Source organism: Papio anubis, chromosome 6 (genome assembly GCF_008728515.1).
Source record: "Papio anubis isolate 15944 chromosome 6, Panubis1.0, whole genome shotgun sequence".
NCBI lineage: Eukaryota > Metazoa > Chordata > Mammalia > Primates > Cercopithecidae > Papio > Papio anubis.
In genome coordinates, this window is record NC_044981.1 from 53264204 (window position 1) to 53408382 (window position 144179).

The 144179-nt window shown below is 35.9% G+C and overlaps 1 protein-coding gene across 2 annotated transcripts; it reads left to right on the forward strand.

The window, feature by feature from the left end:
* The first annotated feature begins 11045 nt into the window (after positions 1-11045).
* On the forward strand, positions 11046-107422 carry LOC101014505 (protein FAM83B). 2 transcript variants are annotated; one of them, XM_003897758.5, is made up of 5 exons: positions 11046-11264; positions 35262-35765; positions 90876-91040; positions 92014-92138; positions 104158-107422. In XM_003897758.5, the coding sequence occupies exons 2-5, from the start codon at positions 35322-35324 to the stop codon at positions 106457-106459; spliced, it is 3036 nt and encodes a 1011-aa protein (XP_003897807.4). In that variant the 5' UTR covers positions 11046-11264; positions 35262-35321; the 3' UTR covers positions 106460-107422. The 2 variants fall into 2 exon arrangements, with proteins under 2 accessions (XP_003897807.4, XP_021793085.1); XM_021937393.2 differs by lacking the exon at positions 11046-11264 and having other exon boundaries at positions 29758-35765.
* The last annotated feature ends 36757 nt before the right edge of the window (positions 107423-144179 follow it).

A 144179-nucleotide genomic window follows, 5' to 3' on the forward strand; every position in this document is an offset into this window, starting at 1 on the left:
CCTGATACTAAAATAGATTATTAGCTAGAATTCTTTAGAACACAAGTAACAGACACCCATTTGTGTTTACAAATGTAGGAATGGAAAACGTGTTATGAGGATGTGTGCATATCTCATCTCCCAGGGCTAAGGATAGGATCACATCCAAGCCTCATGCAGAACCTGGACCTATGAAATGAAAAGCAGTTAGGACTCAGTTTCATTTTTTGTCTTTACTTTGCCCTGTGCCTTTATGTCCTTGTCCTCTTTCCAGATCAGTTTGCTTCCTTTTTCTATCTACATGACTATGTACAGTTACTGCACAGTTTGACTTTATAGATTCAGACACATGCTGAAGTTGTCTCCAAATTCCAAGGGAAAATCTGATTGGCTTAATTGAAGATAAATGCCTTCACCTTGTCCACAGGTTGTGCTAAGTGAAAACTTAATTTGGGGGGAGTTATTTTGAAATATCAGCTGGTCTCTTTAGAACATGGTCATTCAAGATAAACCATTATAATGGAATTTTTGCCAGCTAGAGATAAAAGACTATGTTTCTGTCTAACTCATCTTAGAGCTGGTCTTGGTTTTGATGTTTGAAATAGGTGTGGAATGTCTGCAGTAACGATAACCATAGTAATATTGGACTTTTGTATGATAATTGCAGGTTTTATAAGCTACCCAACATCTTTTTGAGGTTAGTCAGTATTATTATAATTATGCTAGATTTAGGGATATGGATATAGAGACATAGAAATTTAAGTTGCTATGCTAAGTGGTCATAACAAATCTCAAAAAAATCAGAATTTAAATTAAAATCAACTGGCTGTAAAACTTGGGCTCAAATTTAGTAATGGTATTGGAGTTCTAGTTCTATTCCATCTGGATTTTAATTTTCTTCTTACCATTTCTCATTCCAAATGCTCTAATGGCCCAGCCATTTCTCGTAATAGATTTTTTTTTTTTTTTCTTCCTTGAGAGGCAGTCTCACTCTGTCACCCAGGCTGGAGTGCAGTGACGAGATCTTGGCTCACTACAAGCTCCACCTCCCAGGTTCACGCCATTCTCCTGCCTCAGCCTCCTGAGTAGCTGGGACTACAGGCGCCCGCCACCACACCTGGCTAATTTTTTGTGTATTTTTAGTAGAGACGGGGTTTCACTGTGTTAGCCAGGCTGGTCTCGATCTCCTGACCTGGTGATCCGCCTGCCTTGGCCTCCCAAAGTGTTGGGATTGCAGGTGTGAGCCGCTGCTCCTGGCCTAGATTTTTAAACTGAAAATTATTTGTTCTTTATGCAATAACAAACACCAATGCAATCTGTCTACAGCAGTAGTATCTTATATGTTTTTGTAATTTTTTTTGGTTAAATACTCTTCCATAATTCTCTTTTTTTCAAATAACAATCATAGTGGCCATGAATTTTATTCTGCCTACATTTGTAGGTAGAACTGGGGTCCTGGCAAACATCTACTTAAATAAAGTTTAGTGTTTTAGTGGGGATTCCTTTCAATATCTACTAGAGAAATATATTTTTAGTTTGAATACAGGGAGTAGGAAAGATAGAAAAGAGCATTGTTCAAAAATGTATCTAGGCTGGGCATAGTGGCTCGCACCTGTAATCCCAGAACTTTGGGAGGCCTAGGCAGGTGGATCACCCGAGGTCAGGAGTTCGAGACTAGCCTGGCTAACATGGTAAAATCCCATCTCTACTAAAAATACAATAATTAGCTGGGTGTGGTGGTGGGAGCCTGTAATCCCAGCTACTCTGGAGGCTGAGGCAGGAGAATTGCTTGAACCCTGGAGGCAGAGGTTGCAGTGAGCTGAGATTGTGCCATTTAACTCCAGCCGGGGCAACAAGAGTGAAAACTCAGTCTCAAAAAAACAAAAAACAGAAAACAAAAATGTGTATCTATATTTGTGATTTAAATATGAATATTTTCACTATAAATTATGAATAATTTTATTCTAATAATTACAGCAGTGATTAGGAGATAATTTTTTGATATTGGAAGTTTGATGTTGAGTAATGTAGATGTTGAATCCTTTGAAGCTCAGTTTCCTCCAGAAACAGTTGCGTGTTCTCTAAGAACCAGAAGAGTTGATCTTTTGTATAAATAAACCTAACATTATAATTATGACAGCCTCATGGTTTGGTGCTGTCTTCATGATAGTGAGTTATCCTGACATCTCGTTTTTTAAAATATGCGTGACACCTCCTCCTCCTTTTTCTGTGGCTCTCACCATGTGAGGCACTGGCTTACTCCTTTGTCTTCTGCCTGATTGCAAGCTTCCTGGGGCCTCCCCAGAAGCCAAGGAGATGCCAGCACCACGCTTCTTGTACAACCTACAGAACCATAAGCAAATTAAACCTGTTTTCATTATAAATTACCCAACCTCAGTTTTTGTGTTTTGTTTTGTTTTGTTTGTTTTGTTTTGTTTTTGAGATGGAGTCTCCCTGTGGATATGCAGTGGCGTGATCTCGGCTCACTGCAAGCAAGCTCCGCCTGCCGGGTTCACGCCTTTCTCCAACCTCAGCCTCCCCGGTAGCTGGGACTACAGGCGCCCGCCACCAAGCCCGGCTAATTTTTTGTGTGTTTTTAGTAGAGACGGGGTTTCACCGTGTTAGCCAGTATGGTCTCGATCTCCTGACCTAGTGATCCGCCTGCCTTGGCCTCCCAAAGCACTGGGATTACAGGCGTGAGCCACCACGCCTAGCCCTCAGTTTTTTTTTTTTTTATAGCAACATAAAGAATGGCCTAACACATTAGGAAGAAAAAGTACATAGAAGCTTGTAAACCTAGAATTGAGAGTCTAAGAAACCAGGAGGCTTTCCTGTGAAAAAGAGAGTTAAGTTAAACTGTGAAGGAGGAGTTCATAGTAGTTTTTTTTTTTTCATTTTTAATATACAAGGGTGTTGATGGCAATATTGTGAATAGTAGAAAAAATAATCTGGATATAAAATTCTAATCAATTAGTGCTACATATATAATATATCCTCACCAAGGGGTATTATGCACCCATTCAAATAAACAATTAGAGCTCTGTCTTTTGACATGGAGGGATTTCCATGAAGTAGTGAGAAGTGAGAAAAGAAGCATGCATTTAAAAAAGCACAGGAATAGTTCCAGAGAGAGCATTCCTCAAGAAAAAGAGAGAGGAAGTGGTGTAAAGATGAGCTTCCTAGGCATAAGGAACAGCATGTGCAAATGCCCCAAGGAAGAAGACAGCCTGGTGAACTACAGTAACTGAAAGGAGAGTAAAGAGGCTGGAGCTCAGAAAATGAGGTCGGGGCTATAGGTTAAGGAGAGGTGGGAGGCATACCGGGTGAAATAGAGAAGTAGACAAGTCAGAGCGTATATTTGAGAAAGCCACATGTTTTATACCTTGAACTATTTCCTTTTTTAAAACTTAGTGATTGCATGTCATTTAACATGTAGTGATTGCTGGGGGAGCTATGCAGAGTATTCACTATAGTTTAGAATCAATGACACAAAGGAAATAAATTCTTTCCTGGCACAAAGGAAATCACCTTGTCCCCTTTCCAGTGGTTTTCTCCCATGAAGGCATACAATACGGTTCTGTAGTTCTCAACTCCCAGGCTCAATGCCCCTTCTTGGTTTTAAAGAAATATTTTGTAACATCGTCTTGTTACACTAAAACAATGAAATTTATTAATAATGTAATTTAGCCTACACATATAACTTTTAAAAATAATGTTATGTCCTGATTATAATGTAAATAAAAGGAATTTATAAAAAAAATGCTATTTGTCGTAGTATATAAACATTCATACACAAATATACCAGAAGACAGAAGAAGCTGTGAGAGGTGAGATGACTGACCTACAGATGCTAAGGAAGAATGATGAGTTTTATTATATCTCTGAAGCAGTTCTGTAGTGCCATGATCTAAAAAATGATGACTAATTCTTAGCAAATGTCTACGTTAAGCAAAATATATTGTAATTGGATTCCTGTAATTCAGTATACATTAAAACCGTGCCAAACATTTCTTGTATTTGTATGTAAAACGGAGAGAAGCTCTGAACTTAGGCAATTATAAATGAATTTTTCATCTTCATTTTGTCTGGCAGGGCTGCTATTATTTGCTCAAGACATCAGATAATTTTCCATTGTGATGGATATATCACAGGACATTGTCATTCCCAGGCCCACCATATAACCTCAATACACAGCCCTCAATCACTGTAACATTTTCCAAAAGTTCCTTATGAATTAGTCCACTGAGAAACACTGATCTGACTGGACGACAAGACACTGGAAATGTCACATTATACCAGAAGACTTCAATAACAGCCGGAAAAAATAAATAAATAAATAAACAAATAAATAAAAAGGATGTTATAAAATCACATATAGTTGGCAGAAAAAATAGTAAAGGGATTAAGTCTTAGGCATTTTAAGGGGCCTACACCAGTCAAAGCTGGAATAAAACAATGTAGAAATAGATTTTGAACAATGACTAACCTGAAGCGAGACAGAGGAACGAGGGAGGCATTGTAGGCTGGAGGTCCACTGAGCAGAGGTGGGCAAACGTGTGATGTAGAAATAAACATGATAATGTCTGGGACACAGTGATACAGAATTTCAGACATCCTCAAATTAGGCCTTCCAAAAAGGCAGTTGGAGTTGGCAGTTTACTGATGCTCCATTTTTGTTGTTGTTTTCTCTTTTTCTGTCTTAATTATAAAAAATACAAGTTATATCCCAGACCTCAGCTGAAGTTTGTGAAATCCAGTCCAGACTGTGACTCTAAGGACACCAAAAATGATCACTACTGATGTGATTTTTTATAATTCCTACAACATATAGTAACAATGAATGTCTATGATTATGCTAACAATGTTGATGATAATGACCTTTCTATATTGCTATGATAAAACACCTTAGAAGATGGCTATTCATATTCATCCATAACAATGAGTAACGAACGACTTCAGAAGTTAGATTTAGTATTTTCAAAGATGTTAAATATTGACAATTCTCATGTCCTAACAAATACTAATAACAAAAGATGAATGAATATTTTAAAAATTGAATAATTAAAATAATCAGTACTTTGTATGAAATAGATTCTATTAGCTCACTCTATGTTCTGTTTTTACACCTAATGGCATGATTATGCAATTTACCAGTAAATACCAGCATGGTTTTTAATGTTATTTACATGTATTATGAAAAATGTAAGCAACCTAATATTTTCACGTGTTTGATCTGCCCAAGAGAAAGAGAAGAGGAAATGCACTCATGAGAGAATAGGACCTAATGAGTTTAGCAATTTAAAAATTAAGGACCATGATTTTCTGCTATTTTAATTAAGTCATTTCATATCTCTTTACCTCATTCTCTAAAATAATTTGTTACAATTATCTAACCTTTTACAAATGTTTGCAAATTAAAAGAAATAATTACCCAGTACTACACCATAATTTTGAAGAATGGATGAAGCACACAGTATGATAATGTGTTTTTCATCCTTCTAAAGGAACTTCGTGATGACCAAAACAGGAAAAAAAAAAATTTTAATCTACGAATCTATTGAATTTTATTACATTTGTTTCCACACCTCTTTTCACAAATGTTTGCACCATCTTTTTGAACTTCAACTGGTCTTTAATTAGTTGTCTACACACCAATGAACACACAAACATCAGTCAAGGAATCAAATTAACACAAGATTCCTAGTTATATTATCTGCTATGCTTTATTAGTCTTTCTATCCTCTGCCCTAACCAGTGCTTGGCATAATGCCTTTTCTTTAGAAAGCTCTCAATAAACGTATTTATGGCACTTACATAATACTTTATGAACAATTTAAATGTGAGCGATATATAAAATGATTATGATGTTCATTTCAATAATTTTCACAGTAGTCTTACATGAAATGTCATAAGACAATTAAACTAATGTGATGATTCATCTGGCCACAGGTTTAGCCAACACTGACAGGAATTTTGCTTGGTAACTTCCCCAAAGTACTTGGGGAAAATATTTGTTGTTGTTGTTGTTGTTGTTTATTTTTTTGTGGTGACAAAGTCTCACTCTATTGCCTAGGCTCCCAGGCTGGAGTGCAATGGCGTGATCTCAGCTCACTGTAACCTTTGCTTCCCGGGTTCAAGCAATTCTCCTGCCTCAGTCTCCTCAGCAGCTAGGGTTACAGGCACGTTCTACCACTCCTGGCTAATTTTTAGTAGAGACGGGGTTTCACCATGTTGGTCAGGCTGGTTTGGAGCTCCTGACCTCTTGATCCACCTTGGCCTCCCAAAGTGTTGGGATTACAGGCATGAGCCACTGCGCTCAGCTGTGAAAATGTTTTCGAGAGACACATCCATTTTCTTCTCATTAGATATGACATTCTTTCTGTATTAAAGGCTTTATCTGCCTGAAAACCATTGTCTCGAACTGAACTAAAATACATACATCCTAAAGCTCTTCAAGGAACTAGAATCTTAGTGCTCTTTTTGTGTGCAAATAATGACTGAGACCTGGTAAATAATTGAAATAGCTTCTCATACTTCTCATACTTCTAAGGATTTTTAAGAAACATATTTGTTGAAAACAAATCAACAACTGAAAAAAAACATGTCATTCAGAGTATGATTTCCTTCTTTCCCAATAAAGTTAGTTGCTTTCTCTCTTCTATAATTCCTGTCTCTTTAATTGTTATCTATATTTATGTGTATATATATATTTTCTGGATTATTCTACTTTACATATATCTTATCAGTTAAATTATAAGTACTAGCCGGGCACGGTGGCTCATACCTGTAATCCCAGCACTTTGGGAGGCCGAGGCAGGTGGATCACGAGGTCAGGAGTTTGACACCACCCAGGCCAATATGGTGAAACCTCGTCTCTACTAAAAATACAAAAATGAGCCAGGTGTGGTGGTGCATGCCTGTAGTCCCAGCTACTCGGGAGGCTGAGGCAGAAGAATCGCTTGAACCCGGGAGACGGAGGTTGCAGTGAGCCAAGACCATGCCACTGCACTCCAGTCTGGGCAACAGAGTGAGACCCTGTCTCAAAAAAAAAAAAAAAAAAAAATTATAAGTACTTTCAAGACAGGAAAAAATACCTGATTGCTTTTCAACCCCCTTGCATACCTGTTAAGTATAACTTCATATTTCCACTGATTTGTTTGGACTTTAAATATTGTAGAATGGAAACATTTTTATAATTATTTAATAAATATTTAGATTAAATATTGTAGAAAGATGCAATGAAGATTGTAGTTTTTTGAACAGATATTGTTTTAAGAACCTTTTTTTTTTTGAGACGGAATCTCGCTCTGTCTCTAGACTGGAGTGCAGTGGCACAATCTGGGCTCACTGCAATCTCCGCCTCCCGGGTTCAAGCAATTCTCCTGCCTCAGCCTCCCAAGTAGCTGGGATTATAGGTGTGCACCACCATACTCAGCTAATTTTTGTATTTTTAGTAGAGACGGGGTTTCACATGTTGGCCAGGATGGTCTTGATCACCTTGACCTCGTGATCTGCCTGCCAAGGCCTCTCAAAGTGCTGGGATTACAGGTGTGAGCCACTGTTAGTGTAATCTTCCCATCCATCCTGTTAGCTACTTTTAAAGAATTAACTGTAAAAGTCTAATTTTAGTTTCTGTCTTAAATATAACCTATCCATTTACAAAATAATAGAGAATTTATTAGGCATACTTTTCATATGGAGTGACTGAGGTTTTGTATCTCCCTTCCCATATCATCTGGACCTTGTTCATTACTCATTATTTTCTATTCTCTGCTATGTCCTTTCCAACACAATTACCTGAGTACCTATAGCTACAGAAAGATTCCCAACAACCTGAAAATAACCTTTCATATGATTCTGCTCCTGCCTCTTCCTACTTTTCACATACGTGGCCATTTTCTTTCTTTCTTCCCCTCTATTGATGACTTTTGGCAGCTTGAAAACACAGTTATAACTTGGGCAACACGGTGAAACCCTGTCTCTACAAAAAAAATACAAAAATTAGCTGGGTTTGGTGGTGTGCACCTGTAATCCCAGCTACTAGGGAGGCTGAGGTGGGAGAGCTGCTTGAACTGAAAAGTTGGATGTTGCAGTGAGTTGAGACACTACACTCCAGCCTAGGGGGCAGATCAAGATCCTGTCTCAAAAAAAGAAAGAAAGGAAAGAAAACCTATTTATTTCTTTCACTTTAAATTCTACATCCAATCTATCTGACGCAAATCATATGATTTTCAATCTCATTGGCTGTCAAATTGGTTTCCTCCTTTTCATTTTCACTATTTCTCCCCTTGTCATACTATTCACACTACAGTTAGGCATAACTACTCTTCCTGACTCCCTAGAATTTATACCAAAGGCACCAACTGTTAGATTAGTCAACACATCACCAGCAAGAGACACAAGTCCATATTTTTCAAATTGCAATCAGAGTTCTTCCCAATCTGATTCCCAGTATAATTAATAGTAATGGCCACTTACGTGCTTACCGCAGATCAAGAGCTGGGATGTTTTTCACATACCATATCTAATTTATAATTCTCACAACAATCTTAGATTGTAAATAATTTTGACCTCATTCTGTGAGAAAATTACTCCAAACTTTATTTTTTTATTTTTTTGAGACCGAGTCTCGCTCTGTCGCCCAGGCTGGAGTGCAGTGGCACGATCTCAGCTCACTGCAAGCTCCGCCTCCTGGGTTTACGCCATTCTCCTGCCTCAGCCTCCCGAGTAGCTGAGACTAACAGGCGCCCACCACCTCGCCTGGCTAGTTTTTTTGTATTTTTTAGTAGAGACGGCGTTTCACCGTGTTAGCCAGGATGGTCTCGATCTTCTGACCTCGTGATCCGCCCGTCTCGGCCTCCCAAAGTGCTGGGATTACAGGCTTGAGCCACCGCGCCCGGCCTCCAAACTTTATTTCTAAACGTATCTTCCACCACAACCATGTGGTGCCCATGGCCAAATCAGGTAGTTGATTTGTGAGTTCTGGAACTTGCTTTAACTTTCATCCTCTAGCCTTTACTCTGCTCTTTCAGCATCTAATCACATGCCAATTTCATTCTCCTGAGAAGTTTGCTCATCAGTCAGGACCCAATTCAAATTCTAATAGTTCTATGAAATTCTGTCCACATTCCTCACCTACCTTCTAGGCTCCTATGTATCTTTCCATCCCATTAAGGATGGAAAGGTCTTACATAGCATAATACCTTTAATGGATTCTCTCTCTCCACTTCTATTTTCTGATCTTTTATTTGCTTTTAATAATGAACACTCTAGTAGATATCCTTCTTTCTTTGTGATTTCACTTGACTTAGCATGAAAGCATATCTTAATAAAATTAGACTTCCTGTGGGCCTCATTTTACTGTAAATATTCTTGATATTTTTAAAAATAGGATAAGTGTAGTCTCAAAATATTCGTAAGTATTGCACCTTTAAGAAACATCCAGAATTATTCTCAAAGGTTGTAGAAACATGCTAGTATATTAAGTACCACATACAGAATATTAATTTAGTCAATGGATTGCATGCCAAAAATGAGGAAGAGAACTGAAAAAAATACTAACAAGTGAGATGTGAAAATTAGGAACAGAAGGAAAAAAATAAATACATAAAACAAGACAATTCTCTACATGCTTTTGAAGAAAAGAAACTACAAATCAGACACCAAGATTTGGAAGATTAGCTTTGTACTATCCTGGAATTTGCTTTTACTTTCCTGACTTTGCCCTTTGCTCTGATGTTTCAGTATCCAGACTAATGCGAATTTCATTCTTCAGTTTAAATCAGCACATCAGTAATGATTTAGCATTTTCCTAAACTGTTTAATTACGGGCAAAATAGCCATGAAAGTCATTTTTAAGGGTCAATTCAATTTTATGATAATTTATATATTATGTCAGAAGCTTAAAATATGCCTATTATTACCCTAAATTCTATTCTTACAATACTAGGCTGCATTTTAAACATTTGCTGCAAATGACTATATCTTGAAGTCTACGTGATTACACAAGTTATTGTAAATACTCATGACAGATTTACTGAGGTGTAGGCAAGGAAATGAAAAAATAAATTTTATTATTTACTGTATTTCATGTTAAAACTAAATTATACTGTCTCTACTTCCGTAACATTGCTCCGCAGTATCCCACCTAGAGTGACCTGCTTTTGACGCACATCTCCCTATTTTAAACAATATCCTTTCATCCCAAATCTGTAACTAGGACAGTTGAGAGTCAGTACCAAAATCTTTGATGATATTTGAAATTGTGACGGGGCGCGGGGGCTCACGCCTGTAATCCCAGCACTTTGGGAGGCTGAGGGGGGTCGATCACGAGGTCAGTAGATCAAGACCATCCTGGCTAACATGGTGAAACCCCCGTCTCCACTAAAAAATACAAAAAAAAAATTAGCCGGGCGTGGTGGCGGGCACCTGTAGTCCCAGCTACTTCGGAGGCTGAGGCAGGAGAATGACGTGAACCCAGGAGGCGGAGCTTGCAGTGAGCCGAGATCGCGCCACTGCACTCTAGCCTGGGCGACAGAGCAAGACTCCGTCTCAAAAAAAAAAAAAAAAAAAAAAATTCTTTTACACACACAAAAAAGTACTTTTTCTTGTACTTTTCCACTCCTCACGTCGTCTCCAAGCCTAAAAACTCTTAGGCGTTGAGAAGGAGTCTGCACTGCGGGATGCCCAGTGGAATTACCTACTATGGATGAATCCGCCCCACACTCTCGAGGGTGCTACAACCCTTGCTCTCACCCCGCCGTCCCCAGGCCTGTCCTCCAGGCATTCATGAGCCCAGGGAGAAGCGAGGCCGGGACCACGGCCCCGCTCGGCCTAGATCCGCCTTCTTCTCAGGTGAGCGTCGCTGTCCTCCGGGATCGCTCCTTGCCCCAGCCCAGGAGCAGGGTGTCGGGACTTGTAATTGCTCCGGAGCCCCGAGGGCGGGCAGGAAAGAAAGGCTTTTTCATACTCCGCCGGGAGAGGGTTGGGTGGTTGAGTTCAGACAGGTTCCGAGCGCTTTCTGGCTGTTTGGGGTTTGGCGTGCCACGACTAGAGACTTGTTGTAACCCGTCTCCACTCCCGCCCCCTCTAGCGCTGCACCTCGGTCTCGGGGAGGCGCGGTTCGAGCCGGAATCAGCCTCCCTCCGCCGACTTGACGCTGGGCAGGTAACTCCCCTCCCCTCCCCGCCCTCGCCCGGGCGCTCGCTGCTTCCTGGGAGGCAAACCTTCGGCAGCGGGCGCGGTGTGGCGGGCGCGGTTGCGCGCGGCTTAGGGCGCTCCTGGCCGTAAGTGGGGCTCGGGCTCCCCTGCCCGGGACCACGGCGGGCGGGACCCCAGCGGGCGCAGGGTTGAGGTGCTTGGGGTGCTGGTGGGGGGGGGGGGGGTGCCCAGGGCTTCACCTGCCCTTGGCCGGCGCGGCTGACGGGAGGGATAAGGGCCTTCCTCTTGGGAGCGCGCGCGGGCTTGGAAGTTCCCCAGGGTGCAGAGCTCAGTTGCTTTAGTCTTTTCTACGTTTCTTTCATTGTCGTGTGGGTGCGAGTGAGTTGAGAACTTTGAAAAGTTGTCTCGGGCGGAGTCGGTTTGGGTCCCCAAAGGACGGGCGCCGCCGCTCGTGGACGCTGGATTTGTTTCCTCTTTCCCAGTGTAGGAGTGCGCCGAGGACCCCGGGAGAGGAAGCGGGAGGAGAGACCGCTGGGAAGAGTCTCGTGGGAGGAAATCCAGGGTGGAAGCGGAGGGCGTGGGGGTGGAGGGTTCCGGGAAAAGGTGGGAGACCTTAGGTCGCTGAGGGGCGTGGGTGTTCTTTAGATCCGTAGTAAGGAGCAGAACTTGAAAAGACAGTTTTTTTCACACAACCTCTTAATTGTACAGGATCCCGTTTCTGAGTGCAGACTGGTAGCGACCTGTGTTTTTCAAACTTGGGTCGGCCTGAGTCTAGGTCTGTGTGCCCTAGCAGCTCTCCAGGAGAAAGTCTGTACCTACCAAAGTTTGAGAACCACTGCTCTAAATCGTGGTGAGTGATCTAGAGGAGGAGAGTATGCCTAGAGCAGGTTGCTCCTGGAACGAGACTTGGAGACTTTTGGCCTATTCTGTGTGATATGTGGGGGGTCTTGCCTGTATAAGGTGAGTGAAGAGGCAGGGAATGTGCCTGTGTTCATTGCAGGGGTCATAGGTATGTCAAGAGACAACAGTGCTTTATAGGAGGAGGCTGGGAGGTTATGGGAACACAAGTTAGCACGTTGTCTATGCTTGGAGTGGTGAGGTTATAGGGTCTCTCTGACCTAGTCGTGGAAATGAGAGCTCAGGCGGCCAGAACACTTAAGAAGAAGGTGTGCGGGTGGCAAGCAGTTGAGGCGAGAATTTAATGCCCAACACCTTATGTCCAAATTCCCATTTACAAACATCTTGCCAGGTTACTGGCAGGCACCTCCCTTCTTTCCCTTTCTCATCCTAACAAGTGCAAGAGCCCGGAGGAAATCCATGACAGAGGCTGAATCATTGCTGACTAGCATCAGGAAAGGAGACAGTGATGAAAGGGACTTAGAAGAGAAAGCTGGGTTTTTTTTTTGGGGGGGGGGGGGTGGTGGCGGAGGGAGGCTTCAAAATGATTGACGAATGAGAATAATATGAAATAGAATGATGGAAGGTTGGGAGTGCCGGTCTTTGTTGCGTTTGTTTCTTTCTGTCTTCCTATAGTTCCCAGAAAAGTAGAACTCCCCACACCTTCCAATTGCAAATTCCACCCCCTTGCCTTTGGGGCTCAGGCACACGTGGGGGGGTATACACCTATTTAGGGTGCTGGCTACACCCTCTAGAGCCTGCCTAAGGGGCTGGGTGGATCCTGCCTTTAAAGCTGGCAGGCTCTAGACCGCAGATGCTGAGAATTTATTGTGGGAAGCATTACCAATTGAACAGTTGCTGAAAGAGATTGTGTAGATGCAGACAAACCACACCTCTGGCGCTGACTCAGTGATGTCTTTTACGTTTATGCCCTTGAGTTTATGACGCTAACTGGCTAAACTTTTTTGGGATGAATTAATTAATTTTATTAATCTTTCTATTTTATTCCCTCTAGCGTCCACCGTTCTTTATAGTTTAAGGTGGAGGTTCATTCACTGAGTATTTTCTTGACCATGACTCACCTTGCAGCAACTCACCTACTTGTTTCCCATTTAATTACATTATACAATACTGAGTTGCCAAAATGTAATGTTATTATACTTTTAAGTGTCCAGAATCTTGGGGTAAAAAACTGTGATCCCATCAAAGCAGGACTCTTCCAATACATAAATCTAGTTGGATGAGACCTTTTGAAAAGAGGCCACTTAGCTTAGTTTAATTAATTATTGGTAAAATTTCAAGTTATCCTTGTTTAGCTAGTTAGGTAAGTTGCACATCTGTCCCTTTATAAGTTGCAAAATGTGAATGTCCCATGGATGTTTCACAATTCAGCTTTTTAGACACAATGTTTTGTTCTTTTTGAAATGTGCTTTTGTTCCTTTAATTTCTGACCTGGAAATGGAATGTATTTTAGAATTTTGTTGTTGAATTTATCATTTGAACATCAGAATACCTCCACTCCCCTGTGGAAACAAGAGTTCTAAATGACGGTTATTCACAGCCCAGCTTTAAGGATGCTGCAGAAAAAAATTTGTACAAATAGCACTTAAACTCCATCAAGAATTAAAGCCAACAACATTTCTCTGAGAAAATGTGTTAGAGCCTTCAGTGGGAGCTTCTTTCCCACTGAGGTGTGCCAATGGGCATGGGCACTGTCTAGAATTATCCTGGCCCCTAAGGGTAGAGCAGGCTTCCCAAGGGGATTGGGAGGCGGAGTGCTGTGGGAAGACAAGAGCTGGGGGAATGGTAGGCTCCAGTGGAAAGGATATACGTGGAGGTGAGGTGGTGTGGGGGGCAAGTGGGCTGTATGCTGGGGAGGAGGGTGCACTAAGGAGGCAGGGGGCTAACATGTACAGAAGGTAGGGGTGGGGAATGGAGGGGCAAAGGATGTTTTCGGGGGCTGTGATGCTATAAGGAAGGTGAGCCTGGGTGGAGAGATGATCCAAATATGAGGGATATTCACTGGGCTTGCTGTCTGTGTTGGGAAGTCCTAGAATCACATGATCATGAATGGTAGGAAACTTTTCCTCTCGGGACATCTAATTACTACCCAGTTTGTCTTTTGTTTTATTTTTACATTGTCCTTAGGAGTGGGGTGAGATGTCCCCTAAGGGCACATGACATTTATCTTTTGAGCTGTGTCTTAAATAATTTGTAGATTACTGGTCCGTGGGGAACTTAAAGTAGTCATAGTCAGCCTCTCTTGCATACTGACATAGGGTCAGGTGTAATCTCCAGGTCACTGGCAGGGGCCTATGTTAAAGAGTTTATAGAGAAGTTATGCAGTGATGATAATTATCTAACGGCTCTAACTTTGTGCTCTTTTACACTATCTCTTTGATTAAACATATTTATTGACCATTATCTGCCAAGCAATATATTCCTCTCCAGGGATAGGAAAGTGAAAATATATTCCTGGATCTTAGGAATCTTGCAGTTTAGGGACCTAATGATGATTACAAGTATACAAATAAATAAATGGATCAAGTCCACTGATTTTTGTAGTTCCTTCCTATTCTCTGAACATCACAGCAGACGTTCGTGTTCATTAATTCATTTGTGAAATTGAACATTAGCAGCCCTGGGATTGTCATGTTTTTTGACAAAGTATTAACATTCTTTAGGCTTGCAGGTTTTTCACTGGTATTGTGAAAGTTTTAGACTATGTGGCCACTCCTGTGTCCCACCCACAGTGCTCTGAAATTCTCTGTGATCACTTCTTATTGAAAATATCATAAAATAATGTTAACTAAGGTTTCTTCACAATATCACTGTGAAGCTTATTATTTCCACTACGTTGGCCAAATTTTCATTTCAAAGGGTTTTCGTTCTTTATTTAACATCAGGTTCCTTCTTTGATTACATAAACATTACTACTTGGGAAATAAAAGGCAGTTTTCAAAGTACTAAAGAGTGACATCTTCCATCTCAATGGTGGTAATAGAATCAATCGACATGAGATGTTTGGGCTGTCATTTATATATACATACTAGCAATTATGGCTTTAATTCTTAACAGCATGTTCCTCCAAATAACCTAGTCTCATAAGACTCATTCAGCAGATTTTTTTTTTTTTTTTATTATTCCTGAGACAGTGTCTCGCTCTGTCACCCAGGTTGGGGTGCAGTGGCGCGATCTCCACTCACTGCAAGCTCCGCCTCCCAGGTTCATGCCATTCTCCTGCCTCAGCCACCCAAGTAGCTGGGACTACAAGGGGCTGCCACCACACCTGGCTAATTTTTTTTTTTTTATTTTTAGTAGAGACGAGGTTTCACTGTGTTAGCCAGGATGGTCTCGATCTCCTGACCTCGTGATCTCTCTGCCTTGGCCTCCCAAAGTGCTGGGATAACAGGCGTGAACCACCACGCCTGGTCTCAACAGATGTTTTAAAAGTACTATATTTTAACGGCCAGATGTGGTGGCTCACACCTGTAATCTGAGCACTTTGGGAGGCCGAGGCAGGTGGATCACAAGGTCGGGAGTTCAAGACCAGCCTGGCCAAGATGGTGAAACCGCGTCTCTACTAAAAATACAAAAATTAGCCAGGTGTGGTGGCGGGCGCCTGCAGTCCCAGCTACTTGGGAGGCTGAGGCAGAGTATTGCTTGAACCTGGGAGGCAGAGCTTGCAGTGAGCCGAGGTCATACCACTGCACTTCAGCCTGACTGACAGAGTGAGACTCCGTCTCAAAAAAAAATAAAAAAAAAAGTGCTGTATTTTTTCAAATATAACTTCTGAGTTATTTGTTAAAGATAAGTGCAATATAGCTAAGATGTTTTTAGAGTAAGTAACTGTTTACAGTGTTCTCCCATAATTCTTTTTTTAGTTTCAACTCTTCCTTTCCATTTTCAACTTTATTGGTCTTTTCATCTTTTTTGTCACATCTCATCCTTTCTACCCTCCTTTTGTCCCTTCTCTTCCTTCTTTTTTCTTTTATGCTTCGCTTCTCTTCCTTCCCGTTATGTTTTTCTCTTCACCTGCCTTCTCTTTTTATCTATCCCTTCTCATTCCTTCTGATTTACTTTTTTACCTGTTCATCTTTCTTCTTTCTTATCTCCCATTTCATACTTCTGTTTATTTGTCCATTTCGCCATCTGTTGAACTACCGATTTATTTACATTTTGTTTTGTTTTTTTGAGATGGAGTCTCGCTCTGTTGCCCAGGCTGGAGTGCAGTGGTGCAATCTTGGCCCACCACAACCTCCGCCTCCCGGGTTCAAGCGATTCTCCTGCCTCAACCTCCCAAGTAGCTGGGACTACAGTCATGTGCTACCATGCTTAGCTAATTTTTGTGTTTTTAGTAGAGATGGGGTTTCACTATGTTGGCCTGGCTGGTCTCAAACTCCTGACCTTGTAATCCACCTGCCTCAGCCTCCCAAAGTGCTGGGATTACAGGCGTGAACCACCGTGCCTGGCCTATTTACAGTTCTTTATTTCTGTCAGTCATCTTTATCAGCACAGTTCTCTACTTTGGTATTCTAAAAATCTGTACAATTAAAATTAGAAGCATATCTCGTTTTATTGCGCTTTGCTTTATTGGACTTTGCAGCAGTTGTGTTTTTACTAATTGATGGTTTCTGGCAACACTGCCTCAAGCAAGTCTGTCAGTACCATTTTTCCAATAGCACATGCTCACTTTGTGTCTCTGTGTCACATTTTGGTAATTCTCACAGTATTTCAAACTTCTTCATTTTTATAATATCATTTTGGTGATCATTGATCTCTGATGCTACTCTTGTAATTTTCTGGGGGTGCTGCAAATCATGTGCACATATGACAGTGAACTTAGTCTATAAACGTTGTGTGTGTTCTGACTGCTCCACCGACCAGCCGTTCCCCTATGTCTTTCCCTCTGCTTGGGCACAATATTGAAATTAGGCCACTTAATAACTCTACCAGGGCCTTTAAATGTTCAAGAGAATGGAAGAGTTGCATGCCCTCTTTTTAAATCAAAAGCTAGAAATGATTAAGCCCAGTGAGGAAGTCATGTTGAAAGCTGAGATAGGCTAAAAGCTAGACCTCTTGTACTAGACAATTATCCAAATTGTGAAAGCAAAGGAAAAGTTGTTGAAGGAAATTAAAAGTGCTACTGCAGTAAACACACACATGAGGAGTGAGTAAAATAGCATTATTGCTGATAGGGAGAAAGTCATATTGGTCTAGAGTTCAAGGCTGTTCAATCTGTGGCCTGCAGGCCGTAGGCAGTCTAGGACGGTTTTGAATGTAAACTTTCTTAAAAGATTATGCGATTTGTATTGCAATTTTTTGTTTTGTTTTCTTTTTAGCTTGTTGGCTATTGTTGTTAGTGTATTTTATGGGTAGCCCAAGACAATGCATCTTTCAGTATGGCCCAGGGAAGCCAAAAGATTAGACACCCCTGGATAGATCAATCCAGCCACAACATTCTCGGTCGAAGTCTAATCCAGAGCAAGACCTTAACTGTCTTCAATTCTGTGAAGGCTGAGAGAGATGAGGAAGCTGCAGGAGAAAGGTATGAAACTAGCAGAGGTTGGTTCCTGAGGTTTAAGGAAAGAAGCTGTCTCCAAAATGTAAATGTGCAAAGTGAAGCAGCAAGTGATGATGGAGAAGCTGAAGCAAGTTATCCAGAAAATCTAGCTAAGATAATTGATGAACAAAGTGACACTAAACAACACATTTTTAATGTAGGCGAAACAGCCTTCTAGTGGAAGAAGATGTCATCTGGTTTTTCAGAGCTAGAGAATGCCTGATTTCAAAGGATAGACTGACTGTCTTTTTTGTGGTTAATGCAGCTGGTGACTTTTAAGTTGAAGCCAGTGCTCATTTACCATCCCAGAATGCCTAAGGTCTTTAAAAATTATTCTAAATCTAGTCTGCCTGTGTTCTATAAATGGAACAACAAAACTCAGATGAGAGCATATCTGTTTACAGCAAGGTCTACTGACTTTTTAAGCCTACTGTTGAGACCTACTCAGAAAAAAAAGATTCCTTTCAAAATATTACTGCTTATAGACAGTGCACCTGGTCACCTAAGAGATCTGATGGAGATTAATGTTGTTTTCATGCCTTCTAACACAACATTTGTTCTGTAGCACATGGATCAAGAAGTGACTTTGACTTTTAAGTTTTATTATTTAAAAAGACATTTCATAAGGCTGTAGCTGCCACAGATAAGTGATTCCTCTAATGAATCTGAGCAAAATAAATAGAAAATCTGGAAAGAATTCCCCATTCTACATGCCGTTAAGAACATTTATGATCCATGGGAGGAGGTCAAAATATGAACATTAACAGCAGCTTGAAAGAAGTTGCTTCTGACTCTTGTAGATGTCTTGGAAAGGTTCAAGACTTGTGGAGGACGTAATTGCAGATATGATGGAAATAGCAAGGGAACTATTAATAGAATTAGAAGAGGAGGCTGATGGTGTGGCTTAGTTTCTTCAGTGTCATGATAGCACTTTAATGGATGTGGCATTGTTTCTCATAGATGAACAAAGAAAGTGGATTCTTGAGATGGAATCTGCTCTCTTGGTGAAGGTGCTGTGAACATTGTTAAAATGACAACAAAGGATTTAGAATATTATAAAAACTTAGTTGGTAAAGCAGCGGCAGGGCTTGCGAAGATTGACTCTAGTTTTGAAAGAAGTTTTACCGTATGTAAAATGCTGTTAAACAACATTGCATGCTACAGAGAAATCGTTTGTGCAAGGAAGAGTCAATCTTTCTGACAAACTTCGTTATTGTCTTATTTTAAGAAATTGCTATAACCACCCTACCCTTCAGCAACCACCACCCTGATCATTCAGCAGCCATCAACATCAAGACAAGCCCCTCCACTGGCAAAAAGATTACAACTTGCTGAAGGCTCAGGTGATAGCATTTTTTTGGCGATAGGTATCTTTTGACTAAGGTTGTTCATTGGTGTTTTAGACATAATGCTATTGCACACTTAATAGGCCACAGTATAATGTAAAGATAACTTATATATGCACTGGGAAACCAAAAAAAATTTGTGTAACTCGTTTTATTGCAATACTCACTTTATTGTGGTGTCTGGAACCCAACCTGTATTATCTTCAACGTATGCCTAGGTATGAAAGTCAAATTGTATTTTCTAATGCAAGGCAAATTTTATTTTCTAGTAGCTAAAATATAAATAAAATTGACAATTACTCTTTAAACATTGTAAGCACAACATTCAACAATATGTTTCTAATATTTTATACTTTTAAAATGTTGTTCCTTTTCTTCACATTGGAACATATGTGCAATGGTCATCTGATCAGGACCAAAGAGTCACTTCTTTTGGCATGTACAGTGAAGTTCATCTTTGCTTTAATTCAAATTATAAACATCCTGCCACTAACTTCAGAATTTTCATTTTTCCAGTTTTCAAAATGTATTATAAGTTCAAATTGCAATAAAATATTCAAATAAGTGTGCAAATACACGGTAAAAAGAAATACAATGATATTATTAAAACTGCATATTGACATGCTGGCAGCCCCATGTACAGTAAAATGAAATACTTAGTAATGATAGATTAAACACTGGAATTATTAAAGTTGTTTTGAGTGTCAATCTCTCATGCAGAAAAGTTCAGGATTTTCAAATGTCGAAAGAACTAACTAGGAGATCACTTATACGTATAATTGAAAATTACAGCATATGGCTACAATTTCTATGTCTGTTAATGTCAGACAAAAACATCAGTCCATATACATTGAAAGAAATATAGAAAGTGCTTTATTGCAGAAGCACTTATTTGTATGATACTAGGCCAATTCATGTCCACTGATATCTCAATATATTATCTGAGAAATCTGTCACTTTTGGTTCATACTCAAAGCCATACTCATAGCTCTGTTATTAACATAAGGTCTTCAAACTTTCTGAAATTCTATATTTTGTTTACGGAGTGACTTCACTCCCATTTAGCATGTTAAATCTTGTATGTGGAAGAATTGGAATAAGTCATTTAGAGGAAAAGAAGAGTGTTAAATCTCTCCAAGGTCACTAGATCCAAAATATGATTCCACAGAAATTTGAAGTGGATCCAAAATACGATTCACCAAAAAGTGGGGCAGGAGCTTGAAATCCTAAGTGTGTGTGTGGATGTATCACACACAGAGAAAATGATTTGATAAAATCATTAATTACTTGAGTTAAAGAAACGAATCATCTTTGATTTTAATGTAACAATGCAGAAATTCCATTGTCTCCCAAATAATTCAGTTTATTTTGTATACATATGAGAAATATTTTTGATTTGTATAGAGGATGGATAAAACTGAAACAAAGAGAAGAAAGGAGAAGAAAGGTTTAGATAACATAATCAATGATGATTCCATGGAAAGGGTGCCAAGGTCTTTTCACTTAAGATATATAGTGTTGTAGCAATTTCTAAATAATGGCCAGAGCTCTTTGGGGAAAGCTTAATTGAGAGACTAAGCGAGGAACCCTGTCTTTGAAATCAATTAGAACTTTGAGCTGCAAAGGAGTGGAAAAAGCAAGATTTACTCATGGACTCATATCCACACCCACAGGTAGACTGTGCAAAGCGATAAGTAAACCAGTGATAGCTGCAATACTATGCGGCCAAGTCGTCTCCTTCTCCCTCACTGTTATGCTGACATAGGCCTTAAGGACAGACGAAAGTGAAATAAATAACTGCCAGGTGCATTTTCTGGTTCAGGTGTGGTTTAAGCAACTGTGACTAGCAGAGTTCTATAAACATCAGCTTTGTCTCAGAACTGCAGTCTTCCAAGTTAGCGCTGCTGTCAGAAGAATTGAGCACAATTGTAGAGAGAGAGAGCTGAGAAACCAGGTTACTATTTGTAGGTAAGCCACAAGTCCTAGAAATCTGTCTGTATAAATCCAGCAGCATTTTACACATTTAAAAGCTATATTTATTTCTTATTTATTAACTTCCGTCTGTGCAAAGTCTCTATAAACAAGTAAGAAGCCAACGAAAAAGGTTATTTCAAAAAGAATAAAAAGTTGAACTAGAGTGGGCTGGTTTTCTAATCAGGTTTGTTGGCAGTTTCTGGGGTAACATAAAGAGAAAAGCACTTTTTTCAGTTGTGATACAGCTGTCTAGCCAGGCTTCATTAAAAGTGAATCCTAAGGGAAATGACTAATAAAGAATTGGTAGGCATTGGGATTATTTTAGATATTCTGATTATTTATATGGCTCTTTAACCACGTGAAAACTAAAATCTTTCCAGGCTAGATATATTATTAATATTTAATATTATTTGGCATTCAAACTAAATAAATTTGTGTCCACTTACACAATTGGCACAAAATTATTTCTGTTTTAAAGCCTCTACTTTATAACAGTCTGAGACTGCTTCCCTGCTACTAAATGTATGTAACAATTTTACTTTTTATGAAAAGCTGTTCCTAACATAACTAAGCAAAATATATTTTCTTAAGACATTTTATTTATAGACTTCCTCACTATTTTCTAGTTGAGGCACACTACCCTTGTTAAATGTATTTGGGAAGCCATTTTAAGAGTTCATATTGGAACATACATTTATGAGTTTTCCTACAGCATTTACTCTGCAAATGTCAGCATGCACCAAGAGTGACTTTATTGCCTTTTAGACTTAGAGGTGGAACAGGAGGGTACATGACACATTCAGCATTTCACTCCATGGGGCTCTTGTTGCCTGTGGTGTTTTTGTCTCAATATGTCTTTGTTATAAATTATACTACATTTCTGAAACTGAGGTTGAAAGAGACTGAACCCTACTTCCTGTGGTGTTCAGGGGATTGTGTATGAGAGTTGTGAAGTGAGGAGGAGGAGGAAGAGGAGGAACATCAAGGTGAATAAGTAAGGGGTAGGTCAATAGATCTCTAGTTATTTCTCCTTTATAATTATACCGTGAGGGCAGAACTGAATTTACTTGTAATGTAAGAGAATAGGTCTTATCCAAGACAGTGATGATACCCAAAATATGAAATAACTAACATGATGGGGCCACTGGTAAATTAGAATATACCGACTCAGTGGCCTTTAAGCAGCCTTTATTTTACTGAAGGGGGTACAGGAAATAGCACATAAATAAATAAATATTTTATTTCACATAATAAGTGTTATAAGTTAAAGCAGGGTAAAACGATTAAGTATGGCAGAGAGGGTGGGTTCTTTCTACAATGGGTAGTCTGGAAGACCTCTCAGAGAAGGTGGCATATGGGTAAGATAGAAATGAAAAAAAAAGGAGCATTCCAGGCAGATGGAACAGCTGGTGCAAAGATCCTAAATTGGAAATTAACTCAGGATGTTAGGTGTAAAGAAAGAAAACCTGTTGCGTATCCGGGGAAGATGTCCACAAACCAACTGGATATGTGAGTCTAGAGGAGAAGGGAGCAGTGAAGTCTGGAGGTTTGCAAGTCATTCATGGATATAAGGCTGGACGGGATTATTCTGGGAGAGTAATGAGAGAAGAGCTAAGAGAGATGGCAACTCCCAAGTCGAAACCCTGATAACAGGAAATCAATAGCTTTGATGACACTTGAGGAAAATTCTTAGTCTTCTGCATATCTCAGCAATGATTTTCAGATACCATTGGCACTAACAGTAGTCACTATTGAAAAGTCATTTCCGGCCGGGCGCAGTGGTTCACGCCTGTAATACCAGCACTTTGGGAGGCCGAAGCGGGCGGATCACGAGGTCAGGAGATCGAGACCATCCTGGCTAACATGGTGAAACCCCGTCTCTACTAAAAATACAAAAAAACTTAGCTGGGCGTGGTGGCGGGCGCCTGTATTCCCAGCTGCTTGGGAGGCAGAGGCAGGAGAATGGCGTGAACCCGGGAGGCGGAGCTTGCAGTGAGCCGAGATCGCGCCACTGCACTCCAGCCTGGGCGGCAGAGCGAGACTCCATCTCAAAAAAAAAAAAAAAGAAGAAAAGAAAAGTCATTTCCCCCACCTATCCGACATTTTCAAGAAAAGGAGGTCCTCATCCTGTTGTAAGTTTTGCCTACCTTTACAGTAGAGTGAGGGATGCATTCTTTTTGGAAAAAGAATCTAGATTCATATTTGGATGACTTATTGGATGAACTTAAGCCTTACACTATTGTGTTATATCAAGTTGTAAAATATAGACTTCAGCTTCCCAGGGACTGCTCTGAAATATATAGTTACTTCAATTTCACCTTATTGATATACGAAACATACATAACCATAATTTATTTAAACACCCAATTCATCTTTCCTTGCTATTGAAATAAGTTTATATAATAACTGATACCAGAAACACCGGAAAAAATGAGTCATGCTTTATAGCTAATTTGTATCACTACTTGTGTAGAAAACACAAGTCGGTAATTTATCTTGTTATGATTAATGAAAATGCCCAGAAACTGTTTGCTGAATGACTTTAACATAATAAAACAATGAAAAATGCAAATTTTATGGAGAATCCCCAAAGACACTTGATACCACCTTTGTTCTTCTGACAAAGTTCTCATTTGAAATTAATATTTATGTTTTTGATATAGATCTATCTATTTACCTAATCACCTTTACAGTACTCACTGCATTTCTGGTTATTCTTTCTGAAGCCCTTTATAAATGGGTAATATTTTATATTACCAAAAACCTAACCTCGATTTAACATAAGCAAATGTATGTTCAAATATTAACAATTTCTGTATGGGTATTAAAATTCCTTCCCCCCACCGCCCCCCACGCCCCACCGCCCCCCCCGCCCCACTGCCCCTCCCCCCGACCCAGACGCAGTCTCATTCTGTCACCCAGGCTGGAGTGCAATAGCGTGATCTCAGCTCACTGCAACCTCCGCCTCCCAGGTTCAAGCCATTCTCCCTTCTGCAGTCTCCTGAATAGCCGGGATTACAGGCACCCGCCACCATATCCGGCTAATTTTTGTATTTTTAATAAACACTGGGTTTCGCCGTGTTGGCCAGGCTGGCGCCCAACTCACCTTGTGATCCGCCCGCCTCGGCCTCGCAAAGTGCTGGGATTACCGGCATGAGCCACTGCGCCCGGCCATAAGTATTATGATTTTTTTAAAAATTTATTTTTTAACAGTCTCGTTTATACTTTAGTCAACTCTCACTCTGTTGCCTTCAGTTATTAAGGCAGTATATCATGAGCTTATTTAACAATTATGTACTTACTGAGCATTTAGAATTGTGCTAAACAGACATAATCCCTGCTGTCATAGAGCTCACAATCTAGTGGAGAGGGTAGAGTATGATGCATTTAAATAATGCATGAGAAGGGATAACATGTATTGGGAATTACTGTGGGAGCTCCTTTCACTGACTGTTGTACTAGCCCCCGAGAGTTAGGCATGACATTCTGTGTCGGTGAGCTACTTACTAAGCCCTAATTAGGTACATCTAGTTATTTTATTTTTTTTCCTTTATGGGTCAGTACCCATATGACTTTAGGTTGGATATTCTGTACTTGTTCATGTGTTGCTCTGTAAGAATTATTAAACTTAGATATGCAGGGTTTTGAATCACTCATTGCAGCCAACAATCTGTGAATGAGAAAAGAAGTGGTTATTGTAAACTCAAAAATAACTGTTGAGGTACTTCTTTTAAAAAAATCTTTCCCCATTGCAAAATAATACATATTCATTGTATTATTAATGATTTAACATTGTATTGTATATATAATGATTTAACAAATGTTAAATACAGAAAAGTGAAAAGAAGCTTCAGAAAACCACCTGTAGAACCACTACTCGAAGAAAACCACCCTCATTATATGTGCGTGTGTGTGTGTGTGTTTTCCTTTTGTTTTTGGGTATATTTTCTCCAATTATAATTGTGCTCTTACATAGTTTTGTAGCCTGCTCGTTAGCTACATAACATTGTAACAAGCTTTTCTGCATGCTATTAAAACCACTGGAGGCAGCTTTTAACATTCTTGTTTTTGCATTTGAATAGTGATGTTGATAATGTTGCTTAGTTAACTTAGAAAAAAAAATGAAGCTGGAGATTCTGGGTTGGTAAACACATTGACTTGCTGAGAGGGGGATGTGCTTAGAGAAGGCATGAAAGCTCTCCACTCCCTCTATACTCTTATACCTTGTCCTATACCTTTGGTTCTCCCTGAGTTGTATCCTTTATTGTATACCATTAAAAAAATTGTCAAGCTGTTTCTAAAACATATATGGAAATGCAAAGGGACTAGAATATCCTAAAGAATCTTGTAAGAGAAGTACAAAGTGGAGAACTTACATTGAGTAACTCTAAGACTAACTGTTAAGCTGTAGTAACCAAGACTGTGTGATACTGACGTATGTATCAACAAAGAGATCTATGGAACAGAAGAAAGAACCCAGCAATAGACCCTCCTTATATAGTTATGTCACATTCAACCAAGGCATGAATCAACTCAATCGGAAATAGAATGTCTTTTCAGTAAATAGCCCTGTAACAACTGTATTGTGTGTGTGTGTGTATAAATATATGTACATAATCGTATCACACACCATATACAAAAATTAATTTTAGATGATTCAAAGACCTAACATTTAAAATCTAAAACTATAAAGCTGCATAAGGAAAATGTTTCATCAAAATATAAAACTCTGTTCTGTACATGTTTGTGGCATGTTAACCACAGACTTCCGTGAGCCTTGACTCATTGCTCTGCTTATCCCTGACCCTATCCAGGACTTGAGGGTATTGTGGTGGTTCACGTTATGGTTTCGAACTCATGACCTCAGATGATCTGCTTGCCTCGGCCTCCCAAAGTGCTGGGATTACAGGTGTGAGGCACCATACCAGGCCATGGGTATTGTGTTTTTTTCAAATTTATTTTTTAGTAGTCTCTAGTTTATACTTTAATCAACTCTCACTCTGTTACCTTCAGTTATTAAGGCAGTATTTCATTATTAATTTGAGATGAATTTGAGCAAATCTTTCTTAAGATGAGAGTTTAATATTTCATTCTTTATACTGCATCAAAATGTCCCAGTATAGAAGTGGCCTGGTCTGGGCACAGTTGCTCATACCTGTAATCCCAGCACTTTCGGAGGCCGAGATGAGTGGATTACTTGAGCATAGGAGTTTGAGACCAGCCTAGCCAACATGGCAAAACCCTGGCTCTACCAACAATACAAAAAAATTAGCCAGGAGTGGTGGGGCATGCCTGTGGTCCCAGCTACTCAGGGAGTTGAGGTGGGAGGATCACTTGAGCCTGGGAGGTGGAGGTTGCAGTGAGCCAAGGTGGTGCCACTGCTGACAGAGGGAGACCTTACCTCCAAAACAAACAAAAAAGAAGTGGTCTCATAAAATGAGAGGAATGGTCCATGATGTGGTCTCTTGGGTTCTTTCTGGCCCTAAATGTCATTTCAGTTTAAAAAATGATGGAAGAAGCAATGAATCCCAGGTAAAATGACCCCAAAACTAGTTGGAGTGTTTCCAGACAGAAAGGTCCGGCTGCTTGTTCTCACTGTCCAGTAACGAGATGCAGACAGACTGGGAAAGAAGGGAGTTTATTTCTGCAACCGGTTACAGGGAAAAGGCCTGAGTAACTCACCAGACCAACTCCAAGTTACAAGTTTTTTTCTCGTGCTTAGGTACATTTTAAGCTCCATGCCTACTTGTGGGAGTGTACCTACAAGCCGGAGTGTTTCATTCAATCTGTATCTACTCTTTAACTAGAGTCTGTAGTCTGGAAAGTTTTCTCTAGAGTCTTGGAAAGTTTCTTAAGTGGGCCCTGGTACAAGGTAGTATAGGAATGCCTTTATTATTCAATCAGACGTTAGGGTCTAAGAAAAGCCAGGTGGGGTCATAATGGATTTGTTTTCATATTCCAGCCCTTGTACTCCAGTTTCTCCAGTTCTTTAATGTTTAACTTATACACACATCAGAGTTATAATAGAGGGTTAGTAGAAACTGACTCTTCTGGTGGCTAATGGGAACCTGGCCTGCCACTGAAGGCCACAGGTTTTGACAGGCTATAGGTCTATTCAGATTATATGACCAGTCTGGGCTGAGCACAGTGGGTCACAGGAGGAGGAGAACAAAAGGAGAAGGTGAAGTCCAGCCTTTGAGCAGCATCAGGGTATAGTTGGAGTGATCCAAGGCACACCCTAAAAACAGTGAGGGAAGTAACCCTTGCTGAGGAAGCTAGGACTGTGGGAAGGACACTAGGTGGCAGTTAACAGACCTGAGTTCTTACCCAGGATGTGACTTTCAGTATGTGGCCCGTGGTGGACATTTGCTTCTTCCGTAAAATGAGAGGCTAGCGGATCAGCAAGTGTTTCTTCTTTTTAAAAAACCTGTCATTGGCCAGGCACGGAACCTCACGCCTCTAATCCTAGGACTTTGGGAGGCTGAGGCAGGCAGATTTCCTGAGCTCAAAAGTTTAAGATTGGCCTGGGCAACATGGTGAAACCCCATCTCTACTGAAATACAAAAAAAAAAAAAAAAAAAAAAAATTAGCCGGGCGTGGCCGCGCACCCCTGTAGTCCCCGCTACTCGGGGGGGTAAAGGGGGGGAAAAGCTTTTGAACCGGGGAGGGGGAGGTTGCAGTGAGCTGAGATCGCGCCATTGCACTCTAGGCTGGGTGACAGAGTGAGACTCCATCTCAAAAAAAAAAAAAAAGAAAAGAAAAAAAAAAAAAACCCACCTGCCATCTTGTTTTCATTAATTAAATACTTTTGATTAGTGCAAAAAATAAAGCTGAAGTTCGAAGGCTGATTCTGGAGAAACTGGGAAGAAGAGTAGGAGGCAAGTTCTTGTCACTCTGGTGTGGGAAACCACAACACACGTCACTGCTGAGCAAGCTTATGAACCTCACAGATCTTTTGAGCAGGCAAAACAAATACTATTTTGGAATTCTGATGTGAAGAATGTCTCAGAAATCCAACTGGTTATCCTATAGGACTCTCTCCAAAAATGTGTCCTCTGCTAAATTATGTGCATAAAGAGGGGTTTCAGTTAAAAACAACACAACAATAAAAAAAAAATAGAGGTACCAATTCTATTTTTATGCACCTTTACTAATTAAATAAAACTCCATCTTAGGTTATTACCTAACAGTTTTTAGCAGTTTTTATGGCAGATGTACACTTGAGGGCCTTCATCTCATTTAGCCCACATAGAAACCCTTCGGGGTCAGTACTGTTATTTTACCCTTTTTCCTGGTGAGTAACATGAGGCTTAAAGCCCTTAAATAACATGACTGAGGTCTTACAACCAGTAAGTTTCAGAGTAGAGGTCAAAACCTGTGCCGTCTTACCAACTATGCCACTGAGCCAACCTGTGATTTTTGTCATTTGGTCCTTAATAATTCTACTTCTCCACTTCATAAAATTGAAGACTACCCTTAGTGCGTCTCCTAGTGTTCTCTTTGGACTAAATGTTCCAATTTTTCAACTATTTTTCATGACATAATGGGCTCCAAACCCTGCCTAAACTTGTGTGAATGTAGTTAATTTTTGATATAAATTAAAACCTCCAAATTTGTTGCAGTTGAACTTAATAATGTTCATGTTGATTTATTATTTTGCCACTTTGTCACTATTTTGAATGTCTATTTTGGTATCTAGCATATATGTTTTTTGTTGATTTTTGCAGAAATTTTAGAGAATATGTCTCTATTTACTCATCCAAATGATTACTGATCAGGGCCAGAACAAGAATACAGCACTTTGGTATGGCACAAGACACAACTTTATCAGGATAGCCTTATAGTTTAGATGTTGGTAAAAATAATAATTTAATTTTATTTACATTTTTAAGCCATGTATAATCCTTTGGAATTTGAGCATTCAGTATAAGCTCTCTCTGTAAATGGTTTTTTTTAAATGAATTTGTTTACAGGAAGTATTCAATAAATGCTTCCAAATTACATTGAATAATTGTGTTTTAATGTCATTAACATATATTGGGTGTTTTTTTCCCCTGATATCTAAAATTCCTATAGTTTAGATCTAAGAAGGCAAATAGCAGCCAATAGAAACAAGCCCTGGAATCATATTGGTATGAAAGTGATATTGCTGTCCCCTCCCTCCAGTTAAAGTAAATTGAGGAAATTAAAGAATTATTAGGTATTGAGCAAATGGGATTCCTGTTTGAGGTTTAGAAAATGAATTGGAAGTATGTTTGTTGTTTTTATGAGTTTGATAAGATGGGTGATTCTACTGGTAATGCACCTGTGGAGATGTTTGCATCCAACACCCTGTGACTGAGTGCGTCATGTGTTTATATGTTCTGTGACCTGCTGAGTATCATACTGTGAGGATGACTGTAATCCGCACTATTGGGCCATGTTGTTATAAGTGTTATTATGAAGCCAGCTTAGAATCTTTTAATGAGTTTGGATGTCAACATGAGATATCAAATTGCACTTGACAGCTTGAATATTATAGTCAATTTTTAATTTAATAGAAACTTCTTTCATGTTTTAATTGTCATCTTAAATTTCTGGTAATCAAATGAGAAGAAAAACACAATCTTAGCTGAAGAAAGAAAAGATATATGATTTTCAACTGTTGTGGACCATGGATAATGATAATCATGAATAATGATTCAGAGATGTTCTGAAACAATCCTTTATGAAACATTTTCTTACATTATGTAGATATTCATTTTGATATATATCATAAAGTCAATTACCAAAAGAAATGACGAATTCAAGAATTTTTTCCCTCAATATATGAGAGTTTGCAAAGTATTTCTTAATAAAATTGCTTAATATTGAAGTTACATCAGGTAACTAGTTTAACAATATCATATAAACTACAAAAATCAATCATTTCTAAATGGTAAATTTACTTGTTAATTTAAGCTTATTTTAAAATTGTGAAGATTTCAAAATAAAAGCATTTTTGTATGCATTTGTATCAGCTGCCTAGTGCAGCTGTAACAAAATACCAAAAATATGGGCTTAAAACAGCTGAATTGATTCTGTTATGCTTCTGAAGTCTAGATGTTTGGAATCGGGATGTCAGCAGGGCCATGCTCTCTTTGAAGTACTCTAGGGGAGAATCTGTTCCATGCATTTCTCTTATCTCTGCTCTTGTAGGCAATTCTTGGCATTCCAGTCTCTGCCTCTGTAGTCACATGCAGTTCTCCCTTTGTGTCTGTCTCTGTGTCCCCTCTCTCCTTATAGACACGAGTCATATAGTCATATTGGATTAGGACCAGCTTGGGTCTAATATGACCTCATCTTAACTTGATTACATCTGCAAAGACCCTATTTCCATGTAAGGTCACATTCACTGGTACTGCAGGTTAGGACTTTAACATATCCTGTTGGAGGATGTAGTGCAACTCATAAAGCATTCAATAGTTGGAGAAAAACAGTTTAAGAGAGAGACTGGAAAATGGACTGCAGCGATGTTAGCACCTGTGATATTTTTTATATTTGTTTCAGTCAAAATTCTGACTTTGGATTATTGGCTTGCACATTAGGTAATTATAGCCTCAGACTTTTGATTTAAGAAAGTTGTAATTTCTCTTTGGAACATTTTCCCACTGACCTATTAGATCAGAAGCCTTTTCAATGAATTCTCTCAGATCAGAAACTAGGAACAAACTGAGACTGGGTTTGGTTGTTTTATACTGCAGATGATTAAATAGTTACAAATTGTACGATATTGCCAATGGTATGAAAAAAAATCTCTTTTCAAATCTTAAAATCTCTTATCAAATTTATCACATATTTGTAGTAATTATACTGTAGCAGATTGTGAACATGTAAAATATCATCATCATCATAATAAGGTTGAAGTGCATTACCTTATTTATTCCTTAAAATAACCCAAGGAGATAAAAACTGTTGTTATTCTTCTTTCTACATCTGCCCCAACTGAGGCTTGTGGACATGTGTAACTTGTTCAAGAGCTTCATAGTAATTGATGAAGCAGAATTTTAACCTGGCAATTTGACCCTACAGATGAACAATTATCTTGTGTGCTATAGGTTGTTTTTTTTTTTTTTTTCTATCTAATGCTCATGACATTGCTCATCAGTAAGATTTTTTTCATTAAACTTTTTATTTTGAGATAATTGTGGTTTCACATACAGTTGAGAGCAATAATCCAGAGAGATTCCTTCTATCCTTTACCCAGTTTCCCCCAGTGTTGCTGTCTTGCAAAACTATAATACTGTGTCTAACAAGTATGCTGATATTGATACTGTCAAGATACAGAATATTTCTATAACTATAAAAATTCCTCTGATTGCCTTTTTATAGCCACATCTACCTCTCCCACTGTCATTTTAAGAGTGCAGCATCTAAACAAATGAAATTATTCAGCATGTATACTTTGGAGACTGGTGTTTTTTCATTCAGCATAATTCTCTGGAGATTCATCCAGGTTGTTGCATGCATCAGTAGGCCACTTATTTTACTACCAAGTAGTATTCCACAGTATGGGTGTACCATAGTTTAATATTCACCTGTTGAAAGACGTTTGGGTTGTTTCCATTGTTAGGCTATTATGAATAGAGCTGCTATAAATATTTGTGTACAGGATAAGTTTCAATTTTTCTTGGATAAATCACCAAAGTGCAGTTGTTGCATTGTATGTTAGTTGCATGTATCATTTTATAAATGAAACTGCCAAACTGTTTTTCCAGAGGAGCCCATGAATTGAAATCAATTTTTATGACTTATTGTATATCCTTTGTATTTATAGAATTTCATTGGAATTTCTACTTGCTACAAATGACCCTAAAGCTCAATATCAAATGCAATTTTTAATTTATTTTGAGGCATGGATTTGTAAGGCCACTTTTTTTCTGGAATGAGTCATTTAACTGTTAGATAAGCCTAATGGTCTGCTCAGCTTACATGGCATAGTGATATCTTTTTTTTTTTTTTTCTTTGCTCATTAACTCTACTGTATATGATAAAAGAATGTACTTCCTAGGAGCTTTTAATAGTTATTAATAAAATAATGCCTTATTTTTTATGTATGTATTTAAAGGCACACCTAATTAATTCTGTCCTCAAATAAAGCCCTCCAAATTTTCAGGGATTGAACTGTTGAGAGTGCTTTATTAAGTCTATAACTAAATGCAGGTGATATTTTATTGCAATACTCACTATGCAAGTGCCATTACCTTGTAGTTCTCTGATAAAATTTGTTTATAGATGGTTCCTTCACAAGTATTCCATGCAAATAGCTCTTGTGATAAATATCTCTGGACATTGGCTAGAACATAGCCTCTCTACCAGAACAATATCAAGTATATTTAGTAGTAATCTTAAGTCTTGTACATAATATTATAACCTCATTGTTCATTCTGTTGTATTTTTTATGTAATATAGTTTTCTGTGTGGTATCTGGCTATTGATTAGTCCTACAATTGTAATTAATTATAAATAAGTTTCACTTCTTATTTCCATTTTTTTCTTCAGATTAATTTATCTGTCTTCATGGTTTTATTTGGTTTTCATGGTCCTTTCGAGGTCTGTGATTTCAGAGTTTATACAGTTCCAGAAAGAATTTTTTACAGTTGCAAAATATTTATTTGCATAGGTATAGCTCAGAAATAAGTAGTATTTTAAAAGTACTTTATGCATTTTAACTTCCAAATAGGTAACAGGTGTTTAACATCACATATATAGGAATTCAGAAGTTACATTTTAAAAATTAAATGAATAAGTTGTCAGGAAACTTTGATTGTTTATGAACAACTAGTAGTTACCTATGACTTAACAATTATAAATTACAGATGTGATTTATCATGTAATCACCAGATACTTGTTCCTTCATTGCAGGAATTTTCAAGTGAAAACTGTACCTCACTAAACCTTAGGAAACTGTAAGCATAAGGATTGAGTGTTTCAAGTGAATGTAAATCTTATTTTTTTTTTTTTAATAAAGATGAGCATTATGTGCAAAAGAGAACTTCAGTGAATGTTGAAAGTTATTAATTAGTGGTATGATATCATGAATATGAGGTGAGCAACTTTATGAAGATTTGTCAGCCTTGGCACTGTTGACATTTTGGGCGGGATTATTTCTTAATATGGATGGCTGTCTCATGCATTGTAGTATGTTTAGCAGCATCCTGGTTCTCTAATCATTAGATGCTAGTAGCCCTCCTCTTCACAAGTGATTCTATTTAAAAATATCTCCAGATGTTGTCACATGAGGGACAAATCTTCCATTTTGAGAACCACTGAACTTGATTGAAATGTGATTGGGAAAAAGATGACATATCCTAGAATGATTGAGAAATTTATGAAAGTCTCAGGATGTATCCCCATACATGTCAATAGATTAATTTTAATTAGGTAACAAAAGAAATTTTATTTCCCCATGTGATAGCTTTTATACTAGCAGACAAGATAGGTGTTCTTCCTTTTTCTCTTGGAGAAGAGAATATTTTTGCAAAACTTCACCATAATACTATTTAGGGCAGGAAGACTGCCATCCCCAGAATTCAGATGCTGCCATCCCCAAAATTCAGATGCTGCATTGTGGAGCCTAGGATCCAGGTATAGTTCTAGTTGTCTGGGCTTGGATCAAATTATGACTCAAACTGAGGGCTTTCCAAAAGACAGAAGAGAACATGTTCTATTTTTATTCCTATATCATATTTAATCTTTGGGCTTTCTGTACTGTTAGACTTTCTTTGTAAAACTTCTGAGCTCAGCGATGGGAACAGGATAGTCTCCACTAAAATGGCACTCTTTGTCTTCCATGCTTCTCAGTTCTATGTTAGTTGCTGGATCTTTTCTGATCCTTGTTCCCCAGCAAAATTTATTGCTCTGTTGTCCATTCTTCAGGACTGCTCTGTATGATTAGCTTGTGACTCCTGTTCCATATTTTGAGCTAAGGAGTTATTCAATGGTAATGGTTCTCTGGGCTACCCTCCCAAATAAGATTTGAATTTTGGTAGGCCTGAGACTGAAAAGACTGAGTCAAGTGGAAAATATAAAATTTAAAATTAAGGCAGGGTTACTGACAAATATATATCTCATCAAGTCAGCTTTTTAATGCTTGTAGCACATCATAAAGCTGTACCTTGAATCCACACAATGGAGATTATGATTTCAAAAGACTGGAAAGTCCATCGTCTGATTGAGATAGCCCATTCCAGTATCTCACACAGTGTGGAGTAGTGACTGAATGATTGAATGAAGAGCATTCTGTGGGCATTATGAGAGTTGGAATGTGAGCCTGGATAGGCAGAATTTGACTCCTAAGATAAATTACTGAATTATCTTTCATGCCTTAAATTTCATCCTGTATACTCTGTCAAGTCACTGAATTGCAAGGCTACTTCCTTCAGACCATCTCTGGAATACTCTGTCCACTTCCTCACTGGGTTTTTGAACAATGAAACACTTTCCTAACTACTTGTCTCTTCTCCAGTCCCCTGCTACTGCCAGAATTGTTTAAAACAGAAGTTTTGTTGAATCACAAAAATTTGTGTCCTTCCATTCTTGGCTTTATCTTGTCTATTCAATTTTATATCTTACTCCTAGTAAAAAGAACCTATTTTCCAGCATGCCAGGTTTTTTTCCTTTAAATTTTTTTCTTCCTTCATGATTAGTGAATGTACCAAACTCTCATATCTCTTCTGTGCTTTTGCTTATGTTTTTTTACTTGTATGGGATGGAAATATTTCTTCTTGCCACCTGATCAGATTCTTACTCATTGCTCTGGGTCCAGCTGAAGCCCATCTCTTGCTCATGGCTGTTCATAACTCATTTACTCCATATTGATCTCTCCTTGCTTTTATTCTTAAAGCACTGAATATAGGTGTTACTCATTTTGGCCCTTAGCAATGTATGGCTTTCTTCAAAGTGGTAACTAACGTTTTGTGTGTACAATTTGCCCCCTCAACTAATTAATAAATTCCTGAAAGACCCATGTTTTGTGCTTTTAACATTACATCTAGCATATTACTGTATGCATGACAGGTACTCAGTAGAGACATTAATGACTGGGTAGGCATTGATTGTTTTCTAATTCTCTTTTAATTTAAATTGAGATACTTTGGAAAGGGAAAATCCAACAGCAATCTGTAAGGGAAATTGTTTAGCTTATTTGTGATAGATGTGTGAATTGTGGTGCTGTTAATGTCATTTTGGATATGAAATATTTGTCATTTTGAACTTCTGGTAATGGAAATGTGTAAATGAAAAAATAATAGTTGATATGTATCATAAAACATTCTATTGCAGAATTTTAACTTGATCTTGATTTTCTTCTTTTCCAATACCAGATACTTCTCACCACTGCATGAATGGACATTTGAAAGTGCCATAGCCAAACACTTGCAAGCATGGAGACCTCATCAATGCTTTCCTCATTGAATGATGAGTGTAAATCTGATAACTACATTGAGCCTCACTACAAGGAATGGTATCGAGTAGCCATTGATATTCTGATTGAACATGGGTTAGAAGCGTACCAAGAATTTCTTGTCCAGGAACGAGTTTCAGACTTTCTTGCTGAGGAAGAAATTAATTATATTTTGAAAAATGTCCAGAAAGTTGCACAAAGCACAGCGCATGGTACTGATGATTCCTGTGATGATACCTCATCTTCAGGGACCTACTGGCCTGTTGAGTCTGATGTGGAAGCTCCAAATCTTGACTTAGGCTGGCCATATGTGATGCCTGGACTCTTAGGGGGCACCCATATAGATCTCCTTTTTCATCCACCAAGAGCACATCTACTTACGATAAAGGAAACTATTCGGAAGATGATAAAAGAAGCAAGAAAGGTAATAACATTTCTATTTTGAAATGAAAAATTTGAAACATAGAAAAGTACAGAGAGTAATAACACAAATATGTATGTTAACAAAAGAATCTCTATATGTATATGCCATGTCTTTTATTTTTAGGAAATGTACCCATGATACACAGGAAGGTTGTATTTCCTATATCTTGCATATTTCCAAGAAAGTGGCATTAGGTCTTTGCTAAAGAAAGAGATTTCCTTTTCTTTCTAATGTATTGAAGAGATCTCTTCTCTTCATTTCCAAGAAAGTGACATTAGGTCTTTGCTAAAGAAAGAGATTTCCTTTCTTTCTAATGTACTGAAGAGATCTCTTCTCCCAGAAGACTGAGGTATGTTGACTGGGAATAAGATGACTTGACACTCACAATTTTAAAACACTTAAATTTTTCTTCTCTGAAAGGAAGTAGTTGGTGGATATGGTGGAATTTTCTTTGTTCTTAACAGGACTGAATGCCAATTCTTGCTCTGGATGTGGTTTATGCAGTTAAATAAACCATACATTTACTTATCTATTTTCCTGAGTTGTGTGGAAACAGTATAAAATCAACATAATAATGTAAAATTCTAAAGTAAGATTCTGAGATATTTAGCATTTTAAGGCTTTGGTGTTCTTTATCAAATATTTATATTGTCTTATACATCTCACAGATCTTATTTTAGAGCTTGGGTAAAACTGTAGAACTCTTTAATCAAGCAACAAAAGTTGTTAAGAGTTTTCTATCTACTCAGCACCATGGTAGGCACTTTGGAGACTATAAAAAAATTTGCCAAGCTCAATCTAGAGTTTTAAAATGTATGGGCAAGGCCGGGCATGGTGGCTCACGCCTATAATCCGAGCACTTCGGGAGGCTGAGACGGGTGAATCACTTGAGGTCAGAAGTTTGAGGCCAACCTGGCCAACATAGTGAAACCCCATCTCTACAAAAACAAACAAACAAACAAAAATAAACCAGATGTGGTGATGGGTGCTTGTAGTCCCAGTTACTCAGGAGGCTGAGACACAAGAATCACTTGAACCTGGGAGGTGGAGGTTGCAGTGAACCAAGACTACACCACTGCACTCTAACCTGGGCTGTCAGAGTGATACCCTGTCTCACAAAAAAAAAAAAAAAAAAAAAAAAAAGGATAGGCAAAAAGTTATAATTTTTAATTATAAAGTGTACATTTTTTAGTTATGACTATTTGATACAGAAATTTAGATCTAAAAAGGACCTTAGGAGCACACATGCATGACATTGCTTTCTTCTATGCCAGTAAGCACAGAAATGCTTGCAAAAGCATGCTTTTATGAAGTACATCAATATAAGACCCTTGAATTCCTCAGTGACATGGCAGTTTGCAAGACAGGCAACTAAAAGGCTAACAATCACGTAGGGAGACACAGTGTTCTGAAGCTAATGTCAAATGCAAGCTTTGCAAAAATGAGGTAATTGTTTCCCTAAACCTTTTTAGTTCAAATAACCTGTCTTTTTAGCTGTATTAACTCCTTTAACAGTATTATATTAAATAAAGTACTAATCCATTCCAGTTGTTAAAAATTAGCTATAGAATCAGTCTCACTGTAAGTGACCAAACTTTTATTGAATAAATTGAACTGTCATTCAATTTTCTGAATTGAACCGAGAATTTTTTTTTTAACAGTACTATCTGAACAAATTATACAGCTGTATTTTGTAAGGCAACAGTACAAAATTTGAGGATATATATGAGTCTTTCTAATGGCAAAATCATAAATGTCAAGTATTAATGTTTGCTAATTTTATTTGGGGACATGATATGCTTTTGAAGCACAGTGTTAACAGAAAATTGAAATCCATTTTTGAAAATACATCAGTGAAGATGAAGATTCTTATTGTGGTAACTTAGTAGTAATGCATTTATCATCCTGCATGATAGCTAGTTTCCTTTGGGACATTGCATTATTATGACACAAAATGTTAATTCAAGAGATATCATAAGTTTTTGGGCTAGCACTCACTGGGAACTGAACATCAGTCATGATCTTCTGATGTATTTTTCTTTCTAATGTGGCAGGTATGTATTTAATAAGCCTCTAAAAGTAATATCTTCTACCCGGTCACCGTCTATTGAGAACTCCCACTTGAATTAGCGAGCTGAAGAAATTGAAGTCCATACTGTAAAACAGTAATGTAATGTGTGCTTCTCTTTCATAAAATCAATGTGGCATAAAAATAAGAAAGAGAATTGTGTCTTTTTTCTACTTGTATAGCTATATCTAAGCTGAATTCAAAGTAAGAGAATTATTTGATCTTGTTAACTGAGTATACTGCCAATCAAATATAAATTATAACAGATGACTTCGATTTGGTGAACATGGTGTGTGTGTGTGTGTGTTTGTTTGTTTGTTGTTTTGATTTTTTTGTTTTTAACACAGAGACAAGGTTTCCCTGTGTTATCCAGGCTGGTCTCAAACTCCTGAACTCAAGTAATCCTCCCGCCTGAGGCTCCCGAAGTGCTGGGATTACAGGCATGAGCCACCACACCCAGCTGTTATTTTTTAAGGTGTTAGGGAATGTGCTAGTTTCTACCCAGATGCAATAAATATTGAAGTCTAACTGGCTATCTTTGCATGGAATATGTATTTCTCAATTATTGTGGAAGATTCTTCATATGTCACCATATCTACTTAAAGATTTTTGAAGGATTAAGTACTCTGGGGAAAAAAGTTATTGACCCCATTTTAAAGAAATTAAGATTATTTAGCTTATAACTGGACATTGTCCTGTGAATAATTTTTAAAAGAACAAATATTTTGAAATAAAAGCTTACCAGAACACATTGCTTTTTAAAGATTAAATGTGGTTTTCATGACTATCATTTACTCAAGAGATGTCTTGCTCTTATTATCTTTCAGAATCAATGGAAGCCTAATAGTCATCAGGATAAGCTTTCTGTTTTTGAATTTTTTTCAGAGGATAATTTGTCTTTATTGGTAACTCAATGAATTGTCATGGCATTGTAAAGGGATGACCTTTTTTTTCCATAAAGTGTTTGGATAATGTATATTTTAATGGTTAAAGTTTCTTTTTTTTTTGCTTCCAAATATCTCAGGGAGAGTTTTTTGGTAATAAACGTTGTAAAACTCTACAGAGATAAGCCAAACCAGTAGGACTAGACACCAGCAAAACAGAACCCAGGAAAAGATCTCAGATAAAAATTTAAATCCATTTTCACGTTTGTGTTTGCAATTGAGATAAGGAACTTCTGAAAATAATGCCATTTTGTGGAAAAATCTTCAACTAATGAAAAGAATATAAGTTATCTGCTTAAAGGCCCAAACATTTGAAGTCTGATTATAAGCACCAAGTTAAGCTTCCAGTCTCTTGTGAAAGGAATTAAAAATGATTCTCAGTCTCAACTGTCTTTACTGGAAAGAGGTGAAACATTTTGTTTTTGTTTTTGAATTTCAGTAATTTATATGCTCTCATTTCTAGCTTAAGTTATATAGTTGAATGATCTCTTGATCATTTTTCTTTTATAAGCAGAATGTGATCTTTATAGTATTTCAAAAATCTATACTTTTTTACTTTTTAATTTTATTTTTGCTAATTGTCACTTAGAAATTGATTAGAGATTTTTGTTTCTTTTGTTTTCTTTCTTTCTTTTGTTTGTTTGCTTAGTTTGTTTGATAACTTTCCTTTGGGAAAATTCAATTGTCGATAATATCTTACTTGTGCCCTAAAGGGACATATTTTAATTTACTGGTTCTTTTTTTAAAACACTGTTTTTTACTTTGTGATTGACATAATTACATTTGGGTCAACTTCATGAAGTCTGATAGTGTCTACTCAGACTTTTCCCAGGTAATTATTTGTCTGTCAAGAAGTGTTCCCAAGATGATATATGCACATATTCCTAATTACTGTGAACTCCTCTTATGAAAACATCACCTCTAATTACTTAAAAAAGTCATCTTTCATTAAAGTATTTTTTTTTCCTAGCCACTCAGTGGTATGTATTTACAAAGTTATAACTTCTGAGAGTCTTGAATATCTGAATGTTTAACCACAATGTTATTTGCATCTCTGTTTCCTAATTCTAGGCTAGCTTTTTTTGTGAGATGTGAATCTTACTCTTGCGAAATACGGAATCAAGACACATAAGCAAAAGTCTAGTGAGAATTAGGGCAGAGTAATTCCTAATGCGCTCTGTACCATGTTACCTGAGTTCAGGGCTTGGTTCCTCACTGAGTCACTGCTCCTGGGTGTGTCTATTATGGCCTTAGGAGTTATTAGTAATACAGAGAAATATTAACCATCAGTTGACCCCGCAGATGCACAGAGGAAGATGAACAGGTGATGGGAAATCTTCTGGGAATAAGCTGATATTATAAAAGTAGAACTAGACTAGAGACTTTGTCACCAGGACTCTAACTAGTGTGGCATTAAACAAGTCGTTGTACCTCCTCAAGTATCTTCATTTATTTAGGGAAAGATGTGAAGCAAAAATGTTTTTATATTTTTAAAATCTGGTGTTCCTAACCAAATCTCTAATATTGTTTACCAACTTAAGATTATTTTGATATATTATACTTCTTGCTGAATTAGTTTGTTATAGAAATGATTTTTATTCTCTGGTGATATGTTACTTCCATCTGCATCCCTTTGCAACCATGTCCTGCCCAGCTAAGTGATATTTATATGTTTATCTGTGCCTTCATTAGACTAGAATGATCTGTCCTGATGTTCCTAATTTTTATTAAGAATTTCCTCTCTACCCTATCCCTGTCCCAACTCTCACTGTGAATTTTGTGATTCTTTGAATTTGAGTCAAAATTGATTTCTTCTTGGAAAAAAATTTTGCTTAGTTAAATTTAGTGATATTACTATCCTAGGACATTAAGTTGAACATTTCTTCTGTGAATAAAATGTATGACATGTTAATATATATTTATGTTTGAGTGTGTATGTGTGAGAGAGAGGGCATGAGAGGAGAAGGAGGGAGAGAGAGGGAAGAAGAGATGGAGGGAAAGAGAGGGAAGAGGGAAGGTGGAAGAAAGGGAGAGAAAAGAAGGTGGGAAAGAGACAGGAGAGGAGGGAGGGAGAGAGACAGAAAAAGAGATCTGGTTAAAATTGCGCTGACTTCATCCTGCCAACTATTGCTGTGTCTGTATGGCAGTACTGTGCCTTTAACAAGCTCCTGGTGCTATACAGAGACAACACATTCCATGTCTATTTTATGGTTGTTGAAGCAAAAAATTAAAAAAGTATGAAAAGATGAAAATGAAATTGTTATATGAGATTTCCAACTTGGTTGCACACCAAAGCCATCAGTAACTTAGGAATTTCAGATGTTTTACTCTGTTGAATATCATCAGGTAAAGTCTAAGGATCATCAGTGACTTGTATTTTTAAGAGACTTTCATTTAAAAATTGACAACTGAGAAAAGAATTTGGCTTTAAAAAGAAAAAATACAGTTACTTATGGGTGTCAGTAAGTTTATCAGAGTCTTTGTGTTGCTGATACTAACCTATACCTCTATTAATAGTTGGAAAGAAATAATTTAAAATGCGAGTTATTTAGGAGTGCGTGTATATATATATAATTTTTTTTTTTTTTTTTGAGACAAGAGTTTTGCTCTTTTGCCCAGGCTGGAGTGAAATGTCGTGATCTCGGCTCACTGCAACCTCTGTCCCCCCAGGTGCAAGCGATTCTCCTGCCTCAGCCTCCCGAGTATCTGGGATTATAGGCACCCATCACCACGTCCGACTCATTTTTGTATTTTCAGTAGAGACAGGGTTTCGCCACATTGGCCAGGCTGGTCTCTTGACCTCAGGTGATCCACCCGCCTCAGCCTCCCAAATTGCTCGAATTACAGGCATGAGCCACCGCACCCTGCCGGAGCGCATATAATTTATCTGATTACGAGAAATGTTTTTGAGATTATTTTCTTTACTCAGCTATTACTTTTTAATACTTTTAAATTCTCTCTCTCTCTCTCTCTCTCTCTTTTAATGTAAAATAAGCCGTGAGAAACAATTTTGGTAGGGACTGCACATGACGTGTTTAGTCCTTCTCTGAGCTTTGAGGTAGTGTTACTGACTACAGTACAGAATGTAGTTCTATATATTTGGGGATCTCTGAAGTAGAATATTTATTTTTTGTGATTGTTTATGTTTACTCATTCTTTCCTGTCTCTGGTTTACAATAAAAGCCAAACAGTTACTTATTGAAATATGTAATATTTTCTGATGATACTCCTTTAGTAGTTTGTTGGAATGGCAAAGTTAATTGTCATCATAAAACCTTATCATAAAATACTGAGCGTTCCTAATGCCTAAACACCTAAATTCCAGAGGGGTAGAAATTAGCAGTTTTATACACTCAAATACCTTCAGGGCTAAGCCACAAAAATAACTCTGCAAAGGAGAAAGGGCAGGTGGTATTCCAATAGAGAATGAAAGGAACATGGAAGAAGAGATAACTTGACCCGACTTAAGGCATTCTTTAGGCATTTGTTATAGAGGTGATAAGCTTAGGACCTTAGGTACACATTGAGGCATCATATCAAAAGTTAAGCTTCATGAAAATAAGGGGATATTACTTTACTTGTTTGTTCTCTCAATGAGATGTAAAAAAGTCATGAAGGTTTGACATGGGAGCCTTTTAGAGGTGATGAGAGCTGACATTTTGACACACTGACATTTTGCATTTTAAGGATTCTGCCTGCTCTCTTACAGTTGTTACAGATCCATCATGTGGCGTACATTATTATATCAATTATTGATATCTTTAGTCACTCTTCAAATTATCTTGAAAAAATTGGGTGGCTTTTATCCTAAGGACTGGAACTCACATCTGATTTTGAGTAATGAATTTATATTATGTAATTTAGTAACAGTATCAGGTAACATGTATTGAGCACTGACATGTTAGGCATTGCGCTAAGCACTCTGCATGCATTATCTTAAGTTGACCTTCATAGCAACCTTGTGAAATGTGTCCTTTTATCATCCACAGTTTTCTGATGAAAAATACTGGGTTCATGTGGTAGGTTGGTCAGTGGTAATAAAGCAGAATGAAACCAAAATGATTATAACCTGAAAGTGGTAATGATTACATGTTCCTAATCAGAGGTCTTCGAGACCTGGTTGAGAGGGTCTAAGATTGAGATCAGTGGGTGTAGATGTGGAAGCGTTGATTTCTAAATGTGTCAGGTAAAAAGTATCGTGTGGTTGTTATTAGAAGTCAGAAGTAACTCACTTGGAGCTGACAAAAGTTTATGATAAGCAGATAAGGTGATAGTACCTAGAGTGCAGACCAGGCCAGGAGACACTGAAAGGAAATGCGTTTCTGAGTTCAAATATAAGGTAAATTTGAAGCAGGAAGAAAAGGAAAATCAGTTAGTGAAGTTGTCCTTTGGCCTCTGCTGGGTTCAGTTATGAGGGAAATCAGCAAGTCTTTGGCCAGCCTTACAGGTTAAAGGTATTGCAGGCCATTTATTTATTTAACAATTATTTTTTAGTGCCAGTGATGTATCAGATACTATTCTAAGTTCTGAGAATACATAGGTGAATAAAGTACCAAAGAAACCCTGCCTGCCCTTGAATGAAGTTTACCTACAAATGGGAATAATCAACTAATAAATAAGGAGTGCTAGCAGGAAGAAGCAAAACACAAATATTTTTGAGTAAAGGGAGCTACTAGTGGTGGTGGAAGGTAGCTTGCAATTTTAAATAGGGTGCTTGGAGCAGGCCTTAACAAAGTGACATTTGAGCCAAGATTTGAGTAAAGAAGGAATAAGCCATGCATATATTTGTGGACAGAACACAGGAGACATAGGGGAAGCTTTCTTGTTTTTTAGAAGAAGAGCAGAAGCCAGTTATTGGACCTGACAGCAAAGAGGAGAGGAGTAGAAGATGAGTCAGAGAGGAAACATGGAGGGTAGATCTTGGGGATCCCACTGGCCATTTTAAGGAATGATTCCTATAAGTTAGGAATCTACAGGAGAATTGTGAGCAAAAGAGAGACATCAGTTTTAAACCGGCTATATTTTAACAGGATACATCTGGCTGTAATATTGAAAATTGACTCTAGGGGACTAAGAATGAGCATATCAGATATTACTAAAATAATTCAGGTGTGGGATGATGGTATCTTAGATGGTCAGATGGTGGCAGCAATGGCTAGTTTTTAGGTATGTTTTGAAGGTAGTGAAACATGGAATGTGAAATAGGTTGAACAATGCAAGATGACTTCAACATTTTTTGCCTGAGCAGTTGGAGTGATGGCATTGTCATTTGAGGTTGGTGTCAGAGGTCCCAAAGTTGTGAGCAGGAAGCAGGCATAGAGGGTGAGTTAAGGAGACTTTTAAGTTACCACTTCACCATAGCCTTTGGATGGTTGATCCGTAACCCCAGCCACTGACATCTGGCAACACACATGGCTAAGTATCTCTAGATGAGGGTTCACATTGGAACCCAAATAGTGACTGACTTGGAGAATAGTCCTGACCCGGATGACGTAGTTGTAAGTAACTTGGATATTCAGATGCAAAGGAGTAGGTAAATAGAGAGTATGAGATAAGAACATGACTGATTAGATGCTGTCCCAGGACCTAATAAAACAGGAGATTATCTACCCTGCTGGGAAGCAGAACCTCCCAACACATAGTCTTTTCAAACAAACTTTTACAGGCAATTATTTCGCAGTTCCTTTATGCTGGGTCAGGTGAGTGGAAGACACAGAAGGAGAAACTGGGAAGGGGTCACGTAGGAGGTCCCTTTTTTTAACAGGCCATTTGGATGGATAGTTTTGATAAGTAGGAGATGAATGGTGGAGAGCTGGGCATTTTCAGACAATGGGGGAGTGTAAGAAGTAGAGTAGGGTGGAAAAAAAGGAAGGGAGAGTTGTTGAGAGAGGTTGATTAAGGCCAAATTGTGAAGGTCCTTTGATCAAACCTTGTGAAAGTGAATAGTGGAAAGTCATGAGATGTTTTTTAGTGACAGTAATGTTGTTAAATCTGATTTTGGACATACTAATATTGCGTTTTGGTTAGTTAACACATAGAGAAGAATATAAGACAGGTTGTAACAGGCATTGGGATAATGGTCAGCAACAAGCTGACAATAGGCTGAAGCTGATGTTCAATAGCAAACAAAATGTCTTTTCAAGGGGAAAATATATCTTCAATTTCCTACTAGAATAGAATGTAAATATAACTACTTAATTCTGTATCTTAAGGAAAGTGCCTTTTTTTTGTTTTAAAGCTATTTTTAAGATGTCTTAATTATCTGATTTTAAGGTAATAAAATGTATTTCTGTACAAAATAGTTTTAACTATCTACATACGGTTTAAGTCTACATATGCTTATTGAGTCCCAGCTATGTGCAAGGCACTCTGCTAATTCATACGGATGGGGGGAATAACCCACTTCAAGTGATTTAAAGTCTGATATTTGAGGGATATGGTAAAAAATTCATTGGAAATATATAGGTAAAATCATGTGTGTTTATGGGCATTACCCGAATGAGCTATGTATTATATAGGGTCTGGATTTTTTCCCACCTGTTTACTCTTTAAGTATCAGGATTATACAGACAATTATTGAAATTTTAAAGTAGCAAAAATATGATACAGATAAAATACCTCCAAAATATTTATTAGCAAATGTGTTTCACTAGTGCAACAAATGTATATATAGAACGTGTCTTTTTTTTTTTTTTTTTTTTCTGAGAAGGAGTCTCGCTTTGTTGCCCAGCCTGGAGTGCAGTGGCATGATCTCGGCTCACTGCAACCTCTGCCTCCCAGGTTCAAGCAATTTTCCTGCCTCAACCTCCTGAGAAGCTGGGATTACAGGCGTGTGCCACCATACCTTGCTAATTTTTGTATTTTTAGTAGAGATGGGGTTTCACCATGTTGGTCAGGCTGGTCTCAAACTCCTGACCTCATGATCGGTCTGCCTTGGCCTCCCAAAGTGCTGGGATTAAAGGTGTGAGTCACTGTGCCCAGTTGAAGGTTTATTTTTTATTATTGGGGTGAATATATTCCTTATAGGCAATATGAAAAATTCCAGAAAGGGTTAAGAAAAGGCAATCGTAATCTCCCAGTAGAGATAATCACTGCTACTAATGTTAGAAATTTTCTTACTGATTAAATAGAGAAATACATGTATACACAAGTGTATGTGTATGTATTTTGATATCTTATATAAATCCCTGAAATAGAAGATTCATATGTGTTATATTTGAGATCATATATTTCGTAATATTTTAAAAATTGCCTCCTGTCTTTTTTCACTTAGGATTTTTCTTACAATAAAATAATTGATTTCTTGTGCTGAAATGCAATGGCATAATAAAATAGGGGGCAGTGGGAGCTGCTGTGTCTCCCACGGAATTTAAAAACAGTAAGATTGACTAGATGACAGTCTGCTTTTGAGAGCATGTGCTGACAACTGTAAATAATATTAGTGATAATATATTCCTTCATTACTGCCACCTCCACCCATTTCTTACTCATCCCTCTACCCATTGGCATACCAGTGCTGATATGGTGAGAGTCTCATGGTAATATTCCTTCAGAAATGAAGAAAGCCTCATAACTGTTTTTGTGTAATCATCAGTAAGAAAAATTGGTAAATGTACATTTTCTTTTGAAAATGAGAACTTTCCTTTGGGCTATATTAATTTCATATTAATAATCACATTTTGATTTTTTTCTTCCTTGAACTCAAACACAGGCAATAAATAAACATGAAAGGGAAAACATTGTCATTTGGCTAAATATCAATCCAATATATGCTGCTGAAAAAAATCTATAATCATAAAAAAGACCTGAGTCATAGTAGTCATATTTCAACCTGCTGAATTCTGGAGCAGTTACTGAAAAAAAAAAAAAAAAATCTGAGGTTTGTGATCATGTAGTCTTTTTACAATTGGGCAATGAGAAATTGAGAAAGTCCAAAGTCACCCATTTGGTGACCATAAGGACTGACAGCACTCAGGCATTTGGGCTTCTATTCTAAGATTATTGTATCGTATTGCTTCTCTAGTGGGAAGGAGAAATACATTTGTTAATGACACCAGTAATAGCTAATGTTTAATGCTATGTGCCAGGGAGTGTTTGAAGCACTTTATATGTACTAATGTATTAACACATTTATCTTCACAACAGTTCTCTAACATAGATACCTTTATTGCCCCTTTTTTTAAGAAGTAAGGAATAAAAAAGTTAAATAATTTTTTTCTAGGCTTCAGAAGTAGAAAATTACAGGTCTGGTATTTGAGCCTGGGTCGTGGGCTCAGACAGAGCCTGCTTGGGCTTTTAACCATTATGGTGTATTACCTCTGATATAGACCACTCCAGGCAGGCTCCATGCAAACCAACTGAACGTTCACAACCATGCTTTCTAGTATTAGTATTATTGGATAGTATCTAGTTCTAGTATTATTGCATTTGATTCCTGGTTATCTGCCACATGGACTCCAACTCATAAGCATGGAGTATATGATGAGGCTTTGTGCTTTATCTTATGCCTCCCTCAGTCACTTCCACTCCAGCGCTACTGGGCCTGCTCTGGGTCTTCCACTGTAGAAGTATTCCTTCCAGCTTTTGTTCATGATTATTCACATATTTGGAGCATTCTTTCCCAACTTTTTGCCTCCAATTCATCTTTTAAAATCCAGGTTAAATTATACTTGTTTGGGAAAGCTTTGTTTGATTCCCTTACAGACTTCAGTTAGTCATCCTCTGTATTATTGTCACTTTATTTTTTTATTATTTATTTATTTTTTGAGATGGAGTCTCGCTCTGTCGCCCAGGCTGGAGTGCAGTGGCACGCTCTCAGCTCACTGCAAGCTCCGCCTCCCGGGTTCACGCCATTCTCCTGTCTCAGCTGGGACTAGAGGCGCTCACCACCACGCCCAGCTAATTTTTTTGTTTTTCATATTTTTAGTAGAGACTTGTTTCATCGTTTTAGCCGGGATAGTCTCGATCTCCTGACCTTGTGATCTGCCCGCCTTGGCCTCCCAAAGTGCTGGGATTACAGGCGTGAACCACCGTGCCCGGCCATTATTGTCACATTATACTTGTTCTTTAATATGAGATATATTCTCCATTTTGTCATAGGACCCATGATTTTTTAGTGATTAAATTTTTTTTTTTTTTTTTTTTGAGACGGAGTTTCGCTCTTGTTGCCCAGGCTGGAGTGCGATGGGGCAATCTTGGCTCACTGCAACCTCCGCCTCCCAAGTTCAAGTGATTCTGCTGCCTCAACCTCCCGAGTAGCTGGGATTACAGGTATGCACCACAATGCCCGGCTAATTTTTTGTATTTTTAGTGGAGACGGGGTTTCTCCATGTTGGTCAGGCTGGTCTCCAACTCCTGACCTCAGGTGATCCACCCGCCTTGGCCCTCCCAAAGTGCTGGGATTACAGGCCTGAGCCACCACACCTGGCCGATTTTTAAAAACTAGGTTATTTTTCTTTTTAAATTTATTTGCAATAATTTTTTTATGCTGTATATGAATTATTTATCAGACACATGTTGCAAATATTTTCTATAGCTTAGTTGTTCACTCTGATAATGGTATTTTTTTTTTTTTTTTGATTAACAGGCGTTCTTAATTTATAGTTCTTAATTTCAATGTAGCCCAATTTTTTAATATTTTATTTTAAGGTTAGCTATTTTTGTGTTCTATCAAAGAAATATTTGCAGCCGAGTGCAGTGGCGCATGCCTGTAATCCCAGGACTTTGGGAGGCTGAGGCGGGCAGATCACTTGAGGCCAGGAGTTCAAGACCAGCCTGGCCAATATAGGGAAACCCTGTCTCTACTAAAAAGGCAATAAAGTCCGGGCATGGTGGCTCATGCCTTTAATCCCAGCACTGTGGGAGGCCAAGGCAGGTGGATCACAAGGTCCAGAGCTCGAGACCATTCTGGCCAACATGGTGAAACCCCGTCTCTACTAAAAATACAAAAATTAGCCGGGCGTGGTGGTGTGTGCGTTCTGTCCCAGCTACTCGGGAGGCTGAGGCAGGAGAATTGCTTAAATCCGGGAGGCAGAGGTTGCAATGAGCCGAGATCGCGCCACTGCACTCCAGCCTGGTGACAGAGCAAGACTTCGTCTAAAAAAAAAAAAAGACAAAAAGAAAATTACCTGGATGTGTGGCGCATGCCTGTGATCCCAGCTACTTGGGAGGCTGAATCATGAGAATTGTTTGAACCTGGAGGACGGACGTTATAGTGAGCCGAGACTGCGCCATTGCACTTCAGCCTGTGCAACAGAGTGAGACTCTGTCTCAAGAAAAAAAAGAAAAAAAAAAAAAAAGAAATATTTGCCTTCCCCAAGATCAAGAAGATGTTCACCTTAATTGACCTCTAGACGTTTTATTTTTGTCTTTCATATGATGTGAGCTCAGGGTCCATTTTGATTTCCATATGAATATGCAGTTACTGCTGTGTCATAACTCAAGTGACCACTTGTATATGGGTATATTTCTGGACTCTATTCTAATTCCATTGGTTTATTTATCATTGCTGTGCCGAGACCACAGTGTCTTGGTTATTACTTGTAAACCTCTCCCTTTGGTAGTGAATCCTCTAGTACTGTTCTTTTTTCAGTATTGCCTTGGCTACTCTAAATCTTTCGCTTTTCTGTAGGAATTTTAGAATCATCTCGTCAACTTTCCAAAAAAAAAAATAATAATGTTGGGATTTTTATTGGGATTTCACTGCATTTATAGAACAGTTTGAGTAGACTTGAACTTTACAATATTGGGTCTTCTAATCCAGGAGCAAGGTATATTCCTCTATTAAGTTATGCTTAATTTCGTTCTGTACAATTTTGTTGTTTTCTGTGCATAGATCTCACATACCATTTGTTTGATTTATTCCTCATTATTTGTTATGTTTCATCCTGTTGGAAATAATTTTTTTGTTTTAATTTTTTTCTTTTTTACTAATATGGAAATGGATTTTTTGTATATTGACATTGAGTCCAGTGACTGGATTGATACATTTATTAATTCTAATAGTTTATATATTATTTTGGATTTTCTAGATATATTATCTGTAAATAATGGTAGTTTTATTTTTCTCTTTTCCAACCCATATAACTTTAAAATCTTTTGAATGCCTTAGTACATTGGGTAGGTGTTCCATTGCAATGTTTAACATAATGTTAAATGTAAACAATACTTGCTGTAAAATTTTTTTAAAAAAAGAAACTATCATATCTAGGAAGTTCTATTCCTAAAAAGTTTTTGTCATTTTATCATGTCATATGATTTTTCTCCTTTATTCTGGTAATATCTTAAGCTACGTTAATTGATTTTCTAGAAATATATCACCAGTGCAATCCTGGAATTCATTTGAATTAGTTGTGATATTTTATTTTTATAAAGCTAGATTATATTTGCTGGTATTTTATTTATGCATTTTGTGTTTATGTTCAGAAGAAATACTGGCTTGTAGTTTTCATTTCTTATAATTGTAGTCACCAGTTTTTAGTATCAAGGTTATGCCGCCCTCATAATGATGTTTTTGTGTTTTTTGTTTTCCCAGTTCTCTGGAAGAGTTTGTGTAAGATTTCAACCTTGAATATTAGGAAAGATTTGCCAATGAAGTTATTTGTGCTTAAAGTCTTTTTTATGAGTCTAATTTTAATTCTGGGTTTAATTTCTTCAGTAGGTCTAAGGCCATTCAGATTTTCTATTTTTTTCTTGTATTTGTTTTGTTTTTACTGTTTTTAAGTTATATTTTTTACAGGAACACCTGAGTTTTTCTTATGGATTGGCATAAAATTGTTTATAATATCTCCTCATTGTATTAATGACTGTTGGATTTGTGATGATGTTATCTTTTCATCCTTCATATTGGAGGTGTGTTCTTTTTCATGACTAGTTCCTTGATTTTCTTTTTCAAATTTAGTGTGTTGATTTTTTTATGTTACTGATTTCTGATCTCATTATTCCCTTTTTCTTTTTTCTGTTTTAAGTTGTTTTATTTTTCCAGGATTCTTATATACTTGGACTATTAATTTTCAGTGTTTTAGTTTGTAATATATGAATTGGAAAATAATTTTTTCTTTAAATATAGCTTTAGATTTATCTTATGAGATTCAATATTTATATTTGCCTTATCATTACTTAAACTATATTTTAGTTTCAATTTTAATTGATCCTTTGGTTGCTGGATTATTCAGAAGTGTTTGTTAAATTTCCAAATCGTTTTGAATTTTTATCTTTTTGTCGTTGAGTTTTATTTGAATTATACTGTGATCAGATAATTTACTCTGTATGACTTATGTACTTTGACAATACTTAAAGTATGTTTTATGATTCAGCCTGTGTTGCATTTTGGTAAATGTTTGAGAATTTGAAAAACACAGTTAACCCTTGAACAGCATGAATTTGAACCTCATGCATCCATTTATATGTAGATTTTATTCAACAAATACAGTAGGTCTCCTTTTCCAAGGGTTCTGCATCAATAACCAAATGCAGATTAAAAATAGGGTATTCTTGACAGTATTCTTGGGGTGCGAACCTCGCATCTGTTGAGGGCTGACTTTTCCTGATGCTGGTTCTGCAGGATTGACTGCAGGACTTGAGAATGCACAGAGTTTGGAACACACAGAAGTCCTGGAACCAATCCCCTGTGTTTTCCGAGGGACGACTGTATTATGTATTCGATAGCTGTTAGGTGAAGTCTTCTGTTCCTTAGGTTAAGTTTTAGTTCTTGTATAGTCCTCTCTATTTTCACTTTGGTTTTTTTGTTTGTTTGTCTTATTGCTTGTTTTATCAATTATGTACCTGGTTATTACTAATTGTAATTATTTTATTTTTAAAAGGAGTATTTTGAGAGTCTTCTTAGGTACATAGAAATTTATTTTGTTTTGAAACAGTTCTCTTTATCTCCTAAAAAACTTCTTTATAATTTACTCAATTTGAAATTCCATAACTATTTAAATTTATAAAATTAGTATTTTATATGTGTGTATATATAAAATGTGTGTATATATATTTTATGTGTCTATGTACACACACACACATACACACTATCCATTGTATGGTATATATTTTCATCCCTATATGTTCAACTTTTCTCTGCGTAATTATGGTATGTTCCTTATAAACAGTGTATAGTTATATTTTTAAAAATTAACCACCTTTTGTCCTTTAATTGGTATAATTAGTATATAACATGTAATTACTGATTTCTTTTATTCACCTCATCTGTTCTTTATTCCTTTTTTTTTGTTTTGTTTTGTTTCTGTAGGATCATTCACATAGGTTTTATTATTCAGTTTCCTCATTTATGGGCTTGTTTGTTGTGTGTTATTTATATAATAATAAATTTACATTCTTGACATTTTAGACTGTATTAGAATTTAGTATTCTTAGTACAATCTAGACAGTACAAGGACCTTTGAAAACTTTAATTCTACTAATGCTTCTTGCATCTTGGTCATTGTTGTCATGAATTCGATGTATGTTTTATTTCCAAGATATTTTTATTATTGTTTTAAATTATGGATATTCATTCAGTTATGTATACATATTCACTCTAGCTGTTGCTGTTCATTCCATACTTGTTAAGATTCTGTCATCTGGGATAATCTTCCTTCTTCCTGAAGAATTCCCTTTAGGATTGCTTTTGGTACCAGTCTGTTGGCAATGAATCCTCTTGGAATTTTTAAAAAATTTGTTTATTTCTCCTTCTTTTTTTCCAGATAATTTATACCTGGTATGGAGTAAAAGTTGTTATTATTGTTATTTAGCACTTCAGTGACTTTGAGTTATTTTATCTTTAGACTTTCATAGTTTCAGTTGTAAAGTCTTCTGACTTTTATTGTTGCTTCAAGGTATATATTTTTTCTCTACTTTTAAGGATTTCCTTTTGTCATTCATTTTTAATAGCTTTAACATGATGTAACTAGGGGAACACTTTTTTAAATTTTTTATTTCTCCTTGACATAATAGAGCTTCTTGAATATGTACCTTAAGGTTTTCCTGCTGTTTTGGAAAGATGTCAGCTAGGATCTCTTCAAATACTGCTTCTACCTTCTATTTCTCTTCTTCTTCTAGGAATTCTAATTACAGGTCTGGCATACATTGTTTTGTTTGTTTGTTTGTTTGTTTAACCATGTTCCATCTATCCCTTATTCGTTTTTGTGTTTTTTATAATTTTCTCTCTCTGTACTTCATTTTATGTATTTTCTACATAGATATCTTTCAATCACTAATCCTCTCTGCAGTTGAGTCTAATTAACTATTAAACCCGTCTGTTGAGTTTAATTTTGGTATTGACATTTGTCAGTCCTATAATTCTCATTAGTCTATATATTCAGTTCTCTGTTGAAATTTTCTTTCTTGGCATCTATTGTCTTGAATACTTCAATAACAGTTATGTCAGAGTCTGTTTTTGATAACACCAATATCTGCATTACCTGTAAGCCTGTTTCTTTGTCTGTTTTTATTTTCTTATTTTAAGCATTTCCAACATTTTAATGGATGAAAAACATCCTGCCTTTTATTTTTTCTTCCCGTGTCTTACTTTCCTAACATTTATTTATGCAGTGCACATAATGAAGCATGATTTTAACCATTATCCCAATGAAGTGTTGTCTATTTAAGCTACATATGATAAATCCCTACGTTTAAAATAATGCTACTGCAGAGTATTGGCTCCAAGACCCCCACACCCCTTCCCCTACCAACCTGGGATACCAAAATCCATGAATATTCAAGGCCCTTATATAAAATGATATGGTATTTGCATATTACCTACATACATCTTCCTGAATACTTTAAATCATCTCTAGATTGGTTATAATACTGAGTACAAAGCAAGTGCTGTTTAAATATTGCTATATTGTATATCAAAAATTTGTATTTTTTAATTTTTTTTTTTAGTTAAATATTTTCTGGAAACAGAATCATGGATACAGAGGGCTGACTGTATATGTATACATATGAGAATATATGTGTAGACTTTTCATTTTCTTCATAAACTTAGAGAATGATCTCCAAGTTGTTGATACACACTTACAAATGGTTAACTCTATTGGAAACACAGCAGAGTTTAACTACTCATAGCTTTAAAGCCTTAAAAAATTAATTATGGGTGTGTAGTTTTTAAATGGGATTATAAATATCCTACGGACATACATAATTTAGTAGTAAAGCTCTTGATAGTTTTAAGTTTTATATTTTAACCATTTATGTTCAACTTCTTTTAAATATATATATGTGTGTGTATATATATGTGTGTGTGTGTGTGTGTGTGTGTGTATATATATATAGTCATGATCTATTCAAAACATGAAAAGAACAGCCATAAATAAAACCAAATACAAGAATTTTATCACATCATATTCTTTACAGCTATTCTAGAGAATAATTGTATCGTAGAAGGCATAGGTTTGGAAAATGTAATGTCAAAAGTTTTTTGAGTATATGTTCATGTAATCTGATTTTCAAAATTATTTGACACATTGAAATAAGAAATGCTTTATTGAAAACTGAGTACACCAACCTTTTGCTAAATTACATTTTCACAATTTATTTCAATTCTTAACAACCCAAGTTGAAAAACTGCAACTAATTCCCCAAATAAAAGACTGCCTTGTCAGCTGCCTTTTTCTATTTTTGTAAAACTGGACCAATTCTCATTCAATCAACAGAGTTTTTCAGGATTTATTTACATAGTTTCACAATACTAAAATTCCTGGAGCTCAAAGTTATAGATTTCCCAAAGCTTAGTTTCATGTTAACTTGTATGTCCATATTGTTTTATTTTTAAGGGTGAGATTAAAGAAATTAAGAGTTCAAACAATTATTTTAACATAATAGTACAGGAAATGTGACCCAAAGAATGCACTCATCAGTTACACATGTGAAATATCTCAACTTCAAAAGCAGAAAAAGTCCATTCCCTGCCCTCCCCGCATCTTCCCCCAGCACTTTCCACAATCATAATAGAAGAATCCTATAGATTGCTGTAACCTGTGTATCACTGCATTCAATTTATGTAATCAGTGAGAAGAAATAGTGATAAGATCAGTTGAAAAATTTATACATTTATCACATGCATTCACATTGTAAACTCGACTGAACCTTTTTGTTCTCCTTCCCTCAACAAATCCCTGATGTTTAATAGGGGACATTCAGAATGAATTTTAAACTTCCCCAGTCTCAAAAGCCTAATCTCAGCTACCATTTCTTCTAATTTGTTTTCTTCAGAGAAAAAAATAAAGTTGTGATCTTGAGCCTCCTGAGATTCTGTTTAATTTTTATACCTTTAATTTGTATTTATGGTTACTTCTCCTCTGTGTTCCATCATGACAGTCCTCTGGAGTGAGTTGCTTGCCTCCCTGCTGCTAGTGTCTCAGGTTATTATTCCTTTTCCCTACCTTTTAACCATTATACATTTGAAAGAAGTAGTTTCCACAAAGGGCTCTACTTCCTTACTTCTCTTTCCTCCTAGCCCTGCAGTCTGAATTTTGCTTTCCTTCCTCTCCTAAACTGTGTCTCATAGGCTACTGTGGTCCACATGACCAAGACATGCCTGCTACCTTGTAATATCCTTTAGTCTCTTCCACTTCTCTGTAAGTAGTTTGCCTTCTCTCTTTGTTCTTTTCCTGTCTCTTCAACTGTTGTTTCTTGATTTTCTTTGCTCTTTCCATCTGTTGAAAGTGAATGTTTTAAAGACTTTTAGCCCTGGGTCTGTTCTCTCTCTACATTTTATTACTTACTGCTGCTTTCTACCTTCATATTTTGGCACTATTGCTATTTACAACCTGATGTGACCTGTCTCTGAACATTAGCCTATGTAGTCTAGCTGATGGTCCAGCGTCTTTACCTGTGGCCCACTGGCCTATCAAATGCAGCATGTCCAAAATAGTAGTTAGAAATTTGGAAAATGCACTAAATTTTTTCTCATCCTCTCTCTCTGTTAAAGGCATCATCACATTCTTAGATGCCAAGACTACAGTATCTCGGAATCACATAATGATTCATTCTTCTCTCATTGTATAGCTTCACTTTTGTCATTAGGCACTGGGTTTTGTTTCTTTTTTTCTTTTCTTTTTTTTTTTAATATAGAAATGTTTGGTTCTCATTATGTTGTCCAGGCTAGTCTAGAACTCCTGAACTCAAGTGATCCTCCTACCTCAGCCTCCCAAAGTACTGGGATTATAGGCATGAGCCAGCATGCCTGGCCACAGGCACTGGGTCTTGGAAATTGCCATGTCTTCCTCCTTCTAATGCTCTCCATTGCTACCATCCATGTTCTGCCCTCTATATTTTATAATTAATTACAACAGTACCCTTAAATTATCTTGCTAAAGAACATTTCTGCTTTCTCCAGTATTCCTATAGCCATTTGCCTGAATGATCACTGATCATGTGATTCTTTTCTGAATATAAATCTCTGTATCTTTGCATTCTGCAAGTGCCACAGAAGCCCTCACTTCATCTAACAGCCTAGCCTGCCTTTCTAGATTTAACATGCTACTTTTTTCTGCCTCTGAATCTTTTTATTTTTTAAAAACTTTTATTTTAAGTTCAGGGGTACATGTGCTGGTTTGTTATATACATAAAATAATGTCATGGGGGTTTCCTGTGCAGATCATTTCATCACCCAGGTATTAGGCCTAGTACTCAGTTATTTTTCCTGATCCTCTCCCTCCTCCCACCCTCCACTCTCCAATAGACCCCAGTGTATGTTGTTCCTGTCTATGTTTCCATGTATTCTCATCATTTAGCTCCCACTTATAAGTGAGAACATGCGGTATTTAGTTTTCTGTTCCTGTGTTAGTTTGCTGAGACTAACGGCCTCCTTTTCCATCCCTGTTCTTGCAAAGGACATGGTCTCATTCTTATTATGGCTGCCTCTGAATCTTTCCTTTCCCTTTTTTCTTCCAAAAATACTCTTCTCCGTCTCCTCCTATTAATATTTTATATATATATAATATATAAATTATATATTTACATTTATATTTGAACACCAAATTTAAATGTTACATGTGATAATTTTAAAATACATTTACAACACTTCAACAAACCTCCCTCCAAAAGGTGGAGCCAATTGTCTCCCTCTTAAGTGTGGATGGGGCTTAGTGACCCCATTCTAATGAGAAGAACATAGCAGAAGTGATGGCATGAATCATGGGTTATAAAGGTATCATGATTCCCCCTTGCTTTCTTCTGGATTACCCACTCTATGGGAACCCAGCTTCTGTGTCATGAGGTGACTCAGCAGCTTATATGGAGGCTGTTGCGGTGAGGAGCTGAGTCCTCCCACCAACAACTGTGTGAATGAACCATCTTGGAAACATACTCTTTCCCAGTCAACTTTAGATGACTGCAGCTTTGATTCACAAGTGACTCTGAATTGGCACCATCCAGTCAAGCTCCTCTCAGGTTCTTCAGCCACATAAACTGTGAGATTATAAGTGTTTGTTGTTGTAAGCCACTAAATTTTGGGAACAATTTGTTATGTAGTAATAGATAACTAATACAGTATATTTTCAAGAAGATCTGGTCTCTATTAGTAAGATAATATTTCTCCTGAGAATTTTTTATTTATACCATCAACCTGTTCCTTGTCACAGTCCATTCATATTGTGGTTATTTGTTAATACATTTTATAATTTTGTGTATAAGGGCAAGTTTTTCCAAGTCTATACTGTTTAATGAAACATGTAAATACATAAAAGCTCAAAATATGAGCCAGAGTTCTGGTTATGTGTTTAGTATCTTAATACTTCATATTTTGGGATATTTCTAGATATAAATGTTTATCATCACCAGGTGGTTCTTAAATGACTTCCTCATCTTAAGCTTCATATTTCTGTTTATGCTATATGTCCAATATACATGAACCAATTAAAGAATTATGATTCTACTACATTAAGTTATATATAGAGCCAGTGTCTAAATCCAAATTCAGACACATGAATATATATCTATGTGTCTATAGATAGATAAACATAGATATATATATATATATAGACATACAGGGGAAGTTATTCTTTTTTTAGAAGAACCTTCTTAAGTTTAGTGCCAAGGAGTTTCCTTTGATACTATTTATATGCAGAGAAATATGAAAGGAACCTCCAATGAGTAATTTATAGTGCACATGTATATATGTGTGAGGTCTCAATATTTATTACTATAGCCATTCTACTTCTGTCCATTTTGGAAATGATTTGACATTCTAATCACTTGAAGTGTTATAGGTGATAAAAGATCACTGGTTTCTTCTCACCTTATTTTAACCCGAGTCAGTATGTTTTATTATGGTCAGAGATCAACACTCTTCATTATTCCATGAAGTAAACTGTGTTCCTTTCCACTTGGTTCTTTATATTTTTCTGTAGATGCTTAACTTAAGGATGAGGGAGAAGAGTTCTTTTAAAGCTTATATTTAAGTGTGTCTTTTGTGCTTTCATCACATAAATGCTGTATATGGGTACCAGTGACCTTCAGGGATTGTAGTGTCCGTTGATTTAAGTGGTTCTTGCAAGTGTTCTGTATCTGAATTCAGGAAGCAATGAATCTGGCAAGAATTTACAAACTGATGTCCTGGGAACTTTTTTTTTTTTTTTTCTTACAGAATTTGGTAAGATGGTACATTGGTCTATTTGGATTCTGATGAATCTCTTGATTTTGTTTAGGATGATAGTCTCATAGGTAAATTGGGGAAATATGCATTCTGTAACTTATTTGTGTGATGTCTGCTAAGAAAATGCATACTCATGCCATACAAAATGCACAAATACAATCTAGTTTATGCAGGTATCTTATACTTGAGAGAACATAGTTGAAGAGATTTTAATTAAGAATATATGTCATCTTAGGGAATCTAAGAGATAGAACTCCACGGGGTTTGGCCTCTACCATCTGGTGTTTAACAAATTTTGATTTTTACTCGAATAGAATACAAAACCTGCTACTTAAGTTTTTTTGTTTAGTTGATGACATATTGGAAAGGGTAGCAGGCCCTCAGAATTTAGGATTCAATTACAAAATGGCTTCTTTGGTCAGAAAACTTAGAAGCAGGGACAAATCTGATATTGTGGTTTTTGAAGACACTGTGAGGCAGCTTAGGGCAGTGATTGAGAGCATGAACTCGGGTTCTAGAGTGCCTGGCTTTGAATCTCAGCTCTACCACTTAGCTTTTACAGTGTCTTACGTATGATGCTACACATGCCTCAAAGAGTCTTTCACTTGAACTTTGAAAACATTGTGGGTAAGGTATTATTTTCCCGTTGTTCACATAGAGACTGAGATTTCAAGAGGTTAAGTAATTTGACCAAGGTCAGCAACTGACTCTCAAGACTGACACCTAAGTCTCTGACTGCAAAGACTAGGTCTTAACTCATGCATTACCAGGGGTGTTAAAAGTACTGTATTGTATAGATTCTGTAACTCAGAAAGGACAACATCCAAACCTGTATCCAAACAACAACATCCAAAACCTGTATCAGTGAGAAAAACATTACAAAGAGATATTGAAGAAGTGATTACTATTGAGTATGAAGAGAACAAATTTGGTTTACCTAGAAAAGCCATGGTCTTGGAAAGGTCTTGGAACAGATTCAATAGCATTTCAAGGTCTCCTCAGTCTTTATTATTTTAGCCTTGCATAAAATTCTATTATACTTCCTTGGGACTTGTACATTTATTTTCATAAGACATATAGTGTCTTTTCCATATCCTCAGGTAGTTGTGCCAATTTCTGCTTCTGACTTTTACTACTTTTTAAACTTTTTAAGCAGTATCTTTTAAGCAGTATTACTTGTACAAGCAATATCTATTCAAACACAGTTATTACATCACAATTTTAACACACATTTACATATCAAGCATCATAGATTCTGAAACTAAATATGTGAAGTTGACATTTATAGTTTTTATATTGTATGTAGTATGTATGTTATATATAATGATTGTTTTTGTTGAGAGAGGCTTCAACTGAATTAGGGAAAAATGGGTTCTGAAACCAGTAACCAGTAACATGGCATAGGTTTGTTTTGTTTTGTTTTGTTTTGAGATGGAGTCTTGCTCTGTTACCCAGGCTGGAGTGCAGTGGGGTGATCTTGGCTCACTGCAACCTCCACCTTCCAGGCTCAAGCGATTCTCCTGCCTCAGCCTCCTGAGTAGCTGGGACTACAGGCGTGCGTCGCCATGTCCAGCTAATTTTTGTATTTTTAGTAGAGACGGAGTTTCACCATGTTGGCTAGCTGGTCTCAAACTCCTGACCTTGTGATCCCCTCTCCTCGGCCTCCCAAAGTACTGGGATTACAGGCTTGAGCCACTGTGCCCGGCAACATGGCATAGGTTTACGACAAAGTAAAAAAACAACTATTGATAAAATACTTCATCAGTTGATCATACCAAAAACATAATCTTAACATTCTACCTTTCTGGATTTGGCTACATTGTAGCATCCATCTAGAATGATGCAAAAAAACAAGAAATAAACCAATTATTCACTGAGCCGCCAAAACAGACATGCTAAATAAAAGCTTGTTGGTAGAAGAGGCCTCCTCGTCCTACCTCAGAGTTCATTTACCCCTGTTTTATACATAATTCGAATAAGTTCCCTGATCTTCTTTCCACACCCAGATCAAAGTATGAAACTGGAACACAAGAGGCCAGTCCACACTGATAAGAGAAGGAAGTGTTAGCTTGACATCTAAAAGGAAAACAAGCAAGAGAAATACTGTTAAGAAGCGTACAAAAGAATACCATAAACACAGCACCATAAAGCAAAAGAATATGGCCATTGCCACTCTCAATAGCCTTTAAAATTGTCAATGTCTCAGAGTATCTTTAAATAACACTAAATTTAAATTATGTTCTGGACACTATTTCTGAGAAGTCAGGAAAGTATCTTCTATATTTAGTAGTATTTTCCATTTAAAGTTGACAGAATGAAAACAACAAAAATAATTTTATACTTAAGTCACATTTCTAAAACTGTCAGGAAAACTTTAGCCACAATCTTTGGAAGGAAGTTAACAAAAATCAATTATATTTGTTGAAAATTAAACATAATTGGATATTATAGTTAAGTCTAGATTCTTAGAGGTCATACTGAAACAGTAAAATGCACAATACTATGAAAATACATTTGACACCATCCTGTTAGTATTTAGCTAGAATTTGTTTCTGTATTGCCTTCCCTGGAGTCCTCCTTTTCCTCATTACTGTTAATATTATTGTCACTGCCAAATTTCTTCCCTTGTCCTCTCTCTGAGACCCTTTAGGCTACTCCCGCAACAAACCTGGGGACAGCTTTACCAGCTAATACTGCTGCCACACTGGTATGGCAGTAAACCGTGTTGTGATCTTAAAAAAAAAAAAAAAAAAAAAAAAAAAAACATCTGGACAGTGGGGAAATCACATATGGGAAACAGTCATGGGTACGATGATTAATCTAAAACAATATTTATAATCTCCTTGCTGATAATGAAAGTCTTGATTGCATTATTATGTATTCTCAGTAGTTTAAATGTTACAAACAGGAAAGCCTTAAATGAGGTTAAAATTTCTGACATTTACTTATATATCATTTTATTCTCTATAAGTAGAATACAGGGAAGTAAGGCTCTAAAATTATTTTTAGAACTTTTGACAGAAATCCTAATAACAGTTTCCATCTGAAAACTGCAGATGTCTGGAAAAAAGCAAAACAACGTAGAAACCTGACTGTTAAATTAGTTGTCAAAGTCTGGTCCAAATGTTGAATCTCTTATTGGGTAGAGTTATATTCTGGAATTTCTTAGTCACTCTCTGTCTTTCTGTCTGAACTGGTAAGATAATGATTCAGTAAAAAAGAAATTTAAACAACACGAAGATATCTAGAAGAAAAAGAATGAAACAACTCACATGCCAGTTCACCATCAGTAATGCTTCTGGCAACTCACATGCCAGTTCACCATCAGTAATGCTTCTGGCAAGCATATAGGGATTAGATAAGTATAAAATAGAAATATTGCCTGAACTATATACTTTCTAATCAGCAACCTTAATATTTAAGGACATTTAGTGTTATAATTACAACATAATCAAGTAAAACAATTATGTGGGGACAGAGAAAAGACCCGAATGAATAAGAAACATACCTGAATTATTATATATGTTTAAACTAGAATTATCAGAAAATTGAAAGAATATGATGCCATGTATACTTTTTGGTTGTATGTAACTAATACATTTTTTTTCCCCCTCTATTAAGTAGGTCTTTCTTAGGGTGGCTAATGATATATTCTTCCTCCCCTTTTGGTGGGAAATTGCTGGCTTAAATAGGCTTTCTAAGAATCCAATATAGCTTTCTCTGTATTTCCTCTTAGAATTAATGCTTGAGAGAAACAACAGGTGCCTGACATACTTGAACCTGCCCATTGCTATTTTCTGATACTCTTCTCCGTCCAACCTGTCTCTAGCTCAGAAAGAAATTCCCTGCTAGCCCCACAGCAGTGCAGGAATAACAGGATTTCCTGGGAGACTTATCACTAGCTCTGTTCAAGTGTTAAGCAGGTTTGGGCCCGCTCTACGTTGTTCACGGACTCAGAAATGAAGATGGCTGATCTTTGTAGGTCACTTGTTACTTGTTGAGAAATGGGACAAAGGCCACAATAAATGAAGTGCTGCCCATCATTGCTAGTTCATGAACGTCGTCTTCTGGACATCCCTACCTGAGTGTTCCATAGACCCCAGATTAGGTACTACTTCCGCAACTGAACTCCTTATCTCTACTCTACTTCCAAACTGGTTATTACCATTTATAGCTTCTGACTAGGATAATGGTATTACCGTCTAACCACTCATTCAACATAGTAACATTGAAGTTAATTTTTAACTCTTTGCTCTTTCCCGTTACCTTTCCCTAACCCCATCCAAATTTTTGTCAAGACCTGTTGATTCCATCACCAGTATATACCAAATTGGTTCTGTTTTCTCTATTCTCAGTGCCACATGCTATACTTTAGGCTTGCATGATCTTTTGCTTTGACTGTTTCAGGAACCTTTTAACTTGATGGTGGTCTCTTGCAGTGTTCCTTTTGACTTCTTCTGTAAGGTTTAAAGTGTCTTTTCTATTAAGCATTTCCTGAACTTTCCAAGTTAGTTCATTATTGCCTTCCGTGCTGCCATGCATATTTTTTGTAGCACTGGATCAGGCAGTAACTCAAATCTTTGTTTATGCCTGTTGCTCCAACTAAACTTTGAAGTCCTTGAGATAGGAAACTTATCTTCCCCATTTAACATTTTCTAGCTCATAGTAAATGCCCAGCATATTTCTTAAATAAAAATGAGAAATAGAAAAAGTAAGTTTAAATTTGTCATGAAATCTAGAGTTAGTCATATAAAGTAGAAATTGAAAAGGCTCTATTATTTTTGAAGAGTGTTACATATAACACTTGGCTGAATGGGAGAATGGGTTCGAGATTTTTCTAAACATTTCTAAGGATGTCAGAAATCACAAGCATGTGTAATTTTGCATTGAGATTTAGGATTCTTTCATTGTAGTAAATGCAGCAACTCTCCACATGGATTCACAACACATATTTTATCTTTTGTTATACCTAATGACTTCAGTGTTCTCTTCAACTTGTTTCTGTCAGTGTCTTCATCTGTTCAGGACTGCTGTAATATAATGCCATAAACAGAGTAGCTTTTAAACAGCAGATATTTATTTCTTACATTTCTGGAGTCTTGGAGGTCCAAGATCAAGACACTGGCGGTTTAAGTGTCTGGTGAGGGTCCACTTCCTGTTTTTAGATGACTAGCATGTTGCTGTGTCTCCACATGAGAAAAGGGACGGGCAGCTCTCTGGTACCAGCTTTATAAGGGCACTGATTCCATTCATGAGGCCTCCCACAGGCTCCACCTCCTAATATATTATCTCCTTAGAGGTTAGGATTTCAACATAAGAATTCGAGGGAAACACAAACATGGATGTTACCATAGCAGTCAGTGTTTTTTTCAATAGCTAGTGGAAATACCAAAGTGAATGCTGTTCAAATGTTCATTTTCAATTTTTTTCTGACTGAAGGTAAGTTGAGCTCCAGGAATGAAATGACCCAGAGCATGTATTTCAATTATAATAAAATGAAACAACTCACATTAAAACAAAAAGAAAACTTGATATATGAAACAAGTTAATAATTTATCCTATGATATATAGTTTAGTGATGATTACAGAACACAGTATCACATTTCAAAGCTAAGTTTTTGTCAAAATTAACATTTGTTATGCAAAATATAATCACGTACATGAAGTTATTGATGTACAATCATTTCTGTAGCACACATATAAATACAAGGCACAACATGAAAGCAAGAACAAAGAACCAATCTATTTTTAGATCATTGCCTTTCAGTGGGTTGGAGTGATGAGAAAAGAGGGAGGCCCTATCCCACCCCACGCCAGCATATCAGTATCTCTGGGGGGCCTTTTCAAACTGCTCATTTTCTTTGGCCCCAGTAGGAAGCACCAGGTGTAATGTGAGCTTTTGCCTGACAGGAGTGTACTATTCTTGAAGAATATTGAAGCAGAAAAAATGAGAGTACTATTGGAGGAAGAAGTTAATAGCTGATCTGATTTCTGTTTCATAGTTCAAAAATATAAAAAATAAAATAACTCATTTTTAAATATTCAAAATGAAGCATTTATTTTGAAGTTATTTGGTGCCATAGATTCTGTCTTTGCTCGTAATCAAGTAAGTGTTGTTGACAGGGGTAAAAAAGAGAGACCAGATGTAGAAATAAGTATGTGTCAGTGACAACATATATATATATATATATATATAAAACACATATACATAGGAAATCCAGTGCTTGACCTAGGAAGGCTGAATTGACTCTATAGCTTGCAGCTAAATGATGGTATGCCTCAAATAAGTTCCTTTAACAAGAAGGTGAGAGATGCCAAAACTGATGAGTGTGATAGACCACCCCCTTCTACTTAGTAAGAAAGGCTGGGAAATGTGGGCACAGAACTACAAGCTCTGTATCCACATGTATATCCAATAAATAACAGCAGGCACACATGGGCTCAACATTCAAACAACTCTAATTGTGTATTCAGACATTAAAGAGTAATCATAGGTCAAAATTTAAAATTTCCCATTGGAACATGACTGCTCTTTGACACCATAAAAATGTTGTGTTACTGACAACAAAAGCTATTATCGATGTGTGGAATGAACTGGGAATCTGTTTGTTTATCTAGCCAAGCCAGGACTCTTGAACAGACTAAAACAAGAAAGCCTGAAGGTTACAGATGACAAATAATTCAGAATACAATTTATATTGATCCTGCTTTTCAGGCTGTTATCCTTGACAACTGTTGTACTCCTCTTAATACATCTACCATGTGTTCTTAGACTAAACACCAGTGGGATAGGGGAATTTGGTAAACTGCTGGATCAATATAGAATATCAGTAAGTAAAATTGTGTCAGGTTTACAAAGTTTCTCATGATTTAAAAAAACAACAACACTGTATCATATTATCCTCTTGAGCAAATGTGATAAAAGCCTGTTACAAGGTAAATAGTTTTATCCCTGCAAACCATTATGTTAAAGTATTTTCTGTCATGAAATAATATGTAACAAATCACATATTCACTCAAAGAAGCTTTTAAAATGTGGAGATGCAGCATTGCTATGATATAAAAAGTCAATAACTTATAGAGATTCTTATTAAAAATTGCATTGTTTCCTTTATTTGGTTCTTTAATGTTGAAACATAACATTATAAAAGAAACAACATAAAGGAAATAAACAATATTTGCTGGTTGAAGTTATGCTGTCAAGGCACTAAGCTCTTTCTTGAAATGACCTTGAGGAAAATTTAGTATTTTACATTCAGATCATTTTTTAAACCAGATTTATAGAGAAGCAATTTAAGGTAATTAAGCACTTTAACTCTGACAGGTTGATGTTATTTAGTGACAGGTGTGTCATTTTTATGACAAACAGCTAATTTGAAGACTATATTTCCTTCCTGTAAGCCCTCTTTTTCCTCCTTTTTCAAGCCTTTATAGGTCAGCTGTCTTCCCGTCCATGGTCCCTCTTACTTAGGAATCATGACTTTATTTGTATTCATAATATGCAAATTTGCTGCCATTTGCCTGAAACATTTTCAACACAGTTATTTTCTATTTCGTTTAACTCATAGTGAAGGGATTGGTGTATTGGGTCAACCATTATTTCCTATATCTCAATGTTTTCTTTCTCACATTGACACCAAGCTGTATGTTTAAAGATAGCAGAGCAATTGTGCTCCATGATCTGACTCTAGAAAGTAAAGCTTTGTCCCCAAGTGCCCTCAAGTTCCATTTCAGAGGTGTTTGCAAATTTATAAACTATGAATTTATTTTTACTCATTCTGGATTATTTCTCAAGCTCCTGGCCTCAAGCAATCCTTCCTCCTCAGCCTCCCGAGTAGCTGGGATTACAGCCATGGGCTACAGTGCCCAGCTCTCATTCTGGATCATATTTCCATTGTCTTGACTCTGCCAACTTCTACAGGTAGAAATTCCATAGGTCCAATATCTGCTATATGAAATTTCTTTTCTGGGGTTATGTTATTAGGAATTGTGCAGTGTCATGATTTCAGTCTTCAGCTCTATTATGATCATCGTCTTTGTGGAAGTTCTAATTAGCTTGCTTTTCTGGAGGCTACACGTGCCCTCATTGATCATTGTAGTTACCTTGCTTTTGACATTTTTCTACATTTTTCCATATTTTTATGTTTGTCCTAAGATTAAAAGGACCATAGAGTTCCAGGCAATAACTCCCCTTCTTTTGTGTAAATGTCAGATTGTTCTCATTTTATTTCCAGTACTATATTAGTGATCCCCACATAACCTGTAACTCAGTCAGGCAGAAATAAGTCTTATTAAGACAGAATTTTTCAAGGAGTGCTGATTACTGGACTTGCTCTGTCTCTGTGTACAAGAATCTTGAAGGGTTCTTTAGCTTTTAGGAGAAAAACAAAATGATTTGTTCAGAATAACTGAACCCACAAGGTGTAAGATGAGATTTATTCACTTTATTTTCACAAATATTTAAAACAAGTACATTTTGGTAACCAGAAAAAATAGAACAAGTCATGTTTAAGGTAATACTCATGTATTAAGAGAAGATATATATAAGATAATAAAAATAACCTAATACGATTTGCATATAGTTATAGATTTGTTTCTATGGATTTATTTCTCTATATTTCAGTAAGTGGGTTTATATTCAGCATTCTTTGAACTTGACTTTTTTTAATCATTGTTTTCCATTATAGAAGTGTACTATAATTGGAATGCCTTATTATTTATTGGACATTTAAGTTTCTTAACCTAAGTGTAGAGATTGTAGTGCTGAACGTGTAAGTATATACATCTCTGTATATTTGAATCATGCTTTTCTTTTAGGATAAGTCCAAAGAGTTGGACTGACACGGCAAAAGAGTATGGCTTGGGGCCAGGCGCGGTGGCTCAAGCCTGTAATCCCAGCACTTTGGGAGGCCGAGACGGGCGGATCACGAGGTCAGGAGATCGAGACCATCCTGGCTAACACAGTGAAACCCCGTCTCTACTAAAAAATACAAAAAACTAGCCAGGTGAGGTGGCGGGCGCCTGTAGTCCCAGTTACTCGGGAGGCTGAGGCAGGAGAATGGCATAAACCCAGAAGGCGAAGCTTACAGTGAGCTGAGATCTGGCCACTGCACTCCAGCCTGGGCGACAGAGCAAGACTCTGTCTCAAAAAAAAAAAAAAAAAAAAGAGTATGGCTTGGTCACATATTCACTGTAAAGAACATTGCCAGATTGCCATTTAGGAAAATTGTCTCCATTTCTACTACCATTGAGACTTCATGTGAATATTTCTCACACCACCTGCTAACTTTGAGTGTTGTCAACAGCTTCAATTTTTAACAAAGATGACAGGCAAAACATGATAGTTTAATTTGCAATCATGTGTTATTGAGGTCTTGTGCACCTTTTTATATGTTTCTTGGCCACTTATATTGGTTTTAATAATTATTCTTTTGGGATATTAATCTTTATTATTTCCTAACTACATTAATAGAATATTTCATCCTGTCTTAACTGCTATAAAATCATCTTCATAAAAATCAACTCAAATGTGTTTTTTAACTCATTATTTTTTTCTATATACCTTCCTACTGGTCTGTTTCTTGTATGCCAGTAACATACTATTTTATTCTAGCATAATAGATTTTTTAATTACTTTTTTCTCTTACATTTTCTATATAGTCTCACATTTCATTTTTCAGGCAAATATTGGAATCATTGCCCCATATGCTTATGTACCATACATATACAGAGTAGATTCTCATGTCACTTCCCAGCTCCTCCTCACTAAGATTTCATGTCAACCCTTATCCAGTATGGCTGGGAGAAACCCCTTTTGTTAGGCTGAAAACTGTCCTCTGCATCCTAGATTGTTGCTGTGCCCTCTCATTTGGCCAGGATACTTTACTGCTTATTTTAAGGCTCCTCAGACTAATCACGGTTTAAAGTCTGTTTACATATTGTTCATTGCTAAATTGTTAAGTAATGAGTCAATGTTTTTAAAAAATTATAAATGAAAGACTCTTCTCTCCTGAAATATTTTACAAAGTAGTTGATCTTCACAGGTTTTTAATGGTGCTAGAGAATGATGATCAGTACATATGCTGATATGTAGGCAGTTATCAAGTCCATCTGAGAAAACAAAACTTCTTCAAAAGCAGCCAGTAGCATGATCTTCCACAAGTTCTAAGGTACCTGTGGAGTGAATCTACAGGTACTACCATTTCAATGTAGAGGTACTGTTGTCCAAGGATTAAATATTCTTCTAATCTAGATCATTGCCTCCCCCTACTTTCTAAGACAATTTAAGGAAAACACACCTCCCATTCCTTGCCCCACTCCACAGCTCTGTTTTAATATCTCTCACAGTGCCTGTCAGCGAATGAGAGCCCATTTTTTAATAAAAAATAAACATATGGATATGGCCTCACCTCTGCCCATACCAGTCATTACTGTTCATTCCATGGGTGGGCCAAAGATGTTCTGACTGACAGGTAAGACATTAGACTAAGAGACTCAGACACTAAGGTTAGTGGATGACATTAGCACTAGAGCTGTGAAGCCAGAACGTGGTAAGAGCCAGGATTTGGCCATGGCTTCGTGAACTGAATGCAAGCCAAAGTTGGCATGGTAGGAGTAGGTGGCAAATACTACCAGCTTTGTGGAGAAGTCAAGCAGTAAAGAGAAGCAAAGAAAAAATATATTCTGAGGAGCAGGGAAAGAAGAAGAAAGACAAAAGACAATTAGAGGGAAATAAGAGAGCAGAGAAAGAAAGAGGAGGGAGAGGACAGGAGATCAATGATCTGTAAAGAAAGGAAGGACATTTTGGCAAGGTGTAAAATGATTGGCAGAGGTAGCAGGAATGGTGATTAAGGCAGGACCTGGAGGAGGTGGATAGGAGGAGTAGCTGCAGGGCACCTACTGGGAATAGTCTTCTCTGTCTTCTCAAAAAGCAAGAGGTGGAGAAAAGAACCTAGGGTCAGCAGAGAGAATTTATTTGCTGCAAAGAAAATATAAGATGGTGATGCTGTTTGGAACCACTGTTGGCCCCTGCTGTTCTGGGAATAGCATAGCATAGTGGTAAAGTCTTAGCTTTACTACTGACCAGGTGGCAGGAATCCTCAGGAAGCCAGTTCTCTCCCTAATACGAAGCTCCCAGTACACGTGCGATTGTGCTGAAAGGACTAAATTTTGAACCTGAAACTTAAAAATTGACAAATAATACTTGTATATATTTATCAGGTACAATGTGAAGTTTTAATATATGTATACATTGTGCAGTAAATAAATCAAGCTAATTAACATATCCTTCACCTCAGATTCTTTCCTGTTTTTTGTAGTCAGAACTCAACATTTTTATTCTTGGCCATTTTGGAATACAATACATTATTATGAACTATCGTCAACATGCTGTGCAGTAGATCTCAAAAATGTATTCCTCCTGTCTCAAACTTTGTGTGTGTGAAATAGTCTTTACTATTTTCTTAATTACACAGTTGAGAAAATAAAAAGTTTAGAAAGGTTATGTAACTTAGTAAAGGCTAAAACTTATATGTTAACAAAATAAATAATATTAAGAAAATTGAATAAAACTGAAACAAATATCAAGGTTTGGCCATAGGATCATAATCTTTTATGATCACAATCATAATATAAAGGAAGCAATTTCCTTTGTATTAAGGAATATAATATAAGGAATATAAATTGCTTCATTTATATTATGAATTCTCCATTTCTATTTTTCCCCATTTGCCCCTCTGTAAACATGTTTTTCTCTTCTATTGGAAGAACAGAATCCCACTATTTATCCTATTTATGTTATGATTTTTCCTCTTTCTTTTCATGGTTAAGATTCTATACAGAATAGTTTATATATGTTCTCCCTGACACTATTCTTTTGCAGTCATTCTACTGCACCTACTATTGGGGAAAAAAAAAAAAAACAAAAAAAAACCTTATTAAAATAACCAGTGATACTCTAAATGAAGACTCTTTGTTTCAACTGATCAGCTGGTTCTCTCTCTATGGAGACTGTAGATTCTATTTAAATGACATTTTCAAAGGCCCTCAAATTACAGTGTCTAGTTCAATTTAAATATAAACTAGGTCATTTATACTATTAAGAGTGGATAAAAGTGCCAGAATCTGACGATTACCCTATATAGTTAACATACATGAAATGAATTGAGTTGGTGTTTTGGTACCTATTTTATCAGATTTTCTTATCTAAATTTAAACCAAGAAAACAATTATTATTATTTTTATGTTTGTTTATTTATTTATTTTTGAGACAGAGTCTTATTCTATTGCCCAGGCTGGAGTACAATGGCACGATCTTGGCTCACTGCAACCCCTGCCTCCTGAGTTCAAGTGATTCTCCTGCCTCATGCTCCCGAGTAGCTGGGATCACAGGAGCATGCCACCATGCCCAGCTAATTTTTGTATTTTTATTAGAGACGGTGTTTCACCATGTTGGCCAGGCTGGTCTCTCACTCCCGACCTCAGGTGATTCGCCTGCCTCGGCCTCCCAAAGTTCTGAGATTACAAGAATGAACCACCATGTCTGGCCGAGGAAACAATTATTTTTAGACTGAAAACTCAATCTAATAAAGTACAGTATATAGTTAAAGCAAGACAAGTTATTGACCATTCTCAGTTAATAGATTGTTTTTAAAAATGGTGATTCGATAGAGGATGTTGCTAAGAATTAATTTAAGTCCAAGTCATATGACTAAATAACAACATACTGAAATAATACATTCACAGATACAGCAGGTTTTATATAGTCTCTTTTGTTTAATATATGTTTGTGAACCCTTTTGGCTAGATATTCTTTCCTGATTCTATTGAAATCTATTCTGTTTTATGAATGCCCATTTCCATTTGTTCTATTATTGTCATGTGTTAAGAGTGAACAGTACCTTCAAATTTATGCCTCATTACAGTTATATGGAGAAAGCCTACTTTTAACACGTGCTATGCATCCATTATCAGCCTGTGCCTTTTCTTGAATACTAGTTAACTGTAAAATAAAACAGATACTGGAAACGTATTCCAGCTTCTTTTGTTGTTTCTTTAGGATAGAAAAGCTATTATCTACATTAGTCTTATTATGTTTTTAATTAAAGATTATTCCTATCATTGTTTTATTCAATCAAATGGTATTTAAGAATATGCAATTTTTCAGATTATTTTATTTACGTATCTCAATGGTTTGGAAGTATTACTGTGGAAAATAACCAAACCACCACAAAGCTTTATTAAATGTGGCTAAAATTTTAAAAAAATTAAAAATAATTCAGTATGAGTAAGTTTTTCAGTAACATTAGTAACCATTCTCAGAAACCTAGCACTGCATCTCTTCAGTTCTTTATTCTCTTTGCTCTCACTTGATCTTTACTTTCAATTTCTATATTTAACATCTCATTAGCTTTCAACATAAGGAGCCTTCTGACAGGGTGAGACTGAGCAAGTAGAAGAGAGGTTTTGATGATATTTTCATAGAGAATGTTTTTTGAAGATTTTTTTTTTTAAAACAGTGTCATAGAATTTCAGAGTTTGAAGGCACCTCAGAGGTCAGAGTTGACCTAATTTATGTATTTGTTCAATGTATGAATTTTTTCTGTTCCATGCAAGGTTCCGGTTAAACACTGTAATGTTGCCAAATTTTGGAGGATATATTAAGATGTGAAGGAATCTTGATTTCTAAAGCTAATACATTTTTTATATTGGCTTGGGAAGAGACCTAAGGTCATAAGTATTATGAGAACACATTTAGTTTGAATAAGTTACCATATGACTTTTATCAAAGAAATGACATGAGACAGATACGATGTAAACCTCTGTAATGAATCAAAGTCCACTTAAGGAATCAAAAATTACCATTGCTTATTTAAGGTTCTTCTTGGCCATAATTTAGAAGATGAAAAAAAAGTGGGCTTGACACTTTCAAAATAACAAAGCATCTGTTGCTGTCTAATTTGTTGACCAAATGGAGATTTCTGCCTTCTTGGGATTTCATGGAAAAAAAAAAAAAAAAAAAATCTAGCAATTGCTGACAGGGTGGGTGCTGTGTAGAGGATAGCTATTCTACTGACAGAAGTTGTGTTTAGTGATTTTGTTTACTCTCAAACTCCTTATTCCCTTTTCTTTTTTACTTTCCTCTATTTCTTTATTAGAAACTAAGCAGTTTCTTCCATGAGCGATTGTATTTTCACTGTTGAGATTCTAACTTTGAATAGGTAGGGTTCTTTCATTTTTGAGAGTTATTCCTGAAGTATCATTCTACTACCAAGGAAAAGAGCTGCTTTAAACACTCTGAAATCCGTCTTATAAATATTGTATGCATTTAGCGTAGATGAACACTTTCTGATTTCTGATTTATTCTGATTAATTTTTAATTTCTAAATTAAAAAATTATTAATTATATTTTATCATTTCTCTTCATTAGAAATTATACAATTTCTAATTTAAAATGGGGTGGATTTTTCAAATAACTACCTGTAGCTATACTGTTTTACAAAATTTCTAGCAATAGTTTTTATATCTCATATCATTTATGCTTATATTAAAAATCATCCATAATGGGTCTAGGTGCTTTTATAATTGAAGCTCTGACTTAAGATTCTGTCCTACACTTGCTTCAGCTATAACTCATCTTGGAGACAATGTACAATTCAATACTAGCTTCACTCAAATGATGGTAACATGGAAATTGCCTGTAGTTTGAGGCAGGATTCCAGAACATGGGGTACAGGTGTACCTCAGGAATGCAACTTTAAATCATACTGTTCCTTGACCCTTCTTGTTAATGGAGCATTAACCATACATCTGTGATCAATTTGGATTCTATGTTCTGGAACCCCTCAGGTATACCCATTTTCCCTTGATTCTGGTAGGCGGCTGGAGTCATATAGTTTAATAGTAGAGTACTGATCTAGAAGAAAACTAGTTCTAGTCATAACTTTATCACTACTCTGTGATGTTAAATAAAATTCGTTTCTATGATAATTAGCCTTTTATTGCTGATGTCTTTGGCGTGTGTCTGTATTAATAGAAATAATACTACTTGTCTAACACAACTTATAGGGCTGTTTTGAGAAATTTGATTGTTACAATACCTTCCACAATGCAAGTGTTATTATTCCAAACTTACTAAGATTCATATTTTTTACATTCATTACTTGTAGCATTTAGAATATATTTCAGGTTATACTTTATTTGAATATATGGCGGGTGACCTTTAGGAGTCTTCTAGCTGTTTCATACAGGTGTTCATGCATAAAATATTACCTAGAACCAGAAGACCAGCAAGCAAAGTAATAACAGTCTGTATATTCCAATCCAACTCCCTCTTGGAATGCTGTAGATTTCAAATGAAACTATTAGTTTGGTGCAAAAGTAATTGCGGTTCTTGACATTACTTTCAATGATGAAACCGCAATTACTTCTGCACCAACCTAATACTGTGAGAGATTTCCGAGGCATTGCTTCATTTAGAAAATTATTACAAGTTTCAGGAATTCAAAAGAAAAAAAATGAAATATTCATTAAATATATTTATTTGCATGTTTAGTATTTGAAAGTACTGATGCTTTGTAGAAATAACAGTGAATAATAAGTTTTATTGAGTTATATTAGTTAATTGGATCGGATACAACAATGACTTAGGTCCACACATACCCTCAAGTAACTTATCGCCCCCAAGAAAGTAATAAGTAAGCAACAAGGCTGAATAAAATAAACACTCCACTGAAAGTATACCTAAACTGTAGAGAAGCATACATTAGGGTGCAGTTAATTTAGGCTCAGAGCACTGGCAAAGGCTTTACAAAGAGGCTTGCAGAGACCTGTGCCTTTAAAGATGAGTTGAATTTTCTTAGAGAAAAAAGACGGGGATTTCTGAAGAAAGGGACCGCATGAGCATGATACTGGGAAAGTACATGGCCATCAGAGCAGCACACATGGAAGATGCAGTAAGGTGTGAAACTAAGAAGAAAAGTTAACTTTTGATAGACACTGAATATCATTGTAAAGAATTTATATATGATTCCATAAATTATTTTTAACCAGTTTATCTGAAAGATAGATTGGAAATTGGAGGCCAGGAGCTGTCTCCTGAGTCCCAGGCCATGAAAACCAGCACACTATGAGTTTCCACCTGGCTGTTTCATAGATGGCTGGAACTCAGCGACCCAAAGCCAGATGCATTCTTTCCAACAATCAATCTCCAGATGTCTGTCATTGACAACACCGATCACTTAGCCAACAAGAAACCTGGAAATACATTCTCCTCATGTACCCCACCATCCAATTAATTGTCAGATTTTATATTTGCCATCTAGTTTCTAAATATCTCTGAAATCCGAGTCCATTGTTCTACATCCCTGAGCATGCTGTTCTCTGTCCCCGCCCTACCAGATCTATTTTTCCATCCTTCTCTACCCTTTCAAAAAGGGAATTGCCAAGGCTGATGCCATGGACTACATTGCCTGGGCTTCCTTGTTGCCTGCCTTTCTGGTGGTGACAAGGTTGCCTAATAGGTGGTGGCAGCAGGAGAGTAGAACACTGGAGCGGGGCAGAGTTCACTTTATTTGCTTGCTTGTTTTTTCTCTTGCTCCCTCACTCCTCTAGTGCCAGAGTTCCGTCTTCCTTGCTGGTTTCCTTAGCCATGCTCACACTTCAGTAAATAGTCTTTTCGTAAATGTCTCATTTTCGTAAATGTCAGGATTAAATCTCTTAGGGAAATTTGGATTCCTGCCAGAATCCTGAATGATGGAATCCCCTTTGCCAATTAAGTTAGATTCTCGTTTCTGGACTTCTGCAACAGATTTATGATTGGTCTTTCTGTGTGCAGACTACATTCTTCATACTGCTTTGAAGAACTGTTTTTTCCCCAAACATGGGATGTAACAACAGTTTGTAATAAGAAAATATACTATAATGATAAACATGCAACATACAATTATCACATGCATAAGATGATCTCAGCTTTGTAAAAATATACCTATATCAAGATGAAAGGAAAAGAATCACTTTTCCTGGTTGTAAAATTATGGTTATTTTTCTTTTCTTAGTCTGTTTTCTATCATTTTTCTTCTGGGGGTACAGAGAGAGTGAGCATGAGAGGAATAGAGAATGACACACAGCCTGTGTGTGTGTGTGTGTGTGTGTAATAGAAAAATATTTTATACATTTTTTATATAGAATGTTACCAACTATTTGTTTCTTTGTTTTTTGATCCAGATGTTAGAATTGAAAGAAATGCCCCTAACTTTACTTAGGAAGTTTGAGTTAAAGGAAAAAAAAAAAAAAAAAAAAAAAAAGGCAGTCTGACATTAAGTCTAAAAAAGCAGTGAGAAGATCTTTTAATTGGATAATTAGTGATAAGGTTATCTCAGAAAGTGAGGTTAGGAGCCTGTTTTAGATGCTCACAAATTGTAGTTTATTTTAAAATTAAATATTTTATTGAATATGTTACATACTGTCATGAATTATAAATTCAGAAGAATATTTTACAAAACCCTTTTCTTCCCTCCTCTCAGATGACACAGTACTTTGGGCCCCTTCTTAGTATATGGCTTTGTTGTATTTGGTAAAGTCAGTAATAACAGCTTAAAGGTTAGATTTTTTTGCTGAACTGCTTCACATTTTAGTAATTTGGATAATTTTTCCTTTGCTGTGACTATTGAGATTTTTATTGGTCATCTGATATAATTTTCTCTTGCCATTTAATCTGTTTCTGAAAATGAAGTCTCAAGAAATCCAAATTATAGGCATATTTAAATTTTCTCAAAATATTTCATTTGCCCAAATTGAAATTCTAATTTGAATGTTGCTTATCACAATAGATTTATCTTTTTAATATTATTTGTGTCCTTATGTATGAAAGATGAAATTATTCAGCCTTTGGAAATATGTAAAGTTGAAGTAAGTTTTTAAATGCCATTTTACATTTGTGGTACAATAACCACATTTAATGTATTGCTCCAAGATAATTTTTATACTTATTTTTCTATGTTTTGCCCTCTTTGTCTCATTTTCTTGTTCTTTAATCATTATATTTCATGATCCCTCTGTTTGTAACTTAACTGTCTGCTTGAGGATATATTTATATAAAGCATATTTTATTTTCTCAAATAACATATTTTTTTAGAATATCAATCAAGCGTGATACATAAGGCTATGAAAGTTTTTGAATTTCACAAATAAAACAATTTGGTTTAAGGTCATGAAAATGGTTGGAGTAAATGTGGTTATTTTAGCTTTTGATATAGGCAATCTCAATTTCAATAAAATGTCAGTTTTTAGATGTAAAATACATAATAAACAGAAGCAACCTTCCAAATCAGAACACTGACAATGTCTTTTTTATGAACCTGCTTTAGGAAAGGAAGTGAATTATCCTTCATAATTTTCCCAGCCAAAAAAAAAAGGATTCTGACAGTGAGATCTTAATCATTACCTGAAAACTTGAAAATAGAAATTGTTAATAAAATACGAACTCTACATCTTACAGCCCAATTGAAAAAATCTTCTAAGTTTTATAATTTGAACTGTATATTTATATATTATTTATCTGTTTATAGATTATCTGTTTTCATTTATCATTAGTTGTTAAATATTTGTGAGAGGAATATTCAGTTAGTATTCTAAGTAACATGGCTAAAGTTGTTCAGTTTAGCTTGATGGCCCCCTGAAAATTGATTTCTCACATCTTTAGCTTTGAGAACCAATGTTTCTACCACCAAAGGTATGCTGTCTTTCAAGTTTCAGGCTTGAAAGTGAAGCATAATGCATAATTTACGAAAGCTATTGGTGTGAAAATATCCAAGAGAAGAATGAGGAATAGTGGAGTGAAATAAACAGGAGATTAGGTAGACAGAAATTGACTGTTGGGTACAGATGTAGGAATATATTATATTAAATACAAAATTGCTACTTTACCAATTTATGACTTGAATGTAACTGCTTTATATGTAAGTTTTTTATTAAAATGGAAATTACTAAAGAATGAATAGGACTGTATTTTTGCTATGCAGTATATTTGATTTTTTGTGCTAGGTTAGTTAATTGTTTATACTTGACATCAAAGTGAAACAATTATCACCCAAGTAAAGAATGCAACCTCTTAAAATGGGAGTAGAAAGTTTTGTTTTGCCATATTTGTTGTGTTAATTGTTGGAAGAATTTTTGGTTAAGGTCAACATAAATTAAAAATAATGGCTTGAGAAATGTGAAACACCTCACCAATCTTCTCTTTACGTGTGGAACTATCAATTTCTATTCTTCAAGTTATGTTGTCACCAACATTTTTATTCATAGTAGCCACTACTTAGTGCTTCCTTACCATACGCTACTGCTGTAACAACTTGGTATTCATAATCTCAATTTTCCCAATAATCCCATGGGGCAGGAAGTATTTACTTGACTTTATAGATGAGGAAATATATATGAGATCTATATATAAATATAGATGAGAGATCATATATAAATATAGATGAAGAATATATATGAGATATATATATATAAATATAGATGAGAGATAACTTTCTTCTCTCAGTTTACCCCAGTAGAAAATGGCAGATCCCAGATTCAAATACATACACAGAGACAGACACTTGTGGAAGAAAAGGAAGTACTGAAAGGTGACTTAGGGAGAATGAGAACAAAAATAAAAAGGGAACATTTAGCAAGAATGTTATATACGAGTTAAGGAGAGATAAAAATAAAAAAAATAAAAAAACATGAGAAGAGGAATAAGATAGATGGAGTGAAAGCTAAGATAGGTCACTGAATGCTTAACATCTTGTTATGGAAGTTTTCAAACATATGTATATGAAGAATCAGTTTCAGTAATTATCAACTTGTAGTCAATTTTGTTTTCTTCGTATCTCCCACTCTTGCTGAATTATCTTAAAGCAAATTTCATGCATCATATATTTTTAATTTCATCTGAATTGTTTCAATGTGATTGTCTTTTTTATATTAAAAAAACAGCTTTTGAAAACATACCCCATGTGTAATTATCAAACCTAAAGAATAAAAATAATCATTAATATTATCACATATCCAGTCAGTGTTGATCTTTTCCTGATTGTTACCTAAATGTCTTTTAACAGTTGTTTTGCTGAAATCCAAACAAGCTCTGGTCCACACGTTGCATTTTGTTGATATGCCTCTTAGTAATCTTTTAATCTACAAATTTCTCTCTCCTTTTTCGGTAAATAGTGGTGGGGTATTTTCTGTTTTCTAGGTGTCTTTTAAACATAAGATACCAATGGGTGTGTTCCTATTAACATCAGCAGAGTACTGTGAAAAACTAGAATTTATTCATGAATTATGTGCTGCATAACATTGCTGCTAGAAAGGACAAAACCTTAAGTTTATGTTACATATTAGAAATGCCAAGTTTCATGACATAATAAAAAATAACCTATTTATTTATATATTGAACCTAGCACTTAAATTCTGTCTCACCCTAGAGGTCACTTTTCATCAAACCCACTGAGTTTGAATTTTTTTCTTATGCTGATTTCTGGTCTCTTCAAATTCTTCTTATCCATCCGTCAGTCTCTTTGGATGCTGTTTGGTCATTTGTGTTAGAACCCATCTGTCTATTAACCTGAGGAACCCCTAATCCTGAGTCAAACCCACTTCCTGCTGCCTTTGCTTGCACTCCAGGCTTGTTGAGCTTTGCTGGAAAATGTCTAAAAAATTTGTAAAAAATGTGCACTTCAAGTTTACATTTTTGAATCTCAGTTGGGCTCTTACTGAGCTTTGCCAACCCTTTAAAAATTTCTTATAAAGTCTTATTGTATTTCTCAGAGCGGCTAATCTGATCTTTTTCACTTCCTGGCAAGCCCACAATCTGAACCCTCACTGACTGCACCCAAAGGAAAACTTTACCTCCAATCATGAGTGGTATGTTAATGGCATCAAGTGACAGTCACCTAATCTGGTTCCCATTTCTCCTTTATGTCCTGTTCACCACCGAAATATGCCTTTTCATTTTGACCCATTCTCTTCTTCCCTATAGTTTTAGCATATTTGTATAACTTAATTCTAAGGCAGACTTTTTCTCTTGTGCTTACGCCATGTCATTGTGCTGCCACTGATATCTTCTATCATCAAGCAAATCACCTCTTTCCCATTTTATTCTTTTGATGTTCATGCACCTGTTTTTATGCATAAAAATTCCCGAGTTTCTATGGTTTAAAAAGAAAAAAAAGCATAGATAGTTAGATGGGTGGATGTGTGGATGGATAGATGGATGAATGGTAGGTAGATTAAAAAGTAACACAACTTTTTATCATATTGTTTTGACTTAGTCTGATGGCTTTCTTTATACACAAAAATGAAAATCTAATTTTGAATTTCAAGTTTTCTTATAATGCTACAATAATTCTCCATGTAATTTAGGTCTCTACACCCTAGAGATTTCTGTCTATCCTTTCTCTGTTGTCCATTAGAACAATTAGCCAATGAGTCTTGTCACATCATCCTTTACAACTTTACCTCCAACCCTTTAATTCCTGCTTTCACCATCCACGTTGGCATCTCGTGCTAGACTAGGACTGAAACCCCTTAACTCCTCTACCTACTGGCAGAAACTCACATTTCTAACTCATCCTCTGTATACAGACACATTAATGTTCTCAGGTATTGTTTTAATCATGTAATTCTTTGACTATAAAGTTTTGAATGGTTCACTGTTGTGCCTTATAGAATCCATAGTTAGCCTAGCATTCAAGGACTTCCCTCTGCAATTGGCCAAAATTACCATTACAATCTTTCTAGCTTTATAGCCATCTCTTTCTTAATAGAATTCCATTTCCCAACAAACTGGGCCTCTAGCTGTTTCTGCTGTAGTGCTGCTTTGCTGCTCAACCTTCCTAAAGCTTCTGTTCCTATTCCCCAAACTCCTCTTCATGCACTATTTTACAATTTTCCTTACACAGAGGAATTTTTACTCCTTCCTCCCTCTTTCTCTTTCTGCCTGCACTGCCATTCACTCCTTTTTTCATGAGAGAAACCCGTTTGTATCACTAAAGTACAAAATCAGATAATAGCTATCTCAGGACCATGGATAATTACATTACTGAGAAAAAGCTACCTACCAAGAGATCTTGGGGGAATTTTTTTTTTTTTTTTTTTTTTTTTTTTTTTTTTCTGTAGTTACTTTGCCAAAGTCCAGAATCTGAACCTTACACTTAAGAATTAAAAGCCTGATTCACAAACTCATATTGACTAAGCTTGGAACGTGGATGTCTGACAAAATAATTTCATTTTACAGTGCCAATTGTAAGTGCTCAATATCCTAGCAGATTTGCGTTTTCCAACTGGCTCAGTCTCTCTTTGTGGCAATATACACACTAAGTCCCAATATATTTGAAGGCTATAAAATCAGAACAAGAGGAGCTAATAGGATGTTTAAAATGCATCTGGCTCTGATGCCATTATCAAACCAAATATACCTAGCCAATATTATAGAAAGATCAAGTTCATGCCTTTTGATACCCCTCCTCTCTTCTGGATAGTACACAGATGAATGTGGGCAGTATTTGTCTCTGTGACTCTATTTGCATGACTTACCAACCAAGTTCTACATTTTTCTACTGAAATGTCGATTTTTATATGTTATGTTGCTATCTTTCATCTGGCTATTATTACATCTTGCAGACCTTGCTGTCTGCTAAGGGACTTTGAATGCTTTCATTTGTTGACATTTAATTCTTAGAAGACAGTCTCGTTTCCCTTATTAAACAAGATCCACAGGGATGCCTCACTCACTGTAGGCTGTAGGTACTGATGACACATAATTCTTAGTCATCAACAATTATTCCCTTACAGTAGTTTGTTCTACTGTGTTATGTACATTTTATGGCAAATGTCATAATGATTTATAGTTCTATTAATGAGTCTCACAATACTGTGTACTCTTTGAGAACAGGTGCCATGCAGACACTGCATCCCAACCAAAGTTTATTGAATACCTGAAATGTATCAGTTATAACTACCTTAGAAACTAGGTATAACAGAGTAAGTACTCTCAAGCTGTACGGTTAATTATGGAAAGATCTAACTCAATAATTACAAAACACATGTTTAGAAAGATCAGATATGGTTTAGTCTAACCCAGAGGTTTTATTTACAACTAAAGTTTTCACTTAACTCTAAAATAATTTTTTTTTAATTTCCACTTTTAAATATTCCCTTCCCAATGTCTTATTTACATAATTAAATTAATAATTTAATAATTTCTCATTTTAATGCATGCCTATATTCATGATTGGTGAAAATAAAAAGAGCTAGAGAAAAATTTAAAAATATATGATCTAATTTTTGCCTTCTTGTTCAGAATTTTTACCTTCTTGGTCAGAATTTTGAGTAGCTTTTCTTGGTTCAAATTAATAATCTAAAATAACAGTTATTATAATACTCATTTTCTCCATAATAAGTTTTCTTTTAAATAGCACCAGTGAAAATGACCAATTACACATTTGGTTATAGTGCAAAATTGAAAAATTAATAGTAAGCTATTAAGAAATTAAGTAGAAAAATGTTTATTACTTTCAATGCATGGCTTAAAAAGTCTCATAAAAAATTCTTCTGTTTTAGCAAGTTGCCTTATGAATCCACCCAAAACCCTCTCTCTAACTGTCATTAAAAAATATAGCCATATCAAATGTATCTGTTTTTACTCTGAATTTTGAGCCCATGTCACTTAATAAATACCTGTAAAATTAAATATGGCAAAATTTTAACATTTAAAAATATTGGTGATGAGTTATAGATACTCGTATTATTCCTTCAACTTTTCTGTAGGTTTGACAATTTTAATAATAAAATTGAGAATGAAGGAAAAAAGTCATATATAAATATTATATTTTGATACTCGTTCTTAATGAAGTGATTCTATGGTAATGAAGTGTTAGAATACTATAACATACACTTTGAAAACTTATGAATGCTGGCCGGGCACGGTGGCTCACGCCTGTAATCCCAGCACTTTGGGAGGCTGAGGCAGGTGGATCATGAGGTCAGGAGTTCGAGACCAGACTGGCCAAGATGGTGAAACCCCATCTCTACTAAAAAAAATTACAAAAATTAGCCGGGTGTGGTGGTGCACGCCTGTAGTCCAGCTCCTTGGGAGGCTGAGGTAGTAGAATCGCTTGAACCCGGGAGGCGGAGGTTGTGGTGAGCCGAGATCATGCCATTGCACTCCAGCCTGAGTGACAAGAACGAAACTCCATCTAAAAAAAAAAAAGAGAGAGAGAGAAATTATGAATGCTTCATAGTTTCTTAGTCAAGTCTATTATTAATTTCAAATATATTTCTCCTTACATTTTTACAAATATTGTCAGAATTTGACTAAAACTGGCCCTGATTCTTCAATAGCAGCAAGTCAGAAAACACTGGGATTTCTAACTCTGTAGTAATACAGCACACATCTTTATTTTAAAGAACATCTGTGTTAGTCCATTCTCACACTGCTATGAAGAAATACCCCAGACTGGGTAATTTATAAAGGAAAGAGGTTGAATTGACTCACAGTTCTTCAGGGCTGGAGATGCCTCAGGAAACTTACAGTCATGGCAGAAGGGAAAGCAAACAGGTCCTCTTCACGTGGCAGCAGCTAGGAGAAGTGCAGAGTGAAGCGGGGATAAGCCTCTTATAAAACCATCAGATCTTGGGAGAACTCATTCACTATCACAAGAACGGCTTGAAGGTAACCACCCCCATGATTCAATTACCTCCCACCAGGACCCTCCCACAACACATGGGGATTATGGGAACTACAATTCAAGCTGAGATTAGGATGGAGAGACAGTCAAACCATATCAACATCCTTCTGACATACTGAGAGTTAGATTGTGCACAAAGTTAGGGGCATTTTAATTGTTTTCTGGTTGAACTAAATATTGCCATTGACATTGCCTCCTCTCTGTCTTCCAGCATCCCCTCAAATGGTGTAACTCTCTGCAGAGCTTCCTTTTATGCTTTGTAAGGTGCATTGTTTGTGTGATCACAGAGCTAGATTATTCTAATATAGGAGAGGCTGAGGGGTCTTGAGCTCATTTTTCCACCACTAATTACCCTCTGACATCTTGGCTTTGAGGGCCCATGCTTGGGACACTTACCAGACCAAGTTTCAAACAAAGTAACTTTTCAGGAAGTACCGAGGAAGTTAGAACATGAAAGATGATTGAATTGTTGAAATCAGTAAAAATAAAACTATGACTCGTCTTTGCAGTTTCTTTTAGGCCTACTCCTCATTCTTTTTCCTCCTAATTCCTTGTAGATTTCCTTATTAGAGCAAAAGTTACTTTAAAAATCAAAGTTGCTTACTTGTACAGAGCTGATATAAAGATTTCTTTAAATTGGACAAAGGTAAAAACGTGATTTATTTTTGTAGTAATAAGTATTTTCAGTTCTATGATGTGATGCAAATCATGTGGAAAATAATGTATACAAATTCCCTTCTGAGTTGCCATACACTTTCATTTTATAGATTACTGTTGCCATAACGGAACCCAAACATGCCCTTTACATTTCCAATTGACTTTTATTACAATACTCTAGATTTGCTCCCTGCTTTCACCAAGCAAGCTATGTACAATGTACCTTTTAATCCAATTACTAAAAACTACTGAGATCTCATTATTTACAAAGTCTAGATAATTAGGATTATAGTTATCAAGTCTTGTTTGTATCCCCCTAGTAATATATAAATCAGTTTTGAATAATAAGTTAGCAATATGTCTAGTGTGACTCAGTTCTCATGTTTTAATATATATAAATGAAACTGTAATACTCTTTTATGGTAGTGCTTGAAATCTATGTCTATTTATATTATTTTATCCATCATAATATGGAGTGAATGAATGATTATTGAAAACATAAAATTTTCGAACCTGGTGCATGCAAGATATTCTCTGGTTTATTTGTTTGTTATATTTAGAGGTGTGTGAGACTCAAAGTCATTTCAGTGACTTTCCCAGAATCACTTAATTTATGGTAGACCAAACCAGTAGATATATAGATATAGCAGTTAGGATAGATTCTTAAATATCTGAGAAATTATTAATACATCCATAATATAAAGCCATGAGTTAGTAAGCAATACTATAGTGCACACAGTATATTATATATAAATTTCATGCAAAATGGATACTCTTACTTAGGCTATAGAAGGATTTGGGCCAAAGGTACTTCTTTATATCAGCCTCATTTTTTTTTTTTTTCTGAAATCATTTAGCAGATTGCTTTTGACAGGGTTTACAGACTTGGAAATATATGTCCCTTAAGTGATCATTTCCCTTTATTTCTTTTATTGAATTCTTAAAAGTTTTTCAGTTGTGTTGAATTTTGTTTTAATGTTATTCTAGAGCTCCATTAATCTGTTTTGTTTTTTTTTTTTTTAAATTTGATCTCCCTCTGAGTTTTTCTTCTGTTGAAAAAAAAATCCTCCTGTCTCTATTTAGGCAATTACAAAAGAAGTCTGAATAATATTCAATTGTGAGGGTGATAATGACAGTTGTGTGACTAAAGAACATTAACCCAAGGTACACCTATATTTCATTAAGTATCTAGGTCATACCAAAGCATATTGCTAATAGCTCTGTATTATAATAGACTTCAAAGGGAAAAGCAATGTAGGGTTCAACATAAAATATTGAAAATAGTGAAGCATATTTGTAAGGAAATGCAAGTTTTCAATGTCAACACTGATGAATATTTTCTATGAAATCTGACATTTATTTTCACTTTTCTTATCACTGGTTTCTACCACACTTTTTGGTTATTTGGTGCATTTATTAAATTACAATAAAAATCATACAGAAGGCTTCACAATCTTATTCAATTGTATGACTCAGTAGAACTTAGATATTTTCAGTATGCATATTACTATCAGATACATTTTCTCAACACAGTTTTGACTAGATATTCTCTTTTCTAGCACTTATATTGGTCTGCAGACCAGATGTAATAATGAATCAGATTTTCAAAATCTTTCATAATCTGTATAAATCCTGTCTAACTATATTCCTTATTTGTGAGCATAATGATCTTTGTATTTAACTTTATGTTAATTCAATAAACATTTGTTAGAACCCTCATCTTTTTTACCTTTGCCTCTGTATCTTTGCAGTACTAGCCTTTCACCTTGGATGGCTAAAAATAATTTTACTCATTATTTACTGCTTATCCATGAAGGCCTGTTTATTTCATTCTACTCTATACCCACCTTTACAACCATGTACATATAGATTATTGTTTTTTCTTTCTCTGAATTACCATTCCCGTGTATTACTTAACACTTGATTATGTACTTTCCTGAATGGCCTTAAATTTTGTAATACATATGAACTTATCAAAATATTCATTGACTATATATGTAATATATACTGTCGGTATCCTCTGGGGTCTGTGTTACTTCGGGAAAATTTAGTACTGTAAGAAAGTTGAGTGAAGATGAATGTCCTTGGGTCAGGTTCTCGGAAACCTTTAATACGAAAAGATGTGAAGTTTTACTCAGATCTTAAAAATGTCCTGGGATAGCATTCTAAAAGTTTTCTAAGTCTCATGTTTCTGATGAATGCATTTATTTATTTACCTTTTCAAATTATAATGCAAGAATTGTGAATTCATGGCAAGAATTAATGAAGAAGCAAGTAAATAATTTAAGAACTATATAATGTCATGGTATTTTAATGAATACCAATTAATAGGACCGGTTTCTGTATTAATATAATCGATTGGTGTACCTTTTGAAAAGCCTAATACTAATCAGGCATATAACTTTTCTTCAATTACATGTAGCCATGTGGCCATGTGTGCAACACAGTGTAATTTTGATAACTAACCAAGCATGTAATACTTTCAGATCAGATTTGGCATACCTCATTTCTAATTATTATTCTTTCCCAGGAATGTAACCCATCATTTTTTTTAAAAAAGTTACGTTTTATTTTGCCTTTTGCAGCTTAGCTAAAAGTTACTGTAGATTTCATGTAATTTTTCCACACATCAAGTTAGAGTACAAAGAAACAGAAGCCCTGAAAAGCAACCTGGCTTCATTGACATCAGATAAGCTTGTCAGAGATGGGTAATCTAGTCTCCTGGATCCTGATCCAGCGTATTATTTGTCATGCAAGAAAGACTGTCATTTGTTCTGCCTTTAGTGTGACAGAAACATCCATTGGCTGAGTGACTTCAATTACTTTTTGCAAACAAAACCCTTTATGTATCCTAGTAATGTGTTTTTGTTCACTTCCAAAGTCTAAAGTAATGTGTTACATGAGACTATCTGGCAAATTAAAAATAAATTTTTAGATATGCTAATTAAAGAATACCATGTTGTACAATACTGTTTCTGTATTCAAAAAATTCTGGTTAAAAAAATTAGTACCAGACTGCACCAGACATATGTTTTTGAAAGTTATTTTGTAAAATAAATGTATAATATGGACTTTAAAAAAATCTTAATGCCTATATATCATTACACCCCTCCTTAATGCATAGCTAATGCATTAAATTAATAATTTGGGGGTACAATTTTAAGACTTTTTGTATATTTGACATTATGAAAAATATTCTCAAACATGGATGAGATTGTTATCACTAGTTTCTCCCTTCATCTGGTTCCTCATACCATTTACAAACAAGAAAAAGATTGTGAAAAGCTACTGGAATGATTGAAATTGTTCTTTCTAGAGAAAATCTGATTGGAGTATGTTTCACAGGTAGTTTGAAGAATGTCATCACAGATAGAATTTGAGCATGGTCCAGAATTTTGTTTAAACACTCTAATTAGAGTAAATAAAAATTATTTCATATATTATCCATAACTTTGCTCATCTTCTAACGTATTCACAGTGTATCCATTACATTATGCTGTATATTGCCATGCGCCTATTTTTAGGTCATTCCATTCCCCCTCATTTCTTTACAATTTTTGTTTTCTGGTCTGTGTCACTCTTTTCAACACTATTTATCTGACTACCACCTCTACTTCTATTTTTGGCTTATCATCTCTAGTAACTGCTAGTAAAATATATTATTGTCTTTTCAATATTTTAAGCTTTATGTTATAAAAAGTTTTGAAAGTAGGAAGAATAGTATATGGAGTATACTAGTAATAGTTTTGAAAGTAGGAAGAATAGTATATGGAGCCCTTGTGTACAATCAACTAGCTTCAACAATTATCATTCATGGCCATGTTTTTCATCCATTATAACGGGAAGTAAATATAAGGCATGATGCTTTCATCTATAACTATATTAACATGTATATTTTAAAGATAAGATATATATTCAATCTTTAACAATAATCCTTTAATATCTAATGTTCTTTAATGCCAGCAAGATCTAAAATTCATTTATCCTACCCTCATTTCACTGCCTCTCACATTCATGACATCTTTTCTCCTTTCTATATCAAACTTAAAGCCCATGATCAATCATTTCAGCCACTCCATAGTATATACACCTTCAGTCTCCTTGCCCTCCTTTAATTTGTTATACACTCATGGCAGAACCACAGCCATGGCTAAATCAAACTCTGCCTACTCCATTTCTATAGCCTTGCCACCAAACAGGGTTGAAGAATAACTTACAACCACATTGACTGGTCCCATATTAAATTTATGACCTGGTGAGCCCTAAAGCTAACCAGCAACCATATTATATTTTCTTAGTGTATTTTATTTTGTACTCTCCTAGATGACTACATAGTAACCTTTTCCTCAGATCTTTAAAATGTCTTCTAGAATCTTCACTCTAAGTTGAAGACCTTGCTTCCCACTACACTGAGAAAATCAAAGAACTCAGAAGAGAACATCTACAGCACCACTGCCACACTGTCTCCCCCACGAGCATCTGCACCTTTATACTTGGCCCTCTGTCTTCATATAACAGATGATCAGTTACTGGTCTTTACTCTTTGTGCTATGGTTTTATTTTATTTTATTTTATTTCATTTCATTTTATTTTATTTTATTTACTTTTGCACTAGACTCTATACCTTATTGTCTACTAAAAGACATTGTTCCAGAAATTCTCCCCTTCTCCACCTCACCTCCCACCTTCTCTTGCACTATTAATTTTACTCTTTACTGTAGCATTTCATTAGCATAAAGACATACTGTTATTTCTCTCACCTTAGAATATTTTTAGATTCTACATATGAGTGAGATCACGCAGTATTTGTCTTTCTGTGTCTGCCTTATTTCACTTAAAATAATGCCCTCTAGGTTCATTCATTGTAACAAATAGGATAATTGCATTCTTTTTATGGCCGAATAGTATTCATTTATATCCTCCCCCCCCACACACACACACACACATTTTCTTTGTGCATCTGTTGATAGACACCTAGATTGAATCTCTATCTTAACATTATGTTGTACATGATGATTATATGCAATTTTATGTCAATTAAAAAATAAAAAGTACAACTTCTTTTGATTCAGCTCTACCTCCACCTACTGCTCAATTGCTTTGCTTCCAACTATAGCCAAATTAGACAAAAGTGGTTTTCTGTATCTTCAATGTCTAGTGTCTGCCCCAATTCTCTCTTAAATGCCTTCCACTGAGGCTCTTGCTGTTCCATCTCCACTAAAACTATTCTTGGCCTAGCTGTAGGATTGGAACCTCTCAAGTTCACCTTCCTTCTTACAAATGCACTGTCTTTATTGGTGTTCAGGATTCCACCTGCCCTTTGTTTCCTCAATCTGCTTTGCTGGGAATTTTTCTGGTATTAGACTTCTTAACTTGGAGTGTCCCAGGGTTTGATCCTTGGTCTTCCTCACTTTTTCTCTCTTTTCTCTCATACCTTATAATCAATCCATCCACAAGACCTTTAGACTCAAAGATATCCAGTATCTGACCATCTCTTTTCATCCCTGACTCTACCATCCTGGTCCTACACACTATCACCTCCCACTTCTGTTGCCCCAATAGTTCTAACTGGCCTCCCTGTTTTCCATCCTTGCTACCTTTTATTAAAGCCTGTTCTTAACACAGTGGCCAGAACAATCCTTTCAAAACATAACCAGATCATTTTATTACTTCAACTCAAAGTCCTTTAATAGCTTGCAGTCTTATTCAGGAAAAAAAAAAAAAAAAAAAAAAAGGGCTTTTAATGCCTTTAAGACATTGTGATAACTCTCCCATTCTCATTTCATTCCTGCTATCTCCTTTCTGTTTTTTGGATTGCCAGAGCAGAGTTGCTGGTTTCCTCTGCCTACAACAGTCTTCCTGAAGATATCAATGTGGAAAATGTCATTTCCTTTAAATTCTATTCAAAGGACACTCTCTCAAAGAGACCTTCCCTGAAACATTCAAACTCCTCCTGAATTTCCAGGAACCCATGATCCCCTATTCTGCTCTATTTTTTTTTCCCCCAAAAAACCTATAGCTTGTTACATAATTGACTTATGTATTATCTTTATTACTTTTTATGTCTTCCCCCAGTAAAATGTAAGGTTCATAAGGGCAGGATTTTGTTCTTCTTGCATGGCCCATAGTAGGTGCTCAATAAATATGCCTGGCACATAGAAGGTGGACAACCACTTAAATGATTTTTCCCCTTCTTCTAGCATTATTTTACTTTCATTCCAACAATCAACACAGACTCTACATCTTAGGGACCTGTTCTTTAGGGCATTTTCCTTCTCAATTATATCACCTTTTTAATTCACTTTTTTTCTTTTGCTTATATTATCTGTTAAACAATTTTAGGCAAGTTCATTTGGCCCTTAAACAGCATGGGTGTGAACTGCTTCAATCCACTTATTGCAGATTTTTTTCAACTAAACATGGATAAAATACCCCAGTATTTAAGGGGCATGAAACTTGCATATATGGAGGTCCTGCTTTCCATATACATGGGTTCTTCAGGGTTGACTGTCTACTTGAGTATGTGCAGATTTTGGTATATGCAGATGTCCTAGAACCATTCCCCCAGTAAACTGAGGAGCAACTGTATATTTAATTTTTTGGTCTTCAAATCATCTTATACTCTTTCTCCATCTTTCATCCTTTCCTAGGTATATTTCTATTTCTAGAATAGTTTTTTCTCTGTCTCACTTCCCCTAAGACCTTTATTCTTAACAACTATTCAAAAAATCCTACTTTCCCCTGGAAATGTCTCTTAGAAAAATAGTAACACTGGTTTCCACCTTGTCCTGTTTGTCTACCTTATGGGCAGTCTTGAAATCCATGATTTGGATTCCCCCATTTTTCAAAATCTTACTGAAATGCAGATTTCCTTTAAATTAAAGCTAATATGAAAATGACTTAGTGTTACAAATCTGCATATAGTTATTTGCTTATTTTAATATGGTTTTATCTTCCATTTTAGAAAATGAAATGAATATTTGTATATACATATATATTATACATCTGTACATTTGTGCATTTGATTTTTTAAAATTTTATCTGACCTTTACTGAAAATAAGCAGTTTCTTAATCTTTCTCTATCTAACATTGTTTCATATTCTTTTCTTTAACAGGTCATTGCTTTAGTGATGGATATATTTACAGATGTGGACATTTTCAAAGAAATAGTTGAGGCATCAACTCGAGGAGTATCTGTTTACATTCTGCTTGATGAGTCCAATTTTAATCATTTTCTAAATATGACTGAGAAACAAGGTTGTTCAGTTCAGCGTCTCAGGGTAAGAATTCTGTGTTTTTTCCTCAAGTAATTTGTGTGTCATTTTCAACTCAGTCAAATGTAAGGCATATTAAGGTAGATGAATATAAAAGTTAAAAAGAAAAAAAAGTATACATATTTAAGGTTAAGGAATGACTGATCACAGAAAGGTCCCTGTACTTTTTAGAATGTGACTGAAAGCACATCTTCATGAGAGTGTGTGTTTGTTTGTTTATTTGTTTTTGAGAAGGAGTCTTGCTCTGCCTCCCAGACTGGAGTGCAGTGGTGCAATCTTAGCTCACTGCTACCTCCACCTCCTGGGTCAAGCAATTCTCCTGCCTCAGCCTCCCGAGTAGCTGGAATTACAGGTGCCCACCACCGTGCCCGGCTAATTTTTTTTTGTATTTTTAGTAGAGATGGGGTTTCACCATCTTGGCCAGGTTGGTCTTGAACTCCTGACCCTTGTGATCCACCCACCTCGGCCTCTCAAAGTGCTGGGATTATAGGCATGAGTGCCGTGCCCGGCCTTCATGAGGGTTTTATATTGTGCTTTTACTGATTAATATTTAATACATCAGTTTTGCATGCACGGCTTTGAAACCAGTGACTCACAAGCGTCTATGGTTCAGCATGTATTGCTTATCAGAATCATTTTGCGTAGTATTTTCTATTACTTTTGACTTTTTAAAAGAAAGGTTAATTTTTATTTTAGTTAATTTATGATCAAGGCATTATAACCCAAAAAGGTTTTTTATACTCAGAGCCTGAGTGATTTTTGATGCCATTCTGTGTAAATGTAAAGTGAAGTCTCCTATTTAAGCTGTGTTGAAACGTATATTTTAAATGATTATTTTCCTTAGGATTTAATATTTGGGAGTTTTTTAAAAATTACCTGAAGTAATTTTTTTTATATTAAGATTATATCATGGGTTTTAGTTTTCAAAATATTCTTTTCCTACCCATAATGTCTGCTTTTTATTTATATATAATTCTAGAATATTCGAGTGCGAACAGTAAAAGGCCAAGATTATCTTTCAAAAACGGGGGCAAAATTCCATGGAAAAATGGAACAGAAATTTTTGTTAGTTGACTGCCAGAAAGTGATGTACGGTTCTTACAGGTAAGATCATTGTGTTTAACTTCAGTGTTATCAATCATTTAGATGATTTATTAGTTTCAAATTTTAACATAATCAGTTAAACTCTTTCTTAAAAGTTAAAAAAAAAAAAAAAAAGAGAGAACACTTACATGGGAGATTAGAGACCTAGGTTTGAGTTATGAATCTGCCACGAAGGAGCATTAAGATCTTAGGCAAATCATATAACTTCCTTGAGCTTCAGATTCTTCATCTAGAAAATGAAGACATTGACCAATATCTAAGGTTCCCTACACCTCTATGGTACTACAAGTGGTTTTGCTCCTTATGGAAACATTACATAGTATGAATTTAGTTACAATTGTTTGTGAAAGCATAAGTTAGTTACCACTTTAAATAATCTGGTAAATGGATTTTTCTTATTTTGTATTCTTAAGAATCTGATCAAAGCAGAACTGGCAGCCCAGTCTGGGTGAGGCTGGCTCCAGAGTGTAAGCCTGCCCTAATATTCTTTTGTAAATAAATCCCCTGGCTTCAGTCCTGAATCAGATATAGAGTGAGGCTACACAAACAGGCAGATAAAAGCACCAGCAAATACCCATGAACTGCCAGGTCACTGAGGCAGGGTAGATTCATTATTAAAGACTGAGGGAAGAATCCAGAAGAGCTATGGATGTGAACACGACTGTGTAAGGCGAAACCTTTGTCTCCTGTCTTAGCAACAGAAAGCGCATGAGAAGGAAGTATCACATTGAGATGAGTTACTTTATATGGTTGCACTTTAGTTTCCTCTGCTATAAAATGAGGGGAATCATAGAACTGGCCTCATGACATTGTTGTGAGGATTAAATGAGTTCATGCATCCCAAACCCCTAATGTTAACTATTATTTTAGGACTTGATTTGCTACTTTCTGCTAACCCTCTCTTTAAGCTCGGGACCTTTTTAAAAAAAAAAATGTTGTTTGGAGTTCGAAATGAAAACATATTAAGAGAGAAAATACAACTAGTGCTTGAAATTAGTGAGTCCTTTTAAAGATTCATTATATGTGAATATATTTGTCCAGACCCACTTGGTTTTAGAGAGGTTTTAATTGAACTTTTAATTAAAATTGAGAGTTCACTTGAGTTATAGAATGATTGTTATTTAAGTTCATCACAATTAATAGTTTCTGTGGTTATTATTTAAGTTTTAAGATTGTCTTTGACAGTAAATTTACCTCAACTTTGTTTTGCTGCCACTAGATATTAGTAGTTCCTAGTGTTGCAATGAGTGTAGCTGAGCTACTTTTGATTAATTTAGGGGAAAATCAAACAACAACAATGACAAAAAAAATTATATATCTGTATCTCTCTGTCTATATCAGAAGCCAGAGGCAGAATTTAAGTTACTATTTATGATAGTAACTATGGGATTCCTAGGACCATGGATTATAAAAATTCATCACAACTCTTAACTAACACCCTCTGTGTTATCTCAAGTTCGTTTTAAATACATTTCTTTAAATAATTCATAGTTGTCAATCATTGTCCTTTTTATTTTTTTGACATTATCGTGGACCTTTCCTATTGCTAACAGTATTCGAACAGGATGTGGTAGACTAGTTATGAACTAGTTATGAACTAGCTTGTTTACAAGTGAATTTCCTTTTGGTTTAAAAACTGCCTTTGTCCCTCATATTCTAGTATTGCTATTGTTTTCCTCATAGGCGAGTTGAAAATGCCTTCTTCTTTAATTCAGTATTCTTTGCCGTGGGATATCATTGGATTCTAAACTGCTCCCGTTCCTGGAGAGGCCCAGAATCTGTATTTTCCACAATTACACATTGTGTGGCAGCTCACTCACATGGTGATGACTTTATCAGGAAAGCATGAGGAGTTTTTCCATAACATGATACTAACATTGATGAATGTTTGATAAACCATTGTCTATAAATCAGACTGAGAGATAATTGTATAGGCTTTTTCATTTTTAATCTCATGAGCTCGATAAAAAAGTTACTTTCAAAAGACAAGTTGGCTGATGTTGGCACCTCTCAGGTTCCATTTTTAACCACACATAAAAATCATCACAGTTGAGGTCCATGCTGCAACTATTTACACTCGATGGACTTATTTAAGCTGCCAGCCAGGAACTCGGAATTTTTAAGTCAACTTCATGACTAATGTCTGACAGTGTGTGTTTAGTGGAGCTGGGAGTAGTTAGTTTTTTTATCCATCAAAATATTTGTACACTTTTTAAAAAAACCAAATATTACTAAAATATATGCAGTACAAAACAGTGATTTTTGTTTTCCATCTCTAGCCAACTCGATGCAGTTGCTCAATTCTTTTAGTTGGTTCTTGTGATATTTATTTCATCCCTTAAATAACATGATTATGCTATTCTTGTTTGATTTACCAATTTCATATGTTATCTTGACTTTTTATTTTTGGAGAATTGTATTTCCTACCTACTATTCCTTTTTGTCTGCATTATAGTGTTATCACAGTTTTTGGTTAAATGAGAAGTCCAGGTCTACATTATTGAAACTTTGTCAAAATGGATCACTGATGAGCCATAGAGTGATATATGTTTCTTTTTTCAAAACCAAGTTAATAATGGCCATTTTGTTTTTATTCATTGTCTTTGTTTTCTATTTATTTATTGCTACTTTTTTCTCCAGTTGACCACACAGATTTTGCAACACATGAATGACTTTCCCAAATGCTCAGTTACAACCAACCATCTATGACATCCCATCTGAACTAGCAGGTCCTTAAATTGGAAGCACACCTGGGGGCCTGATATTTTTCATATTTCTAAGTGATTTGATCCATGATTTCTTAAATCCCATATTTCATCATTTTGTTTCTAAGTCTCCATTTTTCTCCCAAAATTGCTCAAGGACTTTTAAGTTTAAAAAATTTATAATTCTAGGTCATTTATGGCTTAACTTGGGATGGAACTCTAAGTTGAACCATTTTTCCTCCAGATTGGTAAGGTATTGCCCCGTAATCAAAGTTGCTGCTGAGAAGTTTCAACAATTTTTATTAGTCACATTTTTTTCATGCAGCCATTTTTTCTTTCTTGAACCTGTCAGGATTTCCCTTTTTTCCCTATTCGTTTGTTTTTCTTTTTTCGAGTTTCTTGAGGCATAAAGTTAGGTTGTAGCGTGATATCTTTTAGCTTTTAAAAAAATGTTTTATGGATAGAAATATGTGTACATATGGTATAGGTCATATTTTTCATATTTTATCATATGCATAGACTAGGTAATGGTTAAGTCAGAGGAGATCTTTTCACTTTTTTAATATATGTATTTACAGCTATAAACTTCCCTCTTAAGAGTGCTTTTGCTACATCTCATAAATTTTGATATCTTGTGTTTTTATATTCATTTGTCTTAAGATATTTTCTAATTTCCTTTGTGACTTCTTCTTTGACTCATTGGCTATTCAAAGTTGTGTTGTTTACTTTCCACATATCTGTGAATTTTCCAATTTTCCTTGTACCGTTGATTTCTAGTTGTTTTCTGTTGCAATCAGGATAAGATACTTTGTGTGATTTAAATCTTTAATTTGTTGAGGTTTGTTTTGCCCAACCTGTGGTCTATCTTGGAGAATGTACCATATGTACTTGAGAAGAACGTATATTTTCTGCTTTTGTCAGGTGTTCTCTATGTGTCTGTCAGGTGCTGTTGGTCTGTACTCTTGTTCAAGTTGTCTGTGTTCCTTTTCATCTTCTGTCTCATTGCATTCATTATTGAAAGTGGAGAATTGAAGTCTCCTACTAATACTGTGTTGCTGTCTGTCCCCTTCAATTCTGTTAAAGTTTGCTTTGTATATTTCGGAGCTCTGAGGTTTGCTGCACAAATACTTATAATTGTTATATCTTCTTGGTGAATTGACCCCTTTTTCGTCATATAATATTCTTCTTTATCTCTTGTAAGTTTTTTTATTTTAATTTAAAGCCTGTTTTTCCTGATATTTTTATAGCAACTCCTGCTCTCTCTTTTGGTTACCAATTGCATGGCATATCTTTTTTTATCCTCTTACTTTTAGCTTATGTGTGTCCTTAGATCAAAAGTGAGTCTCTTAAAGATTGCATATATTTGGATACTGTTCTTTTTAATCCATTCAGTTAATTAAAGTCTTTCAATGAGGTAATTTAATTCATTTACCTTTTAACTAATTACTAATGGAGAAGGACTTACTATTGTCATTTTTTTTCCGTATGTCTTTTAGCTTCTTTGTTCTTCTTTCCCTCTTTTACTGAAGTTTTTTGTGTTTTGTTGTTGTTGTTTTTGCACATATACACATTGATTATCATCTCATTTCCTTTTGCGTATATTCTAAAAATATTTTCTTTTCAGTTATCACTGGCATTACATAAAACTTTTTTTTTTGTTGAGACGGAGTTTGACTTTCGTTGCCTAAGCTGGAGTGCACTGGTGCGATCTCGGCTCACTGCAACCTCTGCCTCCCAGGTTCAAGCTATTCTCTTGCCTCAGCCTCCTGAGTAGCTGGGATTACAGGTGTGCACCACCGCGCTTGGCTAATTTTTTGTAGTATTAGTAGAAACTGGGTTTCACCATGTTAGCTAGCTGGTCTTGAACTCTTGATCTCGGGTGATCCGCCCACCTCAACCTCCCGAAGTGCTGGAATTACAGGCATGAGCCACCATGCATGGCCTTACATAAAACATTTTAAAGTTATAGCATTTTATTTTAAACTGATAACTTCAATCACATATGAAAACTCCATTCCTTTGTAGCTCTACTCCTCACTTTACATAACTGTTGCAACAAATTACATATTTATATATTGTATAGCAATGAACACAGATTTAAAGTTACTTTTCATATTTTTCACATTTAAATTCTACGAACCACATCTGCAACAGTAGAAGTCACTTCGTTTGTTTACATATTTACGTTTACTGGAGAACATTATATTTTTATAAGGCTTTGTGTTGCTCTCTACCATCCTTTTATTTCAACTTAAAAGATTCACTTTAGCATTTTGTGTACAGTAGATCTAATAGTGAACTCTCAGATTTCATTTATCTGGGACAGTCTTAATTTCTCCTTCCTTTTGAAGGACAGTTTTGCTGGATTTTTGGTGTTTTCAGTGTTTTTCTCATAGCTCTTTGATTATATTTTCCTGCTTCATTGTAGCCTGCAAACTTTCTGCTGAGAAAGTCGCTGATAGTCTAATGGTAGCTCCCTTGTAAGTGACAAATCACCTTTCTTTTGATGCTTTCAAGACTTTCTCTTTGTCTTTGACTTTAAACAGGTCTGATTATAATGTGTCTTGGTATAAATTCTTTTTGAATTTATCCCAGTTTGAGTTCTTTAAAATTTGTAGGTCAATTTTTTTTTTTCCTCAGACTTGGGAAGTTTCTGTCCACTATTTCTTCAAATAAGTTATCCGCTTCTTTGCCTCTCTTCTTTCTGAGCTTCTCATAATGCATACATTGATAAGCTTGGTAGTTCTATAAATTTTTTAGTATATCTTTGCTTTTCTTCATTCCTTTTTTTTCATTTTGCTCCTCTGACTCAATTATATCCATGACCTGTCTTCAAGTTTATTCATTATTTCTTCTGCCTGATCAAGTCTGCTGTTGAATCCTTCTAATATTCAGTTATTTTATTTTTCAGTTCCAGAATTTCCTTTTAGTTCTATTTTATAGTTTATCTTTGTTGATATTCCATTGGTATATCATTTTCCTGATTTTGTTTACTTGTCTGTGTGTGTGTGTTGTTGATGTTTTTGTTTGTTAGTTTTTGTTTGTTTTTAGCTCATTGAGCATTTTTATAATAGTTATTTTAAATATTTTATCAGGCAGCTCATAGATCTGTGATTTTTTGGAGTCAGTTTCTGGAGTGTTATTTTATTTCTTATGATTGGGCTGAGTTTCCCTGCTTCTTCATATGCCTTGTAATGTTTTACTAGTATTCAGGCATTTTAAAAATAATCAGTCACCTCTCCCAGTCTTTATGAACTGTCTTTGTTTGGGGGAAGAACTTTATCATTCAGCCCAGACGCAGATTCTAGGACCTTTCAGATCTTTTCTGACCTCTTGTTCCCTTGGTGTCTGCCCATGGAACTGCAGGTTTAACATGCTGCTTACCTCTATTTTCAATGATTTCTAAACTCTGGTTCCAATCCTACCAGCACTCAGGCAAGATAGAAGCCAGTCTCTTGGGCTGCACTGAAGACAAGCCAGAATTATGATCCATAGTCTACTCTTCTGTTTCCATCCTGAGGGAGGACCCCCAATCTGGGGGCTGGGAGAAAAGTTTCCCTCTGTTTGCTTCATGCTATACCATATGGGGGAGGAATAGGAATGAGCATGCCAAACATCACAGGTTTTCCAACCTGTTTGGCTGGAATACAATGTTCTGGGTGCTCTGTCTTTGCAATTAGTCTCTAGCGTTTCACAGAGGTGTTCTGTTTCACATATTGCTGTTCACTTAGTGTCTCTCTGGGGTAAGTAGAGCCTGTAACTTTCTAATCTGCCACTTTACTGACCTTGTGTTTGTGTTTTGGGAAGTATTTTTATTTGTGGTTTGTGTCTGTTTCTTCTAGGTGCCATTTTCCAGTTTGTTTTGATCTCTGATTGCATCTAAGCTCTTAAGCTTCATAAGCTGTCTTTGAAACTTGCTTTATTCATCTGTTAATCTTTGCTATGTGTTTATATTTAAGAACGAGGGATTGTAAAGCTGATTAGAAACTGAGCGGGGAAATGCTTATCAACATTTGAGTTTACAGCTGAATGATAGACTGGGGTCCTGGCAACTTTACAGGAGGATCCCTAACTATCAATATAAACATCACTTATCTGGGGTTTTTCAATGTTTCCAGAGAATAATCTCTTTCTCCAAAAGATTGTCAAAGGAGATGGAATTTGGAACGAAGTCAGAATATGATCCTAACTGAAGATACTCTAGAAGCAGAATGGGGAAGAGAGCTGAGGGTCTGAAAAGCCTCATTCTTAGCTCACCTTTATCCCAGTCGTGAGTTGTTTAAAGTTTCTGAGTTCAGACTTTCTCTGGATTGGTTTCTGCTAAAGTAAACCTTAGGATTTCTGAAAGGCATAACAAGGAGTGCTTCATGGGAAAGGAAAGAGTAGGAAACCTGGAGGCCCAACTGCTCTGTATGGGACTTTCAGTCAATCTTCCTGTTTCTCTATTTTCATGACCTTTCTAACCCACCATTTTTATTACCTTTTGATCCAATGTTGAATTCATAGATTCTGCTGGGCCCACCTGGCTTATTCTCATTGGTGCTCACCTCATGCAAACTTCCTTTAAGTCAGCCACCACTTCTCCATCAGATTTCTCTATTCTAAACTTGTATTAAATACTTTCACTTGCTACTTCCCTTTTCCCTTTTCTATCTTTTTAGTAGTGTGTAGGGAAGAAAAAGAAATAAACATGCATGATAATCCGGATTTAATGTAAACCTTTTAAGTTTTCCACCAACATAAACATCTTTGCCTTTTAGTCTTATTTGATTTTGAAACTAATAATTCATTTATATTGTCATTTGTTTATTTACAACTAATGTTTTTAAGTGTTTACAATATGCCAAGCACCATTCTTAGCACCTAGGAATACAGTCCTAAATAAGGTATACAAGATTGTTGAGCTAAATTTTATTTTAGTGGGGCATTGGAGATAGATGATTAACAAAGGGAGAACATGCAATGAAATGTCAGATAGTGGTAATGGGGTATTGCATAAATGAAATCAGGAGAATATGATAAAGCATAATCAGATGGATACTTTGAATAGAGTGATCATAGATGTATTCTAAGAGCATGTCAGCCCAGGACTGTCAGAGAGAAGAGATGTATTGAAGAGGGAACAATAGATAAAAGATCCTGGAGTAGATATCTGGGGGATAAGCAGAAAGGCCAATATGGTAGGACCACATTAATCAAGGGAAGAGCTATCCGTAGTAGAATTGGAAAACAAGCAGGGGAGGAATTATCTTAGGCCAGGTAAGGAGTCTAAATTCTTTTTTAAACAAAATAGAAAGTGCTGTGTGGAAGTGTGACATGGCCCAATTTGTTTTATGCAAAGATCACTTCTGCTGTTCTGTTGATTGAAAAATGAGCAAATGAGGATGCTAAGAGTCAAATTAGCTGATAATGCTAAGACTAGGGTGATAGTGGGATAGGATTGATTTGTGAGAGGTTTTGCAAGCAGAGTCAACAGGACCTTTTGGTTCTGAAAAAGAGGGTATTCAAAGATGGCTGCTTGTTTCCTGTCTTGATCACCTGAAAGATGGTTGAGTCACTGACTTAAATAAGTAATACTAGGGAAGAAATAGGTCAGGGAAGGAGGAGTGCTAGATGACAACTTACGAGTCATACATGTTAGGTTTGCAAGGCCCACTAAAATTTTGAGTAGAGATTGAACACTGATTCCAGAGATGAGGAAGAGGTCAGCACTGACAATACAGACTTGGTAGTTAATGGCATAGAAATCACCTATGATAACAGAGGAACATAGAGATTCATTTCCAAGCCCCAAAGCATGTCTGTAGGTTTTCTTCCTGTTGCCTGAAATGTTTTTACAATATTATTTTCTGATTTACTATACCAGGGAAACTTTTCCAATTGCCACACATTCATCAATACCAGTATCTTCTCAGTTTCCTAACCTCAACACTTGGAAGTTGTTTTTATTTAATAACGTATAGATATTCTTTTGACATGACATCTTTTGGTTCTTTCTTCTTACTACTGGCTCAACATTTTCACTCATTATTCCAATTTCTACTTTGGTTGGGCTCTTTTAAGTCTATACTGCAATAGTACTACAAATAGCTGCTGGAAAAAAATAGTTCCTCAGACAGTTCTTTCTATTATAATTTATCCAAATTTGGAAACAAATTCTATGTAATCAAACTTTCTGTTTTGTTTTCAAGATTTTCCCCACTAGTTCATCAGTCTCTTATATGGCTTCTTTGCTCCAGCTATATATAGTATGTTTTCTGTGTTCAGCTAGAACATGACCCTTACTGCATTCTTCCCTTTTCCATATTACTCCCTCCACACAAATTGTCTTCCCACATCTTTTGTGTCTGAACTGGGAATCTAGTATTTATCAAAATATTGCAAAACTTCACTTTCTTCATGGATTTCCTCATACTTGATAGTTGACTGTTCATTCCATTACTTGCTGTTTCTAATATTTTGTATTCATACCTTTAGTCAGATTGAAAATTTATTTAATTACTTACTTTTGTACCGTTTCTTTTAAGTCAGCCCAGTGGCATAATCAATATTCCTCCTATATCATGCTTCCTGTAGGCATGCTAGATAAAATTAAGCATATCCAAATAAGAAGTTTCTTAAATTACATGCTCCTGTGTGTGATATGTAATATTTTATATATTTTAAATGTTTGCACATTATTTTAATTATTTTTTCTGCATTTTTTGTCCCCTTTATAGAAATAAGATGCTTCAATGTGGAGAGTGTCTCTTTTTTCTTTTGTATTAATCCCCATTGTGTCATATACATTACTTGATGCATAGCATAATTTATTTTTCAGCTCAGAGACTGTGTATTAAATCATTAGATTTTCAAAAATGAGGTTTAAAATTTGATATGAAGTTTAAAGATAGCTGTTACCTCTAAACTCTAGGAAAGAAATTGGAGCTTCCATAAAATACTATAAAGTCATATAAACATTAATTTCCTAAAAATTGTATTTTATATTAAAAGATCTTGATTGCCATTTTGACTGGCATGGTTTCTGAGGCCTACATTTACTAATACTGTGTACAGCGAGTACAGTGAAGTCTGCTCTTTAATGATTGAGGCAGCTGGCCACAAATCCTGTTTACAGCTCTTGGCATCCTAAATTACACTTATTAAGTAAACCACACAGAGATAGCAGTCTGAAAACTTATAGACTCTTAAAATAAATGCATTAGCACAGCTGTATCTTACATTATATCATGTTAGAGCTATAAGGCATTGTAGCTATTATGCTGTCCGTATCCTTACGTTGGACACGAGGAAAGTGAAGCCCAAGCTCATGTGTCTACAATTCAGCAGAAGCCAGGCCTCTCGACTTTTTCTCCAACACTGGCTTTACTGCATTCTGCCAAGATGGTATATATGAAATATAATATCAGTTTTTATGCCACAAAGTTTTGTATACTTGCAAAATACACAGCAAGTTTTTCTTTATTTTTTTTAATGTTCTATTTTATTTATTTATTTCTTTAGCGTTTGGGGAACAGTTGGCTTTTGGTTACATGAATAAGTTCTTTAGTGGTGATTTCTGAGATTTTGGTGCACCCATCACCCAAGCAGTGTACACTGTACCCAATGTGTAATCTGTTACCCCTCACCCCTCTCCTACCCTCTCCTTCTAGTCATTATATCATTCTTATGACTTTGCATCTTCATATCTTAACTCTCACTGATAAGTGAGAACATACAATATTTGGTTTTCCATTCCTGAGTTACTTCACTTAGAATAATGGTCTCCAATTCCATCCAGGTTGCTGCAAATGCCATTATTTTGTTCCTTTTTATAGTTGAGTAGTATTCCATGGTATATATATACCACATTTTCTTTATTCACTTGTTGGTTGATGAACATTTAGGCTGGTTCCATATTTTTGCTGCTGCAAATTGTGCTGCTATAAACATGCATGTGCAAGTGTTTTTGATAAAACAACTTCTTTTTCTCTGGGTAGATACCCAATAGTGGGATTTCTGGGTGAATGGTAGTTCTACTTTTAGTTCTTCAAGGAATCTTTGTACTGTTTTCCATAGTGGTTTTACTAGTTTACATTTCCACCAGGAGTGTAAAAATGTTCTCTTTTCACCACATGCATGCCAGTGTCTATTAGTTTTTGATTTTTTAATTATGGCCATTCTTGCAGGTGTAAAGTGGTACCTCATTGTGGGTTTAATTTGCATTTCCCAGATAATTAGTGATGTTGAGCATTTTCTTTTGTATTTTTGTTGGTCATTTGTATTTTCTATTGAGAATTGTCTGTTCATGTCTTTGTCCCACTTTTGGTGGGATTATTTTTTTTTTTCTAGCTAATTTGAGTTCCTTGTGGATTCTGAATATTAGTCCTTTGTGGGATGCATAGTTCACAAATAGTTTCTCCCACTCTGTGGGTTTTCTCTTTACTCTGATGATTATTTTGCTGTGTAGAAGCTTTTTTGTTTAATGAGGTTACATCTATTTTTCTCTGTTTTTGTTGCATTTGTTTTGGGGTTCTTGGTCATGAACTCTTCGCATAAACCAATGTGTAGAAGAGTTTTTATGATGTTATCTTCTAGAATTGTTATGGTTTCAGGTCTTAGATTTAAGGTTTTGATCCATCTTGAGTCGATTTTTGCTTAAGGTGAGAAATGAGGATCCAGTTTCATTCTTCTACATGTGACTTGCCAATTATTCCAGTACCATTTGTTGAATAGGGTGTCCTTTCCATACTTTATGTTTTTGTTTGCTTTGTTGAAGATCAGTTGGCTGTAGGTATTTGACTTTATTTCTGGGTTCTCTATTCTATTCCATTGGTGTATGTGCCTATTCTTACACCAGTACCATGCTGTTTTGGTAACCATAGCCTCGTGGTATAGTTTGAAGTCAGGTAATTTAATGCCTCTAGATTTCTTCTTTTTGCTTGGTTTTGCTTTGGCTATGCAGGCTGTTTTTTGGTTCCATATGAATTTTAGGATTGTTTCTTCTTATGTGAAAAATGATGATGGTATTTTGATAGGAATTGCATTGAATCTACAGATTGCTTTTGAAAATGCACAGCAAGTTTTTCTTTGGACTTCTGGGAAGTAGTGAATTCAAAGCCATAATTTGAGTTGCATTGATATTTAAAATGTGAATATGAGGATGGGAAGACATGTAGTGCATGTAATGATGGTAAATATTCTAAATAATGGTAGTCAAAGAAAAGTACAAAAACATATTTCAGTCATTAAGTTTTACTTTTTCTAGTAGAACTATATGTTATTATCAATCTTTTAACTTAAATGATTAAAATTTTTCCATTTTTTTTCCCCAGCTATATGTGGTCATTTGAGAAAGCTCACCTCAGCATGGTTCAGATAATTACAGGACAACTTGTTGAGTCCTTTGATGAAGAATTTAGAACTCTCTATGCCAGATCCTGTGTCCCCAGTTCATTTGCTCAGGAAGAATCAGCAAGGGTGAAGCATGGCAAAGCCCTCTGGGAAAATGGCACTTACCAGCATTCGATTTCTTCATTAGCATCTGTTTCCAGCCAAAGAAACCTTTTTGGTAGACAAGACAAGATTCATAAACTAGATTCTAGTTACTTCAAAAACAGAGGGATATATACTTTAAATGAACATGACAAATATAACATAAGAAGTCACAGATACAAACCTCATTTTGTTCCAAACTTTAATGGTCCAAACACAATACGTCAGTTCCAACCCAGTCAGATAAATGAAAATTGGAAAAGACATAGTTATGCTGGGGAACAGCCGGAAACAGTGCCATACCTCCTGCTTAATAGAGCTCTGAATAGAACCAATAATCCACCTGGTAATTGGAAAAAGCCATCTGATAGTCTCAGTGTGGCGTCCTCATCACGGGAAGGCTATGCAAGCCACCACAACGCACCCGCCCAGAGTTTTGCCAATCGGCTTGCACAGAGAAAAACAACAAATCTTGCAGACAGGAATTCAAATGTTCGGAGGTCTTTTAATGGAACAGATAACCATATCCGCTTTTTGCAACAACGAATGCCAACTCTTGAACATACCACAAAGTCATTCCTACGTAACTGGAGAATTGAATCCTACTTAAATGATCATTCAGAAGCTATACCAGACTCAAATGGATCAGCTTTAGGTGACCGATTTGAGGGCTATGATAATCCTGAGAATTTGAAGGCCAATGCCCTTTATACTCATTCTCGGCTTCGTTCCTCTTTAGTATTTAAACCCTCTTTACCTGAGCAAAAGGAAGTTAACAGTTGTACAACTGGCTCCTCAAATTCAACTATCATTGGTTCTCAGGGAAGTGAGACACCTAAAGAGGTCCCAGACACCCCTACAAATGTACAGCATTTGACAGACAAACCCTTGCCAGAATCAGTCCCCAAGCTTCCATTGCAGTCAGAGGCACCAAAAATGCACACCTTGCAGGTTCCTGAAAACCACTCAGTAGCCTTAAACCAAACTACAAATGGCCATACTGAATCAAATAACTATATATATACAACCTTGTGTGTAAATAAGCAGACAGAAAATCTAAAGAATCAACAGACTGAGAATCTACTTAAAAGGCGAAGTTTCCCATTATTTGACAACTCAAGAGCCAACTTAGATCCTGGAAATAGTAAGCATTATGTATATAGTACACTTACCAGGAATCGAGTTAGACAACCAGAAAAGCCCAAAGAAGATTTGCTGAAAAGTTCTAAAAGCATGCACAACGTGACTCATAACTTGGAGGAGGATGAGGAGGAAGTCACCAAGGAAAACCCTCCAAGTAGCACTACTACCAAGTCAATTTCCATTGCTGCTTTACTTGATGTGAATAAAGAGGAATCCAACAAAGAACTCACTTCAAAGAAGGAAGTTAAGGGTTCCCCAAGTTTTTTGAAGAAGGGGTCTCAGAAGTTAAGGTCATTACTTAGCCTTACCCCAGATAAGAAAGAAAATCTATCCAAAAATAAAGCACCTGCCTTTTATAGATTGTGTAGTAGCTCTGACACATTAGTTTCTGAGGGTGAAGAAAATCAAAAACCAAAGAAATCAGACACAAAAGTTGATTCATCTCCTAGAAGAAAACATTCTTCCTCATTGAATTCTCAATGCAGCATCCACAAGAGTAAGGAAGATGTAACAATTAGTCCATCTCAAGAGATAAATGCTCCATCAGATGAAAATAAAAGAACACCTTCTCCAGGTCCAGTTGAAAGCAAGTTGTTGGAAAGAGCAGGAGATGCCTCTGCCCCAAGATTTAACACTGAACAGATCCAATACCGAGACTCAAGGGAGATTAATGCAGTTGTTACTCCTGAAAGAAGACCAACTTCTTCTCCAAGGCCAACTTCCAATGAGCTTCTACGATCTCATTCAACTGATAGGCGTGTTTACAGTCGTTTTGAGCCGTTTTGTAAGATTGAGAGCTCTATTCAGCCAACAAGCAACATGCCAAATACCAGTATAAATCGCCCAGAAATAAAATCTGCGACTGTGAGCAACAGTTATGGCAGGTCTAGTCCAATGCTTAATTACAACACTGGTGTTTATCGCTCGTATCAACCCAATGAGAACAAGTTTCGAGGATTTATGCAAAAGTTTGGAAACTTTATACACAAAAATAAATAGCTATTGAAATGCAAAATGAATGAGGCTATAAATATTTGTCCCAAGAAAATTGTGGACAGTCTTTGTAACATGCCAATAGATTTTCCTAAGGACAGAATTATGGGTATGATATCTATGTTTACCAGTGTCCTTGTATAAAGTTATTTTTCTGTGTGATAAAGTTAGGGTCTGCTGTAGATAGAATTTCTCTGTAAACACATGATTTGTAAGTGGTAATGGTAAAAATAACAGGTGTATTTAAATCATTTTCTTTAGACTGAAGATTTTAAGTCTTACTTAGAAACTTTCGTGGATGATGTATGGTGTATGGATTTTAACCATTTCCTTTTAAAAAGGTCATACTACCCTCAGTAACCCTTTATAATATGTCTTTATAATATTTTCATATCTTCAAAAATATAAGCAAATGGGACAAAGCCTTTTTCTAAGATTAACTTTAAATTCTACAGGATAACTTGTTATATTTTATTAATATTAATTTTTCTCTGTTGCATTGTACAGCTGTTTGGGCAACAGCAGTACCTTTTAAACTTTTTTTTTTTTTTTTTTTTTTTTTGCCTGAAGTGTTTGCAAAGTATCAGCCTCATGTAGTAGAATGACATTCGTAGGAATTTATTTTCCTAAGCCTTTGAAAACGGTCTGGGATGTGCTTCTCTCTACACTGGACCCAGGGAGCTGTCCCCCTCTTACCCATAGGCTGCTGATTTTTTATAGTCATTCCTTACTTCACATTTAGAACAAACCAGTAGGAATTTAGAAAATCTGAATGGATTCCCCCTCCTTTTTCTTTTGTGTAAAAGCTTTTAGAAATGTAAATTTCTGCCTAAATTTTTGTCAGATTGGCATGACAATGCGAAGGGGTCCTTCTTGCGAAAATTCTTGCTCCTTTTTTTTTCTCTTTTGAGATGGAGTCTTGCTCTGTCTCCCAGGCTACAGTGCAGTGGCATGATCTTGGCTCACTGCAACCTCTGCCTCCCCAGTTCAAACAATTCTCCTGCCTCAGCCTCCTGAGTAGCTGGGATTACAGGTGCACACCACCACACCTGGCTAATTTTTGTATTTTCAGTAGAGACAGGATTTCACTATGTTGGCCAGGCTAGTCTTGAACTCCTGACCTCATGATCTGCCTGCCTCGGCCTCCCAAAGTGCTGGGATTACAGGTCTTGCTCTTCTTTAAGTTGTGCCAAATATTATATGACTGCATAGTGTTTTTGTAAGAATATCATTGGGAAAATGAAAAGTTGTACTGGGCTAGTTCGTCCATGATTTGAGGATGATATTCAGATTATAAGATACCCTTTGTCTTTCTTACAGTAATGAAGTATAAGCTCCATATCTGTTCCAGAGACTTTAACTTGACTTTGCTTCATTCACAAAGAACAGAATTCAAGAAGCAATGCATCCTGTGAGAAGTGTGAAGTGTTTTTACATCACTTTAAATATATTACTTAATACATTATAAGTTGCTGTGTGGAGCAGTATACTGTTGTTTTAAAAATGGAAGATTCAGACAAATTTTTATAAGTATCTCATTAAAATAATTAAAATAATGGTATAAAATATCTATGTCATTAAAATAATTTTCCATAGTGTTTAGAAACCATGAAAAAGAAAACATAGCAGGAGAAAATATGACAGGAAAAGAAAACATAGCAGGAGAAAATATGACAGGAAAAGAAAACCTAACAAAGCCCCGAACCCACAGTTAACCAAACTAGACTGACTTTGTTATTACCCATTCTTTGTTAGTATTGGATGGGGAATTAGGATAATGAGCCATTAGGCAGTTCTGAAATGGAAAGCCCTGAAATTTAGTGCAATGTAACTTTAAAATTGAAATTATATAAAGAGTAGAAGTTTAATCATGTTTAATTACAACCAAAAGCCTATTGCCTTTTTGTACAGAAATTTCCTTAATTTCAGGAAATATAGATAGCTTATGGAAACATCCTTTTAAATAGTTCCTGAGCTCTTCCTCTTAAGTGGAATTGAGGAGTACAGAATACTTTATTTCATCATCCCCTGACAGGTAACTTACGCTTTTGCACAGCAGATTTACTTTTCTCTGCGTTTTTTAAAAATTGTTTTTCTTGCATCTTTTTTCTTCAAAAATATCTATATTTGAGAATATGTACATAGCAACTTTCCAAAGTCTCTGTGGCCAAGAAACTCTCCAGGGATAAGACTGAGCAAGAATATAATACTTCAAAAAATTTACAGCTACTGTTTAAGTTTTAAACAGACACCACCACAGTTTGTGGATGAAATAGTTTTAGGCCATATACTTTCTGTCTTTTTCTCCCCATATTAATATTGGGGGACAGATAATATCACTTTGATGTACATTGATATTAAAGTTTGGTAATGCAGTTTTTACTCTATATGTAATACTGTACATTAGTTTTTAAGCAGAAACACAAGAAAATGGGTATAATTTCAAAGTAGTTCTTGGCAGATGGCTAGAGAATACTGTAAGTGACCCTGTATCCCAAATACGCAGATATCCCTCTATTACAAGTTTGGGATTAGCCATAATTCTGATAGGGCGTGTTCAGATATGGGGATATGTTGTCAGTCTACACTTGTGGAAGCAAATATCTTGTTTAATCAAGATGATGTCTAGTGTCATCTAGATAAACAATGCAAAAAGTTTAATTCTGGCTGAATTCAGCTTTACTCAAGATCCACATATTCAAGTATCGTTCCACAGATATCTCTGTGTTCTGTGAATATCTGTTGATTCTTAATGTGCCTGTGGCTAAGGGATGCAAACTAGAATTGTTTTACACTGACTATATGTGTGACATGTACAATGCTGTTTTTTTTAAAATAACTTTATCATGATATTCAGATAGATTCTGGGTTCTAGAATATTTAAAACAAAAAGGATAAAATGATAAACCAAAGAGTCAACTTGTTAACTTTTCTTTTTTAAGAGATGGGTTCTCGCTTGTATGCCCAGCCTGGACTCCAACTCCTGGGCCCAAGCAATCCTCCAGCCTCAGGTTCCTGAGTAGCTCAACATTTTATATATGTACGATGTTATAAAGAAATATTCTTCCAAATGAACTTCTGTTTTTAGATCAATAAATGAATAATAAATTATTTTGTACAAACATCAATATATTGTAAGCTGTTGTTTTTTTAATCTTCATACTCTGCATTTCTGCATTCAAGCTCAGTCTTTCACCTAGTTATTCTAATCAGGAATTTAGATGTGGACATATTTTTAAATATTTCTTCATGAACTTTGAAATCATCTTTAAAATATTATTTTGATTAGCAATTATATTTCATATAGTAATTTATTCATATTTGAAATTCAGTGGCAATTCTCTTCCTTTAAGTGAAATATTATATATCCACGTTCTCTTTAGTTCTGTTATTACTGTAATATAGTGGTTACTTTAAATAATTTTTACTTTTTTTTTTTTTTGAGATGAAGTCTTGCCCTGTCACCTAGGTTGGAGTGCAGTGGCACCATCTCGGCTCACTGCCACCTCCGCCTCCTGAGTTCAGGCAATTCTCCTACCTTAGCCTCCTGAGTAGCTGGGATTAAAGGCACCTGCCACCTAATTTTTGTACTTTTAGTAGAGATGAGCTTTCACCATGTTGGCCAGGCTGCTCTCCACCTCCTGACCTCAAGTAATCCGCCCCCACTTGAGCTCCCAAAGTACTGGCATTACAGGCATGAGCCACTGTTCCTGGCCTAATTTTTACTTTAAAAGATAGAGAATCTTTAAAAAAGAAAAAAAAAAAATGATGGCTGACTTCTGTATAACTTCATAGCATTTGGTTTGAGTAAAATATTCTAAATGTGCATTTGTATTAGTGACATTAAGTTACAGTCTGAGAATTAGTGAATTAAGACTCAGAATTTATTAGAAAAAATATCCTTTTTATCACAGATTATGAAGTAGTTGAAATAGTGTGTATTGCAAATTAAAAATTGTGTCCTTTTAAAGGCAAATGTGCTTTTTAACTAGTTAATTATAATGAATGGTAGAACAAATGGTAGAATAAATTAATCATAAGTGCCAATGTTTAAGAAAAGCCTAGTTCAGTTAGCATAGTAAGGGAAATGGATAAGACTTCACTTTTGTGGCCATCTGAAAGGGAAGTTATCAATAGGTTCAGTTGGTTTAAGGAGTCAAAGACCATCTTGAGTAATTGGACCTGGGAAAGATGGAAGGGCATTGAAGGGGATATATGTGTATCCTGTCCAGGGAAACACTTGACGTAAGGGGAATTACCTGAGCTTCAAGCAGTGAGAAACACAAGCAAGAGATATACAGAGGAATATTTCTGAGTTAACAAAGGGTTAGTATGTTAAGTTTGGACATTTCTCCTATAATATGAATGTTTCAACAATCTGGCTGATTCATTTAACAGTTATACTGGGGACCTACTTTGTTCCAAGTATGTAGGTTATAGTAGGCTTTTGATGGAAAAAATAAAAATTTAAAAAAAAAAAAAAGGTTGTCTGGATAATCAGGATAATCAGAGGCTGCCAGCAAGTTTTCATACATGTTTTAAGAATACCCCAACTTACAGCAAAAGCCTGTGTTACTTGAGGGGTATTTGTCCTAACTTGTTACTTAATGTACTCCTAGTGCCTAAAAAAGGGTGCAATAAAAGATACCTGATAAATACTTGATGTGTGAATCCAGTCATTTCCTTAGCTGCAGTTAGGAAAATATAATAGTCCATTAATATCCATACATTAAAATAGGCATTTTATAACTACCTGAACAGGCATTTGTATTAGAAGATGTAGATAGGTTAATGCAGCAAGGGTGCTAGGTTAAACTTCAGCCACATTAACCCTAGAATCTGGGCATCTTTAAAGACCCGGAAGTACTGGTCTTCCTAGCATATATTTTTGTGCAGGAAAGAAAACCCCTGATGAATTCATCTTGAAGGAAAAAAGAGTAGAGCTCAACAAATCAAGTTCAAAGGCAATTGGTACATGAGGGAAGGGAGTGGTGATTTTGTGTTAGTCCTTTAGATTTTCAGCTACCATAGGCAGGTTGTATGGGAACCGTAATTGAAGAATGGCTCCTCTAAAATCTGTATAGTGAGGACAGCCTGGTGTCAGTAGTGACAGCAGCGAGCACCTTCACTGAGGACCTCAGAATACTCGACCTCTTGCTTTCAATAGCAGCCCTTGTGCTATTGTTGAAAGGTTGTAACAACTGCAGACACAATATACAAAATTTGACTTTGACAGAATGATCACTATTTTACTTTCATTAGAAAGGTAAATTTAGAGTCGGGCATGGTGGTGCATGCCTGTAGTTCCATCTACTCGGGAGGCTGAGGAATTGCTTGAACCTGGAAGGCCCAGGTTGCAGTGATCCAAGATCGCGCCACTGCACTCCAGCCTAGGTGAGTGAGCAAGACTCCATCTGAAAAAAGAGGTAAATTTTTAAAAAGTCCAACAACAAAACCTTTTATCAGGGATTTGTTTTAGAAAACAACATTCAGTGTATATTTTAATTTTAGTGTATTTTGCCTCTAAATTTCTTTTTAGCATTTTAATAATCTGTATGTGTCTCAATTCGATTGGCAGATTCAGTTAGACTCAATAGCCTACATTTCAGAAAGAAACTTATTTTTTCTTATTGTTTGTGTATTTTTGGTTTGCGTGTTGGTTGCTTTACACATTACCAAAATTTAATATTAGTTAACCGCTAAGGCTAAGTCAGATAGTTATTAAGTATTCTAGTTAATTGGGATCTACCATAAAGCTAAGAACTAAATGTATTTCTATAAGTGGAAAGTCTAAAATACTTGAAGTTTGATTTCTTGTTTTTCTTCTTCAAGCAGAATATGATGTTGTTTTTTGAAGACAGAAGGAAATTGTTATGTATTTTGCTAATTCAAGTATGAAAAAATATTTTGCTTCGCAAAGCATTTACAAAATGTGTTTCATGTGACACAAAATTAAACAATACTGGCTACACCATGTGCTTTCACAGTGCTTGACACAGGGAAGGGACTTAATAAGTGCTGATCTCATTTGATTTTCAGAGGAAGGATTTGAGAGAGATTTTCCATTATAAGTTAAGGCAAAAGACATTGTTTTGAAAATAAAATTACATAGAAATGGAAAAAAGAGCACAGAGCAGGTGAAAGGCCTAATGTTACTTCTACCTTCTGGTAACTCACTTTTTGACACTAAACTTATTTGTACTTGGTTTCCTTCATATGAAATAAAACATTGTATTTTACTTTATGAAAATATGTAAATATTAAAGACATCTATCTTACAAGTTGTGCCCCTTTGAAAGGGGCACAAGGCAAATATTACCATATATCATCATCCCTCTTGCATTGTTTGTCTACTTAGGTAAAAACAGTAATAATATTTAAATTCTTAGTAGTTCTCTTCACTGGACTCAGAGTTTAGCAAAAGGGTAGATTTCCAGATGCTGGAATTAAAACTAAGTATTTGAGAGTAAAATATAATTAAAAATGTCATCTAGATTAAATGTTTATGTATGAGCTTTAAGGCCCATATAATCAGAGGTCAGAGACTGGCTGGAACAGAGTGATTTAGAGGTAGAGCATGCCAGTAGCAGGTGCTGCTCCTAGTGCCCCCAAGATTGGACGTGTTCTGATGCAGCCACCCTGTGACATGCGTAGAGTAACAATGACTCCATCAGTCAGAATGACAGAACCCATTTCTTATTGTTGGAATCCTACAGACAATGATTTTCAGAGACTGTAAAATATTTTAATACCTAATAAACCTGGGAAGTTATTTTTAAGTTATCTTTATCTAATGTCAGGCAATTACTAGAATGAGATTCTATGAACTTTCTACCACAATAGCAACACATCTGAGTTTAGTTAATGGCAAAATCTGTGTTTAAAGATGGCAACCAGGATTGATTATTATACGTACTACATGATAGATTTTAGATTAGTTACAAACTTTTCCATGTTATACTCCATATTGACTCATCAAATTCATGCAAGGCTTTTTTTCCCCCATAATATTACTTGATGTATATAATCAAAAACTACTTATAGGTCATTTTTTTTCAAGTGCTTACCCAATTATTTTCCATTTACACCTAGACGTTATCTTGTTCTTATTTCTCCCTAGACCACGGTAATACATTACAGAGCTAGGATGAGTTGGGTTTTTTTTTTTTTTTTTTTTTTTTTTGAGATGGAGTTTCACTCTTGTTGCCCAAGCTAGGGTGCAATGGCAATATCTTGGCTCACTACAACCTCCACCTCCCGGGTTCAAGCAATTCTGCCTCAGTCTCCTGAATAGCTGAGATTACAGGCATGTGCCACCATGCCCGGCTATTTTTTTGTATTTTTAGTAGAAACGGGGTTTCTCCATGTTAGCGCACTGGTCTTGAACTCCTGACCTCAGGTAATCTGCCCGCCTCGGCCTCCCAAAGTGCTGGGATTACAGGTGTGAGCCACCGTGCCCGGCCGATGAGTTGGTATTTTAATTCAATATGCATACTGTCAAACTAGCTAGCACACATCAAACACTGTCTTCAAAATTATGGGGTACAGGCCTCAAGTACCTTAAAACACATCTATAGAAATAATGTAAATACATAAGAACAATTATTGAAGGGTTAGAGATTATAACACAAAGTATAGGTTAAATGTATTCATTTTTATCAAGCTTTATTATTCTTAAATGTAGTAATGTAGATAATATCTATTAAATAATTCAAAAACTGATTTGTCAATATTTAGATGCGTATATGGCTTGCTAATATCAAGAACTTAGTGGTACTCAGTTTTTCATTTTCAATATATTTATTTGACCAGTTAAAATTGATTTGAGGCTTGAGAATAAGTCTGAGGTAAAACATTTATTTTATCAGTTAAAATAAGTTTGAAACTTGAAAACAGGTTTGAGGAAGTATACTTATTTGATCAGTTAAAATAGATTTGAGAGTCCAACTAAGTTGGAGGGGCAAAAAATAAAGGCAGTTCAGTGGGACTGCATAAGATGCAACAGTATCACTAACTGGTCCAATATAAAAAATGTTTATTATTTGTTAATGGCACATCCCAGGAGGCCTAGCTTGTACCATAGAAAACAAATGATATGGGTAAAAGCAAGTGTATTTATTAATAAAAACAGAATGGCATTTAACTTTTTTAATCAGAAAAAAATGGACTGTACAAATAAAATCTAAGGAGTGACTTGGGATGCCTAGAGAATATAGGAAACTGGAATTTCTCTGTAATTGCAAAGCTAAAAAACAATCCGAATGTAGCACTAGAAAGTCCAGCAAAACAAAGAGAATTGCAGATGATTTTACACAGAACAGAACACAGGTAAGGGTGAACGTTCAGGAAGACTCTTTTTATGCTAGGGTCAAGTTTAAATAAAGGATACAGTTTAATCATCTGGGACAATATTGTTGACAATATTGCTTATTGTTTTATCTTTAAATATATAGAGTCAGAAAAAAAATTTTTGAAGGAAGGACAATACATGAAATCAAGCATAACTTTGTCCATAATGTGTCTCAGTCTTCAACTGTTGAGACCAACCCCAGAAAACTCTTCTGCCGCAGACTTTATGATGAGAACCATGTGATGAAATTAGAGTAACATTAGGGAGATGCTTAAAAGATTAGGAGCTTTATGAGAAGGTTAATATTTAATATGAGTTATGGAAGATTTTTAAAGTGGGCATTGGATAAGAGGGAGATTAATTCATGAAGGATTATTTTATGACATAGAACAGTGTTTGCCATTACTTTTTAGCAAAGACTGAAATAAATTTAGTCGTTCATCTTTAGTAGGCTTAATTTAAATTAAAAATAGAATAGAAAAGAAAATATTAGAGTATGTCACAAATAGCAACAAGCATTTGATGTCATTTTAATTGTTCATATTTGTGTAGGCACTGGTCATGATGGAAAATGTATTTCTTTTTTAAACTTTATTGTAGAGAATTTCAAACATACACAAAGGTGAACATATATTTGAATGAATGTTCATTATCCATCACCTGTCCTATATACCCATTGATATGGTTTGGCTGTCACCTAAATATCATCTTGAATTGTAGCTCTCATGATTCCCAATGTTATGTGAGGGACCTGGTGGGAGATAATTGAATCCTGGGGGTGGTTTTCCCCATAACTGTTCTCATGGTAGAGAATAAGTCTCATGAGATCTGATGGTTTTATGAGGGAAACTCCTCTCACTTGGTTCTCACTTCTCTCTTGTCTGCCACCATGTAAGACGTGCTTTTTGCCTTCCACCGTGACTGTGAGGCCTCCCAGCGATGTGGAACTGTGAGTCCATTAAACCTCTTTTTCTTTATAAATTACCCAGCCTCAGGTATGTCTTTGTCAGCAGCGTGAGAACAGACTAATACACCCATTAAACTGTGGATAAGCATTTTTTGTTTACATTCTTAATTACATCATCATTTTGCATTATTTTGAAGCACATCTCACAAGTCATATCTGTGTTTCCAATGTATCTCTAAAATTTAAGGATTCTTATCTAATGTAACTGTATAATACCAGTACAAGTTATTTCTTAATATCAGCAAAGATCCAAAAATGTTTTTCTTTGTTTGGCTCATAGTCAACATTAAACTTCACTTAAAAGACATGTCCTTAATATTATACACTGAGGATTGACTTGATATTAGATGAGGAAAATTTCTGACAAAATTTTTGAGTTAGTTTTCGACAGAGATGTAAAATGGCAAACGTGGTGTACTTTAAACATGAAAATAACTTTTCCTTTACATTGCAAGTAAATGAGAAGAAAACTGGTATCTTTCCAGATTTGTAGTCCTTCCTCAAATATGTACAATTTACTACTCAATCATTTATCAATTTTATTCAAACATCACTACAATTGTTATTTACAGGTGTACTTACTAAGCATGTTGCCTTATATTGATTCGTTTAATCATTCACTGAAATTAAATGTCCATTATTTGCTAGATAACTAAGGTATACTCATCATCCCTTTTTCCAGGAGCACAGTTCAATGAGCAAGGAGTCACAAACACACAACTAACATGCCATTTGAGAAGCCGTAGTGGAGATACTGCATGACAGTAAGATAAAAAAAAAGAGATACTCTATGTAAAGAAAAAAATATATACTGTAAAAAGAAACAAAAGCATAAAAGAGGCCATGCGTGGTGGCTCATGTCTGTAATCCCAGCACTTTGGGAGGCCAAGGAGGGGTGGATCACAAGGTCAGGAGTTCAAGACCACCCTGGCCAAGATGGTGAAACCCCGTCTCTACTGAAAATACAAAAATTAGCTGGGTGTGGTGGTGGGCGCCTGTAACCCCAGCTACTTAGGAGGCTGAGGTGAGGTGGAGGTTGCAGTGAGCTGAGATAGCACCATTGCCCTCCAGCCTGGACAACAAAGCAAGACTCCATCCCACCACCCCCCGACTCCCCAAAAAAGAGCATAAAAGGTATTTTTCTAAAACAATTAAGTTTGTGTGATTTGAACTTAGCATTTATGGAGGTGCAAAGGAGAAACAGTAAATGATAGAAAACAGATTTTAGAGCAAAATTGTAAGGGGTCTTATGTGCCTAGCTGAAGTAGACTTTACCTTGGAAATAGCGAGGAATTTTTGGAGGCTCTTAGGTATAGAATGACCTTTATTTTTATTTTTATTTTTGTTAAAAATAAATCTCAAGAAGTGATACAAAAGATGGACTGGAAGGAAACCTGGAGGCTTGGAGACCAACTAAGCAGCTATTTCAGTAATCCAAGAAATTTGTAATGAGTGACAAACTAATACAGTGGCATTGGGGGAAGAATAGGAGAAAAATTGAGAACTACTATGGAATTGAAATAAAAATTAATAACAAATGTATTATTTTTATTTAAAAGGGGGTGAATTTTAGATAATTCCAATATTTTTATCTTGGGAAACTGCATGGTCTTCTTAGCTTAGATAAGGCATGTAGAAGGAAGAGCATGTTCAATGTGTGTTTGTGTGAAGGGTACAGGGCACAGTGATGGTGAGTCATTTGCAGTTGAATTGTGTTTCAGTTGACCATGAGACACCTGGGTACCCATTAATGGGTACCCAGGTTATAGGTATGCATTAATGGTATGTACCTGGAGCTCAATGGAGAAGAATGAAATAGATGGGGAAGTAATCTGCATTGGAATCTATAACTGAAGCAATTAATACACTAGGTAAGATAGTGCAGAGACAGAGAAAGAAAAAAGGAAGTAAAGACAGGAGAAAGAGAAGAGACGAGCAAATGGCAGGTTTTTTCGGTCCTTTTTTTCCTTTATTAATGTCTGCAAAATAAATGAGTCTTCTCTGCTAAAAATCTGTTTATTTTATTATTTATTGTGTCTTTTAAATAGTTAAGGACTTCTCCTACAATCTTTACTTGGAAACTCCTGATTAAAATCCAAGATACTGGCTATGTATCTTAAATACTGCTTCTGCATCTATGAACGTGTATAAATAAATTCTCAAGATGCCAACAGCCATAAAACTGCCTTAGGCTAAAAGTAACCACCAAAGAAGTTTTTGATGGCTCTCTTATTCTAAGTGTGTCATCTATTGAAATTCTCTTTATCCAGATGGTCTATCATGATGAAAACTCAAACTCAAAAGTACAACATTTTCAAAGATCTCTTCTAGCCTGATATCAATTGCTGAATAAAGTGATTATTCTATTTCACAATAGAACCAGGCTTTGACAGAGTAACTACAGCAGAACTGTAAAGAAAGATCTAAGAGTTAGAGTTAGAACCAGAATGACTTTTAATGGGGCATGGAGTAAGTGAAGTTTCTCCAGGAAGATGAGAGGAAGGCAGAACTTAAAATATTGGAAGTATAATATAGATGTTTTGTACCACAAGAGATGGCCCAAAACAGAACTCAACATTTGGAAATACAAAGAGTAAGATGAGTCCCCCAAATATTGGCAAATGGAGCATATAAACTGCTGGTTTATCTCAGAGCAATTGATATAGATAGTGATGGCTGGCCACAAGGACCTTTCAATCCACTGTTTCTTCTTCCTTCTGGGATTCTCTGATAAGAAAGCACCTGATGCCCCACCACCTTCAAGGCTTGGCTGAGAAGTAGCATTAAACTTAGACCTGGCATGCTGTTGGGTGCTTCCTGCTACACTCCTATCCCTCTCTGCTACCATCTGTCCCTCTACCCAACCATGTTTACTCTCATACATACCACTAGTATTCTTGCATGCTGGTGAAGAATGGCCTATTCAATGACTTAGTTTCTGACTAGTTTGCTTAATAATTATTCCACCCTTGCAGAGTAGGAGAGAGTAGTCAGAGGCACATGCTTAGGTGGACATTGTATCTTCGGTGACAAGAAACTGAAATATAGAATGAAGCATAAACGCTTCAGAAATAGGAACTTGGTTTGATAACTAGACAAGGCAGAACTAGCCATTATGATAAGTGAGATTGGCAAAAAGAGTCATAGCACTGAGCTTCAAATTATTGATCTGGAGTTACCTTGAATGCAGTCAAGACCAGTTTTAAAGATCAAAATAAAATTGAACTTGAATTTATAGCAAAAGTGGAACAAATAGGGCATTGTATAAATTGCATTTTAATTTAGTCAAAGGAGTAAAATAAATAGGACTCGAAAGCATCTGGAAAATGCAACAGTGGCAAACTTAAGTAAGTTACCTAAGCATGATTTCATGTGTTTGCTCCTTGGTTACATACATCAAATTTCCCTTGTTTTTGAGGAATTTATTGAGACCAGGAGTCCTTAAACTTTAGCATGCATCTAAATTGCTTGAAGAGCTCATTAAAACACAGATTTCTTGATGTTCACCCCCAGAGTTTCTGAGTTAGTAGGTCTGGGTGGAGCCTGAGAATTTGCATTTCTAAGTCCCTGGATGATGCTCTCTCTGCTAGCCTGGGCATCATAATTTGAGTCATTGAATGCTAATTTTCTAGTAATGCTAAAAAAAAAAAACCTCTTAAGTCTTAACTTCAGAGGCTGCATTACCAGAATTTAATATTGACATCATGACGTTTAATAAATTCCACAAAGATAAAATATTAAAACTTGTTCTTTTAGGAATGATTTTCCTTCTTTACCATCTCTTATAAAATCTGTCTCTCATGACATTATTATACACCTATTTGATGAGCCCTAGTTTATTTAATTGTATAGGGAAAGATATTATATTCTCCTGTTTGCTAGTTCTATACACACACACACACACACACACACACACACTTCCTAGGACCTATATTTGGTTAAACAAGATTATATTAGAGAGAAACCATAATTTCTCCATCTTCAAGCTTAGAAATAGTTTCCCACATAAAATGTTCCCTCTTCAACTTGTGCAAAGTTGATTTATTTGCCTTATCCAAATTTAAAGATGTTGCTTGCTTAGCTGTAAAATGATATACGTGTCAGAAGTGGAAAGGAATTATATCTGTACTAGTTTCTCATTGAAACAAATCTTATTTGTCTTTGTGCTAATGCATATTATTTTAAATAAATAATGTGAAATTAGATTGGGAATTGTGTACTCTATATCATTACAGTTTATTAAAATAACATTTAATTTGCCATTTGAGAATGGAATATTTTTCTTTTCTCTAAAGCTTTTACCATATTTAGTGACAAGACGGCATATTTGCTGTTCCTCCAGGGCTCTGTGGTTGCAATCAGTTTGATCTGGCTGTTCTGCAGAAAGAAACACATTATCAAATACCCTGTACTTCAAGTGTGAATTCTGAAATTTTTGAGAAACCCATTAAAGATAATTTTTAAACATTTGAGTAGGAAACAATAAGGTGGTCCACGTAAGAGCCTCATTTTCATAAATAACAGCAGAATCCAAGGTTCTCACTTTGTCACCTAAGCTGGAGTGCAGCGGTGTAATCACAGCTCATTGTATCCTCAACTTCCTGGGCTCAAGCAATCCTCCCTCCCGAGTAGCTGGAATAGAGACGCACACCACCATGCCCAGCAAATTTTTTAATTTTAAGTTTTTGCGGAGATGAGGAGATCCCACCTATATTGCCCAAGCTGGTCTTGAACTCCTGGGCTTAAGCTACCCTACCATGTTGGCCTCCCAAAGTGCTGGGATTACAGGCCTGAGCCATTGCACCAGTCGAACCTTTAACTTCTTGAATCGATGTTATATAATCACAGTAAAGAGCTACTGGGTAGTTGTGTTGACACTATTCTAAGATAATGCACTAGAATTATATTTTTAAAACACATTAATGGTTTAGGTATTCTGTTCAGATTAATTTAAATAATGAATGAATTTTAAGATATATTTGAATACATCTGACTATTTAGAGCAGGATCAAAATTTAAAATAAAAATGGAAAGATAATCAGGATTGGAAATTCTGGGCATTGTTATGAATGAGAGAATACTAGGGACTCCTGGGCTTGAGACAGCTCCCTTTTCATAAAGCATTCTAAGTGGACAAATGTTAGCTTATTGAGACCAATTAACAAATTTACACTTTACCAACATTAATTATCCATTCAAAAATATCTGCCCCATAGGACAGGAGAGTCATAATAGGGACAGCTGCACAATAAATCAAGACTCAGTATAACAGTATTAACTAGTATGTACTGAATGCTTATAACATGCTAAGTGTTTTAATTACATTATCTTAATTGATCATCATAGAAATTGTATTGACTCAATTTTACTAACATCTCCATTCACCCAATGAGAAAACTGAAGCTGAAACTCCTTTAATGGTCTCACAGGACAAGGAGCTAGTAAGTGGCAGAATTAGAATCTGAACTAAAAAAATTAGCTTTCAAAGTCCACATAAGGAAAAAACTATATTTTAAAGCAGATTCATCTTTCATTGGATTAATTGACTGTGGTTCAAAACACATTATATGCCCATTAATGTCTTAACCACAAAGTCTGTTCAGACCAGATTTATTCTCATAAATTAAAATAGTCATATTTATCTATTTACCTCTTTAAAATTAATTAGAGACACATAGCCTATAAGGTATAGATATGGTTCCTAGCAGAATGTCCTGCATATACTAAATAATAAATGTTAGAGACAGTGAAAAAAGAGGAAAATGTTTGGATACTGTGATTGTATCTGAAAGAAGGATAATGCTGAAAACTGTTCAGACTGGGCATGTTCTCCAATGCTCCTAATATTATATCTTTATACTTTTCTTGCCTTAGGAACTGCAAGTTCTTTTCATGTCTAGCCCTCTTACTTCTCCCTCAAGTTTCCTTTCTCCTTATTTTCCTTTTCTTCAAAATACAAATTGCCCTCTCTGCTACATATATATCTCTCTTTCATCATTGCAAATGATCAAAGCAAATCAAACATTGTAAGTGGTCAGGTTTACTTTAGTTGAACACAGAAAACTATGTGGCACCTAATTTCCCTGTGTCTGTCAAACAAAAGCACACAGCTTTCCTTATAATACACATTTCCACAATTAAATGTTTTACTCAATTTTAATTAATGCTTTCCCTTTTATCATAGAACCAGAATAAAAAATATCATTTAAAGATTTGGTACCTGCCTTCAATGACTTAATAATATATAGGGCTATGTAGAATGACTGAGGTAAATAAATAGCTGTAATGAAAGATCAAAAGTACAGTAAGAGCCATGTACACAAAATAGTAAGAGGACTCAGAGGAGGGAGAAAACATAACCTGATGAAAATTCATGTTTTACTTACTGTTTGAAAATGACTTAGTTTTGAAGCAAGCTTTGTCCAAAAAATGAGTCAAAGATACCCAAAAGTAAAAAAGAAAGTTTAGAAATATCCATTTTAATTTTTAGGCAAGACATTTACTCTGTATAATTTTCTAATAACTATCTCCCTTTCCACTTAAGGTAAATACTAGTTTAACCAAAGCAGTGCTCTTCCAAGCTGTGCTATGTATCTTTGCTGCAAAGTCATAAAAATAGACATCCTAAGATCCAACATAACAATCATTGGAGGACAACATGTTCCAGAATAGACCATGAAACAAATGTAGATCAAGTGTTTCACTCCAAAGATCCTAAAACCATTGACAACATGGATGGCATGGGATACAAATGACAAATTTGTTAATTCATAAGTCAACATATAATCCCCAAACTAATTATTAGTTAGCCACTGTGCCCCTGTCTACACATCTCTGCAAATATTTTTAAAAAGATATCCCTCAATCCTTCATGGTCCTGCTTGGGTGCCCTAACAGAATACAAAATAGTACTCTTGAATATTAGCACTATGCCATTTTTATAGTTAAAAAACCAGGCTGTATGATTGTTTTAAACCCTAATATCTACAATGTAAAATTTGTCAAGGTGCAAACTAAAATATTATAAATGCATTTAAAAGCGGATATTAAAATGAATATTGTATATTAAAATGTTGCTGTGAGAGAATAAGTCTGACATAATAATTTTTTTTTTCATTGGTTTAATGGACCAAATCTTGCCACTATTTCTGGCTTCTGAAACCAGGAAGGGATTATTTTTTCTCTTCACTGGCAATTAACCGAATGTATAATTTTGAATAATCATTTGTAATTATTTCTTGGGCATGGTCCCCATACCTTTTATCCAATTCCAAAACCCTAGCATATGTGCTGTGCTTCTGAAGTTAGGTTAGAAGCAGAAGTGTTTATAATTTGTGGCTGGCAACCGTTGCACTTGAACTAGGACCGGAACTTCACCGTGCTGTGCAGATGTCAGCAAAACAAAACACTCTCCTAAATTCAGCAGCACGCCACTTTACAGAAGTGGTAGCAGTCACCTTCTGCCAAACCTTTCTGCAATGTTCTAGATAGAAAATACAACTAAAGAGTCACTACAATGTGATTTACTTTTCATGTGTGAAATTCACTGATTTCATAACAATCAAGCACTACGGCGACAGTGTGTAGTTGTTAAGAGTATGATCTCTGGGAGCAATCAGACATGGGTTTTCATGTGTCTCCCCACTGATTTTTAAGGTAGCCTTATGTAAGCTACAGAATTCTCTGAGCTTCGTTGTCTAGTAAATGGAGTCAGCAAAGCTTTCCATAAAAGGTCAGATAGTGAATATTTTAGGCTTTGTGGGCCATAGGGTCTCTGTTACAATTACTGGACTCTTGTCTTCTAGAGCCAAATCAGCTATAGATAATATGTAAACAAACGGATGTGGCTGTGTTCGAAAAAAAACTTTGTGGACGCTACAATTTGAATTTCATGTAATTTTCACATGTCACAAAATACTATTCTTCTTTTGATTTTGTTTCAACCACTAAAAAATGTGAAAACCATTCTCAGTTTATGGATCATACAAAAACAGGTAGCAGGCCAGATCCACGAGCCATAGTTTGTTAAATGCTGATCTATGAAATGGTGATAACAATATAGCTCCCTTACAGAGTTCTTTTGAAGAGTAAGAGAGAGAATGCAGGCACAATTGTGAGCATTATTTTGGCCCTTACAATTTCTATTCAGGTAAGTGTGGATTTTCAAACTTGTCATCCTGGAAGCCAATTTGTATTTTTCAACTATGTTGTTATTGAGAGCAGTTTCACGTCCACCTTTAGGGATGGCTTAAGAGACTGCGTTAGACTCTCCTCCTGGCTGAGTACCTGGCAGCATGAGACAGCAGCAAAGAGAAGCACTAATGCTCCAGGTGAAATCAAATGACTTAGCTTTGTAGCCAGGCCCTTGGTGCCACAGGACTTGGATAATTCTAGGCTTCAGACAGGTCAGCAACAACACTGAACGCAATCTAATTTAGTTGATTGAACAAGGCAGCAAAGGTCACTCACATCAAAGGATGTTTAAGTCACTAAGCGGCCAACACAAAGTATCCTAGTGATGAATACATTCAGAATTAGTTAAGTGAGCAGAGATTTACAACACAGATTCAATCCATTGGGGATCTGGCATACTATGCTCAAAAGTGCAATATCAAACATAGAGAGCAGAGATTGAGGTTGGCTGTGCAATGGTGCATATTTGAATTTCCAGTGCTCAACAAGATGCCCCACCTGCCAAGTGTACAGCAGTCAAACTTATTCCACCGGTGGAAAATATTGGTCCTATTTGGTTCAGGAAAAATGATAAAGATTTATCATAAAACATATATGAGCCAAGCACTACACTGTTATTTGCACATAAAATATTTCATTTAATCTCTACTCAACGTTACACCACATGTATTACTCCAATTTTATAAAAACAGTAATAGAGTCAGACCTTGTGTATCAGGATCCAAAACTCATTCTTTCTTAGAGCATTAGGAAGGAGAAAATTTTTCTCCTTAATGTCCTCTTGTCTCTCAAAGTTCTAATGACCTACCAAAAAAATAGCTAGTAGAACTAAACTTGCTCAGTGAAGAACACAAGGTCTCTAGGTAAAGGCAGTGCTGGTGTTCAGACTCACCTGGAGTTTTGCATTTTCTAACCAGATATTTCTCTGGCTAAAACCTTCCATTGTTGCATAGTCCATGGGTGTTACTTGCCACCTCCTAACTTCTCATAACTACTGAAAAATATTGCAGTTAGAGATGGCTTTATCAAGAAGCTAATAAAAAATGAGTAGGAGAATTCTTCATAGTGTATGTGGAGAAGTGCTGGGAGCATGGCATGATGCCTAGCTTAGGTCCCACATTCTGTTCACCAGTGGTGGCCCTGGGGCTGAGGGTAGGCCAATAGGCTGCCATTTTTGCCTTCAGTAGTTAGATCTGGGCCCAGTAGGTGTCATCATTCATCTGGATCCCGTCTTTGACCTAAAGAAGAGGGAAGTGACTCAGAGTCTTCCCCATTGCTTCCTATCCAGAAGTTACTATGACAAAGCTTCATAGTTACCTCATGCTCTGCACACCAATGATCTGGTGAGGGCTGGTATGGTTCAAGGAAGATACAGTTAAGGTGGTCCAATTGCTGTCTTTTCAGTTCTGTGATGACTTGTCCCCTCTCAAGGAGCACTGTCTGAGCAGATGTGGCACTATTAGTAAAGAAATGTGACATACACAAACACATTTGTGTCAATAACTTTTAAAAGCACACCCAACTTTCTATCAAGCATGTCAGAAGAAAGATTGACTGTTACCTTTTTATTTTCTTTTTAGAAAATTATGTCACAAAATTGTTGCCATGGGAAGAGACAATCAGAGAGTATACACCAAAAATTGTAGGAAATAAATGTTAGATACACAGGTTATTAATTAGTAATACTAATGTGTTCTTTTATTTATTTTGTGAAACTTGGGATACTGTTTATTTTTTTTTAATTTGCTCAGGTTCCTTTTTTCATTTTTAATAAATATACAATTTCTTCCCCTATCATTGCTCACATTTTTGTAATCTTTTCCTTAAAGGGCAGGCCCCTGAATTAAAATTCTTCAGGCACCACAAAATTTGAGTCAGCTGAGTCCAACGGTGGGTTTCTTTCTTGGCATGCAATCGTGCCCAGCACAATACTGCTTCTTTGATGAATAGAAAACTGGAGGATGAGGAGTCATGTCTACTCTACTGCAAACTTTTTGCTTGTTAGTATTTTTATAGTACATTTTTCTCACTCTCTGTGTTGCTAGTGGTATGTCTGTGTCACCTTCCCATATATTCCCTGCCTTGGTCAGAGATCACTTGAAAATGGGCAACATCAAGCTTGCCTATGAACATTTTACAAGTTATGACTATAGGCTTGAGATCTCTCAATATCTCATTTTAAAAATTGTTCCATGGGAATAATAGTTCCCATTCCACAGAGCTGTGTTGAATGTTAAAATTATGCAAACAAAGGACTCCGAATGTTTCTGGCCTACAGAAAACTTTCAGTAAAAACCTGCCCTTTAAGGAAAAGATTACAAAAGTGTGAACAATGATAGGGGAAGAAATTGTATATTTATTAGAAATGAAAAAAGGAACCTCAGCAAATTTAAAAAAATAACATAACATAACAAAACATAACATTATGTTTATGAACATCATTTTTGTTAAACAGATCTGTGAAGGCAGGAGCTGGTTTATCATTCTTTGCATATTTACAGTGGTGACAAAATCTTCCTCATGGGGATAATTTGATAGAAGGCAACAAAAAGAGAAACAATAATAAAATAGGTGGGAGCTGTGTTTGAGGAAGGAGGAATGGGCTGAAAGATGAAAGAGTGATGTGTGGTGCTAAGGGGTTCCATCCACTGGCTCTGAAGGCAATGCCATCCCTTATCAAAAAGGGCACTAAACATTTGAGACAATAACAACTCTTTTAAATGTTTATCCTTCTGAGGTGACCACTTTGATGAAGTTTCACAAACACATGGATGTCTAAGTTTTATTATGTTAATAAGTAAATCAGACCTATAACTCATATAGTTCCACCTGAGTCTGGCCAGTTCTCTTGATTAGAAGGCAGGAGAGGTTAACAGACATTCTGCCAGGCACATCTTAGTGCATAAAAGAACACAATAAGACTGGCAGCTTGACAAACATTTCCAAAGAATAAATGCAAGTGATTTTGAGTTCCTGGGAAGAAAACTATTTTATAAATTCAAGGCAAACTTATATCTAACTTCCTTCCTGATGCAGTTAAAATTCAGCTTGAAATATAAAAGAACAAAAACCCAGTCCTGCACAGTGTACAGAGGAAGTCATATTAAATTATGTTTTGTTTAAAATTATGTGTCTGAATTCACAGCTATTGATAATAAGAAAAATAAATTCTTTCCATATAGTCAGATAAAATACCCATACTGGCATTAATACAAAATAAACAAATTTCTTACTACCTGTGATGATAAGTGTATTATTTGTCTGAATGTTTCTGGTTAGAAAATGCAAAAATCCAGGTGAGTCTGAACACCAGCACTGCCTTTACCTAGAGACCTTGTGTTCTTCTACTGAGCAAGTTTAGTTCTACTAGCCATTTTTTTGGTAGGTCATCAGTTATGTAGTTATGTATTAGATTGGTGCAAAAGTCATTGCAGTTTTGCCATTACTTTCAATAGCAAAAACTGCAGTGACTTTTGCACCAACCTAATAGTTAAAAATGTATTTCACTATGCCAAATTAACATATCCTTCTTATTTAGAAGTTACATGTCTTTTAGCAGTTACATCTTTTGTCACATATTTTCTCCAGTACATTAGAAAATGGCATTGCTTTTATATTTTTAAAGATACAGATAAATGCACATATACAAAAAGCAAACAAAAAGTAGTATTCCATAACTGAAGTAGATTTAGAACATTCTACTTATTAAGCATTTTCACATTCATTATTATGAAAATCAATTCAATTTTTAAAGACAGAGATAACAGTCCTTTGATATATAGAATAAATTAAAATTATAGTACACCATATAAAATAATCTTCATAATTTCTTGCTGTATACAGTTTGCATTTGACATTCATAATTGGGTCTCTAAAACTTAACCTGGGAAACTATCTTACTTAAGATAATTTTCTAAATTGGATAAATCTGCAGTCCTCAAACTTATGACTCAAAAAGAGATCTCCAGGTGATTCTCATATACTACATTTCGAGAAACTTTTGTACTGAACCATGGCAACTCCAGATTTGAGCAGTTACCCATCATGATTTCTTCTTTTCTCTCATATTTTATTTGATGGCAAAATATGTTCACTTTTTCAGGATAAATTAATATCCACATTATGTCATTTATCTTATTGGCATTGTCCCAATGTTCCAGTGTTGGGAAAGAATTACAAAGCAGACAATATCTTCTAATAAATAAATAAAATTTTTTTAATATATTAGAACAGTTTTTTACATTGAATGCATTCCATGACACTAGGCAGTTTGTTGTATTGGATTTGTTGTCTATAAATTGCTCTTTTTAAGACCACATCTATGAAAAAATCAAAATGATTTTGATAAACATGTTTGCATTTTGGCATAAGTAAGAGATGTACTGAGCAGCATGAAATCTGTAGGTAAAATGTTTTGAACGCTTCTCTTCCGCCATAGTTAGAAGTGGAGATCCTGTCAAAATGGTTACTCCAAGTTTAGGTCCATGATGATTGTATTCCCTAGAAAGCTCAGAAAAGGATCTTTTTTCAATGATGCCAATGACACACTACTCTCAGTGGACTCAGTTTGACCTGGAGTCCCAGACAGAATCCCCATCCCGTCCCTACAACTCAACATGAGGCAGGGAGCAGAGGGCTGGCTGGAGAAAAGGTAGGACTATGTTGAACTGGTCATGGGGCCTGCAGTCTTCAACACTATCGTCAGGATGTGGGATGCCCAGCTCAACTAACTTCAAGCTTCCTCTAACCACCCTGGCCAGATTTTCCCAATTGCTGTTACTCTCTTTTAACCTCAATTTCTACTTCCCAGCCCCATTTCCCTACTAGGCTCAGCTTTGACCAACTGACCCTTGATTCCGCCCAATTCCGGTGTTCCTCTCCCCTAGAAAACACTGCCATGAGTCATAAACAGAAGATGAATCCACCAGGTGCTCAGCATTTACATCACCTTAAGTACTTTTCCATATTAAGATTTGAATTGATTTGTAGTTGCCACATCAGGCCTTTTGAGGATGGACCTGCTTGAGCTTCAGTTCCTTTGGACCTTCTGCATGCTGCAATTTTATTCTTAGGCATTGGGTAAGCCAGGGTCAGCTGTCAGTTTTGTGATACAGTTGACCAGGTCCTTAGCCTTTGTTTCTTACTGAGATTCCAGCAAACCTGAGCCATAGTCACCTGAGTTAATCATGTGGACATATTGATCATAACAAGATTATCACAGTGATCACGTTAAGTGCCTGGCCTTTCCATCTTCACTCTTTCTTGGAAGCCTCTGAAAAATACACAAATTGACTTAAAACTCTTACTGAGCCCAACATAGACTTATAGTTCCTCTTAACTAACTGCTATGGAAAACTACTACCAATAGATCAGCAGAGGAATAAAACCTAAATCTTTAAAGACTTGTTTTCCACAGAAAGACCCTTTTCTCCAAAGGGCTCTATTTAAAAAATGTGTAGAACCTTCTTATGCAATCTTGAAAAATGTAATAGGAATTAGAGAAGATGGAAAGAGACAGAGATTTTTAATAAAAGTGATGCAAGTTAAGGCATTTCAATGATTCAAAGACCCTCAGTACAAATTAGAACAGCAATCCTCTTTCAAGAAAATTAAGAGTGATTTCCTTCTCTGAGCTTAAGTTTTATTTTATTTTTAAAGAGCATCAAGAAGGTTAAATTTCCAGGAAAATTAGAGGTATAGACAGCCAGAAAGGGATATCCTACCTTTCAATTCCCTATTAAATACGACGCCAAGCAATGTGAATCTACTAGTACTAGCACTCCTTCCAGTTTCGGCTTGATTTGGCATTTTTTCCTTATCTTGCCAATTCTGGGCAGAGGCTCATGGTTCTCTCACAGTAACTGGGTATGAAACACAGATAAATGCTTGGACTTTGCAGATGTTGAGATCCCTTAAAGACACTGAGAGATTATAAGGGTGAAACTGTAGACTTACATAATTCTATCCCTTTTTTTATATGGTGCTTATTTCTTGAAAGGGGTATTAAGAGATTTATTTGCTTAAAACCAAAATTCACAGTTTGTAATTCCTTTGCATTCTATAAGAAGGGATGAGGGGATGATCATTACATGACGGAGGTCTCAGGGCTCACTGAAATTTTCATGAGGATCTCTGATAAAAGTCTTTTCCCACAGCTCTGCATCCATCCAAGTCCATTCACTGATTACTTTGCTTTTTTTCTAACTCCTAATAATTTCTGTTTTAAGCCAAGTCCCAAAGCTGATACAGAAGCTCTACATCTTGTATTAGTTTATAGTGAAGTTTAGGAAATCATGTCTTCAGTGACTAGGCAGGTAACATGAGTCACTGAGAAATGCTAGGCATCGCTTAACTGTGAGTCCTGAGTAATGTGATCAACTGGAGAGAGAGCATCTCATCAAGTGGTAGGTGAAAAAAAAGACTAGGTGTGATGTCATATGCCTGTAGTCCAAGCTACTTGAGAGGCTGAGGTGGGAGGATCACTTGAGCCCAGGAGTTCAAGGCTGTAGTGAGCCATGAATGTGCCACAGCATTCCAGTCTGGCCAACAGAGTGAGGCCCCATCTCAAAAAAAAAAAAAAAATCTGTGACTAAACTCTAGCTTGAAGTTTCCTAGATTGCTGCCTCTAGTACTCGTTTAAATAGTAATTTATTCAGATTCTGTCATTATACTTTTGAGTTTTGGTTTCTTCCATTATTAGCTATGAGATTTCAACTATGAACAAATCTCTTATTTCCTCAAGTCTCAGGGACACAATTTTATTTGGCACAGCTGCCTCTCTGTTCAGATGTAAGATAATTTTGTGAAAGCATATTATGAACCATAAAGCCATATACAGGTGAGATATCATTTTCTCAACAACCACACATCAGATGTTTACTATCCACAAATTAATACAATTCACAATGTTATCATAAACCAAAAAACTGTAGGAAATATGGTTCTTTTTCTCAGGGAGATAACATTCTTGAAGAAATAAAACTACTATGCCGGAACAGTCTACAAAAATATAAAAAATATTATTATAAATGTAACTGGTATGCCGCATTTATTCACTGGGGTAAAAAGTTATATTTATTTTCCTACACTTATTTTTAAATGTCAAGAGCTCTAAGTAGGAGTCCATCTCCCTCCAGAATTAGACTCAGTTCTTATAGAGAAGCTCTTTTATTCTTACCTACAGCCTCCAATCCTAAGGCGCACCCACCTATGCTATGTACAATGGCTCCATGGGATTCCAGCATCAGTCACACAGTGAACAAAGTTTCCGTGGCAATTTGGGTCATGGGCCAAATCCCCATTTTAAAACAGAGTTTCATTTGGGTAACCCTGGTTTCATTTTATCACGGCAAAAATATTTTCCTATTTAAATATTCAAACCTTAAAAGAAAGGAACAGATGTTTCCTTCACAATACTTCTAGTTTTCTCCTTCATCTCTGAGTAAATTTCTGGATGCAGAGACGTACAGCAGGTAAGGCAGTGCATTCATAATACACCACGATCCAACACCAGTGCCTAAGCCAAAGGTCTTCACCAAAACAAAATACATCATGACTTTGGTCATGTGCTTTTTTTGGTGGGGGCGGGGGATGGTGGGAGGTAATTACTGGGATGGCATTCCAGTGACATTTCCAAAACTGAGGACTTGATATCTCTACCACAAGAAAGAGAAACAGCCAAAAGTATTTAAAGAACATTTATGCTGGATAAAAATAAATAAAACTCTGCAGTTTTATTTACCCCAATAATAATCAAGGTGTTGAGAAATTCAAGATAGGGAAGTGGCTAATGCTGGATAAAAATTATCAGAAAAATCATCTTGGAGGAAGTTGAAAATATAGGCCAGTAGATGTCCAGTTGGTCTTCTGAGAGATAATTTAGGCATTTTAGCAAACCCACGCTTTTGTTTGAAATGTTGCAGTGTTTTTCTGAATTCAGTATCATAAAGACTAAGGAATTTATGAAGCAGAAAAAAAAACAAAACAATGTCTTGGGAGAGTAATGCAACATGAATTATTACCTCTCAGATTTAAGGATTTTTAAAGATACTTTGGTATTAAATCATCATTTCCCTCAGAATAACAACAAAACTAATATATTAAATACATCTGGTTTTAAATATAAAAATAGTGCTTAGATTTGTTTTAGAAAATTTCAAATGTAAGCCTTCCATTTGGAAGAGCAGCAGTGTTTACACAGGTAGGACACTCGTCTGTAATTTTGGATTGGCTTAGAATAATCTCTACATGTCAAAACCATTAATTCTGCTGTCATGAACTGAATGGACAGCGCCAGAAAAAAATCACTCACCATAAAAGAAAGGGCATTTTTTTCCCCAGTGTGATCCCACAAAGTCATGCTGAGGTAATGGGTTAGGACTAATTCTGTAACAGGGTTACCTCTGAAATTAGTTCCTGCAAGTCTGCCTGTAGATGCAATACCGTGTGGCATATACATTTTAAATGTGGAAATAAACTGGGAAAAAATGCCATGCAATTTAATATAGAGATCTAAATAATAGACACTGACACTGGTTCCAAAATGGCTTTAAAATCAAAAATCTTTCTAGGTATAATTCATAATGCATACCAGAACACTTTAGGGGATCAAGAAATATTAATAATGTATTGTTCCCTGATTTCTCACTTACTGCCTTTACAATTAAAGATTTATTTTGATGATGAAACCTATATCCCATTTAGTGAATAAGTAATGCTTAGTACCTCTCAAGTACTTAATAGATACCTTATTCAATGCATCTTACTGAGAATTTCCAAGACCACCTAAATTACCATATGTATTATATATTTTTGCTTCTTTATATTTTGGATGTAGACTTTGAAAAGAAAGCCAGGAAATTGGCTCTAGCTTCATGCTATTATTTTCTACTTTGAAAGGGTTACTACTGCTTCCAAGAGAGGTTTCTCTAAACAAAAATTACAATATTAAATTAAGGAAGCAATTTAAAGAGTCACTACACATATTATCTAACATGACATTTCTGCCACTTCTCAATGATCCTGATCTTGTCTTCCTTTGTTGCCTCTAGTGAGCCAGCGTGGTGACAGCTGCTTGGTTCTGCTCTCCCTGCATTAGGTGAAGTAGTTTATCACGTCTCCCATACGACATGATTGGAGAGTGCTGAAAATGTCTTCCAGACTGTAATTACCCTTACCCCATAAGCCATTACTATACCTTAAGCCTATCTTAAAATGAAGCCCTTTTCTGTAAGAAAATTGAGAAGACAACTTGAAGCGATAACATACTAATTCAGTACATCTTGATAATTGAGAAGATTAAGAGAGATGTTCAGAATCAAGAGATAGTCCCTTTGAAGACAGAAATAGATATGGCATCATTACTTGGCAAGCAGGATTACAGTGAATTGAATAGTGTCCCCTCAAAAAGATACCTTGGCATCCTAACCCATAGTATCTCCAAATGTGACCTTATTTGGGATCTTCACAGAGATAATCAAGTTAAAATGGAATCATTAGAGTGGGTCCTAAACTGATAGGACCAGTGTGCTTTTTACAAAAAGGAGAACTTGAACACAGGACAGACTTGCACAGAAGGAAGATGATGCGAAGACACAGGGAGAACATGTGAAGATGGAGGCAGAGACTGAAATTGTGCTCTCACAAGCCAAGGAACACCAGGTATCCACGGCCACCACCAGAAGCTAGGAAGAGGCAAAGAGGGATTCTTCCCCACGGGCTTCCAAAGGCGCATAGATGTGCCAAGATCTTGATTTTGGACTTCTGGTCTCCAGAACTGTCACAGAATCAATGTATACTATTTCCTACACTAGCCCTAGGAAACTAATACAAGAAGAAAAAAGCTACCAGACATGAAATAAAAGGAAAGGATCCTGAGAGGTAAAGTATTTTTCAGACAACTACTTTTTAAAGTAATTTCTCTTACTCTTTATCAGTTTATTATCTCCTCACTGCAGATGATTTTGAAAATACATAAGAAGATTTTAAAATCTAAAATAAATTCATCAACTAAAGAAAACCTTCCTTGACATTTTCATAAACGTCCTTTTAGTTTACTCATATGTGCATTTTTTAAGTCAAAAGAAACCTATATACATAATTATATTTTATTTTAAAGATATAACCTATTCTAAGCATTTCCCTATAAAATAAATATCTGTAAACATAATTTTAATGCCTACAGAATAGTCTATGATGTGGCTGATCTCTAATTCACTTAACTGTTCTCTCAAAGAACACTTTGTTTTTTCTTCATTATACATTTTCTATAGAACATATCATCATTTGAACATTTTTTAAAATCTAGTCATATATTTGGCTCAAATGGGTAAACATTTGGGGTATTTGAAATGCATTAGCAAGTAGTTCAATTCCAATACTCATCAGCAGTATATAATAATGTTTATTTTACCACATACTTGGTAGTATTAAATATTCTCATTAAAATTTATTTTTATGTGTGAATTTAGCAAATATAAAAGTTTCTCAGTTTTTCAAGGTCTATATTGTTTACTATTTGGATTGTACTTCTCTGTTTACTTACGTTTATCTTTGTCATTTAAATTTCCAGTTAATTTTTTTTATTTATCTATTGGAACATTAATTTTTTATATATTCATATGAACTCTTTTTTGTTGTGTTTATTGCAAATGTCCCCTTTGCATTACTTCATTTAATTCTATTCAATTATTTATTTTTTAATGTAATGCAGCTTTGAATTTTTAAATAAGTCAAATCTAAAGCTGATTTTATTTCTTATGTTTTCAGATGGTTTTAAACTTAGGAAGTTGTTTAAGGATTACCTTAACATGATTAACAGAGTACACACTCTAGACAACCCTCCCTTACTAAATGCTGAACAGTATACTTTTAAAAAAACATTCATTAGAACTAGGAATAGAAAAGTCATAACCTCAGTGGACTGGAAATGAATCATTGAAAGATGGCAGACAACAGAATGAGATTAAAGGAGGGAGTCACCGCTCAAAAGCTATATACAAGAAAACTGATAGAAAAAATAAAGATGGTGGGTTGGGGGGGATGTAGGGGGAAGTTTTTCCAAGCTTGGATATGATACATCTGTTAAGGAGAAAGGGGCCCTGAGTCAACTAACAGAGCCTTGGTAGATGAGTCTACCCCAAAGACATGCAACCCTTCCCTGTCTCTCTTAGTTTAAGGCCAAGTAGAGGTTTTTGTGGCCAGGCACAAGCCGTGAAATTGGTCATTTGGGTCAGAGAAGCATGACAATGTACTGAAGAGCTAGAGACAGCCAGGAAGAAATGTAAAATGTAAAATTCTGTGACCAGAAAATTAACTTCTGATGTAGTTCTTTCTATAGCATCCTGCCTCTCACTAGTTTGCCCAGTAAAATGAGCATACAAGAAAAAAAAATCTGAGCTTACTGTAAGCAACAACACTCCATCAAGAAAACATATGAATGTCAAGAAATAACGCCTAATGAAACAGCATGAATAGAACACACAACTTTAGAATAGACAGAATTATCCTGAAAGTGATGAAGCAGAAATTTAACACACCTCCCAAAACACAAAAAAAGCTAAGAATAAATTTTACAAGTACTAAAATTTGTTAAAATAAATAAAATTAGCAGATAGAATTGATGTCAGAATGGGACTCAGATGAGTGAATTAGTGAAGTACAAGATTAAAGAAAAAAAAATCCTTCCTAATTCAACCCACAAAGGACAGAGAATTAAAATGTATAAAAACAGAAGTTAGAAAAAAAGAGTGATAGATCTAAAAGTTCCAACATATGTCTAAAGTAATTTCATTATAAATAGAATACTCAAAATTAGAAGGGAGGAAATAATAAATACTATCAGAATTGAAGAAAGGTGTGCATTAATCTTATTAACTGGGTGCTTAACATACTATAAATACATGAAACAAAGCAAAACTTCATACCTAGACATACTGGTAACATTTTAGAAAACCCAGGATAAAGTGAAACTTACTAAGAGCTTCAAGATGAACAAAATTAGAGACTCTAAAGGACAAAGTATAACATTGACATTGGAATTCTAGTTGGCAATTCTGAATATAATTGCCATAATTCTGAATATACGATCTGATTTTAAGAAATGGTCTGATTTAGAATTTTCTAGAACCAATGAATTATATGTGTGAGGACAGTATGACAGTTTCAAACCTCTAGGACTCATAAAGCTTACTCTCAAAATTCCTAGTTGAAGAAATATTGTAGGATAGATTTTTATCATAAAATGAATCCAAAAGGAAGACGAGGAAAACAAGAAACACAAAAGAATGAGGAAACTATATAGGTTATTGAATTAGACCAGAAAATTGAGATTGGTTCAGTCTGAAGATTGTAAAAAATGATTTCAGAAAGCATTAAGAAAATTTGATAGTGCCTGAATACACCTCAACAACAACAAAAGAGAATTGCACATACAATAAATGAGAGAAGGCAAATTTTGCTTGAATGGAAGTGTAGATTAAAACAAAAAGATGTTTCTTTTTTGTCTACCAAATTGGAAATATATAACAAGTTTTATGATATAGGGAAACTGGAAATATCACTGATGCAAGCTGATAAAGTTTTCTGGTTGGCAAGCTATATTAAAAGTGATTGAAGTTCAATCTTTTGATATAGTGTATTATTGATTGAATTCTTTAGTTGCCAGCAAGAGAACATTGGGCTGTGTGTGTGTGTGTGTGTGCGTGTGTATCACACACATAGTTAATTCTCATTATTCATGGTAGCTATGTCCCATAAAGTCACTATGAATATTAATTTAGCAGATATCGAACAATTGCTCCAAGGGGAAATACAGGATTAGGTTCCTGTGAGCCTGTGGTCACAAAATTTTGTCACTCCAAACACCACTTGTGTTATCTAGGTTTGTTTGCCAAAGTCTTTGAAAAGCAAGCCAGTCTCATTACCTTTAAAAACCTGCTCTTCTACACAACTCATTTTCTATATGACAGTTGGCAAGTGTTTTTTAATTGCCTTGCCTGCCAGTTTAACACTTTCCATGTAGCATTGCTTTTTGAAACATGCAAACCAGCCAGCACTAGCTGAGAATGGATTAACGTTTTCTTGACTATGGATAAGGTGACCATACATATTTTTGGGTTTTAACCTCACAACAGTGCTGACCACTATGCTTCTTAACAATTCGTAGTCATCACATGAATCCAAACGTTTAACTACATTTTTGTCTTTTCTATAGTTTCATTACATCCTGTGTCTATGTTACTTTAGCACCTTCCAAAGCAGCCTTGTGTGCTCATTCATATACACATCAGTGAGTTTTCCCTTTCTTTTTCCAGACATGTGGTATTGTTGACTCATAACGTTGAACTCATGACCAACAGCACTGTAACACATGCCTGAACAAAGATTATCTAGCATACATTTCTCCTTAAGGAATATCACAGCCTTCTTGTGGTTAGAAATATTAGACAGCACTTCAGCCTAACACATAAACCATTTTATACATCAAAGTCACCCCCCAAAAAGCACAAAAATGTGAAAATGGCATTACATAGACTGCGAAAGGAGCACGTTTACAGTGTGAGAGCTGGAACAAGAAGGTGGAGTCTTGCCTTGTTCCACCCCATCAGAGAATGTATGTGTGGGTGACACAAAGTTTTCAATGCCCTGTACATGTGAGGGTATAACCACAAAAGCATAGTGAATATTAATTTTGGAGTTACAGATTCATTTAGCAAGCAAATTCACAAGTACTGAATAATGAGGATTGACCCGTGTGTGTGTGTGTGTGTGTATGCATGGAGAGGGAGAGAGAGAGATTTATTTGAAGGATATGAGTCAGCACTCATGGAGTTAAAGAAAAATTGAACAATGAAGCATAAGAAGTGGTATGAAACAGGCACATGGGGATCCAGTTGGAAGGGAATTACAGAAAGTCTCATCAGATGTCATAATAAGCGTGAATCAGATTTATGGATTTTCAGTGCCTTTTTTTTTTTTTTTTTTTTTAGATTCAAATTTCAGGAAGAGAGTCTGATGGGTCTTGTTAGGTCCAGGACTCTCGTCAGGTCAGGCAAAGGCTGCATACCAAGGCTGACGTCTCATCAAGACTGCAAGTATCGGACAATTGAGTTGCTATTACTAAAATAAGGTGCCATGAATTTGAAAATGCAAAAAATAACATATGTGCACTCTCTTCTCTATATTTCCTTAAATTTATACCAAGAAAAGAATCATGGATTTAGGGTGGTGTTTATGTTAAAAATACTTAAATAATTTAAGTCTGAGTCATCTGTTAGTTATTTGCGCCGTGATTTGAAAACACACGTTTATGCGATTTCTGTTGCTGCATAAAAAGTTACCACAGATAGCGGCTTAAACCATTTATTAATTATCTCATGGTTTCCATGGGTTAGGAGTCCAGGGGTGGCTTACTGGATCCTCTCCTCAGGGTATCGCAAGGCTGCAATCCAGGTGTTGGCTGGACTGCATGCCATTCTCAGGGTTCTCTTCCAATCTCACGTGGTTGCCCGCAGAATTCCATTTGTGTGTATGTGTGATTATAGGAGTGAAGTCTCTATTTTCTATGATTTTATGTGATTATAAGACTGTCAGCCAGGATTTGCTGTTCCCAGAGACCACTTGCAGTTCCTGGTCATATGGCCTCTCCTAGTCCCTCTCTCCACATGGCAGCTTACTTTTTCAAGACCTGCAGAAGAATGTTTCTCTTCGGGGATGGTATTTTTTTTTTTTTTAAAGAACTATCTTGATTACATTATACCTATCTAGAATAATGTCCCTTTTGATGAACTCAAGGGACCTTAGTCATAGCTCTAAAATATTTGCACCTGTTATATAAAATAGGGTAATTATGGTACTAATAGCCCATCACCTCTGCCAGGTTCTATTCATTAGAATCAAATCACAGGGGAGAGGATAATACAGGGCGTAACACCAAGAGCTGGATTCTCAGGGGCATCTTAAAGTTCTATCTACCACTCTGAGGAATATTTAATTTATTGAAAAAATGTTTTATATATAATATTTAATTTAGAAAAAATCCAAAACACCTTACATAATATTAAAACAGTGTAACAGTTAAAGGACAATGTAGAACTAAACTATATATAACCAATGGCCTTCCCTTGAGTTATATTATACGTATAATTAAGAGTGATTTTTATTTATTCTTCAAAGCTTATTTATAAATTCCATATTTTCTACAGCAAGCAAGTGATGCTTTTATAGTTAGAAAAGTTGTATCTGAGTTAAGAGCATGGATACTGGAACCAACTGACTGAATTGTAATTAAGATCTGCAATTTAAAAGCTCTTTGATTAGGGTAAACTATCTAAGCTGAGCCTTTTTGTTTTTTAAAAGCAGCATCTGACTCCATTTCTGTTGTTTGATTGCTATCAGCTTTCAAGCCCTGCCACTCCTTATGGATCCTCTGCCTCCTTTCTAGAGAAAGTGGTAAGAGAGCCTGAGTCTTCCCTCCTTTGGCTCTTGTAAAAAGTTTAAACCGTACAAAAACCCTAAAAGCCAAACCGGTCTCTTGCCGCTACTCTCAAGCCGTTTCGGGACTGTTTGGGAGCCTCCTCTCTCAGAAAACCTCATTATGTGAGTAACAAATATTTTCATACCCTCTGTGCATGTGTAGTGTCATCATTCTCAACAACTCAACCAACTTTTGAGTGGGGAGGACCCATTCTGCCTCTCCAGGGTGACCACCACACTTTATTTGTGAAATGGAGTTATTAATAGTGTTGACACACTCATTTATTGTAATGGAAAAAATTTATTAATGTATATAAAAGCACTCAAAACAGTGCCTGCACATAGTAAATGTAAGGCTGTTGTATCGGTTTGAACCCCGAGAGCATGCCAACAAACAACACAAGGTGGTGTGGAGCAACACGCTGTTTTCCATGAGAGCCTGGGTGCAGACGCGCTGAGGCCTAAAATGGCGTCAGCAACAAATGAGGACTAGGCTGGCGTTTTATAGTCTCCTGTAAACAGGAAGCGTCTCAGTCTGATGTAACTGCTGGGCTGTACCCCGATGGTCTCTCTCTGGGTCTTCATGGGATACATGTCTTCCAGCCAGCTCTCTTCCTGCTTCTGCTATCTTGCTGATGCAAGTGCTCCAGGGAGAATCTTTTAGTAAACATCATGCAAGTGTTAACTGTAGATACTTATAAATATTATTGGCGATCTGATTATTTGCTTTATGTTGCTTATTCTGCAAACCATAATTGTTTTACAAAAGAAAATTAACATAATATTGTATGCTATAGCAAACATTTTTAAGTCCTTTAGAAAAGAAAAAAAATTACATGCTATATAGTGTAATGTAATTTAGAGAGTAAATTGTGTTTTCAGTCATTTCCAAAATTAAAGAAAATGGACTTCATTTATTATAATTTGAATTTTGATTATTTTTAGCCTTTAAATAACATATAATTATACATCAAGCACCTATTTATCTAAAACTTACAGTTACAGCATGCTTTTACAAACACTTTTCCTTAATCTATGGATACGTAAAATGGTTATAAATGGATTAGAATCAGGTATTTGTTCTTTTTAACCAGCTTCTGGAATTTATTCATGGAGATCTGTTAGGCTTCCTATTTTTAAATCCAGAGGACTATAGAATGAAAAAAATATTAGAATGATGGTTTATGGCATTAGACATTTTTATAGCAGCTTTATTCATGATTACCAAAACTTGGAAGGAAGCAAGATGCCCTTTGTAGGTGAATGGATAACCAAACAGAAGTAGAAGTACATCCATACAATGGATACTATTTAGAGATAAAAAGATATGAGGTATTAAGCCACAAAACAACATGGAGGAGCCTTAAATGCACATTGCTAAGTGAAAGAAGCCAATCTGGAAAGGCTACAGATTGCATGCTTCCAACTATGTAATGTTCTGAAATAGCTGAAACCATGGGCAAAATAAAAAGATCTGTGGTTGCCCAAAGCTCAGGGGAGAGGAGGTTAAGGATACACAGATGGAGCCCAGAAGATTTTTAGGGCAGTGAAACTGTTCTGTATAATACAGTGATAGTGGATAGATGTTATTATACACTGCTCAAAAAAGAAAACTTGAGGCCAATATCCTTGATAAACATCAATGCAAAAATCCTCAAAAAATACTAGTAAATTGAATCCAGAAGCACAACCAAAAGCGAATCTGCCATGATTAAGTAGGCTTCATCCTGGGGATGCAAGATTGGTTCAACATATGCAAATCAATAAACATGATTCATCACTTAAACAGAACTAAACACAAAACCACATGATTATCTCAGTAGATGTAGAAAAGACTTTTAATAGAATTCAACACCCCTTCATATTAAAAACTCTCAATAAATTAGGTATTGAAGAAACATACCTCAAAATAATAATAGTCATCTATGACAAACCCACAGCTAACATTATACTGAATGAGCAAAAGCTGTAAGCATTCCCCTTCAAACCTGGCACAAGACAAGGATGCCCTCTCTCAACACTTCTATTTAACACAGTATTGGGAGTCCTAGCCATAGCAATCAGGCAAGAGAAAGAAATAAAGGACATCCAAGTAGGAAGAGAGGAAGTCAAACTATCTCTGTTTGTAGACAACATGATTCTGTATCTAGAAAACCCCATAGTCACAGGCCCAGAACTCCTCCAGCTGATAAACAACTTCAGCAAAGTTGTAGGATACAAAATCAACATACAAAAAGCACTAATATTCTTATACCAACAACAGCCAAATCAGAAAGGTGATACCATTCACAACTACCACATATACAAAATTAAATACCTAGGACTATAGCTAATCAGGGAGGTGAGAGTTCTTCACAATGATAATAACAAAACACTGCTCAAGGAAATCAGAGAAGACACAAACAAATGGAAAAACTTCCCATGAACATGGAGAGGAAGAATAATATCATTAAAATGGCTATACTGCCCAAAGCAATATATAGATTCAATGCTATTCCTATCAAACTACCAAAAAGACATTCATCACAGAACTAGAAAAAACTATTTTATAATTCACATGGAAACAAAAAAAGAGCCTGAATACCCAAGGCAATCCTAAGCAAAAAGAACAAACCTGGAGGCATCACGTTACCTGACTTCAAACTATACTACAAAGCTACAGTAGCCAAAATAGCATGGTACTCGTACAAAGACAGACCCATACCAGTGAAACAAAATAGAAAGCCGATAAATGAGGCTGCATAGCTATGAACATCTGATCTTTGACAAAGCCGACAAATACAAACAACGGGGAAAAAACTCCCTATCCAATAAATAGCACTGGCATAACTGGCTAGCCATAGGCAGATTGAAGCTGGATCCCTACTTTTCACCATACACAAAAATCAACTCAAGATGGGTTGAAGACTTTAATGTAAAACTCAGAACTATAAAAACTCTGGAAGATAACCTAGGCAATACCATCCTGGACATAGGAACAGGCAAAGATTTCATGATAAAAACTAGCAAACAAATCTCAACAAAAATTGACAAGTGGCATCTAATTAAGCCTAAGAGCTCTGGACAGCAAAAGAAAGTATCAACAGAGTAAACAGATATCCTACAGAATGGGATAGAATATTTGCAAAATATGCATCTGACAAAGGTCTAATATCCAGCATCTATAAGAAATTTAAACACATTTATAACAGAAAAACAACCCCATTAAAAAGTGGGCAAAGGACATGACCAGAAACTTCTCAGAAGGAGACATACATGTGGGCAACAAGAATATGAAAAAAAGCTCAGTATCACTGATCATTAGAGAAATGCAAATCAAAACCACAATGGGATAACATCTCACACCAGTCACAATGGCTATTATAAAAAAGTTGGAAAACAACAGATGCTGGCGAGGCTGCAGAGAAAAGGGAACATTTACACACTGTTGGCAGGAGTGTAAATTAGTTCAACAATTGTGGAAAGCAGTATGGAGATTTCTCAAAGAGCTAAAAGCAGAACTACCATTCAACCCAGGAATCCCATTACTAGGTATATACCCAGAGGAGTATAAATCATTCTACCATAAAGACACATTCATGCAAATCTCCATTGCAGCACTATTCACAATTGCAAAGACATGGAAAAAATGTCCATCAATGAGAGACTGGATAAAGAAAATGTAGGCATATACACCATGGAATACTGTGCAGCCACAAAAAAGAATGAAATAGATCATGGCTTTTGTGGGAACATGGATGAAGTGGAGGCTATTATACTTGGCAAACTAATTCAGGAACAGAAAACCAAATACCACGTGTTCTCACTTATACATGGGAGCTAAATGATGAGGACTTACAAATTCAAAGAAAGAAACAACAGACACTGGGGTCTACTTGATGGAGGAGGAAGGATGAGGGAGAGGATTAGAAAAGATAACTATTGGGTACTGGGCTTAATACCTGTGTGATGAAATAATATGTACAACAAGCCCTCATGACACATGTTTATCTGTGTAACAAACATTCACATGTACCTAAAATAAAACCTAAAATAAAAGTTAAAAAATTAAAGTCTATTAATTTTTTAAATAATATGTTAGAATGATGAAACATTCTAAATTTTCTTTTAAATTATCAAAGAATGATTAAATTAAGTTGTGTTAGTCCATTTTTGCATTTCTGTATAGAAATATCCAAGGTTGGGTAATTTACAAAGAAAGGAATTGTATTTTGGCTCACGATTCTGCAAGTTGTAAAAACATGGCACCAACATCAGTTCAGCTTCTAGTGAGGCCTTCAGGAAGCTTACAATCATGGTGGAAGGCCAAGTTGGGAGCTGATGTATTACATGGAGAGAGTTGGAGCAAGAGAAAGCGAGGGAGGAGGTGCCACACTCTTTTAAACAACCAGATCTCAGGTGAACTTGGAGCGAGAACTCACTCATTACTGCGAGGAGAGCACCAAGCCATTTATGAGAGATCTGCCCCCATAACCCAAACACCTCCTACCAGACTCCACCTCCCACATTGGGAATTATATTTTACCATGGGATAGAGGAGACAAATACACAAACCATATCACATGCTCATGATTATGTATCATTTTTATTATACTTATATCTTAAAACATTGTTTTGCTCATGGTTTCTATGAGCAATGAACATTCTACCAATGTTTCAGAACAATTAAATAGGTAATATATTTTCTAACTAATCTAGATAAATGACTCACATTTACTACTTTTTTCCTTAAAATTAAAGAT

Coding starts and splice junctions, on each gene's coding strand:
- LOC101014505 (XM_003897758.5), top strand. CDS start 35,322: ATGGAGACCTCATCAATGCTTTCCTCATTGAATGATGAGTGTAAATCT. Junction 91,041..92,013: donor GTTCAGTTCAGCGTCTCAGG/GTAAGAATTCTG, acceptor ATATAATTCTAG/AATATTCGAGTGCGAACAGT. Junction 92,139..104,157: donor GTGATGTACGGTTCTTACAG/GTAAGATCATTG, acceptor TTTTTTCCCCAG/CTATATGTGGTCATTTGAGA.